This window comes from Miscanthus floridulus, chromosome 8, assembly GCF_019320115.1.
Source record: "Miscanthus floridulus cultivar M001 chromosome 8, ASM1932011v1, whole genome shotgun sequence".
NCBI classification, from domain to species: domain Eukaryota; kingdom Viridiplantae; phylum Streptophyta; class Magnoliopsida; order Poales; family Poaceae; genus Miscanthus; species Miscanthus floridulus.
This window is the reverse complement of record NC_089587.1, coordinates 73,164,975-73,294,076: the sequence shown is the minus strand read 5'-3', so window position 1 is coordinate 73,294,076 and position 129,102 is coordinate 73,164,975. Positions and strand designations below refer to the sequence as shown.

The 129,102-nt window shown below is 45.7% G+C and overlaps 6 protein-coding genes, 3 long non-coding RNA genes and 1 pseudogene across 12 annotated transcripts; 4 read left to right on the top strand and 6 right to left on the bottom strand.

The window, feature by feature from the left end:
• The first annotated feature begins 24,227 nt into the window (after positions 1-24,227).
• On the top strand, positions 24,228-84,093 carry LOC136469383 (probable L-type lectin-domain containing receptor kinase S.5; annotated as a pseudogene).
• LOC136472580 (glycolipid transfer protein 2-like) lies at positions 51,667-53,766 on the bottom strand. The gene is made up of 5 exons (XM_066470278.1): positions 53,531-53,766; positions 52,723-52,778; positions 52,325-52,591; positions 52,029-52,172; positions 51,667-51,933 (listed from the first exon to the last, which is right to left on the bottom strand). The coding sequence occupies exons 1-5, from the start codon at positions 53,721-53,723 to the stop codon at positions 51,898-51,900; spliced, it is 696 nt and encodes a 231-aa protein (XP_066326375.1). The 5' UTR covers positions 53,724-53,766; the 3' UTR covers positions 51,667-51,897.
• On the bottom strand, positions 54,819-55,308 carry LOC136475434 (uncharacterized). The gene is made up of 3 exons (XR_010763174.1): positions 55,254-55,308; positions 55,094-55,172; positions 54,819-54,948 (listed from the first exon to the last, which is right to left on the bottom strand). It is a non-coding gene; the product is annotated as an uncharacterized lncRNA (long non-coding RNA).
• Positions 56,276-59,128, bottom strand: LOC136472579 (uncharacterized). 2 transcript variants are annotated; one of them, XR_010762391.1, is made up of 3 exons: positions 57,610-59,115; positions 57,106-57,507; positions 56,276-56,669 (listed from the first exon to the last, which is right to left on the bottom strand). It is a non-coding gene; the product is annotated as an uncharacterized lncRNA (long non-coding RNA). The 2 variants fall into 2 exon arrangements; XR_010762390.1 differs by having other exon boundaries at positions 57,106-59,128.
• On the top strand, positions 69,806-73,835 carry LOC136472578 (TOM1-like protein 5). The gene is made up of 10 exons (XM_066470277.1): positions 69,806-69,942; positions 70,121-70,338; positions 70,666-70,744; positions 71,229-71,327; positions 71,429-71,542; positions 71,957-72,114; positions 72,526-72,601; positions 72,755-72,840; positions 72,974-73,123; positions 73,198-73,835. The coding sequence occupies exons 2-10, from the start codon at positions 70,238-70,240 to the stop codon at positions 73,541-73,543; spliced, it is 1,209 nt and encodes a 402-aa protein (XP_066326374.1). The 5' UTR covers positions 69,806-69,942; positions 70,121-70,237; the 3' UTR covers positions 73,544-73,835.
• A 3,985-nt stretch (positions 84,094-88,078) lies between the features above and the next one.
• Positions 88,079-88,381, bottom strand: LOC136469382 (uncharacterized). Its single transcript, XM_066467595.1, has one exon. It carries the CDS (start codon positions 88,379-88,381, stop codon positions 88,079-88,081), a length of 303 nt encoding a protein of 100 aa, XP_066323692.1.
• Positions 88,382-96,652: 8,271 nt separating this feature from the next.
• LOC136476678 (phosphatidylinositol-3-phosphatase SAC1-like) lies at positions 96,653-103,464 on the top strand. Its single transcript, XM_066474609.1, has 16 exons — positions 96,653-96,885; positions 96,968-97,172; positions 97,972-98,137; positions 98,241-98,463; positions 98,631-98,707; positions 99,069-99,256; positions 99,915-100,012; positions 100,399-100,532; positions 100,618-100,752; positions 100,952-101,321; positions 101,607-101,728; positions 101,823-101,942; positions 102,017-102,247; positions 102,334-102,525; positions 102,654-102,765; positions 102,865-103,464. Exons 1-16 carry the CDS (start codon positions 96,802-96,804, stop codon positions 103,114-103,116), a joined length of 2,709 nt encoding a protein of 902 aa, XP_066330706.1. The 5' UTR covers positions 96,653-96,801; the 3' UTR covers positions 103,117-103,464.
• Positions 103,465-104,685: 1,221 nt separating this feature from the next.
• Positions 104,686-110,352, bottom strand: LOC136472577 (uncharacterized). 2 transcript variants are annotated; one of them, XM_066470276.1, is made up of 5 exons: positions 110,085-110,350; positions 107,112-107,160; positions 106,591-106,660; positions 106,472-106,499; positions 104,686-106,113 (listed from the first exon to the last, which is right to left on the bottom strand). In XM_066470276.1, the coding sequence occupies exons 3-5, from the start codon at positions 106,654-106,656 to the stop codon at positions 104,999-105,001; spliced, it is 1,209 nt and encodes a 402-aa protein (XP_066326373.1). In that variant the 5' UTR covers positions 106,657-106,660; positions 107,112-107,160; positions 110,085-110,350; the 3' UTR covers positions 104,686-104,998. The 2 variants fall into 2 exon arrangements, with proteins under 2 accessions (XP_066326373.1, XP_066326372.1); XM_066470275.1 differs by lacking the exon at positions 107,112-107,160 and having other exon boundaries at positions 110,085-110,352.
• A 2,798-nt stretch (positions 110,353-113,150) lies between these two features.
• Positions 113,151-120,591, top strand: LOC136472576 (uncharacterized). The gene is made up of 8 exons (XM_066470274.1): positions 113,151-113,454; positions 118,613-118,748; positions 118,898-118,967; positions 119,071-119,164; positions 119,248-119,461; positions 119,584-119,725; positions 119,933-120,103; positions 120,187-120,591. Exons 1-8 carry the CDS (start codon positions 113,214-113,216, stop codon positions 120,379-120,381), a joined length of 1,263 nt encoding a protein of 420 aa, XP_066326371.1. The 5' UTR covers positions 113,151-113,213; the 3' UTR covers positions 120,382-120,591.
• Positions 120,592-120,723: 132 nt separating this feature from the next.
• Positions 120,724-124,477, bottom strand: LOC136472575 (uncharacterized). Of its 2 annotated transcripts, none has more exons than XR_010762388.1 (3): positions 124,317-124,477; positions 122,364-123,825; positions 120,724-121,233 (listed from the first exon to the last, which is right to left on the bottom strand). It is a non-coding gene; the product is annotated as an uncharacterized lncRNA (long non-coding RNA). The 2 variants fall into 2 exon arrangements; XR_010762387.1 differs by having other exon boundaries at positions 122,450-123,825.
• Between the last annotated feature and the right edge of the window lie 4,625 nt (positions 124,478-129,102).

Here is a 129,102-nt window from a genome sequence, read left to right as displayed (position 1 = left end):
CATAGGGATATGAGATGATATATAGCCCAATATGGAACAATTACTATCCAAACAGTTGTAGCTTCTTGCTACAGTGCACAGAAAAGCTAAAATCAGTGAAGCTATAAATAGTGGTTTCGTCATCTCCTATTCATTTAAGAAGACAGATAAAAATAAGCCCTCCTTTGTAGGGCTTCTCTCTCCGGCTTCAGCTCCGGCTCCTCCAAAGGAGTCTAAGCAAACAGTTTTGTAGGAGTCATTTGGAGCCATTTTTAGTGGGAAAATTAGGAGGAGCCGAAGCCATTCTAGAGGAGTCACAATCTAGCTCCTCTGAGAAGTCCTCCCAAATAAGATCGAAATTTTTTGCTACGGTACACGAAGAAACCATAGCCGGATCTGAGGTCCACCAAACAAGTCCCTAATTTCAAAGTGCTGGAGCAATTTGGAATCAAGACAAATGTGTCCATCACAGCCCAATTATATAGTACTACTAGCTAGGTTCTCCATGGTTGTGATGACATGCAACCTGATATATGTAAATAGAGGTATATGCATCGTAGGCCCTTGAACTTGTCTCATGGTGCCACTTAGGTCCACAAACTCTCTAATCATACTTCTGACCCCCAAATGTTGTTTAAGTGTGCCACTTAGGTCCATAACTCATCGGATCAAGGTTTTTGCCGACGTGGCGGGGACAGAGCGCACGTGAGCCGCTGAAAGGTCCTAGTATGGCAAGAGGGGGGTGAATAGCCTATTTAAAAATCTACAAATCAACTAGAGCAATTTGATTAGTATGACAAAAGGCGAAATGCAAACTTGCTCTAGCTCTACAAGGGTTGCAAGCCACCTATCCAACAATTCTAGTTGCAATGATTACTAGGCACACAACTTGCAATGTTACTACTCACTAAGAGCTCTCAAACTTGCTACTCTAAAGAGCTCCACTAGATGAACTTAAAACAACAAAGCAAGCTCTCAATTCTAATTATACTAAAGAGCTTGCCACAACTAGTTTGCAAGAATATAAATGAGTGAGCAGGATGATTATACCGCCGTGTAGAGGAATGAACCAATCACAAAATGAAGATTAAGCCAATCACCGGGAGAATGCAAATGACAAGAGACAATCGATTTTCTCCCGAGGTTCACGTGCTTGCCAACACGCTACGTCCCCGTTGTGTCGACCAACACTTGGTGGTTTGGCGGCTAAGAGGTGTTTCACAAACCTCGTCCACACGATTGAACACCGCAAGAACCTCCCCACAAGTGAGGTAACTCAATGACACGAGCAATTTACTAGAGTTACCTTTTGGCACTCCGCCGGGGAAGGTACAACTCCCCTCACAATCACCGAAGGCGGCCACGAACAATCACCAACTCGTGCCGATCCTCCACCGCTGCACCAAGCCATCTAGGTGGTGGCAACCACCAAGAGTAACAAGTGAAATCCACAGCGCAACACGAATACCAAGTGCCTCTAGATGCAATCACTCAAGCAATGCACTTAGATTCTCTCCCAATCTCACAAAGATGATGGATCAATGATGGAGATGAGTGGGAGTGCTTTAGCTAAGCTCACAAGATTGCTATGTCAATGAAAAATGTGCAAGTTTTTGAGCTAGAGCCGGCCATGGGGCTTAAATAGAAGCCTCCATGAAATAGAGTCGTTGTACCCCTTCACTGGGCACTAATCGGGGTGACCGGACGCTCCGGTACTACTGACCGGACGTAGGGCTCAGCGTTCGATCGCCCAATGGCTGCCATGTGTCATCCTACGTTCAACAGGAGTCGTCTGATCTCAACGGTCGATAGTTGACCAGACACTCCAGCACAGGTGACCGGACGCTGAACCTCCAGCGTCCGGTCGTTTATAGTAAGGTTCCAAAACCAGTTTTCTTCGACCGGACTCGTCCGGTGGCACTTGACCGGACACATCCAGCGTCCGGTCAGTCACCCTGATCACTGTGCAGCTACGTCACTTCTGACTGGACACATCCTTCCAGTGTCCGGTCAGTCAGAGGCCCAATGTCCGGTCACATGACCGACGCCAGGGTATCACTGCCATACCTGACTGGACGCGCTGGTCTCCCTGAGACCAGCGTCTGGTCAGTTGTAAAACAGCAAGACTTACCCTCTATCATCTCTATCTCCTTCACCCTTGCTCAAATGTGCCAACCACCAAGTGTATCACCTTGTGCACATGTGTTAGCATATTTTCACAAATATTTTCAAGGGTGTTAGCACTTCACTAGATCCTAAATGCATATGCAATGAATTAGAGCATCTAGTGGCACTTTGATAACCGCATTTCGATACGAGTTTCACTCTTCTTAATAGTATGGCTATTTATCCTAAATGTAATCACACTCACTAAGTGTCTTGATCACTAAAACAAAATGGCTCCTTCATTTTATACCTTTGCCTTGAGCCTTTTGTTTTTCTCTTTCTTCTTTTCCAAGTTCAAGCCTTTTATCATAACCATGCCATCACCATTGTCATGATCTTCATCATTGCTTCATCACTTGGAATAGTGCTACCTATCTCATGATCACTTTGATAAACTAGGTTAGCACTTGGGGTTTCATCAATTAACCAAAACCAAACTAGAGCTTTCAATCTCCCCCTTTTTGGTAATTGATGACAACCCTTACACAAAGATATGAAATAAGATTCAATTGAATTCATGTTGCTTGCCCAAGCATATTTACCATGTGTAAAGGATATGGACAAGTTTCATGAACTCCATATGGTAGCAATTGCTCCCCCTACATATGTGCTAAGAGTTTGGATTGTAGCTTTGCACATATGCTTAGATTGGAAATATAGGAGATAATTTCTACCAAATGATGCTAAGGTATAAGAGATGGACCTTCGAAGCGTGATACCAATCGGAGTGCACCATTATACCATCCTTAGCACCATTAGTAACTAGACATAAAAAAACTAGAATACCCCATGAGATCAAAATTACAAGTAAGGGTCTAGTTTCCATTTGATGAACATAAGTCTAGTTACTTTAGCTAGATACTACTAGATAGCTAGATACCACTTGTAAATCTATGGGAATGAAATCATTAGATGACCTATGCATACTAGATTTTCATTTCATCATGTAAATTTACAATTAGCATACACCACACAAGCATGGATGTTGAAATTTATAACTTGTGCCATGCAAGCAAACACATGAAATGCACATTCAAATGCACCATACAAGTTCATGAGCTTGCTCCCCCTACTTGTGTGCTCAAGATTTTAATTTATCCCCTTCCTTTGTCATATCTTATCTCTCTACACTATTTCTCCCCCTATCACTTATCTTTGTTTCTCTCCCCCTTTGTCATCAATGACCACAAAGGCTTAAAGTATAGATAGGTTCAAATTATAGATAGGTTGGGGTGAAACCATGTGAAATGAGGATCATTTTTCAATTTGGTTCAATCTAGATTACTTGCAAAAGATATTTAACTCGGTTTGATCCAAGGATAAGCTTCTTCACACCTCCAAATAAGGGTTATCTTGTACCATGTTGAGTTAAACACTTATAGCTCATTTTATAGATCAAACACTAGGTTTACAAGCCCACAAACATGTTATATGCTACCACTAGATCATTTCAAACATATAAGCAATAGTGGTAACATACAAGCATCAAATTCATTTGATTTTCATGAATGATCCTATTCAAATGTGAAATATGTCTAGATGCACTAATCATGTCCTTAGCAAGGATGTATGTCATGCCAATCAATTTATACCTTGTATTGCTCGAAGGAGAGGCATGTCATATAATGGGGTTGCATCAACACATATTGGTGAAGTCAAGTATGTTCAATTCATTCCTTAGCTTGCAAAATCTCTTCTCATCAAGTGGCTTGGTGAATATATCGGCAAGTTGATCTTTGGTGCCCACACTCTCTATGCAAATGTCCCCTTTTTTGTTGGTGATCTCTTATGAAGTGATGACGGACATCTATATGCTTTGTTCTTGAGTGTTGAACCGGGTTGTTTGTGAGTTTGATGGCACTCTCATTGTCACATAGCAATGTCACTTGCTTGATCCTAATTCCAAAATCACTCAAAGTAGCCTTCATCCAAAGTAATTGAGCACAACAACTACCGGCCGAAATGTACTCCGCTTCGGCGGTTGAAAGTGCTACACTATTTTGCTTCTTTGATGACCAAGATACAAGTGATCTTTCCAATAGTTGACATGTGCCCGATGTGCTCTTTCTCTCAACTTTGCATCCCGCATAATCGAAGTCCGAATATCCAATCAACTCAAACCTTACTCCTTTGGGATACCACAACCCAACATTTTGGGTATGCTTCAAGTACCTCAATATCCTTTTAGTTGCCTTCAAATGACTTTCTCTTAGTAAGGCTTGAAATCTAGCACACATGCATACACTAAACATCACATCCGGTCTTGATGCGGTCACATAGAGTAGGCTTCCAATCATAGACCGATACATCTTTTGATCCACCATGTTGCCACTAGCATCACTATCCAAGCTTCCACTTGTCCCCATTGGTGTACTAATAGCTTTACTATCATCAATTCCAAACTTCTTGAGCATGTCCTTGATATACTTGCCTTCACTCACAAATGTGCCATTCTTCATTTGCTTGATTTGAAGACCAAGGAAGTAACTAAGTTCTCCAATCATGGACATCTCAAACTCACTTGCCATCATCTTGCCAAACTCCTCACAAAAATCTTGATTTGTTGACCCAAAAATGATATCATCAACATATATTTGCATTACAAACAAGTCATTTCCAAGCTTCTTGGTGAAGAGAGTGATGTCAACCTTTCCTATCTTGAATCCCTTAGAGAGTAGGAAATCCCTCAATCTCTCATACCATGCTCTTGGTGCATGTTTCAATCCATACAAAGCCTTTCTCAATTTGTAAACATGGTTGGGTTTCTTTTCATCTTCAAAACCGGGAGGTTGCTCAACATACACAAGCTCATTGATGTACCCATTGAGAAATACACTCTTTACATCCATTTGGTACAACTTGATGTTGTGGGCACAAGCATAGGCTAGCAAGATCCTAATTGCTTCCAATCTTGCAACCGGGGCATATGTTTCTCCAAAGTCAAGACCTTCAACTTGAGTGTAACCTTGAGCCACTAATCTTGCTTTGTTCCTTATTACTATCCCATCTTGATCTTGCTTGTTCCGAAAGACCCACTTGGTTCCAATCACATTATGATCCTTAGGCCTCTCAACTAACTCCCATATTTGGTTTCTTGTGAAGTTGTTTAGCTCTTCATGCATAACATTGACCCAATCAACATCCTTCAAAGCTTCATCTATCTTCTTAGGTTTAATGGATGACACAAATGAGAAATGCTCACAAAATGAAGCCAATCTTGATCTTGTTTGTACACCTCTTGAAATGTCACCAATGATAGTGTCCAATGGATGATCTCTTACAACATTGATTGGTTGAAGCACTTGCACTTGATTACTAGCTTTTGATTGATTACTTGGTTGAGATGATGAACTAGCCACTTGTTGATCTTGCCCATTACCATCACTAGTGCTTGCTTGGATTTGATCATGAGAATCACTAGCTTGCACATTTGAGTTAGAGAGCACTTGATTCTTGTCGTCTTCAATATCAATCACCTCTCTAGGCCTTAACTCACCAATGTACATGTTTCTCATTGCCTTGATCAATTGAGTGCCTTTTACATCATCTAGATTCTCATCTTCCTCTTGGGAACTATTTGTTTCATCAAACTCCACATCATGAACCTCCTCAAGAGTACCACTAGCCAAATTCTAAACTCTATAAGCCTTGCTAGTAGTGGAGTAACTATCGGTACGGGACCCACGGGATACCCCGCAAGGAAGGGAGAAGACCTAATCTAATTAGGATTCTTCCCCTGTACTCTTAGTTGCAGTATTATTCTATAATCCTACTAGGAACTCTCATTGTAAACCGACTAGGACTCTGGCCTCCTGACTATATAAAGGAGGGCATGGCTCCTTGGATCAAGAGTTGAGAAAACAATGGTACAACACAACACTTTACAATCAATCCAACGCAAAGGCTAATGCCGACTGGACATAGGGCTATTACTCGATCGAAGATCGAGGGTCCGAACCAGGATAAATCGACTATCTCTTGCGTTTACCATCGAGTTCTGTATATGCTGAAGCCCGAACATACTACCCCGGGGACCCCCATGGCAGGCTATCGGTGGTCAAACATCGACAGCTGGCGCGCCAGGTAGGGGCTTTCAGCGACTTTGCATCTGAGAGCTCGATGGACCTCGACAACATGATCTTCTCAAAGGGATCAACCTTCATCTTCGATTCGTGGATCTGTGAGGTGGGCGACGATGGCAAGCTCCAAGGCCATCTCCTCGAAGATTCAGATCATCATCAGGACTTTTCCATGTCGACGACAACAACAGATCAACTTGCTGGAAGACTCGCACATATCGCGATGTTCGATCCGACCCAGATTTTGTGGTTTCACACATCTGATTCAAACTCAAGTTCCGCTTACGAGATGGAGTCTTACCCGAGTTCTTTCAGAAAACCGAGTTCTTTTTCGACAGGGTTCCGAGGCACGATGTCAACCTATCAAGGATACTACTCGGAGTTCACTCAGAGTACTTCAAAGAAGTTGGGTCCTCTTCCGTTCGGACTCCACAACATGGCAACATCTTATCAGATATGGCCCGAAGGATCCACCTATCCCATGCTTAAAATGCCACTGAAAGGAGCCCATGAAGGTCTCATCTTAACTATAATGTCTCAAGACTGCATCGTCCACTGGTCAGGTTCCGTTCCTAAGGATAGCAGCACTCAACTAGTCGACAACACGACAACAACAGCTCTACCCTACCAAGAAGGAGACTCGATCTATGACCTTGAAGCCTCTACTGAAGTTATTAATAACTCTGGCAGTACGGAAACCAAAGACGATGATGGAACAACTCACGCTAGAGAAGTATTCATGATTCACCGTCCTCGATCACCATTGGTCCCCCCAGAAGCACCCGATGTCAGGTCTTCAGATGAATCTGAATCCAACATATCACCATTTATCCAGGGGCATGATGGTGAGACTGAGAGTCAGGGGCAAGCTAGAGAGAGAAAGAACAAATTGAAACAAGGACGTCAACGCCGTGCTAAGCAGCGAAAGGACACTTGGACCAAATATGAGTCAAACCTAGCCGAGTACAATAGAAGAAAATCAGAGCAAGAGGTTGAAGAAGGACGAGCAGTGAATACACCCTACGATAAGATCCGAGAAGTACTAGAAGAACTCAGGGCGACTTCACATCCCAATGAAAAACAAGAACAGCTTCGGGACTTCCTCCGATCAATAGTCCTAAGGACGCACGACGGAAGGGCCTGTTCAAGACTACCTGACAGATCAACATCTCATGAGCAGGAAGATCAAAATCAAAGAAAGTCTGCTTTCGAGAGACTTGGACCAAGTGGAAGTCACAATAGAGAGAGTAGAAGAAATCATAGTCAAAACGACCGAATCGAACAACCAAGAAAAAATAGAAGCAAAGCACCTACTCGGACAGCCACGCAAAACTACTCTCACCAAGACAACAGTTGGCAAGAAGGGGGCGCTGAATCAGAATACATAGAAGCCAGAACGCACGATAGATTCCCCTGTTTTGCAAACAGACTTGCTTCAATACGACTACCTCACAAGTTCAAGCCGTCCAACCACTCCAAGTATGATGGCAAGACCGAACCAAAGCAATGGCTCAGGATTTACTCGCAATCGATTGAATTGGCCGGAGGAGACGATGACATCAAGACCTTGTTCTTTCCCATGGCCCTAGAAACCATGCCACTTCATTGGTTTGACAAATTGAATCCAGGATCAATCAGAAATTGGGAGGACTTGCAAAGAGCTTTCTGTGAAAATTTTACGGGTATTATTACCCACACAGAGTTAAAAGGACTCAAGTAGAAAGGAGGTGAAAGTCTCAGAAATTACTATCGATGGTTTGGCGAACTACGAGCTTAAGTACATGACATCACGCAACGAGAAGTAATTGAAGCTTTCTCTCACGGAATCAAGGCTAGGTGGCAATTTCAAGACTTCCTGAAAGAAAATCCAAGAAACAATGAAGAATTCAGATGAACAGTGGAAAAGATGATTACTGCAGAGGAAAAGACACGAGAAAGATTCCCAGATAGAAACAACAGAGACAACCCGGATAGGCAAAATCCTCGAAACAACAGACATCAGGAAAGAAAACATGGTCCAGACAACACAGTAGCAATGGCTGACAAATCAAAGAAGTTTTCAAAACCCAGAATATATGACGACATTGAGAACATACGTTGCCCCTTGCACCCCAATGGAAAGCACACCATCGGAAATTGCTACACCTTCAATGAAAGATACACAAGGAAAGATAGTAAGGGGAACAATAAAGAAGACAATCAGAAAAAAGAAGAAGACAAACATGAAGACAAGGGATTCCAAAAATCTAGGGGGACAGTGGTAGTAATCTTTGCTGGGGTTCTAGATTCTAGAAGCAAACATCAAGAAAAACTAGCGTTACGAACCATCATGGCAGCAGAACCTGCTACACCAAGATATCTCAATTGGTCAGAGTGTCCAATCCAATTTTCAAGAGAAGACCAATGGACCGGCATAGGAAACGCAGGCCATTACCCACTGGTTCTAGATCCAACCATTGCTGGAATGACTGTTACGAAAGTACTAATCGACGGAGGAGCCAGACTCAACATCATTTTTTCAGAAACTCTAAGGAAGATGGGACTACAACTCGCTGGGATGATCACACCAACAAACACGCCTTTTTATGGCATAGTACCCAGCAAGGCAGCAATGCCACTTGGACAAATCACTCTACCGGTTACTTTTGGGACTCCCTCGAACTACCATACAGAGTTCGTCAAGTTTGAAGTCGTGGACTTCGATTCATCATATCACGCAATCCTCAGGCGCCCAGCACTAGCAAAATTCATGGCAATACCGCATTATCCGTACCTATTGCTTAAGATGCCAGGGCCTAACGGTGTTCTCTCTCTTCGGAGTGATTTGAAGCGCGCATTTGACTGTGATGTTCAGGCAATACAAATTGCAGCAAAAGCACAGGCCAACGATGGAAGAAAAGAAATAACCACTGTTGTAGCAGAAATGAGCCCAGAAGAGCTAGAGATACCGGCTAAAAAACCCAGCATCCTAGCACCACCAAAAGAAGTCGACGTCAAGCAAATCGACCTAGGCACCGGTGATCCCTCAAAAACGGCAACCATCAGCGCCCACCTATCGGCAAAATAGGAACTCGCGCTCACCAACTTTCTTTGGGACAATAAAGATATCTTCGCTTGGAAGCCGGCCGACATGCAAGGGGTCCCAAGAGAGTTGGCTGAGCACAGAATTGATATCAATGAAGGCTCCAAGCCCGTGAAGCAACGACTATGACGATTCTCACCACACAAGAAGCCAGCAATTAAAAAGGAAATTACAAAACTAATGGTGGCCGGATTCATTAGAGAAATCCTCCATCTAGATTGGCTAGCAAACCCAGTTCTGGTACAGAAAAAGAATATGGACGAGTGGCGCATGTCTGTCGACTACACAGACCTCAACAAACACTGCCCGAAAGATCCGTTCGGACTACCACGCATTGATCAGATAGTTGATTCAACAGTGGGATCGGCCCTATTATCCTTCCTTGATTGCTATTCAGGATATCACTAGATTGCATTAAAGGAACAAGACCAGAGCAAGACATCTTTCATCACTCCATTTGGTGCCTACTGCTACAAAACCATGTCATTTGGACTCAAAAATGCTGGTGCGACTTACCAAAGAGCTATCCAAACATGCCTTGGTGATCAGATCGGTGAAAACGTAGAAGCATACGTGGATGACGTAGTGGTAAAGACAAAGAACCCGGATACACTAATTGAAGACTTAAAGCAAACCTTCAAAAACATGAAAAGATGGAGGTGGAAATTAAATCCAAACAAATGTGTATTCGGAGTTCCTTTAGGACAACTACTCGGATTCCTGGTCAGTCATCGCGGAATCGAAGCAAGCGCCAAGCAAATTCGAGCCATAACAGAGATGGGCCCTCCTCGAAGTGTCAAAGATGTGCAGAAGCTAACAGGCTGCATGGCGGCACTAAATCGTTTCATATCAAGACTGGGCAAAAAAGGGTTACCTTTCTTTAAATTACTAAAGAAGACAGACAAGTTCGAGTGGACAGAAGAAGCCAACGAAGCTTTCAAGAAGCTCAAGGCATATCTCACATCCTCACCCGTTCTCACACCTCCGAAGAAATACGAAGACATGATGTTGTACATTGTGGCAACTTCTACTGTGATCAGCACTGCGATTGTCGTAGAAAGAGAAGAAGAAGGGCATGTATATAAAGTACAATGCCCCGTATACTACATCAGCGAAGTACTGTTAGAATAAAAAATCCGGTACCTGCATGTGCAAAAACTACTCTACGCCCTCCTGATCACTTCATGCAAGCTTCGCCACTATTTTGAAAGCCACAAGATTACCATGGTGATAGATTTCCCACTCGGAGACATCTTACACAATAGAGACGCAACAGGGCACATATCTAAGTGGGCAGTTGAACTTGGTGCTCTCAATATCGATTTCACCCCACGAAAGGCAATTAAATCTCAAGCCCTAGCTGATTTTGTTGCTGAATGGATAGAAATTCAACAGCCTGTATCAAGTACCATCCTTGATCATTAGAAGATGTACTTTGATGGATCACTCAAGCTAGGCGAAGCCAGTGCAGGCGTCCTCCTAATTTCTCTAGACGGAAAGCAACTCAAGTACGTCCTTCAGATTCTATGGCAAGCTACAAATAATGAAGCAGAATACAAAGCCCTCATCCATGGGCTACAAGTGGCAATTACCCTCGGAATCAAGCGTTTACTTGTTTACGGCGATTCAGCAGTGGTAATCAATCAAGTCAACAAAGATTGGGACTGCACCAAAGAAAACATGGGCGCTTACTGTGCTGAAATACAAAAGCTCGAAAAACATTTTCAAGGATTAGAAATTCTACATGTCCTGCGCGATTCTAATATTGCGGCAGACATCCTCACCAAGCTTGGATCAGACAGGGCGAAGGTCCCACCCGATGTATTCATAGAGGAGTTATCAGCTCCCTCTATCAAACAACCCGGTGAGATAACCCCTGAAATCTCAGCTAAAGACACCCAGATTTTGGTAATCACCACTTCATGGACCCAGGTTTTTATTGATTACATCAAAGAGAATAAGTTGCCAGCGGAAAAAGAGGAAGGTACCCGAGTTGTTCGCAGAAGCAAGAATTACGTCTTAGTAGGAGACAAGCTCTACAGAAGAGCCGCATCATCAGGAGTACTCCTAAAATGCGTCTCATTTGAAGAAGGCAAAGAGATCCTAGATGAAATACACTCAGGTTGCTGTGGAAATCACGCCGCTTCAAGAACACTAGTCGGTAAAGCATTCCGCACCGGTTACTACTGGCCAACCGCTTTGAAAGACATAGAAGAACTTGTCAGAAGATGCAAAGGTTGTCAAATGTTTGCAAGACAAGCTCATGTGCCAGCTCACAACCTCATCTGCATCCCACCCGCTTGGCCTTTCTCCTGCTAGGGGCTGGATCAAGTAGGACCCCTCAAGAAAGCGAAAGGCGACTTCGAGTACATCTTCGTAGCAATTGACAAGTGCACCAAGTGGATTGAATTCAAACCACTTGCAAAATACAGCGCAGCCAAAGCAGTCGAGTTCATCCAAGACATTATGCACCGCTTCGGCATGCCTAATCAAATCATCATGGATTTGGGTTCTCCCTTTACAGCCATAGAATTCCAAAGTTGGGCACAGGACTGTGGCTTCAGAATAGATTACGCATCAGTCGCACATCCAGAGGCCAACGGACAAGTCGAAAGGGCAAATGGACTCATACTAGCTGGATTAAAACCAAGATTATATGAAGAACTAGTAGACTATGGATCAAAATGGATTGAAGAATTACCCAAGGTCATATGGGGGCTACGGACTCAAATAAGCAGAGCCACCGGATACTCACCTTTCTTCCTAGTTTCTGGATCAGAAGCCGTACTACCCGCAGACTTGATCTGGACGTCACCAAGGATAGAACAATACGACGAAGGAGAAGCAGAACACACCTGAAGATTAGAACTCGACAGTACAGAAGAAGTCAGAGTAAACGCTACCCTTCAATCAGCAAGATACCTCCAAGGACTAAGACGCCACTACAACAAGAATACCCAGTCTCGATCATTACAAGTCGGAGACCTAGTACTAAGAAGAATACAAAAAACCGACAAACGCCATAAACTACTCAGTCCATGGGAAGGTCCTTTTATCATCACAAAGGTCATCGGACCGGGCACATACAAGTTGATAACCGAAGACGGAAAAGAAGTCAACAATACATGGCACATCAGTCAGCTACGAAGATTCTACGCATGAAAACAACTCAAGGGAAAATATGTATACAAGACATAAGAGATCAATGTTCATGGTCAACAAAGATAGCGCTCATCAACAACATATGTACTGTTGTGACCTATCAATATTCATGATCAATAAAGATGGTTCTTTCTCGACAAAAATATGCCTCATTATGGCTTTCCCCGAGTTGTTATCAATATGAACAAAAAGCAAAATGGCTGAAAAGACACCTGAGCATACCGGCCGAGAGCAAAAGAGCTAAAAACATGCTTGAGCCCACCGATGAGGGTAGCTAACAAGCTAACACCCGAACTAAAAAGCAAAATGGCTGAAAAGACACCTGAGCATACCGGCCGAGAGCAAAAGAGCTGAAAACATGCTTGAGCCCGCCGATGAGGGTAGCTAATAAGCTAACACCCGAACTAAAAAGCAAAATGGCTGAAAAGACGCCTGAGCATACCGGCCAAGAGCAAAAGAGCTGAAAACATGCTTGAGCCTGCCGATGAGGGTAGCTAACAAGCTAACACCCGAACCAAAAGGCAAAATGGCTGAAAAGACGCCTGAGCATACCGGCCGAGAGCAAAATAGCTGAAAAGATGCTTGAGCACGCCGATGAGGGTAGCTAATAAGCTAACACCCGAACCAAAAAGCAAAACAACAGAAACTAAACCTGAACATAAATCAGAGCAACTTCAAGACAAGATCCTCCAGCTCCTTGTCCCAAATAGCAAGAGACTCGGGGGCTACACTCAGAAGATCCCAAGAAGCGCTACACGGTTTCGCTCAAGAAAGCACTCGAACAACTCTTGTTCCTAACTTAAAGAAAACAAGACGAGGCTTCCAGAGCTCTACCATGAAGTGCTCGGGGGCTTGCCGGTCCTAGGATATTTTAGCAACCAGAGATAGGACCAGATGCTGACCACACTACGAGCTAAGCCGAGAAGAAGAAGTTGGAGATATCCTAAGTCTTTTCAGTACTAACAAGAACACAAAGTTTATTGAGACAACGTTCTATACCGGGTTGTTTATAAGTCACAGACAAAAGCCAGACAAGCACTCGACAAGTCAAGGAAGTCTGTCAAGACATCAATCTACATATACCGAGTTGTTTACAAGACACAAACACTCGACAGATCAAGAAAGTTTGCCAGAACAATAATTTACCAAAGCCGAGTTGTTTACGAGACAAAGAAATACAAACAAAGAAGACATCAACGAAAAATAAAGATTATCCATTCAGTTTTCAAGTATAGCGTTTTGTTACAGAAGCTAGAATACAAAGGTCAAGTACATCAGGCATTGTCATCAGGGGAAGAAACATCAATGTTGAGATTATCTATAATCTTCCTGGCTAAGTCATCAACCTTAGGCTCCAACCTCTCAACAACATCTAGGTACTCTTCGCTCTCGGCTTCATCGGCAACCTTGGACAAGGGAAACTCTGGAGAAAGAACCTGGACCTAGGCAAGAACGTTCCTGGTGCAAAGATGGGCACACCGCTTCACGAACTCCTAGAAATGGGTGGGCACTTGGGGAATGAATTGAGCCCAAGAATGGCCATCTGAAGTCCGAAGAAGGTCGGCTACTGAACGAAAAGACTTCCACAAAGCTTTCCAGTTTTCAGTAGCCGTTGCCAACTTGCCAGTCAAGTCCTCGATGGTCTTTTGGGCCTACACAAGATCTCTGTCAGCTCCACGCCTAATCAATTTAGCAAGCGCGAGTTCTTCTTCAGCTTGAGTAATTACCTCCTCAGCCTTATTGTGGCTAGTTCGAGCGAGCGTCTTAATCTCTTCGATACCCTCCGAGAGCTTCTGCTTTTCAACTCGGAGAGCTAGACCAAGCAACAGAAACAAGTCAGCGGAAAGGAAAATCAGAGTACAAAAGAAAAAACAAAAAGTCAGCAAAAAGGGAAGCCAGAATATAAAAGGAAACAAAAAGAACCCGCAATACCTTTGCACTCGTTCTTCGCAGCATCCTTCTACTTCTCTACCTCTACCACCCGGGCACGAAGAGTTTTCTCTTCCTTTTGGTGCATCTGACGCTCGGTCTCCAACTCAGCCCGGAGGAGGTCAAGCTCAGTCTTCAGGGAGCTTACCTCAGAAGACAACTTTTTCTTGTTTTCGGACGAGAAAAAGAAGCCGATATGATCTCAAGAGAAAGACTGAACAAAGAGAGAGAGAGAGAGAGAGAGAGAGAGAGAAGGCATAAGAAGAAAACAAAGATTGAACATCCAAAGAAAGAACTCTAGCAAAACTCACCTGAAGCTTTTCACCAAAGGAAGACGAAAGGGCCCCCTAGGCAGCAGTCAACTCTAACAGACGATGGGTGGCGTCGAACTACAGCAACACATCGTCGTCCAAACATTGACTACTGTTTCCAAGGGGAGCGGAGGGAGAAGCTGGAGCAGGCAAAGAAGACAAAACCAGGGTTGTATCCTGGGAAGCCATGGTCACCTCCGGAGCAACAGGATCAGTAGCGACAGGGGACCCGGCTTCCCCCACAGCTACCTCGTCGACTGAACTTTCCAAGCCCCGAGACTCAGTGCACAAAGGCGGGTCAGAGGACTGAGAAGAAGTCGGCAGAGGGTTAAGGGAAGGCGAGGGTCTGCAAAATCATAAGAGAAATCGATAATAAGAATATGAGTCAGGGAAAAACAGAGAGAGAAACAAAGAAGCATAACAAGGAATCACTTACTCAGCTATCTTCTTCTTCATAAAACCAAAAGAAGACTTTAAAGGTGGGACTATGGCAGCAAAGATGTCGCCGCCACTCTGCGGTAGGAGCGGCGTAGCCGGTACCAGAACCCCAGAAGAACTCAACACCAGAGCCCCAGAGGAACTCGATACCGGAATTTCAGAGGAACTCGGTGTCGGTGCCCTAGAAGAACTTGTACCCGACGACCGCTTACTACAAAGAGATCAAGACCAAAGTCAGAACAAAAAGAAGGTTTCAACTACAAAAAAGCAAGAAAACAACTCACCGACGAGTAACAAGGGCAGCACCATCGTCCTCTTCCGCCTCACTCTCGACCAAGGTTGCCAAAACACCAGCTGAAAAATGACAAAAGTACTCGGTTCAAGATAAAAACAAGAAGACAAAAGGGACAGAGCGTATTAATATGCTCACCTAAGAGCATGCTAGCTACAACTGGAGTACCTGGATGAGTACTTGACTGGTGGGACTTCTTGGCAGAAGACAAACCAGAAAAACTTTAAGCTCGCCCCCTCTTTCCGACACTGCGAGGGCCTCGAGGAACTGAACGAGGAACATACTCTACATATACATCAGGGTCTACGGAAGAAACACCAGGAAGTATTACGGCGGTTTGCGACTTACTAGTTAAAGAAGCCCCAGCAAGACTACCCCCAGCCCCCACAATGGTGGGGAGGTCGTGAAGGGGAACCGGGTCAACAAAGTTATGCCCCAATTCCTACAAAAAGAATAAGACAACAAGACAAGGAAGATTAAGAGAAAATAGATACAGCAAAAAGAAATACAAAAAGTACCTGCACAAAGAGAAAGCAACTTACAGCTGGAGGCGGGTTCTTTGCACAGAACTCGGAGACGGTAAGTGGGACAACACTTGCTCCTTTCAGCATCTTCTAAAGACGCTCGAGTACTTCCTCGTCGGTCAACTCAAGGGCAGGGACCATGCGTGAAGAATCCTCAGCCCAGAGTACTCGAAGCCAAAGTTCTCTCGCTCCTTCAGAGGTTGAACACGATGGCGAAGAAAACTCAAGACGATTCCAAAGTCGGTCAAGCCCTACTGCTTTAGAGTGCTTATTCGCTCAAGGAAAGGCTAGATCGCCTAGAGCTCGTCCGACGTCAGGGAGTTCTTTTATCACCGGTCGTTAACCGAGGGACCAGATCCAGAATGAACGGCGAGAGAAGGAATCAAATTAGCGGCATAGAACCAGTCAGCACGCCAATCCCTCATAGAATCAACCAGGTCATAGTCAAAGAACTTGCTTTTAAGACCCTGGCGAAACTGAATCCCGCAGCCACCAAGAACATTGGTGTCTTCGCGGCGGGGTTGAGGCTTCAGACGAAAGAAGTGACGAAAGAGGGAAAGAGAAGGAGGAATTCCAAGGAAAGCTTCACAAAGATGAACAAAAACAGAAAGATGGAGAACGACATTGGGAGTAAGATGGTTCAAACTAACCCCAAAATAACCAAGAAATTGATGAAAGAAGGCAAAAGTAGGAAGGCAAAGCCCAGCACGGATAAAGGAGACGAAGAGAATAATCTCACTAGGGCCTGGAGCAGGAACCCGATGCTCGCCTAAAGCTCTCCATTCAGCAATGTCCTTACTTTGGATCAGACCATCGCTAACAAGCTCGCGAAGCTAGTCTTCAGTCATTGTCGGAGCCAGCCAAGCCTTCTGGGCAGCCCTCATGGCCACGAACTCTTGGTTCTCGATCATGAAAAGTGATGACTCCTCGTCCATGAAGGTTGCCTAGGACTTGCTCGTGGCTTTCTTCCTACCCATATACTAACGGAGGCAAAAAGCACTAGGGAAAGAGAAGGCTCGGACGGCAGCGCCAAGATGGCGGCGGCAATGGCGACGGCGGAGTTGCGAAGGCTAGGGTTTTTTCAAGGCGAAGGCAGGGTACCAAAGAAAAGGAGGACAAAGGCCTTTAAATAGATTTTACACCGGTAAAAACGCGGCCCACCAGGCCCGTTAAAACACGGTGTGAGAACGCAATGGTCCATTTACTGACACAGCTAAAATGACGGAAGGCACAAATCCACACAACGGTACAGTTCAACGGGCAGATTTCAGACTTATCCATACAGCAAAACGGCAGAGTTACCATATGGCTGCAAAAAGAACTCATCAGCCATGAAGCAACAAAAGGTTACCTCACAAGGAACATAACAACCCGGTTCTAACATAAAGAACTCAGGAATCTCATAGACAACCAGGACATCAGCAGAATAAAGAATGACAACTTAGAAGACAAGATTCTCTCTATTACAAATGACTTCAAAAGATACAAGATTACACATCTTACAAGACCCAACGAACTCGAAACTACGACAGGCAAGTAGCAAAAAGGAACCCAGAAACAACTAGGCTCTGGAACGACTACGTGTTCCAAATCGCTACTCGGTAGAACAAACCGCACTCGGCTATACTGTTTTCTTCAAAGGACGGACGCAGTGCACCCAAGGCGGAAATCAGCAGAACGGCAGGACAACATGGAGCAGAGAAGGCCGGCAGGCATCTGTCTACCCAAGTTCGATGTGATGCTAGATATGGTGTTGATCTGCACCGGACAGTCTCAAGATAAGCGGCGAGGATCAATCTAGAACTGCCAGATGAAGGAACGAAGCCCACATCATAAGACTTCCTCCAACTACCGCCACGTACATCCTGGTACATTGCTGCTGCAGGATTAGCCTACCTCTAATCCCTATCACAAGACTCCCTCCAACTATGGCAAGACATGCAAGAATTGCAAAATACGCCAGGAGGCTGTTCTACTTCACAAACTACCATATTCATGACTACAGAGACTTCAGAACAAGCAACAAAACGCTCAATGAATCAAAACAGCACTCCATGAGGGTATTTATAGACCGAAGGAGCGGTGCACATGGACTAGGAGCACAAACAAAACAAGCATAACAAAGGACACGGTGAAAAGACAGAATTCAATGAAAAAGGACTTAGGCATGAAGGAACAGTACTCAAGGACAAGCATATTCGAAAGGATATACCAACACTGTACAACTCGTGAACAAATAGCATTCACACTCAACCACCACCATACAACTACATCTGACAATAGCAGACTACCAGAGAATATACCAACACCCTGCATCCGAGTTCTTCCTGAACAAAACAACCTGGATATATGCTCGGGGGCTGCAACAGGAGAAGTTCTCAGTCCTTTCAAACAACTTAGATTCAAGACCCTCCAACTTTTTGTTTCAAATAGTAAGAGGCTCGGGGGCTACACTCAGTGAGTGCACTTTTTCCTTCAAAAAGCGCACGTCACCAAGACGACTACATCAAGACAACAGTTTTTCAAACGACATAAGATTCAAGACCCTCCAACTTTTTGTTCCAAATAGCAAGAGGCTCGGGGGCTACACTCAGTGAGTGCACTTTTTCCTTCAAAAAGCGCACATCACTCAGAAGACTTCTTCAAAACAAACGACTTCAAGACCACACGACCAAAAGAACCCGGGTATATGCTCGGGAACCTATCGACGAAGAATCAGAGCGATTTCAAGAAAAGACCCTCAAGCTCCTTGTGCCAAACAGCAAGAGGCTTGGGGGCTACATCCAAATGGAAGTACTTTTTTCTTCAAAAAAGGTACACACCACGCAAAGATCTCATGAAGCGCTACACGGTTTTGCTCAAGAAAGCACTCGGACGCCGCTCGTTCCTGCTCGACGAGACTTGAAGGAACAAGACGAGGCTTCCAGAGCTCAACCATGAAGTGCTCGGGGGCTTGTCGGTATGGGACCCACGGGATACCCCGCAAGGAAGGGAGAAGACCTAATCTAATTAGGATTCTTCCGCTGTACTCTTAGTAGCAGTATTATTCTGTAATCCTACTAGGAACTCTCATTGTAAACCGACTAGGACTCTGGCCTCCTGACTATATAAAGGAGGGCAGGGCTCCTTGGATCAGGAGTTGAGAAAACAATGGTACAACACAACACTTTACAATCAATCCAACGCAAAGGCTAATGCCGACTGGACGTAGGGCTATTACTCGATCGAAGATCGAGGGTCCGAACCAGGATAAATCGACTATCTCTTGCGTTTACCGTCGAGTTCTGCATACGCTGAAGCCCGAACATACTGCCCCAGGGACCCCCGTGGCAGGCTATCGGTGGTCAAACATCGACAGTAACCAAGCAAGAAACCTTCATCACATTTCTTTTCAAATTTGCTCAATCTAGTGCCTTTCTTCAATATGTAGCATTTACAACCAAATACCCGAAAGTATGCTATGTTTGGCTTTCTTCCATTCAATAGCTCATAAGGTGTCTTCTCCATCATGGGGTGACAATAGAGTCAGTTGCTATAGTAGCAAGCCGTGTTGATTGCTTCGGCCCAAAATGAATGACTTACATTGTACTCACTCAACATTGATCTTGCCATATCAATTAAGGTTCTATTCTTTCTTTCAACTAGCCCATTTGATTGAGGAGTATACTTGGCCGAGAATTGATGTCTAATTCCAAATTCATCACATAACTCATCAATTCTAGTATTCTTGAATTCACTACCATTGTCACTTCTAACTTTCTTGATGGCTGTTTCAAACTTATTGTGAATGCCTTTGACAAAAGATTTGAATGTTGCAAACACATCACTCTTGTCAACAAGAAAGAAGACCCATGTATATCTAGTGAAATCATCCACAATCACAAATTCATATTTGTTTCCACCAATGCTAGTGTATATGGTTGGTCCAAACAAGTCCATGTGCATCAACTCAAATGCCTTAGATGTACTCATCATACTCTTCTTAGGATGTGTGTTACCAACTTGTTTTCTGGCTTGACATGCACTACATAGCTTATCTTTCTCAAAAGTGACTTCTTTCAAGCCTCTAACTAAGTCATGTTTGATTAACTTGTTCAATGGTTTCATTCCAACATGACCAAGCCTTCTATACCATAACCAACCCATGCTAGACTTAGTGATCAAACATGTTGTTAATTGAGCTTCTCTAGCATTGAAATCAACTAAGTATAGATTCTCATATCTAAATCCTTTGAATATCAAGTTAGAGCCATCTGCACTTATGATCTCTACATCATCCACACCAAATATGCACTTGAAACCAAGATCACACAATTGAGCTACCGACAAAAGGTTGAAGTTCAAGCTCTCTACTAGTAGTACATTTGAAATGCTTAAGTCATTGGATATTGCAATCTTACCAAGCCCTTTGACCTTGCCTTTTCCATTGTCACCAAATGTGATACTATCAAACCCATTGCTCTTGTTTTCATTGATTGTATTGAACATTCTTGGATCACCGGTCATGTGTTGTGTGCACCCACTATCAAGCACCCAATGCCTTCCTCCGGCTTTATAATTCACCTACAAAAGAAGATCAATTCTTTTTAGGTACCCAAACTTGTTAGTGGGTGACAATACTTGAAACCAAGATCATACTTGTTTGGGTCCTTGTAGGTTAGTCACCAAGGTCTTTGGTACCCAAATGGCCTTCTTCTTTGGCCCCACAATTGGTGTACCAATGAACTTAGTATTCACAGCGTTGGCACCCTTATAAAGCATGTAATAAGAATCAAATTTGATTGAGGATACATTAGGTAGCTTATTCTTGTTAGTCTTGCAATTTTGCTCTATATGCCCAACTTGCTTGCATCTATTGCAAAACCAACCATTGCCCTTCACAAAGCTAGTTTTGGGAGTGACAAAAGCTGCCTTGCCTTTCTTGGGGGTATAGCCCAATCCCTCTTTGTTGAGAGAAAACCATTGGCTACCCAAGCACTTTAGCAAGTGGGCTTCTCCATCATAGGCATTGCCTAAGGTATGAATGAGCTCATTCACCTCATTCTTGAGGGTCTCATTTTCCACTTTTAGTGAGGCATCACAAGTGATGGTGCTACAAGGAGTGTTAGTGGGAGCAACAAAAATAGATCCATCAATAAGATCACATGTTAGTCCCACATCACATGATATGATCACTTGCTCCTTCTTGGCTTCCTCTACTTTGCATTGCTCAATGAGAGAGGAGTGAGCCTTTTCAAGCTTAGAGTGAGCTTTGCCAAGCTTCTCATGGGCCTCCATTAGCCTCTCATGAGTAGCATTTAGCTCATCAAATGATTGCTCAAGAAGTTTTACTTTCTTGCGCATTTCTTTGCACTCCTTTCTCTTTATCTCATTGCAAGCGTGCACTTGCTCACACATGTCCAAGAGCTCCTCCTTGGTGTACTCTTCATCTTCATCATCATCATCATCATTATTATTCCTACAAGAGTCACTTTCACATTCATCATCATCACTCTCATCATATTTTACCTTGGTAGGCTTTGCCATGAGGCATGTCGATGGAGTGTCAAAGATGGAGAGCTTCTTATTGATGGCGATGCTTGCTAGTGCTCTCTTGATAGATTTCTTGTCATCATTACTAGAGCTATCACCATCTGATGAATCATCACTATCCCAAGTGACTACATAGCCTCCACCCTTCTTCTTTTGGAAGGTCATTCTCCTCTCCTTCTTTTCAATTTTATCTTTCTTGGGCTTCTTCTCATCTTCATCATTGTCACTATTGTAGGGATAATTTGCTACAACATGATCGGGGCTCTTGCAATTGTAGCATCTTCTCACATACTGTTTGCTTTTTGTGTGATCTCTTCTCTTTCTTGCACCATAGCCCTTCTTCTTCATGAATTTGCCCATCTTGCGCACAAATAGAGCCATGGCTTCATCATCAATGTCACTAAGATCATCATCATCACTTGATTCTTTCTTGGACTTGCCCTTGTTCTTGGATGATGATGAGCTAGCCTTGAATGCTATACTCTTCTTCTTCTTGTCCTCTTCTTCCTTCTTGTCATCCTTGTCATCCCCCTCCCTTTCCACATGGTATGTCTCTTGGGTCATGACATCACCTAGTACTTGGTTGGGGGTAATCTCCTTCAATCATCCTCTTATGATGAGCAATCTCAACATCTCAAATCTTGGAGGTAAGCACATCAAGAACCGATGAGAGACATCATCATCCTTGATCTTCTCTCCCAATGCCTTCAAATCATTGACAATCACTTGCAAATGATGGAACATCTCCGAAATGCTCTCATCTTCCTTCATCTTGAAGCTTGTCAACTTATCCTTAAGGATATACAACTTGGCACTCTTCACCGCCGGTGTGCCCTCATATGTTTCTTCCAATCTCTTCCACACCTCATTTGCTCTTTCATAATCCTTGATTTGCTCAAACACCTTGGAATCAATGGCATTGTAGATGGTGTTGAGAGCCATTGTATTGCATTGCTTATTGATCTTATCTTGGTTGGTGGGATCATCGGGATCAATGATAGCATAATCATTCTCGGTCACTTCCCATACTTGATCATTGATTGAACCAAGATACATTATCATCTTTCTCTTCCAATAATCATAGCATGTGCCATCAAAGAACGGTGGTTTGCCCCACACATGGTTGAACACAACTTGAGCCATAATTTGACACCGAGGTTGTTAAGCCATCAATCAAACGGTGACCACGGCTCTGATACCACTTGAAAGGTCCTAGTATGGCTAGAGGGGGGTGAATAGCCTATTTAAAAATCTACAAATCAACTAGAGCAATTTAATTAGTATGACAAAAGGCGAAATGCAAACTTACTCTAGCTCTACAAGGGCCTATCCAATAATTCTAGTTACAATGATTACTAGGCACACAACTTGTAATGTTACTACTCACTAAGAGATCTCAAACTTGCTACTCTAAAGAGCTCCACTAGATGAACTTAAAACAACAAAGCAAGCTCTCAATTCTAATTACACTAAAGAGCTTGCCACAACTAGTTTGCAAGAATATAAATAAGTGAGTAGGATGATTATACCGCCGTGTAGAGGAATGAACCAATCACAAGATGAAGATTAAGCCAATCACCGGGAGAATACAAATGACAAGAGACAATCGATTTTCTCCCGAGGTTCACGTGCTTGCCAACACGCTACGTCTTCGTTGTGTCGACCAACACTTGGTGGTTCAGCAGCTAAGAGGTGTTTCACAAACCTCATCCACACGATTGGACACTACAAGAACCTCCCCACAAGAAGCCCCCATGAAATAGAGCAGTTGTACCCCTTCTCTGGGCACTGATCGGGGTGACCGAACGCTCCGGTACTACTAATCGGACGTAGGGCTCAGCGTTCGGTCGCCCGATGGCTGCCACGTGTCATCCTACGTTCAACAGGAGTCGTCTAATCTCAACGATCGACAATTGACCGGACGCTCCAGCATAGGTGACCGGACGCTGAACCTCCAACGTCCGGTCGTTTACAGTAAGGTTCTAAAACCAGTTTTCTTTGACCAGACTCGTCCGGTGGCACTTGACCGGACACATCCAGCGTCCGGTCAGTCACCATGATCACTGTGCAGCTACGTCACTTCTGACCGGATGCATCCTTCCAGCGTCCGGTCAGTCAGAGGCCCAGCGTTCGGTCACATGACCGACGCCAGGGTATCACTGCCATGCCTGACCGGACACGCCGGTCTCGCTGAGACCAGCATCCGGTCAGTTGTAAAACAACAAGACTGACCCTCTATCATCTCTATCTCCTTCACCCTTGCTCAAATGTGCCAACCACCAAGTGTATCACCTTGTGCACATGTGTTAGCATATTTTCACAAATATTTTTAAGGGTGTTAGCACTTCACTAGATCCTAAATGCATATGCAATGAATTAGAGCATCTAGTGGCACTTTGATAACCGCATTTCGATACGAGTTTCACTCCTCTTAATAGTACAGCTATTTATCCTAAATGTGATCACACTCACTAAGTGTCTTGATCACTAAAACAAAATGGCTCCTTCATTTTATACCTTTGACTTGAGCCTTTTGTTTTTCTCTTTCTTCTTTTCCAAGTTCAAGCCTTTTATCATAACCATGCCATCACCATTGTCATGATCTTCGTCATTGCTTCGTCACTTGGAATAGTGCGACCTATCTCATGGTCACTTTGATAAACTAGGTTAGCACTTAGGGTTTCATCAATTAACCAAAACCAAACTAGAGCTTTCAGCCACACGTGAGTGGTCATGGCGCCTGCTGCATGCGGCGGCGGACGTGGACATGGACGTGGTCGCACTGCTCTATCACCTCTACCTGACTGCCTCCTCATCTTCTCGTTGCTCTGCCTCCACGCCGTCGTCTACCGCGTGCAGGAGCCAGGGCATGGGCAGCTACAACCGCTGCCAGTGCTGGAGGTGGAGACCTACAACTACACGTCGTTCTAGGAGGGCAACTCACCGGAGCAAAAGGAGCTGGCGTTCAGCAGGGAGGCCCGCATCTACCAGGGCGTGATCCAAGTCTCCTCGGACACCGGCAATGTCGGTAGCTACCAGGACATCATGGTCAACAAGTCCGGCTCCGTGCTCCTCTAGCACCGCTTCACCATGTGGCGCCACGTCGACAATGGTAGTGGTAGTGCCATGGCCCCGTGCATCCAGGTCGTGTCGTTCAACAGCACCTTCTCCATCAACGTGTTCCACCTACTGGACTCATCGCCATGGCCCGATGAGGGGCTCACCTTCATCGGGCCATCCAGCGATGAGCCGCCCCTCGGCAGCTACGGTGGCTACCTCGGCCTCACCAACGCCACGCTCGAGGCCAACCCAACCCCGGCGAGGAACCGCTTCATGGCCGTCGAGTTTGACACCGCGAAGCAGGACTACGATCCCAACGACAACCACGTCAGCCTCAACGTCGGCTCTATCGTGTCCGTCAAGACGGTGAGCCTGACGGCGTTCCGCATCACCACGAACAGCAGCAACCCCACCAACTACACGGCCTGGGTCGAGTACGACGGCGCGGCGTGGCACGTGTCCGTGTACATGGGCGTCCAAGGCAAGCCGAAGCCGGTGTCCCCGGTGCTGGACTCGCCGCTGGACCTCAGCGAGCACGTCTCGGAGAAGGCGTACATCGGCTTCACCGCGTCCACCGGCACCGACTTTGAGCTCAACTGCATCCTCGACTGGACGCTGTCGATCGAGGTCATCCCGGAGAAGAAGAGCACGATGTGGGTCGTCATCGTCGCCGTTGTCGTGCCGGTGACCGTCGTCGCGGTCGGCGTCACCGCCTTCTTCCTCGCCAGGAAGCTGCGCGCGAACGTGCAGTGATGTCCACTGGACGATGAGATGCGTCTTGTTCTTTTTCCAATCTGATCTGACGAGCACTGTGTCGCTTGCATTTCTGTCAGGTTGGTGCTACAAGAAAGGGCAACTGTTGCTGGTGTATGAGTACATGCCCAACGACAGCCTGGACCAGCACCTGTTCCAGCACGGCGTCCACGAGCAGCGGTGGCCCGTGCTGAGCTGGGCGAGGCGGTATGCCATCGTGGGCGACGTCACGGCAGGGCTTCACTACGTGCACCACGAGTACACTCACATGGTGGTGCACCGCGACGTCAAGGCCAGCAATGTGTTGCTAGACGCGTCCTACCGCGCGCGGCTGGGCGACTTCGGCCTGGCACGAGTGCTCGACGACAATCGCGAGGCCTTCACCGACCTGCACGTCGCCGGCACATGCGGCTTCATCGCGCCCGAGTACTCCGTCGGCCACAAGGCGTCGCGGGAGACGGACGTGTTCGCGTTTGGTGCGCTCGTGCTGGAGGTGGTCACGGGGCAGCTTGCGCTCCGCGCCGGCGATCCTCGGTGCCCGCTGCTGTCGGACTAGGTGTGGCAGATGCACGGCCGCGGCGCGCTGCTCAGCGCCGTGGACCAGAGCCTCGGTGCCGACGAGTTCGACCACGACGAGGCCGGACGCCTACTGCTGCTCGCGCTGGCGTGCAGCAGTCCCAACCCGGGTGACCGGCCCACCATGTCACAGGTGCTGCAGGTCCTAACCAAGGCCGCGCCGCCACCCGAGGTGCCACTGTTCAAGCCCCGGTTCGTGTGGCCGCCCAAACCAGGCTCACGCGCGGCTCACGTGCGCTCTGTCCCCGCCACGTCGGCAAAAACCTTGATCCGATGAGTTATGGACCTAAGTGGCATACTTAAACAACATTAGGGTGCCAGAAGTACGATTAGAGAGTTTGTGGACCTAAGTGACACCACGAGACAAGTTCAAGGGCCTACGATGCATATACCTCATGTAAATATATTAGGTGGTGTTTAGATCCATGGTGTAAAATTTTTGGGTGTCACATCGGATGTTACATGAGGTGTTGTATGGGGTGTTCGGATACTAATAAAAAATAATTTACAAAATCCGTCAGTAAACCGCGAGACAAATTTATTAAGCCTAATTAATCCGTCATTAGCACATGTGTGTACTGTAGCACTTTGTTGTCAAACCATGGACTAATTAGGCTTAAAAGATTCATCTTGTATAGTAATAGCAGTATGTGCAATTAGTTATTTTTTTAGCCTATATTTAATTATCCATGTATGTGTTCAAATATTCGGTGTGATAGGGTGTAAAGTTTTTAAGGAGCAACTAAACATGGGCTTAATCACCGTGCCTCTGCTGCATCGATTGCAGGCTTATACTAGTTTATTGTGCAGCTAGCAGCTATAGGGCTGAAGTTGTCAGCTGTGCGAAGGTGTAGTCAAGTCAACAGCACAAGCAGTACCGTCACTGCTTCAACATATATAACTGACACGTACACCATCCTGTCGATCGATATACACACACACATGCACGATCGAGTATGCAATCCCTAGATTAGTTACTGTTGTTCTACAATCTACACACTTTATTTGATAGTAGACATTGCAAACGCACGTACGTGTGCTTTCTCTAAAAGAAAAAGGCCGGCCCTGAAATGGTACTAGTATATATTCTCATTTGCCTCTTTTAAGGCAAGTTCCTTTTGAACAAAGCGGCTAAGTGCATGGAACCCTAGTTGCCCTAGCTACAGTATGATCTCTTCTTTGTTTGTTTTTTAACCCCCTTTATTTCCACACTTTACTATGTATTTCAGTCTGATATGTATGAATATATAAAGAAGATGGAGATCTGCTGCTGTATAATAAAGCACCATTTATTATGGGCATTGAATTGTTTACATTCAACTCTAGCAATTATATATGTCTCCTTGGAGTATATATGTAAATTTATAATGGGAAAAATAAACGTTGCTACATGTCCATACCTAGCTAGCTAGACACACATACAATGCAATTTAAGAGGTATGTACATAATAAAATCTGTATCCATTGTGTTTCTAATAGCTTGACAGAACTAGATATGCTCTCTCTCTCTCTCTCTCTCTCTCTCTCTCTCTCTCTCTCTCTCTCTCTCTCTCTCATTCATTCATTTTCCTTTCCCATTTGTTGTTGATGTTACAGCAACAACCAGTGCCCCTGCATTGCATATTGCGAGTTGGAATCGAGGAAACACAATCCCAAGTTAGCTTGGGCATCATCACATGGCACCCAGCATGCAGCATTACTATATGTATCCAGCTAGATTGTGCCTGCTAGATAGACTGTAAGCATGTCTATGGGGCAGCATCTAGTGAGTTCAGATTTGTGTGGATATCTCTGCACATGGATACATATAAACTATTAGGACAGGAAGCAGAAAGACAGTTTACTAGGGTGGTGTTTAGTTGGCGAAATTTTTTGGGAAATAGTATTGTATCACTTTCGTTGTTATTTGGCAATTAGTGTCCAATCATAGTCTAATTAGGCTTAAAAGATTCGTCTCGTGAATTTCGTCTAAACTGTGTAATTAGTTTTATTTTTTATTTATATTTAATGCTTCATGCATGCGTCCAAAGATTCAATGTGACGGAGAATCTTGAAAAATTTTGTAAAATTTTGGGAACTAAACACTACCTAGGGCAGAAGATATTGATTTATACTTCTCTGGGAGGCCAAAGTTTCAAGAACAGATATCATCAAGTTGGAACCCCACTAATATGTATCTCTCCCCCACCAGAAATGGAGGTATCCTTGGCTGCCAACTCATCCTACAGAGATGCCACTTGCTGCCTTCTCCTTGTTTAGTACAAGCACAAGGCAGAAGTAGTACTATACAAACCTTCCAAAGGTCAACAGCAGAAGCCAGAAGCTAACTTATTCAATGAATTACCTCTCAAATCTTTGTTTACTATATACTGCTTTCCTGAAATGGAAGTGAGGGTTAGGTACATGTGCATGGAAGGAATAGCGCATGTTATCAACATATATAGAATAGTGGTCTCATAATCATATCAGCAGCTACCTCCATCACGAAGGAACACGATGTGTATTTTATTTTGGAAAAGTCAAATTAAGTTTAGTGTATAAATTTTACCTCTTGTAGCTTCTTATTTTCATATCTCAAAAACGTTCTCACACTATATTCGTTCTGTACTACAAAATGATATATATATTTTTTGTAAGAAAAGAATAGACAGTTTAATCTGAATGGAGAAATAAGAAAGATTAAGATGTTGTAGCAAAATAGCTTGTCGGTTACATAGCATCACGTTTGTAAACTTGTTATTGTTTAGCATATAAGCATATATAAGGCACCAACCTTCTACAGGTCACACTGAGACACCATACTCTATTTTTAGAGGATGTCCTAAATTTGTCACGCCCAACACCTGCCTCTTTAAACCTTTTTTTAAGGCATGGATGGCTAAAGAGGCTTGCCTCTGAAAATCGTTCCATTTCAGAGGTGGGCCTCATAAGCAAACATCTCTATAAATACTATTTTCAAAGACGCATATTTATGAGGCCCGCCTTTGAAAATAGGCCGGAGGCCCGTTATACACACACACTACTACAGAATGGACCTGTTGTCCCGGGCGGTAACAACCTTTAGTCCTGGTTACCGCGCCGGGACAACGATCCCGGGACTAAAGGTGGAACCTTCAGTCCCGGGTCATCGAGCCGGGATTAAAGAGGGACCTTTAGTCCCGGTTGGTAACACCAACCGGGACTAAAGGCCCTCCAGCCGAGCGAACCTGGCGCACCCTTTAGTCCCGGTTGGGGTTACCAACCGGGACTAATGGTTCACCCTTTAGTCCCGGTTGGTAACCCCAACCGGGACTAAAGGTTCCTTTTCTTTTTCTTTTTTTTTGTTTAATTTGTTTTCAGTTCAGTTACACGTATTTGTTTAATATATAATATGTTTTTATGTACGTATTCTACGTTGCTAATATAAATACACGCATGCATATAATTACATCTAATTCTCATCTTGAGCATTATTATATTCGAATAAAGTATGAAACTATATATATTATAGATATATATATATATATGTATATATAACACTTTCATAATCTTGTTCTCGAAAATAACGATATCAATAAACATTTAATTTACATCATTTATTCCTTAAGATCAAAGTAGAACTCGCCGTTGGGATTTAGCACTTTTTCTAGAAGATATCCTGCTATTGACTCTTGAACTGCTTTCAGATGGTCTTTTTGCATGACCCTTCGTTTCAACCATTCAGTCTTGCATTTGAAATAAAAGGAAAAGTATTAATACACATATATGTATATATATTCATTTAAAAATAAATAAAAATTGATATATACGTACTCTGAGGACATCTTCAGGAATTCTTCTTATGTGCGCAGTGATAAATTCACAAACGTAGTATCCACACAAGTTATTACCTGGTTCCTGCCGCAAACACCACTGTACGAGAAGAAGATTATTCTCATCATCTCACACGTAAATTGAAGTACGATATAGTAATTAAACACGTGGGGAAGTGTATATAGTACAACTTACTGGTATTTCAACTACATTAAGTGGTGCCTTGCAATCCTTGCGATGTTGCCGAATAAACTCTTTCCAAACCCTGTGCGACCAATAATGTACGATCGTTAATAAATTATGGCAAAGTCTATTCAATAATAGTTGTGCGCGAGAGATCAAAATTACCCCTGGATAATGTCTATCATATCTTGGTATAGTGCCCGTTCTTTTCTCAACGAGTCAAAGATTAGTAACCGACTTGAGTTTAACTCAATGACAATGAGTATCCAGTGAAAACTGCATTGGTTTATACACACACGTACATGCATATAAGTTGTATTGATATTACATAAAATGTGTAGACTACATTATTATTAACACTTACTCAAAGTTGTACGGGAAAAGTATTGTTGTCTTGTCGTGCTGCTTCACGAAGAACTTCATGATATTCGTCTGTGCTTCAGATACCCAGTAGTCCTTGACAATAATATCGGTTTTGAATACGATATAAGGATCAATGAAGCCAACACTGGTGTCTTGTATTCTTTGGAGCTCTGACATCTGGAATCTATATATAAATATAAGTTACATGTGAGGATAATTATATACACGTACGCATGGAAGTGAGTTTATTAAATAAAAGTAAGAATCACTTACAAACAAAAGGAGCTCATGATTGATTTGTCCAGAGCGTCCAAGTGGAATAGTTGATGCAATTCTTCGAAACTAATATGTAAGATGTCATCGCCACGGAAGTAATGATGGTCTCTAAATCTGACAAAGATCCACTGCTCACCCCTGCCACACGCCTGCATGTACCACTTGTTGAGCAAGTACATTTGCGTACCCAATTCATTCAGAGCCGCAGGGTTGTATAGACTTTTGCCATATTTATAAGTCTTCCAGGTATCAACTTCCAGGTTCTGGATTGGAGCTTTGCCCGTCAATTGATCCAAGGTTAAACCAGTATCTTTAAAAAAAGCATTAAGGGCTTGAACCGACACTTCTCCAGAGTTGTCTGGTCGATAGACTTCTATGTTGGAACCATATTCATTAGCAACAACAAGATTTTGCATTGGTTGCTTCTGTTGTCCGAGCTGTGGGACATCCTTCCCTGATGCTCTTTTCCTTTTCTTATCTGCATCATGTGACTTCACGAGGGAGCGGTCATAGTCTGATAGTGGCGAAGGCTTACGAAGTTCAATCATCTTTTTCTTGTGAGCATCGACCTTCTGCCTCAGCACATCTCGTGGTATGTAAAAGTACGGCTTCTCCTTAAGCTTTGCTTGACTCTTGTTTTTGATATCTATAAAAAAATCTTTTACTTTTTTGTCTTCTTCAGCTGCTATTTGCTCATCAGTCTTTTCAGGAAGTATTTCTTGAGAAATAACTCTTTTTCTTGGGGTCTTCTTTGCCGCCGGGACCTTAGACGTCTTTGTAGTGCGTCGCTGTGGAGGGGGTGGGGGCGGTGTTGGAGATCGGCGTGGAGGCGATGAGGCCAGTGTTGGTGGAGACCGGCGTGGAGACGTTGGAGATCGTTGTGGAGGCGGTGGGGCCGGTGTAGGAGTTGGAGATCGTTGTGGAGGCGATGGGGCTGGTGTAGGAGTTGGAGATCATTGTGGAGGCGATGGGGCCGGTGTAGGAGTTGGCGATCGCCGTGGGGATGAAGTCGTCTCGCCCCCCGCGATGCTGTGATGAGATGGGGAATGAATGATTAGGCTAGGCTGGGGAGAGACCCTGCTATAAAAACAATTTGTGTGTCAATTATTTTTGAAGCCAATAGAAAATTAATGGAAAATAATATTTCATTCACTTTCATTCGTACCTAGGGTGAGGTAGGGGAAGCGGTGGCGCCCCAGGAATGATGATGAAGCGTTTGCGCCATTGAATAAATGTCTTCTCTGTTTCTCCTAGTGTCTTCTCCCCATCACCGCCTTCAATGTCAAGAGGAACATTGCTGTAACCTTTGAGCACTCTATCGACCGAGACGCTAGCATATCCAGGTTGAATAACTGACCCATGGATTCTTGGTGTCTTCGTTCGGTCTATTGGAGATACAACCCCAACAGCCACCATGATTGATGCATTACCATTTGGAATGTGCAGCTCACATTTTGTTAGAGGCTCGGTAATGTCATCAACAGGGAAGCGCAACCCAGCGTCGTCTTGAATAACTAGCAGCTCCGTAGAAGCACAACTGCTTTTCATCTGACCAACGGGGCTAATGGTGACTCCCGGCGTTGATTGCGATTGCATTTGACTCATTGCTAGCTGCACTTGCCTCTTGATCTCCTCCTGCATTCTTGCCTCAAGAGATTTTTCTCGTTCACGTGATTCAAGCAATGCTTGTCGTGACTCATCAACAAATTGCTCCAATGCACGAATTCGTTCTGCCTCCTCATCCTTCTTTCTCTGGCGGCTTCTGTAGGTATCCTTGTCTGCTGGGAATGCGTGTAGCCACGGAACCGCCCCATAGCCTCTTGTTCGACCACCGTGTTCGGGATTCTCTAGGGCATATGTCAATTCATCCTTCTCTCTGTTGGGCTTAAAAACACCACTATCAGCTTCTTCCCTAGCACGAGCTAGTCTCTGTGTTGCTCTCTCAATTTTTTGGCCAAAAATTAGCTTGCCAGTGTCTGGGTCTAGGCTTCCCCCATGAGCGTAGAACCAATTCTTCGCGCGTTGAGGCCAGTTCTTTTCTATTGTTTCAGGTATGATTCCCTTGGCAGTAATCTCTGCTTCTAGGTTCTGCCACTTGGGAATAGCACTCCTATAACCACCTGATCCCATGCGATGATGGTATTGCTTCTGTCGGGCATTCTGCCGATTCCTCATCACACGTTCCTCACTGTCTTGAGATGTCTTGTATTCTACGAAGGCATCCCAATGGGACTCCAACTTGACAAACGCCTTAGCATTGAAATTCGGCGTAGCATTCTTCAAGATAAACTTTTTATACAATGTCTTCTTCCAACTCTGGAACAATGTTGCCATCTTCTTCATTGTCCAATCCCTCACTAGCTCCTTCAAAGCATCATCTGCTTGTAATGTGAAATGCTGAGTGATATCTCTCCAAGCTAGGTTCTTATCACGATCAGATACAAAACTAACATTAGGAGCGGATATCTTCTGCTTCCATTCACGAGCACTAACTGGGATCCTATCCCTTACAATGAACCCACATTGATTGACATATGTCTGAGCATGTGGTCCCAATGGTTTGCCGGTGTCGGTGTCGAATTCTGATATTATGAAACGGCCCTCTAATGGCTTTTTTGGCCCTCGGACTTTCCTACTTTTGTCGGTGGTTGATGTAGATCCAGAGACCGGCTACATGAGTAGAAACACAACGATTAACAACAAATATACGTACGCATGCATCTATAAGAGATGATAGATAATCGAATATACCTCGCCAGTATTTTCTTGCGCGACAATTTGTTGATCTTCAACCACCGGCATATTCAGGATATCCTCATAATCAGCAAAGTACTGACTCGTGTCATCTACATCCACATTGGTGCCGGCGTTGATAATATCCGCCATTATGTCATCACTCAAGTTATCATCCGGAGCAGCCATTTGTATCTTCAAGATAACACATAGATAGAATTATTATGGTACATAACATAAGTACATGTGATAACACATATAGAATTACTAAATCCAATTAAATATAATAACACATAATATTTCATAAGGATAAACAATAATAAGGTATAGGCTTTGGAATCGAATCAAAAACACTTTCGATCCAAAAACATGGAAATAAGTACATGTATATATATACACATAGAATGATACAATATATTTTCTCTCTCTCTCAACACATAGAAATAAGTGCATATGTCTATATCTCTAGATATGCATGTGATAACACATAGAATGTCTCTCTAGATACAATTTTCTCTCTCTCTCAACACATGAAAATAAGTACATGTATATATACATATAGAAATAATTAATTAAGTACCATATGTATACATATAGAATCTCTCTCTAGATATATATATAGAGAGAGAGATAGAATATATAATTACTAAATCCAATTAAATAAATCTAACATGAAATTAGATAAACTAGTAATAGATAATACATTTTAATCTAACATATATCAAAAACTATAATAAAAAACTATCTAAAAAAAACTATCTAAATAAGTACTAATTAAAATTTAATACATTTTAATCTAACATATATCAAATACTATAATAAAAAACTATCTAAAAAAACTATCTAAATAAAGTACTAATTAAATTTTAATACATTTAAATCTAACATATATCAAAAACTACTAATTAAATCTAACATTTTAATCTAATATATATTGGCCGGCCGAGAGCAAGCTAAGCTCTAGCAGGCTGTGGATCGAGGCGGATGGCGCGGGCCGGCAGGGCGTGCTGGCCGGCCACGCGCGGGGCCGAGCTGAGCACCTCGATCGCGCGAGGACGACGTACGGCGGCGGAGACGGCGGGGCTCGACGACGAGGCCGCCGGGCGCGCGGGAAGCGGTCGACGGAGGGGGCTCGGGTGCGGGCAGAGACGGGGCCGGGCGGATGGCGCGGCCGGGCGGGGGTAGAAGACGACGGCGGCGCGGCAGAGACGAGCTCGATGTACGGCCGGGCGGGGCTGGGGCGACGGAGGCGAGATCGAAGATGGCGGTGGCGGCGGCGATGATCGACGTGTAGATCGAAAGGTAGAAGATGAAACCGTTCGATATATATAGGCCGGGACCCTTTAGTCCCGGCTAGTAACACCAACCGGGACTAAAAACCCTTTAGTCCTGGCTTGTATTACCAGCCGGGACTAAAGGCCCAACCCTTTAGTCCCGGCTCGCCTTACAAGCCGGGACTAAAGGGTTTTTAGTCCCGGTTGGTGTTACTAGCCGGGACTAAAAGTATTTTGGGCGGGCACCGAAATTGCCGCTCACCCTTTAGTCCCGGTTCTTGGTCTGGGCCGGGACTGAAGGCACCGAAAATTTTGGCAACCCGCCAGCGTAATTGGAAAGATCTGGGATTTTGATTTTGTTTAATACTAGGTTAATCAATTAATTCCATAGCAACTTCAATACTTTGCAATATTTATTTTAAAAAATTCTATTGATTAACTAATTATTTATTGTAAATAGGAAAATTTTGTAACCTATAGTTTTTAATTTCTTTTATGAATATAGAATATAAATGTTACTAATACTAAGTATTTTGTTAATGCAAAAATATATTTGTAACTTAAAATTAATAAAAATAATATTATTCGATAGGAAATTTATTATCACATTATTGTAACGTCAATGTTTCAATTTTTTCTCGGTTTTTGACCAAAATTGACAGGAAATTTTTGTTAAACCTATAAAAATAAAGAAAATATAGTATTTTTTGTTGTACAACTTTTTCAAATGAAAAAATGGCCTATATAAGGATTGTTGTTTTTTCAATTCGACCAAAATTAACAAACTTGGTATTCAAAACTTTTCAATTCGAAGTCATTTAGAGTCCATAATACTAGGGTCAAAGTGTTGTTTTTTTATTTGACCAAATTTGACTTGGTCAAACTTGCTCAAATGAGACACTAAATGACCTCAGATGAAAAAACTCTGAATACCAAGTTTGATCATCTCAGCAAGATCTACAATTGTTACATAGATCATTTTCCCATTTGAGAAATTTTTATCAAACACTAGTCACAATTTTCCTTATCTCTTATAGACTTTCTAAAACTATGTCACACACTTGTGAAAATTGAACTACATTTTGTTCAAGGTTTCTCAAATGAAAAAATGGTCTATATAAGGATTGTAGATATTGATGATATGAACAAACTTGGTATTCAAAACTTTTCAATTTTAGACAATCTAGGGTTCCGAAAACTAGTTTGTAGGCGTCGAAATTTAAAAATCATAAATTTGAACCGTCCAAACTTTCTCAAATGGAAAGTTGACCAAAACAACAATTGTAGATCTTTTTGAGTTTAACAAACTTGGTATTCAAAACTTTTCAATTCGAAGTCATTTAGAGTCCATAATACTAGGGTCAAAGTGTTGTTTTTTCATTTGACCAAATTTGACTTGGTCAAACTTGCTCAAATGAGACACTAAATGACCTCAGATGAAAAAACTCTGAATACCAAGTTTGATCATCTCAGCAAGATCTACAATTGTTACATAGATCATTTTCCCATTTGAGAAATTTTTATCAAACACTAGTCACAATTTTCCTTATCTCTTATAGACTTTCTAAAACTATGTCACACACTTGTGAAAATTGAACTACATTTTGTTCAAGCTTTCTCAAATGAAAAAATGGTCTATATAAGGATTGTAGATATTGATGATATGAACAAACTTGGTATTCAAAACTTTTCAATTTTAGACAATCTAGGGTTCCGAAAACTAGTTTGTAGGCGTCGAAATTTAAAAATCATAAATTTGAACCATCCAAACTTTCTCAAATGGAAAGTTGACCAAAACAACAATTGTAGATCTTTTTGAGTTTAACAAACTTGGTATTCAAAACTTTTCAATTCGAAGTCATTTAGAGTCCATAATACTAGGGTCAAAGTGTTGTTTTTTCATTTGACCAAATTTGACTTGGTCAAACTTGCTCAAATGAGACACTAAATGACCTCAGATGAAAAAACTCTGAATACCAAGTTTGATCATCTCAGCAAGATCTACAATTGTTACATAGATCATTTTCCCATTTGAGAAATTTTTATCAAACACTAGTCACAATTTTCCTTATCTCTTATAGACTTTCTAAAACTATGTCACACACTTGTGAAAATTGAACTACATTTTGTTCAAGCTTTCTCAAATGAAAAAATGGTCTATATAAGGATTGTAGATATTGATGATATGAACAAACTTGGTATTCAAAACTTTTCAATTTTAGACAATCTAGGGTTCCGAAAACATATTACATAATATCCGTCTCTAAAACATAATATATTAAACATGCATCGTTGTATCATGCGGGCACAACAGTGAATTTCTTCTTGACGTATGACCCTTGGTTATGATCTTGTCGTAACCATGGAGTGTCTTCATCATTTAACATGATGCTTGGATCTTTCTTCACTATGAAGGGTGGAATTCGGACATTTCTTTCGTAATCTTCTGACATGTCTGACTTGTCTTCAATTCCTACTATATTTATTTTCCCAGAAAGAATTATGTGGCGCTTTGGCTCATTGATCATTGAGTTGATGTCTTCGTTTTTTCCTCTCTTTGATTTTGTAGACATGTCTTTCACATAGAACACCTGACTCACATCGGCAGCAAGGACGAATGGTTCCTCTTTGTATCCAATATTGTTGAGGTCCACTGTTGTCATTCCATACTCTTTGTCGACTGTTACCCCTCCTCCGGTCAGCTTCACCCATTGGCACCGGAACAAAGGGACTTTAAAATTAGGTGCGTAGTCTAGTTCCCATATCTCTTCTATGCGGCCATAATATGTTTGTATATTCCCATTTGGATCTGTGCCATCTATGCGAACACCACTATTTTGATTGGTGCTCCTTTTATCTTGGGCACCTGTGTAAAATGTATTCCCATTTATCTCGTACCCTTGGTACGTGAGGATATGCCACGATGGCTGCCTAGCCAACAAATACAGTTGCTCATCAATATTGTCATCGCCTTGACATTCTTTTCGCAACCAACCACTGAAACTTTTCATGTGCTGACGCCTAATCCAAGCTTCAGTCTTCCCTGGAAACTTGGATCGTAAGAACTCCTTATGTATCTCGATGTACGGATGCACCAATGACGAGTTCTGAAGAACTGTGTAGTGTGCTTTATTGAAATAATCGTCTTCCATGCCAATATATGTTTTCTTCCCTAAAGTTCCTTTACCACTGAGTCTCCCCTCATGTCGTGATTCGGGAACGCCAATCGGAGCAATGTCAGGAATAAAGTCAACACAGAACTCAATGACCTCCTCTGTTCCATAGCCCTGGGCGATGCTTCCTTCAGGCTTAGAACGGACTTTCACATATTTCTTCAAGACTCCCATAAACCTCTCGAAGGGGAACATGTTATGTAAGAACACAGGTCCAAGAATACTAATCTCCTTCACCAAATGAACTAGGATGTGTGTCATGATATTAAAGAAGGATGGAGGGAACACCAACTCAAAGCTAACAAGACATTGAACCACATCGTTCTGTAGAGTAGCTAGTTCCACTGGATTGATTGCCTTCTGAGAAATTGCATTGAGAAATGCACATAGCTTCACGGTGGCTAGACGTACATGTGGAGGTAGAATTCCTCTTAAAGCAACTGGAAGCAATTGCGTCATAAGCACGTGGCAGTCGTGGGACTTTAAGTTTAGGAATTTTTTATCTGGCACATTTATTATACCCTTTATATTGGAGGAGAATCCCGATGGGACCTTGATGCTGCTTAGACATTCGAACATGCTGTCCCTCTCTTCTTTGCTAAGCGTATAGCTAGCGGGACTTAAGTAATGACGTCCATCACCTGTCTTCTCTAGATGAAGGTTGTCTCGTTCTTTCATGCACTGCAAGTCCTAGCGTGCTTCAAGTGAATCCTTTGGCTTCCCGTACACACCCATGAATCCTAACAGGTTCACACAAAGATTCTTTGTCAGGTGCATCACGTCGATTGCGTTGCGGACCTCTAGGACTTGCCAATAGGGTAGCTCCCAAAAGATGGACTTCTTCTTCCACATGGGTGCATGTCCATTAGCATCTTTGGGAACAGATTCACTGCCTTGTCCCTTTCCAAATACTACTTTCACATCCTTGACCATTGCGAGTACATCTTCCCCGGTTCGGTTATGAGGCTTCTTCCGGTGGTCTGGCTTACCTTTAAAATGCTTCCCTTTCTTTCTTACTTGGTGGTTCAAAGGAAGGAATCGACGATGGCCAAGGTACACGACCTTTCGACATCTTTTCAAATATATACTGTCAAGGTCATCAAAACAATGTGTGCATGCATTATATCCTTTGTTTGTCTGACCTGAAAGATTACTTAAAGCAGGCCAATCATTGATGGTTATGAACAACATTGCTCGTAGGTCAAAGTGTTCTTGTTTGTACTCATCCCAGACACGTACACCTGGTTTGTTCCATAAAACTAGAAGTTCTTCAACTAATGGCTTCAGATATACATCAATATCGTTACCAGGTTGCCTCGGACCTTGGATGAGGATCGGCATCATAATGAACTTTCGCTTCATGCATAACCATGGAGGAAGGTTGTAGATACATAGAGTAACTGGCCAAGTGCTATGACTAGTGCTCTGCTGTCCAAAAGGATTCATACCATCTGTACTTAAGGCGAACCTTAAGTTTCTAACCTCATTTGCAAACTCTGAAAATTCTCTATCTATCGCTCTCCACTGGGACCCATCAGCTGGGTGTCTCAGCATATTGTCTACCTTACGGTCTTCTTTATACCACCGCAACAACTTTGCGTGGTCTTTATTTCTGAACAAACGTTTTAAGCGTGGTATTATAGGAGCATACCACATAACCTTGGCAGGGATTTTCTTTCTAGGACGTTGTTCACCCTCGACGTCACCAGGATCATCGCGCCTGATCTTATACCGCGATGCTTTACATACCGGGCATTCATCCAAATTCTTGTATTCATTGCCATGGTAGAGGATACAGTCATTAGGACATGCATGTATCTTCTAGATTTTTAATCCCAAAGGGCAGACAACCTTTTTTGCTTCGTACGTAGTGGTGGGCAATTCATTTGGCTTCGGAAGCATCTTCTTTATGAGGTTTAATAAATTCCCAAATGCCTTATCGGATACACCATTCTTTGCCTTCCACTGTAGCAATTCCAGTGTTGTACCCAGCTTTTTTTGCCCCTCTTCGGCCATCGGGTATAGCAACTTCCTATGATCCTCAAGCATGCGCTCCAACTTAACTTTCTCTTTTTCACTTTCCCATTCTTGTTGTGCATCACGAATGGCATCGCCAAGAGCATCACCGAGATCATCTTCTACCGCTACCTCTTCTTCATCTCCCCCCATTGTAGTATCATTAAAGGCACCATACTGAGCAATAATGTCATCAATGTCTAAATCTTCTCCTTCACCTTCTTCCATCATGACTCCGCTTTCTCCATGCTTAGTCCAACATATATAGTTTGACATGAAACCTGACTTAAGCAAATGTGAATGAAGACTCATTGAGCTTGAATATTCCTTTAAATTCTTACATAGGGCACATGGACAGCATATGAAACCATCCCGCTTATTTGCCTCGGCCACACCTAAGAAATAGTGCAAGCCCTCTATAAAGTCTTGGGAGCGACGATCGGCATTGTACATCCAATGGCGTGACATAATCTGTATTACACGACAAATTATGAAAACCTTGAACATAATTAAGTATTTTATTACACAACATAAATGACACACACACGGTTGATTAATTAACTAAGCCTGGCTACAACGTAAGCAATCCCAACTATCATTAAACAAACTAAAACTACAATGCACTTCAGTAACATAATTATTTTGTGATCGTACGCAACTAAAACAGACAAATCATTCTTCTGTTGAATATCAATAAGCTTCTCCTGCTGGCTCACTGCCTCATCAGCAGCATCCGCTACCTCAAGCGCACCCAAATTCTGCACGTATGTAGCATAATCTTCCTCCCAGTACCAACCATCGCATCCATTGCCCTCCCACTGAAATTAAAGCCAAAAAATATTTAGTCAAAAATATTCAAGAAAAGCAGGTCAATTAGCCATAATTATAAAATGCGTAAGAAACTCACATCGCGATCCGGGCACTTGTAGAAAACACGACCCTTGTTGGGTCCCTGTCTCTTGACTCGGTACTCCATCACAATCTTCTGCTTACACTTGCCGCAGATAATGAGAGGGAGTTCTGGCCTCAGTCGTTTCGCAACCGAACGAGAGGCCGAGGATCCAGTAACAGTTGTCATCTACTTTCTATACTTATTTTTGCAAACTAGTGTAAATTTCATATTTTCAAATATCCATCAAATTATAGCTCAAAAACATGTTTCAATAAATAACCATCCGTACTAGTTGACCTTGCTTACGTGATCATCTCGACGAGCATTTCTCCACCGGACGGCACCGTACTTGGCCAAGGAAGAGCTCTGATTCTACGAGAAAGGGAACACGGTCTTCCACGACCGTTGCCGCTCTCCCTCGTAGAATCAAAGCTCCTCCTTGACGTCCGTTACCGCTCGGCAGAGAACATGCTCGCCGACATGAACACGGTCCGCAAGTTCAACTAGTACGGATTTTCTACAATTTTCTAACAATTTTCTAAGTTTTTCATTTCATGGAAAAATTAATTCTAAGATCACGTAAGCCACCGGGGACGAGAATGGCGCGTGCTCCAGCGAGGACGAGCGAGGCGTGATTTTGATGAACTAATTTAACTTTTGTTTATCCAAACATATATGCAAATCATCATGTGATTTTGAGCTAAAAATGACATATAAAATCATAATAAAGTCCAACATATAAAGTTACACATGCATCTACATCGCAAAATGAGATAAGCTACTGATAAAACATAAGAGGATTAAGTTTGTTACCTCCAAAATCGAAGAGCAACACCAATGGAGGGGGAGAGTGCAAGAACAACAGCAAGCTGAAGAACAGAGGCAGTGAGTTTGAATAATGGAATGGCTCGGGCTCGGGGAGGAAGAATTGAGCAGAATTATAGGCCGGGATAATTAGTCCCGGTTAGGGGTCCAAACCGGGACTAAATATTAATCTTTATTCCCGGGGCATAACCCAAACCGGGACTAAAAGCTTTAGTCCCGGCTGGTATTACCAACCGGGACTAAAGGTAAACCTTTAGTCCCGGTTGGTAATACCAGCCGGGACTAAAGATCCCTGCCCCGCGGACGACCGTTGGGAAGGGACCTTTAGTCCCGGTTGGTATTACCAACCGGGACTAAAGGGTCCTTTAGTCCCGGGGGCAAAAAATGCCGAGGCTAATGCTAAATTGGGACATCGTTCTAAAGTCTGTTCTCTAGTAGTGACAATACTACAGAAAATAACTTTTTTATAGATGTCTGCTACTTTTTTCAAGGGCGTTCACTTAGCAAGCCATTTCTAACTAGTCCCAAAAGCACGGTAGCTTACAAACCATCTCTAAAAATACAATACATTTTCAGGACGGTTCTTGTTAAGTAAACCACCCTTAAAAATATATTCATTTTCAAAGGTGGTTGACTTAAAGAAAATAATGAGAATATGATTTCTAGAGGTGTGTTAACTTAGTCAACCACCTCTACAAATCGATTTTTTAGTCAACCGCCCTTAAAATAGCTACAAAACAAATAAACCTGTATTTTTTTCAAATGGAGTTGGATGAAGATAAAATTTATATGAAAATTGTAGAGAGCAACGAGATCTAAAACTTTATAGTTGAAGACCTTTTCATTTGAGATAGGCGAAGAGCCTAGGTATATATATTAGGTTCTTAGATTTTGAAATTCAAAATTTTCAAATGTCTCAAATAGCCTCACATGGAGACATCCTATATCAAAGTTGTTGTGCTCAATAAGATCTAAAACTTTGTGGTTAATTTTTTCCATTTAAAAGAATTTAGAAGCCAAACTATTCAATACAAGACGCATACATGTTAATAAAAAAGGATATACATTATCAAGGTTGTTGTGGTAGGAGAGGGTGCACACAAAGGCAAGAGGTCGTTGGAATCCCCCGCTGATGCACTCGTTTGGAATATTTAAAAATCAAGGCTTAGGATAGCTATGACAATGCAGTAGCCCTCAAACACATGGAATTTTTTTCTTACAATTATGATTTTAACGATTCTAAAATATATTTTTAGAGGTGATTGACTAAGTCGACATGGCTAGAAATCAATTTTAGGAGTGGCCAAAAGAAAAATAGTGTAATGGGAAAAAAAGTGCTTTGAATGATTGCTATTTGACTCGAACCTGTTCTGAAAAAAACCAAGGTGTTTCGAATTGTTTGTTGACATGGACAAAGTAAGGGAAATTAAAACCTCTGGTGCACATGCATGCAGTTTATTTTACACAGGCAGGCACTGCATTAGCAATGCAAGTTACTGGAAGAAGTTACCACCTACTATACCTATCTCAGCAAGAGCTAGCAGCAAGACAGGGAATGTTAGTTGTTGCATGATAAAGCTGGACCATACCGAAGCTGCAAGGAAAGCTCCAAAATTTCTCATCACATAGGCAACTCCACTGGGCGCCGGCCATGCCTGCCTGCAAATAAAAGCATCATATGCCGGCCTGCATCTGCCTGACAGTTCTACATGCTATACGTTCGCCTTGGCAGCTAGGACAGGCACCAAACAACAAGGATAAAAATCGCATCTTGGATTCATATGCAATCTTGCTTTCGGCCTAGCTTCTCTGTCTGCATGCATCCATCTAATCGTGCTTGTTACATTGCAGATCGATATGATCCATCCAAAACTCGCCTTGTAAATATTTATATATCATCACGGGAGGGACAGATCAATTGATCATACATATATATCGCTGCATCAGGAGATACAAATAATGTGCACAACACACATGATGATATGCAATGGGGGCCTAGCTAGAAAGCAAAGTATGCAAGGATCATTGTGTATGTGTTGAATATAATGAATAACTAGTCGATCTGCAGAAAGATGTGATCAGGTAAGGCCATATCACGCATGGAGAGAGACAGAGACTTGCCAAGAAGATAGCATGTTCTCTAGGAGCGCACACACATTTGGTCCATGCCTAGGCTCCTGCCTACATACCCGAAAGGCGCCTCTCGGGTTTTCAAATCAAGTAAAAAAAGGAAAAGGAATCGTGTACTCGATTGCTCCCCTTTGCTTGTTCCTAGTAGTGAGTGATAAGCATAATATATCTTTAAAGTAGCTTTATTGCTGAAAGATTAACTTTGCTCAAGCTGTTCTAGAGTATATGTAGTGTCAAGATCTATGGCAAGCTTCTTTTACCTTTTTGTGCTTAGGAAAAAATCTTTCACTAGTGCCTAGTGGTTCCAAAATCGGTGGTGAGTGTAATCGTACCAGGGTATTACTATCGAATGGCCGGCGTCGGTTCTAATGTTAGTAGTGTCTTTGTGACATGCAACTGTGGAAACTACTTCCGCTTGGTAGTGTCTGGGTTGGGACTGCACTAATTAACACAAACTATCTCATGTATCCAAATTGTCTAGCTAGCTCAAGACACTAATTAACATCAACTCAGAAACTATTGTGGTGTGTGATAACTGCTGTCCAACGACAGCATGTACTAACTTATTAGCAACTCATGCATCATGGCATTGATCACATACACCCCTAAAGTTTAGTCTCTATCACATCGTATGTTTGGACACATGCATGGAGTATTAAATATACACTAAAAAATAACTAATTGCACAGATTGCGACTACTTTGCGAGAGGAATTTTTTAAGCCTAATTGGTCCATGATTTGACAATGTGGTGCTAAAGTAAACATGCGCTAATGATGGATTAATTAGGCTTAATAAATTCGTCTCACGGATTCCTGAGGACTTCTGTAATTTGTTTTATTATTACTATCTGAACACTCTCCTGTGACACCCTCATGTGATATCCGAGGTGACATCCTAAACTTTAGGCCCTGGATTTAAACACCACCATCTCATTCATGTGTTATTAGCAACTCATTCAACTGTTGTACGTGGACGATGATATATATAGTACTACTGAGTTATTTATAAAGGAATCGATGGAGCGATGATCCGGTGCCGGTAGGGTATTCATGGGGATCGTTGGTGCTCAGATGGTGGCCATGGATCATGGATCGAGATGGGTTGAAATAAATGAATATGGTAACTGCGAAAGCAGGTTCTTCTTGTTGTTGCTATGCTAGCGCTGCTGCAGGCGGAGCTGAGCATTGGTGGTCCAAGTGAGCTGATGCCTGATGAGGCTGGGGCTGAGCCCTGAGCTCGATCGATCCAGCATGCATGCACATGCAGTGCAGTGCAGAGTGTGCTTTTAGCAGGCGGGGAGGAGGGGCTTTGCTCTGCTGCTTCTGCTGATGCAGCTGTACGAGTCCCAAGGCAAGTGTACTTGCTGTTGCTAACAAGTTGGTCTTTAGGCGCCTTCTCAGTCCCAGAAGCATGCATTGCATGCATGCATATATGCAGCACTGCACCAGTATGCAGTCCTGCCTGCACTACGAGTGATGAGTGTGTGAGAATGCAGAGAGAGATACTAGTAGATGTGTAAAGACTGATGATGGATCTGATTAAAGAAGAGAGAGAATACAGCCCTTGTTTAGTTCGTGAAAAGTTGGAAATTTGGCTACTGTAGCACTTTCGTTTTTATTTGACAATTAATGTTCAATCATGGACTAATTAGGCTCAAAACGTTTGTCTCGCAATTTCCAACCAAACTGTGCAATTAGTTTTTTTTCGTCTATATTTAATGCTCTATGCACGTATCGTAAGATCCGATGTGATAGGTACTGTAGCACTTTTTGGAAAAACTTTTCACGAAGCTAATGCAGTGCAATGCAAGCAGTTGGAAAAAGGTGTGGCATTTCCAAGCCGAGAGTAGGATAGCGATGTGTGGGGATGAAGCAGGGCAGGACTGCAGCAGGAATCAAGACAGGATTGCATCTGCAGGCAAGCCGGTGGTGGAATTGAATTGAAGGCTGGACTCTGCAGGAAGAAAGGGGTCCAGCAGTCCAGCCGGCACTGAATCGAATGCCTGACCGGCGCCGGGCCTTGTTTAGATTGAGAAAAATTTCAACCCAATGAATAGTAGCACTTTCGTCTTATTTGGTAAATATTATCCAATCGTGGACCAACTAAGTTCAAAAGATTCATCTCGTGATTTCCAACTAAACTGTGCAATTAGTTTTTTTTTTTACCTACATTTAATGCTCCATGCAAGTGGCTAAAAATTGATGTGATGGAGAGAGAGTGAAAAAACTTGGAATTTTGGGGTAATCTAAACAAGGCCCTAGGCCTTGTTTAGATCACCTCCAAATTCCAAATTTTTTCACTCTCTCTCCATCACATCAATTTTTAGCCGCTTGCATGGAGCATTAAATGTAGGTAAAAAAAATAACTAATTGCACAGTTTAGTTGGAAATCACGAGATGAATCTTTTGAGCTTAGTTGGTCCACAATTGGACAATATTTACCAAATAAGACGAAAGTGCTACTATTTATCAGGTTGCAATTTTTTGCGATCTAAACGTGGCCCTAGCTTCTCGCTTCAGATTTTTGCATCGGAGTGCGAGCAAAGCGCATGCATGCATTCTTGCAGAGGGCTTTCTTTCGGTCCTACAGTAGGTCTGGTTTAGTTGCCGAATTTTTTTTAATGGTACCATAGTACTTTCGTTGTTATTTGATAATTAGTGTCTAATTATAGTCTAATTAGGCTTAAAAGATTCGTCTCGTGAATTTCGTCTAAACTGTGTAATTAGTTTTATTTTTTATTTATATTTAATGCTTCATGCATGCGTCCAAAGATTTGATGTGACGGGGAATCTTGAAAAATTTTGCAAAATTTTGGGAACTAAACAACACCCTAGCTTCTTGAGAGCACGAGCTTTCGTCCGGTTCGTTCGGACTCGTTTGACTGATAAGCCATGACTAAAAATACGGTTGGCTGATTTGGTATGAGAGTAAAATACTGTTAGTTGACTAAAAAAACAAGTGTAGACGAACAGTGCCATTGCCACTGCAACTGCATCTCTCCCTCCTCTCCCTCGTGCATACGCACGGAGTGGCCCATGGCTGGATACATACCTCTGTCATTACGCTTTTCAGGCACATGCATGCTAAGCAGCAGCAGATCCATCTCATCTCATAAAGAAAGCATAGTTAACACTCCTGCTGTCCCCTGCTCGCGTAAGTACAAGGTTGCATTGTATCGGTAATTAATATCAGTGATCGATGATGCATCATCAGCTGGACCATGCTGCTCCTCATTCATAGTATGCATCAAAAGAAGGAAGAGGAAGAATCTCTGAATCTGAACAGGAGTTAATTATTAAGGGCTTGTTTGGTTACCCGCCACCGATTGCCACGGCTAAAGTTAGGCACGCCACGGTAGCTTAGGCCGGTGTTTGTTCGTAACGGAAGCAAGACTCGCCGCACTCCAGCCACAATACTCGCCACCGTTTTCTACGTCGATTGTGCGGCGTGCTTTTCCTCCGCCACAAACTCCGCCACAGCGTCATCCCTTCTCTTGCTATGTGGCCACCCTGCCATCACCGCTCGCCCCTTCACCACGAGCCCGTCCGCGGCGGCCACCGGCTGCACGGGGCCCAGCACACCACGGCACCGCGCCCAGCCACACTTGGCGGATCGGAGTTGAAGATGACTGCGGGGCACAGCTGCTGCCTGGTCCTGGCGCGGCCGCTGCTCGTCGGTGTCCCTTCCAACGCCGACCACATCCCAAGTGGTGGGGTAGAACTGGACTCCTGCCTGAGCTGTGTGAGCTCTGGTGACCGACGATGGCGGACGATGGAAGGGCATGGAGAGCGTTTGGAAGAGGAGAGAGAGAATAGGAGGTGCCGTGTGCCACGACGTGTGGTGGAGGGGTGGGTGAACGGATAAGGTTGAGGAGAGAATATCCTCCGTGAACATGAAGGTTAACTGGCCGTTTTTTCTTTAAAAATAAATCTAGGAATACAGTAGAAAATACTAGTATAATGTAGTTTTGATTATCTATTATTATTTTGTTTTGATTAGTATAATATAGTTTCCTAATTATCTATATTAGTCTTAATTTTCATGTTTATTTTTGGTTCATTAGAAACACCATACAAATTTGTTATCTAAACCATATATAGCAATTTTGTCAAATTTCTGTGGCAACCATCCAAACAATAGACACACAATTTTGCCACAGTTTAGTAACGAACCAAACGCTTCCATTTTGCCACAGAATGTGGCGAGCCACAGTGTGGCAAATACTTAACCTTAGGCGTGGCAAAATGTGGCGGCAACCAAACAGGCCCTAACTGCACGATCATCAGTCTTTGTTTAATTAGTTTGCCCAGGATGGGAACAGGAATCATATTATACTGCAAATAATGTTTAGTAGTTAACCTGCAGATCGATGGAGAAAGATGTGGATAGACAGCTAGTGATCATGCCGGCCGCACCACTGCAAATAATGTATGCAAGTTGATCTCTGGATCCTGAGCTAGCTTTTTCTGGGTGGCATGGCATATTTGTCCATGAAACCGGTAGATATCAAAAGGAAGATGAAAGGGCCTGCTCATATATGCAGCATGTATTCTTCACTTCAGTGCAGCGCAGGTGCTTGCAGAGGAGGCCATCATGTCGTCCATGCATGTCAAAAAGAGAGGACGGCTGCTCGATGATGCGCCCAGGCCAAGTACAGTACTAGCACTACCAGTACTAGCCAGCCAGGACTGCAGGAGAATGAGTAATAATACTTGAATACAAACTGAACCCAGAACTGTATTCCTATTCCCTCCGTTCCAAATTATACGTGGTTATGGCCTTTCAGGGTATATAACTTTTACAACTGTAACCTGGCTTAGATCCGTTTATTTTTTCCATCCGAAACCGTGTTTTTCTCTCACAAATTCATCCAGCATTCCTCCAAACTATCCAGATTCCTCCAGAATTCAGACAAGCGAACAGACCCATAGTATATATCTATCTAGGTCCACAACAAAAGTGATGTACCTAGACAAGTCAAATAGATTTACAATTTGCTACGAAGGGAGTAGAATATATACAAGCCAGCCTTGCCTTGCTAGATGCTGGTCCATGGACGGATATTTGTCTTCCCAGTGATATATATGAGGAAACCAGAAGGCCGGCCGGCTACCTGCTCATCAACTTGGCTTCCTGCTAACTAACGAGCAACTGATGGATGAGAGAGAGAGAGAGTCCCTGCCTCTGCCTAGCTAACAACTACAGTACCTGCTGCTTTGGGCCCAAGATAGGATCCAACAAACTTTGAATCTGCAGGCCTACCTAGCTAGGTAGGAGTAGTAGCTTCATAGCTAGTCCTACACTGTGCACACATAGGCATATGATTACCATCATGCCTTCTTTCTGCATGCAGGGCAATGCATGGACTTGGGTCTGTGTCGATGAGCTTCTAGGAACTTGGGGTCGCTATGTCTGTTGTCACAGTCGTCATACAAGGTAGGGTAGACCGGCCACTCACTCTCAGCAGTCGTCTTCAGCAATCAGCACAGTGTGCAAGCAGAACAAATAGCAGCAACATGCATGTCACTGCATCTTCACCTGTCTCATTGTCACTGTATTATTATGTGGATTGGACCCATGCAAAACAAGATTGAAGTAGAGATATGTGCATCTTCACTTCTTCTTTTTTCACACCATTTCCATGCACCCATGAAAAACACATCTAGATGATAGTCTGCAATTCTGCATTAGGAATTCAACCTGTGTATCTGTTGCCAGTGAAAAGGTACAAGTGTTTAGGAATAGTAGGATCTAACATATAGGTTCCTCTGCTCTCTTTTAAAAAAAATGTTAAGGAAATGGAAAGAGGATCAAACAAAAAGAGAAACTCAGCCCCGGCCCGGTCTCAATTTCATCTCTGTGCCAGCCCCTAAGGCCCACTACTACGGTGGAGCCCAAGACGGTTGATGTAAACCAACCTATGAAGTTGACCCTGCAGAACGGTGGCAGACACAGTCAAATTCATTATTGCAATTTGTAACTCAAACAGAATTTTACCAAATTAATGTTCAAAATTTGAATTGAAGAAATAATGCAGGACGTATAGGGTGACGTCTCAACACAAGTTGCGTTACATTTTACCGTCTCTGCGTGCTTTGCATGTCGTACATCAAACAACGACCAAAGTTGCAAGATATATATATATATCTAGATAAGAGTAGTACGTGCAAATATATAAAATATATTTTGCACTCCAGTTATTTATATATTATAATGAGGAAAAACATACGTCTTGCAGCTTTGTGCTGACCAGCGAGCAAGACACATTAACAACGCTAAGAAACAAACGAAGGTAGTAATTGTTTTTGTTTTCTATTTTTTGAGGAGAACTGTTTTTGTTTTCTATTGGTTATTATATTATGGCTATTGTTTGGTAAAAGTGCAAGTGGGTGGATGATCTCATCGTCGTGATCCACAGATTAGGTGCAACTCGTGCTTTCTTCAGTTTGTATCTTTCATCCAGAAAGAGCAAAGGAACAAAAAGAGCACCATAAAAATTATTGGCGGTTGTTGGTACCGGCTGCAAGCATGAATCGAGATGACCCGTTTCAGACGTTTCTATTATTTGTTATTTTATTAAGGGGTTACAGTATAATAAAAACAACCATATTTTTATTTTTTGCAGTGTTTCTAGTCATGACGATGTATTTCTTGGTAGGTTAAATTAATAGTGGGGAACATAACAGAGCTCCGTAGGTGGCGTTGTCTCGTGGGTATAGCGAGTTAATCTCCAGTGGCCTTAGGGCCTGTTTATTTCCCCTCCAAAACGCCAAATTTTTCAAGATTCCCCGTCACATCAAATCTTTGGACGCATGCATGAAGCATTAAATATAAATAAAAAAATAAAACTAATTACACAGTTTAGACGAAATCCACGAGACGAATCTTTTAAGCCTAATTAGACTATGATTGGACACTAATTGCCAAATAACAACGAAAACGCACCAAACTGGCCCTTAGAAGAATAAGGTTTGGGGAGGTAGACAGGCTAGGTGGTGGAATGGCAGTTAGGGCCCTGATGGTGGTGGAGGTGGCCAGGCCAGCAGGTCGGGGTGGGAGCGTAACGGCGCGAGCTCACCGGCGCGTTGCCCTGGGGTTAGGGGGGGGAGAGAGAGATACGAGGATGAGGATGACGCCGGTGAGCTTCCGTGAGGCCAGCGGAGGGCGGGGTCGTTGGGCGGCGGGGGAGGAGGTGGGGTGGGGGAGAAGGGAGTGACTCGAGGTAGACGAAGGCGCGCAGCCGGGGTCACACGCTCCCGGAGCGCGCGACGGGTCAAGGCTTAACTTCGTCCTACTTTTAAGCACTCTAATTTTTGTATAGAAAAACAATGCTATATATAATTCTTTGGTAAGAAAATCCAACAACTTAAGCAACGAGGGCGGTAAGCTGCAGACCAAAAGTGTCTACGTTTTGGAATAAATAGTGATTATTAAGCATAAATATTATAATCGTTTAAAGGTTAGCACTATTGACCCCTCATAGATCTCAACTCAAGCTCTACCTCTGTTCTTGAGCATTGCAGTGCAAGCTTAAACGGCCGTTTATATTATCATAGTAAACTAGTAATTAAGAGTGTTGTTTACAATCTAAAAAATCATTATTTTATATATAATAGAAAAGGAGAGTTTTTAATAAAATGTAATAAGTACGAGAGAAGTTTCAACTTAATTTGGGGAAAATTATAGACTAATAAGATCAGAATCTGAAAGTCAGAATCTAGATTCATGACGTTCTTAAATTTGAGCTATCACAATTAACAAGGAAAAATTGTAAAAGTTGATTTGTTTGGATCAGCTAGGCTTTAAAAGCCACAGTATACAAGCTTTAACTTAACTAAACAGGGCTTGAGTCTGGTGTGCAGTTTTGTTGTTTACATGAGATCCCTGTATGTTTTAGTAGTTCTAATTAGTAGCTAGGCCTCGTATATGTTTTGTCATACTCGTGATTTATTCTGAAAAGGAAAAACTTCCTCTGGATTTCAGATGTGTTTGTTCTCTGGAATCAGCGAAAACAGAAGGGCGGGGAAGAAGTATCAAACATACCATTCCTCTGTATTTCAAGAAGATCCACATCTGAGTATCTAGCTAGGAAGAAGTAGGTGATTTTGAAGAAAACATGCACCATGAGCTTAAGAGGACTCTGAGCCTGGGTCATGAGGGGTATACATGCACTAAAACTGTAGAAGTCTAAAACTACAGGGACAGGGACACACTCAACACTCTTTTTTTTTCCACATTCAATTTTTCACTAGAAATCTACAAGAAAAATTAAACCTTTCACTTTTACAAGCACGAGGCAAGGTCAGGTGATGCAGCTATGTACAGTCATCAGGTGATCGGCAAAATCCTTGTGTCCTAAGAGGATTTCATCTTGTCCAAGTTGTGCTTAGCCTGCAAATCATAGACTGCATGAGCAAGAAATTCTTATCTTTCATTGCAACTTTAATTAATCTCAGCAAACAGACGTGAAGTTCGAAAGCCCTAACCGAAATTGCATCGATCTCCTCTAACAGGGGCTGGACAGCATAGGACAGCATCTTGGCATCTTCTGCAAGATCCTCAAAGTCTTGACAGTTACCCATCAGCAGTGCTATGAAGAATTCTCTTTCTGGGATGAGCTTCAGTGCTACCTGACAACTATGCTCAACAGATTAGGTCAGTGAACAAAATCAAACCTATTAATCCATCGCACAATCAGCTCAGCAAGCATGATCACGAATGTAAACAACAAACAAGTGTGTCTGCAAACAAAAAAATTCAGAAATAAATGTTCAGGTGATACCTTGTAAGCAGCTGATGAGATCCAGCCATGCCATGGCTTCAGAGTATTTCCATAGGCTTCTTCGACAATCTCTTCCAGGCTCGACTCAGGAGTTTTCAGCAGCCTCTCCAGTAAATATTTTGAGAAATTTATTGACCTAGACAGCCAGATGATAGCTCTGGTGCAGCTTTTGGTCTTCTTTGCTGTCCCTTGCTCCATTTCCTCGGTAACTATCGCCGTCAAGCTCGCATATTTGGAAGAGTCTCTTTCATGCAGATCTTGTAATCTCTACGGGAGGGAGATCGAGAGCCAATTTTAGGTTAGTGATTCGGACAGATGCAAATGAATCGATGACAACTGCAGAGCACCCTGGGAATAAGTCTGTACATGAAGTGGCATGCTCAGTGCAGAAGGGTTACCTGAACATTTTCCTGAATGTCCTGCCTCAGGACTAGCAAAGTCGGCCCAATCTCGTCTTCATCGAACAGAAGGTAGAGTTTGTCAGTTTAATCTGATTTTTCAGAGAGAGATATAGTGGAGAGAGTAGCACATGAAAAAAAACAGCTGAATGGCATATGTTACTTTGGCATCCCCAAAACAAGTTAATAACTAGCACTTTGATGTCTGAAAAAGAAAGCATTTGGGAAGGCATATGGCACTACATCATACTGTGCCAACCTAAAAAAAAAATCTGTCAGAGAAGGAGATTTTAAAATCCCATCCCTCCCCCCCCCCCCCCCCCCCCCCCCCCCCCACCCCCCACCCCCCACAGCACATTTTGCATGGGTAATTCCATGTCCAATTTGGTGGCATCATGACAGAAAAAGGTCAAATGCCTCTGGGCCACTTATTTAGTTATCCATTCCCTCCAAGAATCCAACAGGGCATAAAGGGTGTATGCAAATTCTCACATCCCATATATGACAACACAATGAGGAATGCTAAACCTGACCCACAACACATGCACACAGAACCTGCATACAGAAACAACCAATTTTCCTTTCTTTTGTTCAATGCAAAGTAAGACTCAGAACAATAACATCACATCGTTGTCCTGAACACAGGAACCTATCTGAACAAAGTAATACATAACATACTGTATATGAAGAAAATAAAGACACATTAGACCTGCTGAAACTGCCTGACAACCGATCGAAATAATCCCAACTGAAATGGAAATCTTTCAGTACAGAACTTGCATATGACAGAGCATAGTCAGTTACGAACCAAGGACATGGATGAGCTGCTTGGAGACAGAGAGGAGGTCCATGGTGGATGACTTGGGCTGCTCCTGCACTTTCACCTGCTGCACCTGCACCTGCTCCTCCTCCCCATCTCCTGGACTGCACATACGGAGCTCCTCCATGGCCAGTCTCAGCTCAGACTTGCCCTTCTCCATCTCCTTCTGTTTCCTCTCCATCTATCCTCCTACCACTACCTTCCTTATCACCTGAACCACCCTGTGCCTCGGTTAATCCACTACTTATACACACAGATGCAAGCTCATTTGCTGACATTTCTTGGGACAAATGATGGGGTCAACTTCTAGTTTCTGTCCTTTTCTTCTTTCTTTCTTTTTTGAGGAAAAAACAAGTGGTGTCTTGGTGTTGTTCATCGCATCCCTCTCTATGTCAAGTCAGAACAGCCAATGGGGAATAATTGAGAGTAAAAAATGGGTGGTGGATCCTGTCCCTACTCGGCTGGGAGATGATTTTAATTGCTCGATGCAGTTGGCCGGGATGGACTTGTTTATTAACATTCACGCATTGCCGTGTACTTGTTATACTAATATAATCTCTTTTTATATGCATGATTGTAGGTGAAAACTTTTGGCAACCTACGCCCAAACTCCAGCCAGTGGAAATATAGATTCTTTTTTTGAACCAAGAAAAATATAGATTCTTGAAGGTAAAGTAGTACATTTATTCTTGGACTTCTCTACATGTCAGTTAAGTAGGTTTTGTTTATTGCAATGACAGTGGGCTTCAACAAATCTCATGATAAGTCCCATTGGTGTGAATGTGACCACAAGAAAAGAAAAGAAAATGCAGTGGCAGAGTTTCTGAGACAGAATGAACCATACTTAGTCCCTCTTGAACTCTTCTTTCCTGCAATTTAATACAGCTCCATCGGATAATGCCTTATTCTTGTTTGCTGATGCAGTGATGCACAGGCACAAACATTTTGTTTTGTCAATAGGCAACTGGGAACCAATAAATAACTGAAGCTGAGCTTTGATCAGTTCTTCCAGAGCCTTGAGATGTTGCCCTTGTCTTTTCTAACATCCTTTCCTGCCCAGCTAACCCACGGCCAGATCCATGCGTTCATCACAGAAACGGATTATTCCTGACAGCTAAGCTAGGCTAGCTAACAGGATACAGTATTCAGTGGGCTAGGCTACTGCAGCTAAGCTAAGCTAGCTAACAGGATACAGTAGTTAATTTAATTACATCCATCCTTGTGAATCTCTCAGTCAAATAGCTCAACAACATCGGCATGAGAGTATGTGACCATGGCAGCATGACTTGTGAAAGATTAAAACCTTAGCGCCCTACCAAATGTTAATTCAGGGGAGTGTGCCAAAAAAACAATCCGCAGGTAAAGCAGGTGAACCCACAGAAAATCTGCTCCCAGGGCAATTTGACCTGACCACACATTGGCCAAAGCAAAGTCAAGCAATACTAGGACTGTAATTAAATTGGAGAAAACTACGATCGCCATCTGTCATGGAGATTGGAGAGTATATATAATATCAGCAATGAAAGAATGTAGGCATGCAACGAGACATACAGTAGTATAGGCTAGCTGGGTGCCTCCTGCACGGCACCTTCTTTGTGATTTTGAACCAATGGCAATCGACCTCACAGACCTAGAATAGTATGTGTGCATCACATCACATGACTTCATCAAGTTTACATGTGGCCTATGAGATGAGAGCATGGTTGCTTACTTGCTTTGCATCCTCACGAGAGCGATTGACTTGGATGTACTGCCTGATCTGTCTCAAAAGATATAATGCAATTCTCACTTCAAATTTGACCAAATTTATAAGAAAATACTAACATTTATAATATCGATCAAGTGTCATTAGACTAATTATAGAATATATTTTTATACTAAATATATTTGGAGACAAATATGTTGATACTATTTTCTATATACTTGGCCATTTTTTAAGAAAAAAGATGGCTTGTTTCAAACTTAGAATTACATGCGGGGGGAGCACCCATGTATATATAATATTCGATAATATAACTATGAACATGTGTTATACTGCTACAAAAACAATATTTCGAGTGTGATGTTCAGAACATCAATATTATATGAGTTTTCAAGAAGATGGACAATTAAAATATAAATCAAGTTTTAATGTGAAATTGAAACCATTTAGTTCCTTACAACTATCTATTCTACCACTTCCGGTTTATGATATGCTTAAGATCACTCCTTTAGGAATTAAAATTCTCCTAGAATTTTCAACATAAAGCTTAAGATAGTCTTGCACTCCTTTAGGAATTAAAATTCCCCTAAAATTACCATCGTAAGCCAATAGCTAGATCACAAAGTCATTTTGTATCCTTTAGCCATCCTCATGCAAAGTCAAATATGAAATTAGAAAGTGTCCCATATACAATTTGTAGCTTTATAATTTGGAATGGAGTACCTTTTTTTCTAAAAAGTATGTTGTACTCAGCTTTGTTTTATTTTTATAACACTGATCAAATCAATTAGTTTTGTTTTGTAGAATAGAATTACCAAATAAAAATAGCCACAGTGATTTAGCTGATTTAATCAACCCTAATTTAGAACTGAGCAATATACGCATAAAGTTGTCAGAACAAAGGAACAAGTACTTCTGTGAACTTGTTAAGATTAGCAAATGTTATAGGTGGACCCCGTGTGGCATTACTGTATAGAAAGTTACAAAGTAATCACATGAATTGTGTAAGAGTTTCATAGGAATCAATCCAATTTACAAAGAACAAATTCCAAGAAGCTGGCACTGAATTGGCTCAGTTTGTCGATACAAAATTATTTCATCAATGCTGAATGGACTTGCAACACCACCTCAACCATGGGTGAGATATTTAACTGTGGAGGAACCAATAAACTGGCACTGATTGTTGAATGGCTAAATCTAGGCTCCTAGTTGAGAATTGAGATTCCTTCTGTACACTGGCATCAGGACGCCAAGAATATGTTACATATCAGGGTGAGGGGTATACAAATGGGGAGTTACTGATTTTGGTCCTTAAGTGATTCAGTATGGGAATCCAATATATACAGTCCCATCATTTGACACTTGTTAGCATGCCAATTTAGTATGATAAGGAGACTTGCTCCGCCATGTAGGAATAGGCAGAATCTGCAATCACAGAACATGAGAATTTTTTTTAAAAAAAATCTTCAGTATCTTCGATAACGGTCATGTTCAATAAGTTAAAGTTGAAATACAAAGCAAATGCAAGCAAATCTCTGTACATGCTAGATAAATATGAACTATGACAAACAGGTGCATCGCTGCACGAACCACGCATATAAGACGACATCTAACACAAATATCAAAGCAGAAATCAGATTATTTTTAATTCGCACGGTAAAAAACAATAGAATGATCAAAGGACACAAAGCGAAGGAGAAAATATTCAGAACAATGTTGCATTAACACTACACGTTCCTAGCAGCTAGAAAGGTATGACACTGAGTCTGCATGTGCTTTATAATAGTTTGATCCTACGTAGGTGTGTAAATGAATATACATTGTAAAATAGATGTAGAGTAAATTTAGGATTAGGGCACACCTTTGTTGACTTGAATTGCATTGGCTCAGAATATCAGTTTTGAGCTGAAGAATCAATTGAGAATAGTAGTATTCAGGTGGCACCTTGGGCTTTGGTCTTCAGGATGTCAGCCATATGTTCCAAAGGATTAGGAGCTACAGATTTCTCAAAGGAAATTCCATTTTGTATGAACAGGTGTTGCAAGAATGGCGGGCCTGGTGCAAGCGGTAGAATCTTACCACCTGTGACCGGAAGGTCCCGGGTTCGAGTCGCGGGCTCTCTGCACTGGGTACGCCCTTTATGAACAGGTGTTGCAAAAGCTCAACTAACGTTGGACCATGAGATGGATCACTTCCTAATGAAGTCCTTGCAGTGCTCCAAAAGGTGATATGATATTGGCGGAAGTTCCTTGTTGTTCCCAATCTTGAACACCATTCATATCATGAGTATAAAGGTACGCTGCCCTCCAGCATGTTCTCAGAAAGAAAGAAAGAAAGAAAACGAATTCTCTATCTTTTTACTCACTGGTAATCTGTCGGTTAAACATGAGAGCAACGGATCATGGCAGTGCGTTAACAAACCTATCCTGCACCAGGAAACAAAAGAAAATGGTACATGCAGAAAGCCAACCCACATGCATTGCATTGCTTGATTATCTAAACAAACTCAAAGTATTGAATCTACAAGTGCAATCAGTAACAACCTCTTGCTTCTTAAGCGACAAGTAGAACTGCTGCCATATAAAAAAATATATATATTCAAATCGATCAATCATTTGGTCATGAATTATCATCTCTATATCTGATCAACTATCTGAAGGCAATGGAGAAACTTGTGGTACTCTAGAGTCTGACTGAGTAACTTGTCTGCACTCTACTACAGCACAAACTCGATTTGTGATGGAACACTTGATGTGCTGACATTCTCAACCAAAGCAAACAGACAATTAACTATAAGTAGCTGCTACACATCTATGCCATGGCAATACCACTACTCAAGAAGGTATAGCTATGTAGAACAATAGACAGAAGGAACACGCCTATACTGCAAGATCTACATGTCACACTGCTGAATTTGTATGTGTTATCCTATACAGGTGAGCCACAGTTTCAGTTTTCAAACATTAGTTTGAACCAAATAAAAAAACGGGAATGTGTTGCAACAGTCTAGAACTGAACTCAGTAGCTCAGCCTATTTTGTCCTGCACGTTTGTTACAAGCAGTGAGCGTCACAAGATTAATAAAAAAGGAAAGATGTTGGTATTGGCTTGTAATTCGGTTAATTTCAGTTTATCACCAAACTGAAACGTGTAGTTGGATAACTACAATTGTCAAACAAAATTTAAAAGTAAAGAAACAAATGAACAGGCTGCATTGCACTGATTGAGGTCGAGACACTGAAACGCTGACGCTAGTGTTGGGGGCGCAGCAGGCATCTCATCCTTGAACATGACAGGAGGTCGAGGAATCCATGAAAGCAGTCGAAGGTGACCTGGCGACGTGGCGGACATCCGTGGGGCAGCTCATCTCCATCTCCCTAGCGCCGCCGTGGCATCCTCCTCCTTCCCCGCCTGCCACCCGGCTCCGGCGGCCTCGTGCTCCCCCCGGCATGCCCCCACATAGCACCACGGCCGCGAGCAGCAGCTCTAGCACCACCGATGCTCCTCCCACCACCCCCTCAGAAAGAGACTCACCCGCGTCGTCATGGATCTCGGAGGGGGGTCACCCGTGCCTCGAGGAGCGAGGACGCCCGCGCCATCATCGGATCTGGCCGTTTCCTGTGGAGGCAGCGCACTTCCTCGCTGGTAGCAGGATGCGTTGCCACTGCCACGGGAGGAGGCCATGTGGATGGAGTTGTGGGAGAAGGGGAAACTTTACGCATGGCCGTGGGGCCTTCCCGCGGAGGCGCAGCCGGGTCGGGATGGGGCGCCGGTGGGCCCGATACGGAGGGAATCGTGGGAGCGCCCGACGGTAATTGTCGCAGGTGAGTTTCGTTTGTAGAGAAGAGATAGCATTGTTGTGATAATAAGATCGAAGGAAACTTAGAGATAATATACACTAAATTTTCAATGTTGTCAGTAAACATCGAGCAATCAGTGATGTTCCATGTTCGGTAATCTTACAAAATGACGTGTGGGGCAATAGTATTAGGACCGGTGTCCTGGCTGCATTTTTAAACAGTGGAGGTGGAGGGGCTAGCTGTATGATGAATCCACATTATTCTTTTGAGGAGTCTGAATGAACAAACAATCTGAATCTGAATGAAGAACAAGAAGCAGCGAGCAGAGAGAGTCTGGTGACGAATGGAGGGTAGGATTAGATATGATGATGATGACGGTGTTCATGCAATGATTGAACTGGATCGTTTGTTGAGAAACCCTCTTCCCAGCCTTTGCTAGATTCTCCGCTGATCTTATTTGTGTTCTTGTTCTCCAGCAGCAGTGACGTTGTTGATTAGATTAGCCCTTTCTTGTGTCATTGTACTAGGAAACAAAGAAGAAAAGCAAAGGAAATTAGGAAAATATATAAAGACAAATGGAAAGTTGTAATGCAGTGGTAAGAAGTGGATAAACTAGCTGAACTAGTACAGAAGTTGGAGCCTGTAGAGTTGTAAAGAACAACAAGTGTGGTTTCGCAAGAAAAGAAAAGAAAAGAAATAAGTATAGAAGAAAAAAAAGGAAGTGTGGATGGATATGCATGAACCATCATCTATGTATACTCCCTCCATTTTTTTACATGCTATGTTAGCTTTGTACTAAGGCAAATATTTTTATATTTGACCATCAATTTTAACAAAAAATGTATAGGTTAACAACATATGTTTTTAGATTCGCTATGATAAATATTTTCATAATATATATTCCCTCTGCTCCAAATTATACGGCGTCTTAACTTTTCTAGATGCATAGCGCATAGAAAAGCTTATATATCTAGAAAAAAAAGTCAAGACGTCTTATAATTTGGAATGGAGGAAGTAATTCACATGGTGTGAAAACTACATGTATTTTTTTTAAAAAAATGATGGCCAGTTTATTTAGGAACTAGTATATACAGACCTTATTAAGTGTTCACTATAATTTTTAAATTGAAAATGACAAAAACCACTTTTAAAACCATTTTTAACCAGAGGGAAGAGGTAACTTAAATGATTTTATGTAGGTTTTTTTTAAAAAAAAAACAGATTGTCTCATTTTTCAATTCGACGAGAAAACTTAAACTATACCACAGTTTAGACTTTTTTTAGCGCGTGTTTAGTTCGCGAAAAGTTAGAAATTTAGCTACTGTAGCACTTTCGTTTTTATTTGGCAATTAGTGTTCAATTATGGACTAATTAGGCTCAAAACGTCCGTCTCGCAATTTCCAACCAAACTGTGCAATTAGTTTTTATTTTCGTCTGCATTTAATGCTCCATGCACATACCGCAAGATTTAATATAATGGGTACTGTAGCATTTTTTGAAAAAACTTTTCATGAACTAAACAAGGGCTTAGGAGCACCACAGTTTAGACTTTAGAGAGGCAGAAATGACTTAGGTGCGGCCTGCGGCTGTGAGCCACATGGCCTTGAGGCAGCCCAAGCAGCCTGGCACTTTCTGGGGCCCATGGTAACTGTGGCCTCTTGCGGTCTTGCCAGCGTTGGTGTTGGGCCCAAAGCCGCATTGTTGGAGGCCCAGAAAATGAATGGGGCAATCAACATTATGGTTCTGAGCTCGTTCTTTACATCTAAACAACTTTTTAGCAGCAGATAGATATAGAGATATATAAACCGCAATGAATTCTTTTTTGACCACCGCATCACCGGTTTATTAGATGATGATACAGTAACATTCTAACAGCTCGGACAGAGAAATGTTGCTGCACCATTTTGACCTCCTTAATCAATCAGCATCACCGAAGGGCGGGCCTGGTGCAAGCGGTAGAGTTTTACCGCCTGTGACCGGAAGGTCCTGGATTCGTCGCGGTCTCCTCGTATTGCACAGGCGAGGGTAAGACTTGCCACTGATATCCTTCCCTAGACCCGCACAGAGCGAGAACTTTCTACGCTAGGTACGCCCTTTTAATGAACCATCATCACTGTCACATTAACTACCAGCAATTCGTTGGTCGCAATGCATGGCCAGTCCCCAGTCATTGTGTGTACGTACGTTGTTGGCAATGCAGGTACTCCGTAGTTGTTGCGGCAGGTGATTTTACTGACAGCACTGCATACAGTACTATCGACATGCACTGCATACAGTACTATCTGTCGATAGTACTAGGCACCAAATCACAGAGAAGCGGTAATAATGAAACTGATTTATACGGACGATAGACGATAGGTGTTGTCTTACCATGGGCTGGTAGCTGGATCTGGATCTGGATCTGGATGGATCAGTAGTGCTCTGCTACTGGCCTACTACTGCTGCTAGTAGCTCAGACCGCTGACTGTCTGGGCTACTTGTACTCAACGGAGTACTTAGAGCTAACACCTGACAAATCCAGATGTGGCTATGTATTAAGTGACAATTGTGATATTAACACGGCTTCCAAACACAGCTTGGGCTAAAACATTTGGTTACAAAATGCAGAGAAAGTATAATTGATTTATGAAACTACACCATCAAATTTACCCAAGAGCTGCCAAGTCTATCATCCCTGCATATTAGGTTACCCTCTGTCAAGTCCGGTTATAACAGTGATGCTGGATTTAGACCCCACGATGATCCACGGACGGACTTGGAGTAGTGAGATAACTTAATATTTGTGACTGGATGATGAAGTAACACTAGCTAAATTAGCAAACATAGGTAGGGACCTTCGTCATTGCCCAGGATCGACTAGGTTAATTGATTCTCCATGGTCAGGCCGGCTAACGCACAACTAGAACAGAAACACGCTGTAGGTGTAGTATACCTATTTACCTTGACAGTGGAGGGTTGGTTAAGAAAGATGAACATGGACGAACATTGCAGTGGTATGGAGTATATATATTGGAATCAGAGGCTCAAACGACATGAACAGAATGGGTCGATGGAGAAGGAAAACACAGCCACCAAGAGCAGAGTGGAGATGAGCAGTGTCCACGACGGCCGTTGAGATGAAGTGACAATCTGACTGACCCCTCTCTTTCTTTTCGGTACTGGATCCATGCATTTTACATAGATGTTGCAGCATCAAGCAACATAAACTACTTTAATTTGACAAGTGTCAAACTAGTACTAATTAGCATGAGTTGACTAATGGCGGACTGACTCGACTCAACTAGGCAGTACGCGGTCGTACATGTGCTTGTGCTTCCTTTACCACTATGAGGTGTTGGGTTCTTTAGTCGCTTCTTAAATTTATGTCATATCGAATATTTAAAAATTAATAAGGAGTATTAAATATAGATTAATTACAAAACCAATTACATAGATGGAGGTTAATTTTCGAGACGAATTTTTTAAGCCTAATTAATCTGTCATTAGCATATGTTTACTGTAGCACCACGTTGTCAAAATCATGTACTAATTAGGCTTAAAAGATTCGTCTCCCAAATTAGTCGCAAGTTATGCAATTAGTTTTATAATTAATCTATATTTAATACTCCATGTATCTATGGAAACCAAAGAGGGTCTTAATCCGGTAGCTTAGATAGTGCTTCCGGTGCACACACACCGACATCAACGTACTGGTACGGTTACGTCGTTGCATTGGTGGTTGGTGGCTGGTGCCCATAAACACAAAGTGCCAACGGCCTGTTCGTTGGTGGGTTCTAGGGCCGATAAGTTTGACTGGTGTTAGTTTGTTGCGAGAGAAAAACACTATTGATTGTCTGATAAGTCTTGGTTGAAATTAACAAACGAACAGGCTATAAATTGCCAATATAACACAGCTACTGTACTACCAATTTAGTACTCCCTCCAAAAAAAAAATACAATTTTCACTTTCCGAAGAGTCAAATTTGAACTTCGACTAAATTTTATATAAAAAGCACTAACATTTGTAATATAAAATAAATACCATTAGATTTGTTATATAATATATTTTCACAATAAATTTATTTGTAGACTTAAAACTAATACTATTTATCATAAATTTGGTCAAACTTAAACTAGTTTGACTAGCACGGATCCCATAATTGTATTTTTTTATGGATGAAGAGAGTAATATATGTCATATCAATTTATTAATATATAAAAGTAGTAGTAAGGACTTGCTCGGGCTCCTCTCGGCTCTGGCTCAATGGCTGAGGAGCCAGAGCCAGAGAAGCAAAAAATAGTGGTTCTTTCCTGTTTGATGAATAGTATCACAAAACAGTGCACAAGTTGGAGGAGCAAAGTCCTAGCTAGGACTTCCAGACAGCCCCTAAACTTACAACGTGCTCCCTCCGTATCCTAATTAGAGGGCGTTCGGGAGCGTGATGCGTTTGTGGCAAAGGATGACGTTCTGAGTACCGAGGCCTAATTTGGACGCGTTTACCCCTCACGTGCATGCATGCAAACAGCACAGACGTCGGGCCGCCCACAGCATGCATGCATGCATGCGTTTACCCCTCAGCCCGGCCGCTCGGCTTCGCTCGCCTCTCGATGTCATTACTGCGCTTAATCGTTGGACTCCTCGATTGAAGACGTCGGGCCACCCACAGCACGCTCGCCAACAGGGCAGCACGCTCGCCCTCGCCGTCCACAGCGCAGACTTCATCTCCCTCAGCTGCTCGTCGTAGAGTCTGTTGGTTAGGGTCTAGCGCCCCCTTTCCTCGCCATGGATACCGGCGGCGCGCGGGGGCCGGACTCGGTGCTGGTCGCCGCGGACGGCGTCGGGACGGAGTTGGAGGTGCTAGCCGCGGAGGACATCGGGCCAGAGTCGGAGGAGTTCGCCATGGAGGACGTCGACGACCCACTGCTGTCTGTGGACTCTGACCCACTGCTGTCAGTGGACTCTAACCCGCTGCTGTCCATCGCGCTGGATTCGCTCGACCCGCTGCTGCTCGCCGCGGACGGCGTGGTCCCAGTTTCTGCGGACGTCGTCACGCTGGATTCGCAGGAGGTCTTCACGGATGGCGTGGCACTGGACTCGCAGGAGCCGGACGAGGTCGTGCTGCTCGCCACAGATGGCGTGGTGCCGGATTCGCAGGAGGTCGCCGCGGACGGCGTGGCGCTGGACTCGCAAGAGGTCGTGCTGCTCGCCACGGACGACGTGGCGCTGGACTCGCAGGAGGTCGTGTTGCTCACCGCGGACAGTGTGGTGCCGGAGTCCTTGCCACCGAGCGCTTTCGTTTGCGGTCGCTGCCATCTCGTCCATGAGGACCGCGAAGCGTGGAACCGTGCGCACTCGCGGTTCTACCCATGCCCTCGTTGTGGTCTCGTCCACGCGGACTACTCCATCGATGCCATGCTCGGCCACATCAACGTGGACTGCGAGCTTTTCATGGAGCACTACAAGGGCTTGCTGCCGACAAAGGAGTACGCCAAAGCATCGGTAAGATTACAAATTTAGTTCATGAAACAATCAGCAATGGTTTAGTTCATGCAACATTACAAGATGTCTCTACTACAAAAGCTAACAAGCATCATTATAATTTTTTCATGCAGCAAGAGTAGCTTCGGCTTCATGTAGCAATGATGGATCACAAGGCAAACAAGATGGCAGCCGATCTTCTCTTTCTAGTGTTTCTTTTTTCATGTGAGGTATCTCAAACTTGTTGCAACCTTTCACTTTCATTGCTTCCAAGAAGACACCTTGTAGTGTTAGAAACATCCGGTTTGCAAGGTGTGGCGAGTACTCCATGAATGACTACAAAACAATTGTGCAACAAAAGAACGAATGAGAAAACAATTGTGCAACAAAACATGTGTGAACAATTTGAATTGCTTCCATGAATTGCAAATTACCTCTTTGACGGCGGGAACTAGAGCCTCTATAGTTTTTGCATCCTTTTTATATTGAATTGCTTGTATTGCTCGAAAGAAACCCAAGTCAAGAATGTTGAAATCCGGAGAGTTTGGTGGTTGACAGATTAGGCGAATATCAAATCCTCCTAGCTTAGCGGCCGCACAAAATTCCGGATCATCCAATTTCAAATGAGAGGGTGCATTGTCTTGTTGGATAAAGATTGGTCTACCCACATCTTCTCTTGGCCATTTGGATCTAATGGCCGGCAACACTTGGTTGATCATAAAGTCCCTAATCACATCTCTAGTGATCAATGTAATGGGCTTCATAACCATGTCGCCACGAACACGGCCGGTCCTCTCATTACTTCTCATAGCCGGTTCAAAATGAACAAGTGGGAAACATCCAATCCTACCATCAAAAGTACAAACCCCATCCCTAAACCTTGGTCGAGCGCAAGCACACAAGAACATGAGCCTAGGAATGTAGTTCTTGTTCTTACAAGTCCGATGTGGTACATCTTCTTCGGGTAGCAAATAATATCTTTCATTTTTTTGATGTAGGTAAAACCATTTCTCATCAATAAAAACAAAGTCATACAACTCCTTAAACTTTGGATCATCAAGCAACTCCCTGTTAACCATGTCAACACACCACTGTAACCTAGCCCTCTTGTTAGCTTCAGTGAGAAAGGGTTTGATGCTACTAGAGTGGCGCCTAAGGTAGCCTTTTTTCAAATACCTTTGAATCTGCCATCTGCTCAAATTTAGTGCCTTGCACACATCCTCTATAGTCATTCTTTGCTTTAGAGGAATGTTTCTCAATGCATCTAAGTCAACAGGGATTTGCTTGCGGCCTACTCTACCCTTCTTTAGACTTGAAACATCAACCGGAATGGAGTTTGCAAGTTGAGTTTTACCTCTTTTCCATAACCTTTGAACTGCCCGAATTTTAAGCCCAAATTGCTCAGCAACAATGGTAGTGTCCTTCTTGGCTAGTTTACCATTGTTGCTTGTAGCCAACAAAGATTGATAAACTTGTTTGCGGAGGTGTTCTGTCGTCTCTTTATTTCGGTGGGGCTGTTGAACATGATCTGTTAAAAAAATAATGCTTTTCAAAGTTAAACAATGGCATTTTCTAGTATTTATAGAGAGAAAAAAAACAAGGCCATTCATAGTGATCTTTTATTACGGCAAGTTATATTCAAAGTTAAACATCACGGCAAGTTCTATTCTTAGCTAGCAACAGCAAGTTCTTTTATTAGCAAGCACATTTACTAGGCAAGATAATATTCGTAGTAGTACACGGCAGCATGTTCTGTTTAAACAAGCACAATCATGCAACTATGCTTGGCCACGGCAAGTTGTAAACAAGCACTTCATGATATTTACAGCACGTTTATTGTTTGGCCACGGCATGTTCTAGCATGTTCTATTTACAGCAGAAAAACAAGCACAATCAATTATGCTTGGCCACGGCAAGTTGTAAACAAGCACTTCATGATATTAATAGGCATATTCTATTAGCAAGATTGTGCTAACAAGTATTTGTAGTACGTACCAGCATGATTCTGTAAATAATCAAAATCAACAGCTCCATATTCATCTACTGGCAAGTTCAAATCAAACCATGTCCAAAAAAATGAACAATCGTCTGAGAAAAAATTGCTCTGATCCAATTCAACGGAGCGGCGTCGGAGGCATGTTGAGATCATTACCATTGTTATTCTGATCCTCCATCAGAGGCATGTTGAGATCGAACGCAGCGGCGTCGTGCTCGTCGAGGTCGAACGCAGCGGCGTCGTGCTCGTCGAGGTCGAACGCAGCGGCGGCGGCGTCATCTTCAGCGCCAGGCTCGTTCAGATCAAAACCAGTCCACAAATCAGCCATGCTAAGCTCAGTACTCAAACGAAGTGGCATGAAGAACACATGTGGCGTGAGGAACTGAAGGACAGCGGCGCTTTATTAAACTGTCTGCAAGTATCCCAAACGTCGCATGCACGAGCGCCAGGCCAAAAAATGAAAAATTGAATGGCAAAAACGCGGCCAAACTCGCTGACACCGCGCGAAAACTGGAAGCAAACACGCGCCCAGGCGCGAGCGCGCACGACGGACTCGCTCCGCACAGTAGCATGCAAAAATCGCCATGCAAACTAGCGATATCAAAAAATACATGCGCCCCCCAGGAATCGAACCTAGGACCTTGGGGCACTTACCGCACTGCGCTAGCCACTCCAACTCTGATTCGTTCTTGTATACAATGAACCCGCAGGCGTATTTAATAGGGGCATACAGGGAAAAATACCCTCTACTTAATGACTCCTTGGTAATCACACTCATGTCCTAAACGTCATCTAATTAGGATACGGAGGGAGTACATAATTAAATCTAACTACCACCAACCAAGGAGGATCTATCATCGTACCTAGACTTCATTATTGTTGTTTTTGGCCCCATTCGACTTGCTGAAACTTAGCTGAATTGGCTGAAAAACACTGTTCTGACTGAATTGTTGTGAGAGAAAAACATTGTTCCAGCTGAAAAAAACAAGCTGAATAGTGTGGATTATAAGATAAGCCGAACGGAGCCTTCATATATAACAACGCCGGAAACCACGGATGAATTAGATTACAGATAGATAGATAGATAGATAGATAGATTGCTTGTCTATCTTCTAGCAGCTCCATCCATGGGATGAGTTGATCTTTGCTCCCCTAGTGGCGTTGAAACCTCAACTCTGTCCGCCACCTTGTGCTTGTGCTATTTAGCTACACCCACATGACAATGATGCTTAACTCCCACCGGCGGCTTCTTCTTCATCAGTGTGTGTCCATGTCATACACTTTTGTCCTCGGTTATCATAAAAAGCAGTCATGCATATAGACATTAGACACACCATAAGTATGGACATACCTTGTCAACTAATCTATCAAAACCGATTTACCACCAACCAACCTAGTTAATTACTCCTACTATCGAGCTTCCAATTTCCAAACGGTTGTCGTCCGCATTAATTCAGAGACGACGACAACTTTTGCTACTTAAGAATTACTTGTGACAGTATAAAGAAAAAAAAGTTTACTTAAAAAGAAGGTCTAATGAGCTCTTGTTTCCTCCTTCGACACTGTTACATTCATCCTTGATCTGATGATGAAGAACCTCCTGAGTGTGGTTGGTTGCTCTAATTTGCTGCTGCCGGACTGTTGTGACACCAAGCAATTTCCTTGCTGTCCACGAGCAAATGACACGCGAGACCCACACACTGCCACGAGGGCCCAAGCGCGCTCGGGCCCCGCCATCCAGCGTCCCAACCCACCCACCCGCGTGTCCGCGCACGCGCCCCCGCCTGCTCGCCCGCGTCCAGGCTAGCACTAGCGCTGCAAGCAGCGAGGCGCGGCGCCGGCCGGGCCGGGGCCCACCCACGTGCCGCCCCCGCGCGGGCCACTCGCCGCTGAGCCCCGAGGGCCCTCCCACACCGGCGCCGGGTCCACGGCGCGTCCGGCGGCCCCACGTGCCGGGCACACGGCGCGTTGGGCGGCGTGGACCTGGCGGGGCCCACCCGGTGAGCGGAACGCACACGCCGTCCCAAGCTGTCGCACGCGGCCTCCCTGCCCCCGCTCTTGCTTTTTGTTGCCCCACGGTTTTGCGCGCAGGACCCTGTGGTTTTGTGGTATTTGTTTCTACTTCGTTAGTGGACCGGTTCCAGATGGTCGTCGGTCAACTTTTCCAACCCTTTGCATGCAGACAGCCAGACACGCAGGCGCCGGTGAACACACGGTTAATGGACCAAGCTCAGAAATCCAGATTCGATTCTTTGACAGTGACTTTATTTTCCTTTTGATTTGATTTGAATGGACGATGGATGAAACTAAAAGTGGTTTCACCACGCAATGGAAAAGAGAGGATCTTACGTGTTATTAATCTTTATAGTTTGATATCGTCCTTAACAAGAGATTTGACATCTTCGCAGTGCATTTGCTAAGTACTAGTACATAGTATCTCTAGAGCTGGTTTGTAAATAGTTTAAACTCCTGTATGACAAAAATAATTCTAAATTGTATTAGTAATGCCTGTATGCGGTGGGTGACCGATCAATTTATTGATATCCATGTAAGACGATATAATCAGGTCCCATAAGTGTATATGGTATGCAGGGTTGAACCGTTGAACACTAGTCGATGCTGTCAGGATTATAGGACTTACCCAAATGACTGTTTATATTTGGTACAACCCTGATTACTATTAAGAAATTAGGATATCAAAAAACTATAGTTTTAGAATTCGTAGGTATGTCAAACCATTGTTTAGAAAAAAAAGAGATATAAAGTGGACTTTTTCAGATTTCAAAATCCTACCGTTTGAGTAAAACTATCATTTTAAAACTATATGTACAAAGTTTGTTGCATCAAACAATTTCATGGTGCTCTTAAAACAATGTATTTTTTAAACCATGATTTTTTTTATAAAGCTCAAAAATACTTTTGCATCTAAATATGATTTTTCTACTCACAAGACATCGTGTAATCTTGTAGAACTTATAGGGGTTAACAATATTGCAGTTTTGGGTTCTAGTAAAACGTTGTTTCTTCAACTTTTTCTTAACTAAAGCATTGTGAGGATGACACAACACGTAAGAACCAAAAAAAATGATGCTTTTATATAGACAAAAAAAAGTGAAAAACATGCTCTACTGAGGAAGTTGGACGGAGCAAGAATTGCGTGGAAAATTTCAGTCAGGTGGTTAACCGGATGACGTGGCGGCAGAGACACAGAAGTCAATTGGTACCGACAAGCTCACACCAGAAAGTTTCAGGGTGTAATCTGTAAAAGGACAAGACATGTCTTTTCCTTAATTCCTAGCTTCCAGACTTCTCCCACCCGCCTCGGCCGCGTCCTCCGACTGAGATCACTGCGCGTGCCGCCGGCGCCATGGCCGCGCCACCGCCGTCGCCAGCCAAAATCCACTAGCAGCGCGTCGCGTCGCGGGTGCACCTGCGGCCGATCTAGGTTCGTGCGCGCTACCGCTTCCCTCGCTTTCTGCTCCCGCCGATGTGATCTTGTAGCTCCAGATTGCATCTCCCTCTCCTCGTTCTTTCGGCTCGGGCAAAATGCTTCTTTCCTTGCTCGCAGGCTGCGGTTTATGCTCAAAAGCGCGATCTTTACGCTCGGAATGGCCTCGTTGCAGGAGGCAGGGATTTCTTCTCTCCCGTTTCCTCGCCCGGCGCTGTGGAATACGGGCCTGGATTTGCTCGTGAGTGAGAGGAGGAGGGGTAATAGGGTGAAGGAGGCGCACGGGGAGAAGATGGCTGCGGAAATGGTGAAGGCGGCGACGAGCGACAAGCTCAAGGAGATGGATTGGGCAAAGAACATCGAAATCTGCGAGCTCGTGGCGCAGGATCCTGGGTATGCTTGCCATTCCCCCCTTTCTGTTCCCTTTCTCCCCCTGTTTTTCCCCTTTTCGGAACCATTGGTTACCGAGTAGCATTGCAACTTTGCTGGTTGAAGGCTGTGACGATGAATTAGATATTGTACTCTCTTATTATTGCCATTTCTTTTTGAGTGTACGGTGAATTGATCTGGAAGCGCTACCAGTTTTTCGTTGCCAGTTGGCTATGATTTTTTTTTTAATTTTTGCATATAAGTGGTGGTTCATGGGTTGCCATTTGGAAAGGGTGTTTTTTGTTTACTTGAATGATGTGTTAATTTTCTGTTCCCTTTTACTGTCACCAGGAAAGCGAAGGATGTGATCAAGTCCATAAAAAAGTCTATAGGGAGCAGGAGCAAGAGCACTCAACTCTTTGCTGTTATGGTGAGTTATTTTCACAGCAGAAGCCCTCTTGGATCCCGATTCCCCGATCAACTGGTGTGCTATAAGTATCTAGATGACTATGCTAGACACAGGGATACATTCCTTTTATATTTGATCATGAATCATAGACATGTAAGAAGGGAGGGCGACTTGTACTTTTGCTCACCCAGTCACCCACAATGGAAAACTCCATGAAAGCAAAAAGAGCTACTCTTGCTAATGGTACTGTTCATTTGATGTAAAAGCAGGCATGGTAGTACTTCAGATGTTTTCTTGTCTGCTGAGTTAATTCTGCCGCTGCGCTTCATATTTACGTCTTGAATTTTCTGAACTGTGAATGTAGGTTTTGGTCCTGATGTCACTGTACCTAAATGGCCTATCATTTTTCATTTTAAAAATTTTAATTAGATCATTACAGAATGTGCAGATGTGTTTCTATGATTAACCTTTGGTCTTGATTCAGATTCACTGCTATTTGTTTCAGCTATTGGAGATGCTTTTGAATAATTGCGGAGAGCCTATCCATAGGCAGGTCATCGATAATGGGCTTCTTCCAATACTTGTGAAGATAGTGAAGAAAAAGGTAACTTCTTTTTCACTGAATTTAGGATGACAATTGTGAAACCTGTTCTCATTTGAAACTTTACCAATTGATGTTGACATAATACGCTATCTTGGTTGCAGACGGATTTACCAGTTCGAGAAAAAATATTTCTTCTGTTAGATGCTACACAAACATCCCTTGGTGGAGCTAAAGCAAAGTTTCCTCAGTACTATGAGGCATACTATGAGTTGGTGGTAGGTATCATATTTACAGTTTACTTCTTTTGCTTGGTTTCCTTTGTTTCTTCCCATGTATTTGTGTTGAGAATTTTGGTAGCACTATGTTTAACTGTTGGTGTGTTTATTCCTTTTAACTAGAAGTTTTTTTTCTTGCTCAAGTGAAACGCATGTGCAAATTGTTTGTCGATTTATTGATAAATATGTGAAGAGTCATAAAAGTGTCATACATACTTCTGTGGTGCTGTTGTTTGCTTGGTGGTTGCAATATTTATTCCTTAACCACTTCTATGACTCCAATATGTGCAGAACATTTCTTCTCTTCAACATATTCTTTTGTTGTTAGCTTACAATAGGAAGTAGCTGTTTTTTGGTTGTTGCAGTGTTTATTATGATATATAGCTGAAGCTATCATTTATCTTGCCTCCATAGTCTGCTGGTGTGCAATTTTCAAATCGCCCAAATGTTGTTGTCACACGAGCAGAAGTGCCAGTCCCCGAGACGAGAACAGAACGAAATAATGAAAGTTTGTCGACCCAATTGAATGAAGCTCAACAGGAAGTGCACACTCAGCCTGCTCCTGATGCAAGGTACTTTCTTGGCACTGATATGTTAATCTCGAGCTGTATGGTAGGAGTCACTATGACGATGTACATCATATAGTGTGGAGTTGCAGCATGTGGTTGAATAACCATTGGTACGCAGTTTGTTGTAGATTTTGATTTTCTTTTGGAATTGGTGTGTCACTTGTTAATGTCATGTGTTGTTTTCTTTTTTCTATTCCATGGTAGTTATATACATCTCTTCTGGGGGGGATTTATGGCACGATAAGTTCTGTGCAGCACAGGTGTCCTCAGGATGCCGTGCTTAGCATCTGTGATACCTTTCATTATTGATATAGTACTTAGGACAGTATAACTGGATCTGGATGCGACAAAATTTGCCTCATCTTTATGGATTGTTATTCCTATGTTCTAACAGCGCATTGTGATGTTTTTCAGTATAGTCCAGAAAGCCTCTAGTGTCATGGAAGTATTGAGGGATGTGCTTAATTCTATGGATCCTAGGCACCCTGAGGTATGTGTTAAATTAATATCCACATCATCAATATATCTGCATCCTTCTCTAGTTTGATTGCTTGTTGGATTTTTGCACCTCTTTATCCTCTTGCTGTGCAGCTAAAGTGCTTTTACTCTGTATAACTTATGCCCTAGCGCTGTGTTCTTGTAGGGAGCAACGGATGAATTTGTGTTGGATCTTGTCGAGCAATGTACGTTTCAGAAGCAACGAATAATCCACCTTGTTATGACATCAAGGTAAGGATCCGGTTTTATTACTGTTGCTTTGGCATGGTGTTGGAATATCTGTGCACATCTATCACCTGTTTGTTACTTGTCGCTGTCTGCTACAGCTGCACTGATGTTTTGTGTTGCCGCTATTATTTGCTAGGGATGAAATGGTGGTATCACAAGCTATAGAGCTAAATGAAGAGCTACATAAGGTCCTTGTCCGGCATGATGCGTTGCTTTTCGTTCACCCGACAACAACAGTAGCTTCTAACATAAAGGAGGAAGAGGATGCTGAAAGTCTCAATCGGAGGTAGGATCATGCACCATTTTCCTTCTGAATGATGGAAGGCAGCCTCTTACAGAATTCTCTCCCTACTAAAACAGACTGCGGAAGGGGAAAGCTCTGTCGCAGGACTACACAGATGACTCGGTGCCGTCATTCCGACCCATGCCCGAGGACAAGCTGCGGCGGCCGCTGACCATCCAGTCACGTCACCCCGACAAGAGACTGGGTGCGCTGAACATCCGTTCGCCGGACTGTGAGGAGGCAAGGCCTGATCCCGCTCCGCTGATCCCACCACCACCCGCAAAGCATGCTGAGAGGGAGAGGTTCTTCCGGGAGAAGAGCATCGACGGCGTGGCCAGCCTGCCGGGCCACCTGAGGGGCCTGTCACAGCACAGCCGGGATGGCAGCAGCTCATGTAGTGGCAGCACTGATTACGGCGACTGAGGGGGCATCAGCAGCAGTGGCAGTACATATAGGGTTCCCTTCTTGGGGTTGTTGGTCTCCCACTTGGCCAGGCAGGCGATACATTGGTGTTGCGCCGGAGTTTGGCTCGGCCCTCGGCATCTCTTTCTTCTTCATGCTGACCTGTGTACACTTGGTTTGGTAGCATTTTGTTCTTCCTTTCCATCTTTTCCCTTTGGCTGATGACATTATTGGGAGACCGTTGTGTTGGTGTGGCGTTGTGGGTTCTTTTCTTTCAGATCTATAGATGATTGTGATCTACTGCGTGGGAGTATGCTTGGGTCTGAAGCATTTCTGTGACTTTACCCTTTTGGCTTTCTGCTCGTGTGTGGTGTAGCACTTGGAGGTCTGCCGGAGGCGGGCATGCTGTTGCTATTCAGCAGTCAGATTGCTGCTGCCGGCCATAGGGCACCAAAGTGGCCGGTCATTGTCTTTGGGAAAAATACTGTGCAACGCATGCGAGAAACCCACCTTGAGGTGCCTGTAGATCGAAAATTTTGAAAAACTAACGTTTTTGACCAAAACTGTGTAAATTTGTTTTTTTTTTTTTTTTGGAAAATATGGCAAGAGCTATCTTTCTAAGAGGGTAGAGAGTTTAAAGATAGCAGAGATTGGCTAACTAAGGTCCTGTTTGAAACGGAGGTTTACAAAACAAATGAATACGAAGAAACATAGGAATCCAAAACAAATGAATAGGAAGAAACATAGGAATGAGGATGTAAAACAAGTCGAAATACTGTTCCGGCTGATTTGTTGTAAAAAAAAACACTGCTCCGGCTGAAAAAACAAGTTGAAAAGTACGGATTATAAGAGAAGCGAACAGGGCCAGAGTAGGAAGAAACACAAACTATAGAATTTCAAAACATAGGAACGAGAAGGTTGATGAAAAACTATAGGATTTCAAAATATAGGAATGGACACAGTTTGAGGCGTTTGGATTACAGGAAACAAGCTGCGTTGTCAGCTTTTTATTTATTTCCAGATCAATCCAAACGCTCCTACTCAATTCCTTTCCTATGAATGTGCTCCTTCAAAATTCCCGTGAAAAATTCATCAATCCAAACAGGCCCTAAACAGCCACCGGGGCGCCACATTCAAGAAGACGAAAGAAAAGCCACATTCAAGAAGGCAATAAGCAAAAGGAAAGCCACATTCAAGAAGACAACAAAAGAAAAGAAAGATATTACTGCCACGTTCATGAAGACAACAAACAAAAGAGAAGATATATTACTTCATTTGCGTTTAGTCACATAAGCGCTTTTCATGATGTGGCAACATTTTTAAGATGAGAGTGAAGAAATGAGTTTTATGGGGATGAAACTTTCTTAACACAGTTACCAACTCTCTATTAGTCATGAAATTAAATGTGTATGAACCATAGAATGAAACTTTCCATTGATAGTGGATGTTTGATTCATATTTCATTTCATTCTATATGACATGTCAATCCTGAGAACAACGCCACGAAACTTTTCACTTGGCCTTAGCTTGCTGCTTGGAAGTGGTTCACTAGTTCCTCCCTTTTCATATTGTAGAAAAAATTGTGCAAATTTAACCAGTGATTGATTTTTTAACTGCAATTGACTGATTTTTTTAGCAAAGCAATTGATTTTTTTTTGAAAAAAAAGCGGAGCAGAACAATGGATTGATTTCCATTGCGAGGGCAGACTGTCACAAAATGGAGTGAAAAAGTGGCCCAGTTCGGCCCACTCAAGTGGGATCCATTCTGGCCAGATCTCCTGCGCACAGTCACGTACAACATCGGGAGATTTAACTTTTTAGCATTATAAGGATCGGCACCTCCTGAGATCTCACTGCAACGGCTGGCAATACGACTTTGGCACGCAACAGAGAGAAGAGATACAGAATTGCCACTTTTGCACTCGTGGCACGACAGCGCGTCAGTCCAGGTGGGATCCGAGGCAGCATGGGGGTGGCAAATGACCACGGCTGCCCCTGCCCTCTGCTGCTAACCTAGCCGGGCCGCACTCAGTCGCCTCACCCGGCCCATTCGCTCGTTCTTCGTCTCCCCTCTCTCACCGTAGCCCTCCTCCGCCGCCGCCATCCGCCGCCGCCGCCACCTTCCTCTCCCTCCTTCCTCTCCTAGCTTTCTCGATGGAGCATTACTCAGAGTCATCTGGAGGTGGACGGGCGAGGAGCAGGCTTCACGGTGGCCCGAGCACCCGCATTGCCTCGATCGGTCTCGATCCCATTGGTGAGCTCAGCAGTTTCCCATTGATCCCTTGCCCGGATTGCCATCTTGCTCGAGTGGTGGAAGGGCGGACCAAGAAGGACAGTGAGAATCATGGCCGTCTGTACTTCAAGTGTGCAAGGAATGGGGTGAGTTGTCTCCTGGATTTTCCTAGATTAGCATAGTTAGGGTTGTAATTTGTGTTCTTTTTTTAGTTCCCCAAGTTGTGTGGGTATTATCGATTTGAAAAGCAACACTTCCAGCAGTTGAAGGATCTCGGCATCGTCATTGTTCAGCCATCGAACTGGGCAAAGGTGGTGGAAGAAGAAGCTTCAGTGGGGAGTCCAGATGGTGACAAGCAGAGGAAGGAATTGGAGCACAAGCTGGAGAAACTGATGTTGAAAATGAACATGTTCATTGCTTGTGTTGTATGCGTTGTCTTTGGGTGTGTAGTGATGTATGCTGTAATGAAGTAATGGATGAATGAAACTGAAAAATGTTGTCCCCAAAATTTTATTGTCTGGATGGATGGATGAAGCTGATGGATGACTAAAACTGAAATGATGAATTGACACATAATTCACAGAGGTATGATAAAAACAGATCACATGAACATCATTTCATAGAGCAGTGGCACATAATTTAATATAAACCATAACAGGTTCAGATAGTTGGGATGTCTACATATCCATTGACATTTGGCCACTTACATCATAGTAGCTTAAGGCCACACATTACATAGTCATTTGGCCAGTTCCAACACAAAAGCTTACGGCCACACATCACATTGTCTTGTGGCCACATAAAGCACATAATGTTCAGGCCATGCATCACTACATAAAAGATCACTGTCGGTGTTTTGGACCGGGGGGTCCTCAACCAACCAGTAAATATGAACTGCATGCCCCTAATCCCGGATGGTGATGTAAAGAGACACAAGGTTTATACTGGTTCGGGCAATCGATGCCCTACGTCTAGTCTGAGAGATCGATCTTGTATTCCTTGCACCGAGGTGCTTGTAGTAGGGGGTTACAAGCTGGGTGAGAGAGGGAGCTGATCCCAAGTCTTGGAGCGGTGTCGTGTGGGCTGCTTGAGACGTTGCTCTCAGACGGCCGGGATGTGTGCGTGTGTATGTTACAAGGTGTTCTTCTCCATGTTCTCCCTGCGTCGGAGTGTGTGTGCGTCTCCCCCTTCAGGCCCAGAAATGGCCCTGGCTGCCCCCTTTTATAGCCGCAAAGAGGGAGCCAGGAGTACATGAGAGAGCTACATGTGGAGCCTTAGTGAGGAAGGAAGATCTAGTACTGTGGCCTATTCCTATAGCAGCATAGTGTTAGGAATGGCCATTGGTACTTGATCACTGGTGCGTCGTGCCGGCCATGCTCGAGGCTGTTGAAGTTGTAGGGGTCCTCGTTGACGTCTAGTCAGCATGGCCTCCGCTGTAGGTGACATGTCGTGCCTTATGAATTTTTGACTTGGTGGTGCACCAAGGCCTGGCAGGTGTTTGTGGCTGGACGTGCCGAGGCCCGCTGTGCAGAGGCCTTTAGGAGTGACGATGCAGGGGTCTCGGCGGTCATCATCGTGGTTGATTTAGGTAGAACAACGTGGGACGTGCGTCTACAGGGTATGGTACCTGTATTGTCAGCAAGGGACGGTAAAAAGAGATTTGACTGTTGTCCCGTCGCTCCTGTAGTAGTGCACTGCCGATCATGGCTTCGTAGTGTGTGCAGCTGGGCGCATTAATTGGATGCGACAACTTGCCAGAGTGACGTTTGAGGCAGAGACGATGAGGTTGTGGGACGAGCCCGGTCTTGGGCGAGGCGGAGCACGGATGGCTTGTCCGAGGCCCCTCAGGAGGGTCTCAGGTGAGACAGAGCGAGATCAGTGAGTCCGAGGCCCTGCCGAGGGGTCTCGGGCGAGATGGAGCGGTTGGTGCGCTGATTCCAAGGTTATAGGGACCCAGCCCTGACTCCCCATGTCGCGTTATCCTTGGTGCAGGAGTTTAGGCAGCATAGTGGTCGGTAACCCCTGCTCCGTCCCGTCGTAGGTGGTAGGGTGTTGACACGACCGACGTGCAGCCAGTCACTTCGTTGTACTGTGCCGTCGTGCGGTTATCGAAGTAGTTGAGCGCTTTGATTGAATGTGATGTTCAGCTAGAGCAGTTTGGTCAAAGCGACGGTCGCAGAGCTAGTGCCGAGCCGGCCTCGGGTGAATCGGAGATTCGTTGCTTCCTCCGAGGCCTCGGCGAAGGGGCCTCAGCGTGGGAGCCTCGGGCGAATTGGAGATTCGGCACCTCTTCTGAGGCCTCGGCGAGGGGGGCCTCGGGCGAATCGGAGATTTGGTACCTCTTCTGAGGCCTTGTTTGTTCTACTGGTTCTTGCTTTTTAGGGTCTAAGCAGTTTTTCGGTCTTTGCCTGGGGCACCCCTTTTTCTGGTATCCGACAGTAGCCCCCGAGCCTCGGGTGGGAGTGTGAGGCACTCTCCCTGAGGTTTTTTTGAGATTTTGTTTCTCAGTGGCTTTTGTCAGGTTTGTTTTGTACTCGTGATTCCGGTGGGTGCGCGCGAGCGCACCCATCGGGTGTAGCCCCCGAGGCCCTGGAGGGGTGAGTTCATTCCACTAGGGGCTTTTTTCTTCATCGAGCAAGGTGCTCTGTCGTGCTTGCCAGACCCATGAGGGTGAGTTCAAGTCGTTAGTTTTTTGTTTGGGGCGAAGGAGTCCCCAAGCCTGCCGAGCCCTCGCGTGTGAGCCTAGGTCGCTGGGTCTCGGCAAGGTTGCAGGAAGAGCCCCTGAGCCTCCGCACGGAGCGAGAGGGCGGTCAGGAGTTCCCCTAGCTTTTTGTACGACCCTCGTGCATCCTTTTCGTTTGGAAGGAGGGGTTGTTTGCCATGCCCTCGTGTGCGAGCCTAGGTCACTGGGTCTCGGCAAAGTTGCAAGAAGAGCCCCCGAGCCTCTGCGCGGAGCGAGAGGGCGATCAGGAGTTCCCCTAGCTTTTTATACGACCCTCGCGCTTCTTTTTCACTCGGAAGGAGGGGTGGAATATGCCAGGCTACCCTTGGTGGGTGTGAGCGGCGACACTTCCGGTGAGCTGTTATCGGGTAAGTCTGAGTGGAGGCCCATGCCCCATTCGATAGGGGTCGGCTAGTGATCCAGAGACGCACTCCAAAAATAGTACCAGAGGGCTTCTCTAGCGGGTGCCAGGGCCGTTCGATTGGCCCTAGGGGCTCGGTGCCTCCCTATGATGGGATCCCCTTTAGAGAACTCCTACTGATCTTGGACACGACATAGGGCATCCCAGGTAATCGCTTGCCTGGGCCTCGGCAATGTACGGGCTCACCCATAGTCGTCCCTAACTCTGTCGTCCTGGGGCGGCTGTCGAGACCCTCAGGGGCCCAGCCTTCGAACCTCTGGACCATAATGGGCTTGGTGCCATTTTTCGTCGCGTTTTTCCGACCCTTGGGGTGTGAGCTTGGGTAACTCGTTTCTGTTTTTGGGTGCAGGACGAGCCCCCGAGCCTCCGCACAGAGCGAGAGGGCGGTCAGGAGTTCCCCTGGCTTCCTATGCGACCCTCGCGCGTCCTTTTCGTTCAGAAGGAGGGGTTGTTTGCCGAGCCCTCGCGTGCGAGCCTAGGTCGCTAGGTCTCAGCAAGGTTGCAGGAAGAGCTCCTGAGCCTCCGCACGGAGCGAGAGGGCGGTCAGGAGTTCCCCTAGCTTTTTGTATGACCCTCGCGCATCCTTTTCGTTTGGAAGGAGGGGTTGTTTGCCGAGCCCTCACGTGCGAGCCTAGTTCGCTGGGTCTCGGCAAGTTTCAGGAAGAGCCCCCGAGCCTCCGCACGGAGCGAGAGGGCGGTCAGGAGTTCCCCTGGCTTTTTGTATGACCCTCGTGCATCATTTTCGTTCAGAAGGAGGGGTTGTTTGCTGAGCCCTCGTGTGCGAGCCTAGGTCGCTGGGTCTTGGTAAAGTTGCAGGAAGAGCCCCCAAGCCTCTACGCGGAGCGAGAGGGCGATCAGGAGTTCCCTTCGCTTTTTATATGACCCTCACGCTTCCTTTTCGCTCGGAAGGAGGGGTGGAATATACCAGGCTACCCTTGGTGGGTGCGAGCGGCAACACTTCCGGTGAGCTATTATCGGGTAAGTCCGAGTGGAGGCCCATGCCCCATTTGATAGGGGTCGGCTAGTGATCCAGAGACGCACTCCAAAAATGGTACCAGAGGGCTTCTCTAGCGGGTGCCAGAGCCGTTCGATTGGCCCTAGGGGCTTGGTGCCTCCCTACGATGGGATCCCCTTTAGAGAACTCTTGCTGGTCTCGAACACGACATAGGGCATCCCAGGCAATCGCTTGCCTGGGCCTCGGCCATGTACGGGCTCGCCCATAGTTGTCCCTGACTCTGTCGTCCTGAGGCGGCTGTCGAGACCCTCGGGGGCCCAGCCTTCGAACCTCTGGACCATAATGGGCTCGGTGCCCAGTTCCTTAGTCTGGAGGGAATCGCGTGGGGGATATTCCCTCTCCATCGGCTGACAATGGCAGGCGCGCCCTTCACGGTGGTTTCTCAGGGGGCGAAAAAGGCGCCTGCCGTTGCTGCGGATAGACACTGTTGCGCCGTCTGCGGGCGGGACGTTACTTCATGCAGTTAGCAAAAAGCGAATGTGTGGGCAGTTTTACCGAATCTGCATTGATTGCGCTAGATCTAGAAAATAACAACACCGATTTCGTCGCTCACCCGTTTCCGATTTCACCGTTCGCCGTTCGCCCTCTCCCCTATAAATACGCGACGAGCCGTGGCTCCGCCTCTCCTTACCTTTTTCACCCGCAATCGCTTTCTCCGCCTTCGAGCTCTTGCTAAGAGTAGAGGAGAGCGCCGAGAAGAAGTGGGGAGAGGGGAAAAGAGAGAAAGAGGGAGCGAGTGGTCGAGGGTTCATCTTACCGTTGCAGTTGTGCTCTCCACTGTGCCGATGGCGGGCGTCAGAATCCTCTAGGTGGATCCTTGGGGTCGCTCCGACGCGTCGGTGGAGATGCTGTAGGCGCTCGTCAACGTTGGTCTTTTTCGCCCGATCACCAACCCCGATAGGCCGGAGTGGATTGCTCTAGGGAGCGAGTCGGAGCCGAGGCCGTGTGACGGCTACGTGGTGAGCTTCGTCGTTTTCCACGAGCGAGGCCTCGGCTCGCCGGTGGACCAGTTCATGCGGGCACTTCCGCACTACTACGGTGTGGAGCTTCACAACTTCAGCCCCAATTCCATCGCACAGGCGACCATCTTCGTCGCCGTCTGCGAGGGGTATATGGGGATCGCTCCCCACTGGGAGCTGTGGCTCCACTTGTTTTGGGCGGTTTTCACCTCCAAGCCGGCGGGCGTGAAGGGCGCTCGAAAGGCGTCAAGGGCCGGCGGCTGCACTCTCCAAGTGCGCCAAGATCGGCAGTCCCTTTATATCCCGGCTCAGCTCGCATCGTCCAACCGTGGCTGGCATAACGGATGGTTCTACCTCCGTAATGATGGTGGCGAGTTTCCGCCCTATACTGGGCGGGTCGTGGAGAGTCAGCCAGAGAAATGGGGTTACGGCGTCGTCAAGGTCGACCAGCCTAAGCTAGAACTGCTCCTAAGGGCCCTGGGGAAGCTGCGTGACTGCGGGCTTACGGCGGCTGTGGTCGTGGCGGCTTTTCATCGCCGGAGGGTGCTGCCGCTGATGGCTCGACGACGGCACCTGTTTGAGATGACCCCGAGGGATCCGATCGAAGGTATCAAGATGTCCGCCTTCACCATCTCGGACGACGAGACCCTGCGTCGGGTGAGAGAGGCGGTGGATGGGAAGGTGAAGCTTAATGATTTGATGCCTTTCTCGATGCGCCCGTCGCGAGGGTACATCCCACTGGTAAGTTGGCCATTGCCAAGGCCTTCATGGCCTTCTTGCTCCTTTCCTTTCTTGTCCGTCGCCTTATTCCGTCGTTCCTGCAGGGGATGAGAGACGTGTGAGCCTCCTCGCCGCCTGTTCCTGAGGACGCGGTTCGACGGGCGGTGAACCGGGCGCGTGCCGAGGCGCAAAAGAAGCGGAAGGATGCCGAGGAGGCAAAGCGCACGAGGAAGATCCTCGAGCGTGAAAAGCTGGACGAGCGTCGCCGGCGTCAAAAGCTTGAGGGTCTCCCGGTGGAGTCCTCGCTGACGCCGTCGTCGTCGGAATCCTCGGGCGATGACGACGAGAGCGAGGTGGGGAAGGGTACCCTGGACTACCTCCCCGACGTTAGGGAGGTGGCACCCGGGGTGTCTCTAGGAGACGTTCGTCTTGTCGTCGAGGACGATACGCCCAAGGCGTGGGCATTGGGGAAGCGGGCTGTCAGCCCGGTGAGCTCGGTGGCGGAGGTAGAGCGAGCGACAGCGAGGGCTCCTCAACCGTCTCCGCGGGTGATTGAGGGGGTGCCAGGGTCCGGCGGTGACCAGCCGGTACCGGTGGATGCAGAGGCCGTGCCACCGCCGCCATCGCCGCCGTTGAAGAGGAGGGAGGTCGTACACAAGCGGTTGTGTCCCCGTTCGCGGTAAGTGTATTTTGGCGGAGTTCGCAGCATTCCCTGCTTGCCCCTTGGTTGTACGCTGATCTTGGGAGTGTCGTTGCGTGCAGCCTGAAGCGTCGGGTGGAGGAACCTGCCTTGGCGCCCCATAAGGCACTCAAGGTGAACATCAGCTCCACCGCCCATCAGGCTGAGGGGGCGTAGGCTGGCACGCAGGGTGGCGCAGCATCAGGCAAAGCCATCCTAGAGGAACCGGCTACCCAACATCAGGGCGCCGAGGCAGCCACGGAACGAGTGGGGGAGGAGGAGCCCACGCCCTGCGGTGTCGTGGGTCCTGGGGAGAACGAGGCCGAGGCAGCCGCCCCTACCGAGGCCATCGAGGGCAAGGCCAAAGCTCCCCAGACCTCCAAGGCCATGGCGCTAGATGCGGGGGTCGTCGAGGTGGAGATGGCAGAGGCTAGGGTGCCCGGTTCCGTCGAGGCCGAGGCGGTGGATCGGGCGGAGACGAGGCAAATTTTGGCACTGCCCCTAGTTCAGTCGATCTCATCTGATGATTCCTCCCATGGGAAGGAGGCAGCGGACGTCGAGGCGGCTGGTACCACGGAGCAGCCAGTTCCGGCTCCCGCAGAGGGGAGTTCGGTCCTTGTCCGGGTCCGACCTGAGCCCCGCGGGTGGAACTTCCCGCGTGTTTTCTGGCGGGACCGGGCCGACCCTGAGGGGGAGCCCGTGTTCGCCCTTGAAGATGTTGCGGAGGGGGGGCGATGGGACACCCTCAAGCAGTACCGCCAACTAGCGGTGCGGTCGCTGCAGACAGCGATGTCTATTATGGAGGGGGACTTGCCTGGTGTTACCCAGGTAAGTACTTTCCTCTCTCGTGCCGCGTTGTTTTCTCTCTGAGCCCCGTCGCAGCATTTGACGTGCGTTTTTGCCTTTTCAGGAGCTCGAGACCCGGTCCCTTGGGAAATCGGTGTTCCTATGAAGGGAGAGGGACATCTAGGACCAGCTCCGGCGGCTGAAGGGCCTGCTTGCCGATGCCCAGGGGCTCTTGTCAGCGCGAAGTGCGGAAGTGGAGGACCTCCGCCTTCGCTGTGCTGACCTTCAGGTCGAGGTGGCCATGGCTAAGGAGTAGTCTACCCCCTTGGTGGTGAAGATCAAGGAGCTAGAGGAGGAGAGGGACTCCTTTAGGTCCTAGGCCCAAGAAGCGACGGCCTCTGCCAAGGCCACCGTCGGGCAGCTGGGCGCCGAGCAGAGCGAACACCGGCTGACGAAAGTCGCTTTGGCAGAGGCTACCAAGGCGGTCGAGGCCTCTCGAGTCGAGGCTTTAGACTGGAAGAAGAAAGCTGAGGGTAAGTTCTACCGAGCCGCGCCCCTTGTTCCCTTTGCTCTGGTTTGCGTTTGACTCCTGACTCTTTGTTGTGTCATAGATTTGGAGATAGAGTTCTCTCGGGCGACCGAGGCCTCCGTCGCAATGCAAGTGGTGCTGGACGCTGAGGTCTGGGAGCACGAGGCGCTGCGCAGTGCCACCCGTGCCGCCTGTGAGGCTCTGGAGGCTGAGGGGGTCAAATCAGCCGGCTCCCTTGGGAGCCACCTGACTACGTTGAGTGGCCGCGTCGACAAGCGACTCCGGGAGGCGTTGCACACGGGTGTCAAGCGCGCCCTAGCCGTTGTCTCTTCGCACTACGCCGTCAACCTCAAGGCTGTCAGCGATGGCTATATATTGCTAGAAGATGACGAGGAGGCCGATGCAGAGGTCGTGAAGCTGATGGAGGCGGCTAAGGAGCCTGGCACGGCGCTCGCCCATTTATTTGAAGAAGAGGTGGTCCCTCCCACGCCAGGCGCCGGTCCTTGAGGTTTGACCTGGTCCAAAAGTGGTCATGTAACCGGATTGGGTTAGTCATCATATCATGACGTTTTGTGGTCGTCGAGGCCTTTGAAGTACTTGCGTGTGTGCATTTTTTAACCGTTTTCTGTTCTATTTCCGAGCCTGTACCCTCTGTCTCGTTCGTGGACACACACAAAGAACTTCTTCGGAGCATAAGCCGTTCCTTGGCGAAGGGTGGCGAGGGAGTTGCCATAGCCCAGAGGCGTAGGCCGTTCTCGCAGCTCGACCGGCCCTTTGGCCCTGAGACAAGCTTTTGGTCCTTAGGTTTTTTGCGATGGTCCTGTCGGGGCACGAGAGAGTTTGACGTAGAAATTTTTGAAAGATGGTTAAAAGACGGTGCCTAGGACTTAGGGGGGGGGGTTCCCCCTTATAGCCCCCGAGGGAGGCTCGGCTTTGCAGAGGCAGAGCCGAGTCTCCCTTATAGCGTTAGAGTGACGTCGAGCCCCTATCGATAGACAGCTTTTTGCAAAGAACTTCCTCGGAGCTTAAGCTATCCCTTGGGTGAAAAGGTGGTGAGGGAGCTGCCATGGCCCGGGGGCGCAGGCCGTTCTCACGGCTCGGCTGGCCTTTTTCCTTTGGGGCAAGCTTTCGGTCCTTAGGTTCCATACAATCGACTTGTCTATAAGGGGGTTCCTCGAAAGACTATAACAACTAAAGAACGCTTCTTTATTGTATTTCGAGAAACAATGTGAACAACATTTGGAAATTTAAGGGTAGAAACGATGTAGCTGTTCTATGTTCCAAGCGTTGGTGAAGATTTCGCCCTTCTCATTGGCTAGCTTGTAGGTTCTGGGCTTCAGTACTTGGGCGATGATGTACGGTCCTTCCCATGGCGGGGTCAGCTTGTGGCGGCCCTTACTGCTCTGCCTTAGCCTTAGCACCAGGTCGCCCACCTTCAGGTCTTGGCCCCGAATGCACCGAGCTTGGTAGTGCTGTAGGGCTTGCTGGTATTTAGCCGAGTGTAGTAGTGCGACGTCTCGGGCTTCCTCCAGTTGGTCGAGGGCGTCCTCACGGGTAGTGCGACTGCTTTGCTCGCTGTAGGCCTATAGCCTCAGGGAACCATACTCCAAGTCGGTGGAGAGGATAGCCTCGGCACCATAGACTAGGAAGAATGGTGTGAATCCCGTGGCTCGGCTTGGTGTATTCCTTAGGCTCCAAATGACCGATGGGAGTTCGGCAAAGCATTTCTTGCTGAATTTCTTCAACTGGTTGTATATTCTAGGTTTGAGACCTTGTAGGATCATGCCGTTTGCACGTTCTACTTAGCCGTTTGTCCTAGGATGTCCTACGGCCGACTAGGCCACACAGATGTGGTGGTCATCGTAGAACGTCAGGAATTTGTGGCTGGTGAATTGCGTCCCATTGTCGGTGATGATGATATTTGGGATTCCGAACCTGTGGATGATATCCGTAAAGAACAGCACTGCTTGCTCGGATTTGATTTGGGTAATTGGACGAGCCTCGATCCATTTGGAGAATTTATCGATGGCTACCAGCAGGTGGGTATAGCCCCTGGGTGCCTTCTGCAGAGGCCCAACCATGTCCAGCCCCCATACGGCGAATGGCCACGTGATGGGGATGGTTTGGAGGGCTTGGGCCGGGAGGTGCGTCTGTCGAGCATAGTACTGGCATCCCTCGTAGGAGCGTACTAGCTTCGTGGCATCGGCCACCGCTGTTGGCCAGTAGAAACCTTGGTGGAAGGCGTTTCCCATAAGCGCCCGAGGCGCCGCGTGGTGCCCACAGGCTCCCGCATGCAAGTCCCAAAGTAGGGATTGGCCAGCCTCGGTGGTGATGCATCGTTGGAGAATGCCAGATGAGCTACGCCTATACAACTCGCTGTTGTAGAGGATGTAGGACTTGGCTCATCGCGCAAGCCGTTGGGCCTCGGTCCTGTCAGCAGGAAGCTCTCCTTGAACGAGGCGATGAAGGAATGGGACTCGCCAGTCCGAGCCTTGGTCACCCTTAGGAGGTTCCGCATCGATTGCCATGGCCTCGGGCTCGGCAGTAGAGGTCTCAGCAACAGAGGGGGCCCCGAGCCCTGCGGTGGGCTCGGCCAGGGGGCCTACCTCTACCGTTGAGACGTAGTTGACGGATGACTTGTGCAGGTCTCTAGCGAAGACGTTTGGGGGACCGGAGTCCATGCCGACGCCATCTTTGCCAGCTCGTCCGTGGCCTCGTTGAACTTTCATGCAACGTGGTTGGGTTTGAGGCCATCGAACTTGTCCTCTAGGTTGCGTACCATCGTGCAGTATGCCTCCATCTTGAGGTCATGGCAGTTTGACTCCTTCACCACTTGGTTGATGACGAGCTGCGAATCTCCTCGAACGTCAAGACGTCGTGCTCCAAGTTCAATGGCAATCTGCAGGCCATTGACGAGGGCCTCGTATTCGGCCACATTGTTGGAAGCGGCGAAGTAGAGTCAGATTACGTAGCGCATATGTACTCCGAGGGGTGAGATGAAGAGTAGACCCACACCTGCCTCGGTCTTCATCAGAGACCCGTCGATGTACATGGTCCAGTATTCTGCCTGGGCTTGAGTGGGTGGTAGCAGGGTATCGGTCCATTCTGCCACAAAATCGGCCAAGACCTGAGACTTAATGGCTTTTCGAGGTGCGAAAGATAGGGCTTCCCCCATGAGTTCTATGGCCCATTTGGCAATCCTACCCGAGGCCTCCCGGTTATGGACTATCTCTCCCAAGGGAAAAGATGTCACCACGGTAACCGGGTGGGACTCGAAGTAGTGACGCAGCTTGCGTCGAGCCAAGATTATGGCGTAGATTAGCTTCTAGATGTGGGGGTAGCGCCTCTTGGTCTCGGAGAGCACCTCGCTGATGAAGTAAACAGGCCGTTGGATGGGTAGAGCGTGCCCTTCTTCCTGCCTCTCGACCACCACGGCCACGCTGACCACTTGGGTCGTTGCGGCGGCGTAGAGTAAGAGTGCCTCGCCTTTAGTTAGTGGCACTAGGACGGGAGGATTGGTGAGCAGTGCCTTGAGTTTTGTGAGGGATTCTTCGGCCTCGGGGGTCTAGGAAAAGCGTTCGGATTTTCTCAAGAGGCGGTATAGAGGCAGACCTTTTTCGCCAAGGCGTGAGATGAAGCGACTCAGGGCCGCAAGGCATCCCATAACCCTCTACACTCCCTTGATGTCCCGGATCGGTCCCATGCTGGTCATGGCCAAGACCTTCTCTGGGTTAGCCTCGATGCCACGTTCCGAGACTATGAACCCCAAGAGCATGCCTCGGGGGACCCCAAAGACGCACTTCTCGGGGTTGAGCTTGATGCCATTTTCCCTGAGGCATTCGAAGGCTATCTCTAGGTCCTTGATGAGGTCGCCGGCCTGCCTAGACTTGACTACGATGTCGTCCACGTAGGCCTCGACGGTTCATCCGATGTGCTCACCAAAGGCCTGGGTCATGCACCGCTGGTACGTGGCCCCTACGTTTCTGAGGCCGAATGGCATAGTCGTATAGTAGTATAGGCCAAATGGGGTGATGAAAGAAGTCGCGAGCTGGTCGGACTCCTTCATCTTGATCTGATGGTAACTGGAATACGCATCAAGGAAAGACAGGGTTTCGCATCCCGTGGTGGAGTCGATGATTTGGTCGATTCGAGGCAATGGAAACAGAACTTTTGGGCATGCCTTGTTTAGACCGGTGTAGTCTACACACATCCTCCACTTTCCATTTTTCTTTTTAACTAATACAGGATTAGCTAACCACTCTGGGTGGGACACTTCCTTGATGAATCTGGCCGCCAAAAGTTTCTGTACCTCCTCGCCGATGGCCCTGTGCTTTTCCTCGTTGAATCAGCGCAGGCGCTGTTTCACCGGTCTGGAGCCGGCCCGAATGTTCAAGGCGTGCTCGACGACCTCCCTCAGTATGCCCGGCATGTCCGAGGGGCTCCACGCGAAAATATCAATGTTTACGCGGAGAAAGTCGACGAGCACGGCCTCCTATTTGTTGTCGAGGGTGGCGCTGATCCTTAGTGCTCGGTCGCTGGAGCAGGTGGGGTCGACCAGGACGAGCTTGACGGCTTCTGCTGGCTCGAATGTCCCGGCTCGACGCTTAGAGTGGGGTGCTTCACTGCCGAGCTGGTCGAGGTTGACGATGAGGGCCTCGCCCTCAATGACAGCCTCGGCGTACTCGACACATTCAACATCGCAGTCGTATGCATGCTCATACGTGGACCCAACGGTGATGACGCCGTTTGGGCCTGGCATCTTGAGCTTGAGGTAGGTGTAGTTGGGGATCGCCATGAACTTGGCATAGCACGGGCGCCCCAAAATGTCATGGTATGTTCCTTTGAACCCAACCACCTCAAAGGTGAGAACCTCCTTGCGGTAGTTGGATGGGGTGCCGAAGCAGACGGTCAAGTCGATGCGTCCGAGGGGTCATGTGCGCTTCCCTAGCACGATGCCGTGGAAGGGCGTGGTGTTGCCTTGGAGCCATGACTGGTCGAGCTCTAGGAGTTCTAAGGTGTTGGCATAGAGGATGTTGAGGCCGCTGCCTCCATCCATCAGCACCTTGGTAAGCCGGGTGTTGCTGATGATTGGGTCGACGACAAGTGGGTACCACCCGGGGTTCGGGACATAATCGGGGTGGTCCTTTCGGTCGAAGGTGATTGCTTCCCGAGACCAGTGGAGGTACTAGGGGGTGGCTACCTCAACCAAGAAGACCTCTCGGCGTTCCTTCTTTCGCTGACGCGCCGTGAGGCACGCTGAAGGTCCGCCGAAGATCATGAAGGCATTTTGAACCTTGGGGAACCCATCGTCCTTGTCGTCTTCCCTGTCGCCTGTGCCCCTTTTCCTAGCATCGTTGTTGGGGAGTTTGAGCTTGGCATAGTAACATCGGAGCATGGTGCACTCCTCGAGGGTGTGCTTCACCGGGCCCTGATGGTAAGGGCAGGGCTTCTTGAGCATGTCGTCAAAGAGCCCTGGGCCTCGGGGGTTCTTGCAGTCCGCGGCCGCGACAAGACCGGCCTCGAGGGCCTCCCACCTTCCCTGACGACCTTTTTTCTTTTTCTGGGTGGGGCGAGATGTCGAGGCCTCGGGGGTCTCGTCGCTCTGCTTCCCTTTGGCATTGTTGTTGGGGAAGATGGCCCCAACGGCCTCTTCGCCAGAGGCGAAACTGGTGGCGATGTCGAGGAGTGCCGATGCCGTGGTTGGCACGCTCCGGCCCAACTCCCGGACTAGGTCTTGGCAGGTGGTGCCAGAGAGGAATGCCTGGACAATCTCCGAGTCGCCGATGCTATGTAGCTCGGTGCATTGTTTGGAGAATCGCCGGATAAAGTCTTGGAGAGACTCATCTGGCTTCTGGCGACAACTTTTTAGGTCCCAGGAATTCCCGGGGCGTGTGTACGTGCCCTGGAAATTCCTGACGAAGACCTTTACCAAGTCTCGCCAGTTGTGGATCTGCATGGGGGGAAGGTGTTCGAGCCAGGCTCGCGCTGAGTTTGACAGGAACAAGGGAAGGTTGTGAATGATGAGCAGGTCATCGTCCGTGCCACCTAGCTGACACGCCAGGCGGTAGTCGGCCAGCCACAGTTCTGGGTTGGTCTCGCCACTGTACCTCGAGAGGTTGGCCGGTTGTCGAAACCGGGCTAGGAAGCGGGCACTGCGGATGGCCTTGCTGAAGACCCGAGGGCCAGGTGGCCCGGGAGAAGGACTGCGGTCCTCCCCACTGTCGTAGCGGCCACCCCGGTGCACCTGGTAGTCTCGAGTGGCCCCATCGTGGTCGTGGCGACGTTGCCTTTTGACCTCATTGTGATCATCTTGCGCCTCGCGGTGGAAGTCGAGGCGGTCGTGAATCGAGGGACCCCTAAGACGGTCGTGAACCGAGGGAGCCCTGAGACGGTCGTGCACCGAGGGCCATTTTGGGGTGTCCCCGTGCCATCGAGATGCGGAGCTTTCGGCTTGCTGTACCGCGGCGGTCTCAAGAAGCTCCTGGAGCTCGCCGCGGACCCGTCGTCCCTCTGTTGTAGAGGGCTCGGGCATCGCTCTTACTAGCATTGCCGCTGCCGCGACGTTCTGGCTAGCGCGGTGGAAGACTAGGGGCTGCTCACTCTCTTCGTCGTTAATGATGCGGTGGTGGACGTCATGAGCCCTCCGTCGGGCCACTCGGCCATCACCGCGACCCTGCTGCTCTTGCTCGAGGGTGGCTCGGAGCTACTGCAGGAGGAGTTGGTCTTGCTCGACCTTGGCCTGAAGCTCATGGAGCTGCTCCAGGTCTAGGCGTCGAAGTTCATCGGGGGTGGGGACGCCCGCTGGCGGGGACCCTCTGCGTGGCGGCATGGCATCGGCTGCCGCCCCACCTTCGTTGCCCGTGCTTGGCATTCCGAGCTTGATTTGGAAACACTCACGAGTCGGGTCGTGAGCGTCCTCATCATCGGAGTCGGAGTAGCCGAAGCAGTAGTCGCTTGCGATCATGAAGCGGCGCATCGCCTCGGGGCCGCGAAGCCCGGTGAAGTCTACTCTGACCCACGCTTCGTCCTCCTCCGAGGAGTCAGTGTGGGCGTGGATCGGAGTTGTGGCAATGGGGTCAAAGGCATGACATTGATGAATGGAAACAAGAGCGGTGGCGTAGGAGGTGGCGGAATTGGTCAGCCTGAAAGGGTACGGGGACGGTGCCGTCGCCGGGCCCTGCTCCGCTAGAGCTGGCTCCTCGGGAGGAGACAGGATAGAGCCTGATGATGGGGTGATGCCGTGCGCCACCGGTGTCTCCCCCCCGTCGAGGCTTAGTCCGGATAGGTCCCCGTGCAGGGACTCTGCACCAACAGCCGGGCGTGGGACATCGGCAGAGTGCGGAGCGTTGCCCTGAACTCGCATGGCGTCGGGGTGGCCCTGCTCACGTCGTGCCCGATGAGCTTGACCGGAGCGGCGGCCCGGGCGCCGTTCGCGCGTGGGCTGCCGGTGCGTGACGTCGTCGTCGGTCGACGGTGCTCTTGGTGAGAGGAGTACCAGGTTGTACTCATGCCCTAGAGACATGAACTCTAGGCTCTCGAACCAGACGATCATCCCAAGACACAGCGGTCGCACGGGATCTGCCATCTGGAATCTACTAGGATGACGAAGCTGACACGCAGCGTCCCCTACCTAGCGCGCCAACTGTCAGTGTTTTGGACCGGGGGGTCCTCAACCAACCAGTAAATATGAACTACGTGCCCCTAATCCCGAATGGTGATGCAAAGAGACATAAGGTTTATACTGGTTCGGGCAATCGATGCCCTATGTCCAATCTGAGAGATCGATCTTGTATTCCTTGCACCGAGGTGCTTGTAGTAGGGGGTTACAAGCTGGGTGAGAGAGGGAGCTGATCCCAAGTCTCGGAGCGGTGTCGTGTGGGCTGCTTGAGATGTTGCTCTCAGGCGGCCGGGATGTGTGCATGTGTATGTTACAAGGTGTTCTTCTCCGTGTTCTCCCTGCGTCGGAGTGTGTGTGCGTCTCCCCCTTCGGGCCCAGAAACGGCCCTAGCTGCCCCCTTTTATAGCCGCAAGGAGGGAGCCAGGAGTACATGAGAGAGCTACATGTGGAGCCTTAGCGAGGAAGGAAGATCTAGTACTGTGGCCTATTCCTGTAGCAGCGCAGTGTCAGGAATAGCCATTGGAACTTGATCACTGGTGCGTCGTGCCGGCCATGCTTGAGGCTGTTGAAGTTGTAGGGGTCCTCGTTGACGTCTAGTCAGCATGGCCTCCGCTGTAGGTGACATGCCATGCCTTATGAATTTTTGACTTGGTGGCGCGTCGAGGCCTGGCAGGTGTTTGTGGCTGGACGTGCCGAGGCCCGCTGTGCAGAGGCCTTTAGGAGCGACGATGCGGGGGTCTCGGCGGTCATCATCGTGGTTGATTTAGGTAGAACAGCGTGGGACGTGTGTCTGCAGGGTATGGTACCTGTATTGTCAGCAAGGGATGGTAAAAAGAGATTTGACCGTTGTCCCGTCGCTCCTGTAGTAGTGCACTGCCGATCATGGCTTCGTAGTGTGTGCAGCTGGGCGCATTAATTGGATGCGACAACTTGCCAGAGTGACGTTTGAGGCGGAGACGACGAGGTTGTGGGATGAGCCCGGTCTCGGGCGAGGCGGAGCACAGACGGCTTGTCCGAGGCCCCTCTGGAGGGTCTCGGGCGAGACGGAGCGAGATCAGTGAGTCCGAGGCCCTGCCGAGGGGTCTCGGGCGAGATGGAGCGGTTGGTGTGCTGATTCCAAGGTTACAGGGACCCAGCCCTGACTCCCCATGTCGCGTTATCCTTGGTGCAGGAGTTTAGGCAACACAGTGGTCGGTAACCCCTGCTCCGTCCTGTTGCAGGTGGCAGGGTGTTGACACGACCGACGTGCAGCCAGTCACTTCACTGTACTGTGCCGTCGTGCGGTTGTCGAAGTAGTTGAGCGCTTTGATTGAATGTGATGTTCAGCCAGAGCAGTTTGGTCAAAGCGACGGTCGCGGAGCTGGTGCCAAGCCGGCCTCGGGTGAATCGGAGATTCGTTGCTTCCTCCGAGGCCTCGGCGAAGGGGCCTCGGCGAGGGAGCCTCGGGCGAATCAGAGATTCAGCACCTCTTCTGAGGCCTCGGCGAGGGGGGCCTCGGACAAATCGGAGATTTGGTACCTCTTCTGAGGCCTTGTTTGTTCTACTGGTTCTTGCTTTTTAGGGTCTAAGCAGTTTTTCGGTCTTTGCCTGGGGCACCCCTTTTTCTGGTATCCGACAATCACACAAAAGGTTCACTACAAGTTTCACTTTTTCTTCCCCTTCTTTGCTGGAGTCTTCTTTCCTGTACTCTTCTTGACCTTGGATGCCAGCTGCTTCCTCCTTGGTGTCATCTTCCTTGGAGCACCATCAGCAGGCATGTCTTGAATCTAGATTACAACTTGCAAATCAAGGTAGGTGTTCCTGTGTTCAAACATCCAGGAGTTTAGGGTTGCATTCTTTAGCAAGCATAGAATTGTAAAGGTTGTATCATACCTTGGAGGTGTTCTTGGGCTTGATGGTGGAGTTCTCTCCAGTGGTGGCGCATCTAGGATATGCCTCTCTGCTTGTTCTGCTGCTTCTACTGCAACAGTAGCCTTATCTGCTGCTTCTGCAGCCTCTCTTGCTACCTTTGCAGCTGCCTCTCTAGCCACTGCTGCTCTTGTCCTCGGTGTTCCTTGGTCTATTGGTGGCTAGTCCTTCTTGGCCTTCTTTCTTCCTGGTCTAGGTGCTATCTTCTTGGTCCTCTTCCTATAAATAAACACCATAGTTAGGTTAGTTGTTGCTTATTTGTTGAAATAAGATAACAGTTTAGTATTTACCTTTTCTTTGTCCCTACCAGTGCACACCTCCAACTACTAGTTCTATGGTCATACTCACCACAGCTAGTACATTTTACCTGCCTAGTTCTTTTTCCAGTTCTTTCAGTTGGAGATAGGTACCTGCTCTTCTTCAATCTGCCTGGTAGTTTTTTCTTCTTGGACAGTGGTGGCAACAACTTGAAACCCTTGTCAACCTTAGGCCATTGGTTCCTGCCAGTGATGTTTAGGATAATACCATGGTAGGCAGCCTAAAACTTCTTAACAGAATAGTATCTGTCCACATATAGGTCCATTTGGGGATGCCTCATAGTGGTGATGACAGCCAGTGCATGTGGGCATGTCTTTCCAGTTACTTGCCATTCTCTACAGGTGCAAATATGCTTTGTAAGATACACAACATGCCTCCTCACTTCTTCATCTTTGTATATCTTTGTGACTTCTGCTTCTTCTGGATGCCCCTTGGTCACTTTGAGGTGGCCTAGACCCTTGGAAGCTGCATTGAGCTGGTGTATGACAGCAGGTAAAGTTCCTCCAGTCAAGACAGTTGAGATCTTCCTTCTCTTAGCAAATAGGACCATTGTTTTCTCTCTGATAGTATCAGCCCAACAATGCACAGGCAGATCCTTGTGCTCTTTGATCCATACATTCTAGAACTCAGCTAAATTATTGTTGATGTAGTCACATTTGATGTCACTACTGAATTTTCTCCTGGCCCAGAGTAGGTTATGGTGCTCTTTCAACCAAGTAAGCACATCAGGGCTAGCTGCCACAACCTTGTCAAAGAAATACTTGAATTTGTGAGGAGTATAGGCCCTAGCTGCAGGTCACATGTTTTTGTCATAGATATCTCCACTATAATATTTCTTCATATTCTCCATCAAATGTCTAAAGCACTCTCTCTTCTCACAATGAGGCCACACTTGAGCCACTGCTGCCTCAAGACCCTTGCAAGCATCAGTGCATACTGCTAACTTGTCCATAAGTCCAATTGCTTTGCTAAACTGCTCCATGAACCGGATTCAGTTTTCATTGGTTTCTGAGTCAAACAATCCAAATGCTAAAGGATACATCTAGTTATGGCCATCTAATGCTTGGGCTCAGGGCAAGTGGTCATTCCACATCCCATTAAGGGTTGTGGAGTCTATACTAATGTATGGTCTACATCTATTTCTAAAACCATATATGGCTGCCTTGAAACAACAAAAAATCTACTAAAATGAATCTTCCCATCAACTTCTTCAGTAGCTATCTCAACTATGGTACCAGGTGACCTCATCTCTACCTCTGCCTTAAATCTATACAACCAATCAAAGGAGTCATCCCACTTACCAAAAAGCTTGTTGGCTACTCTCTGTCTGCCATACACTACAGTTGGTAGGGGATCTTAATCTTGTATTTGGTCTGCAGCTCCTTCTACACTTCCTTTGGACCCATACTTGACTTCTTCTTGAGTAGTGGAATAGCCCTCTCTGCCACCCAAGCTTGTGAGGTCATCCTACCAACCACTCTGCTTCTAGATGCACAATTATGTTGCCCTTCATTTATTTGCACCTATACATGCACAAAACAGCCAAACATAAGTAACCAGACAAACATAATACCCAAACAATTTAAACGAAACAAAATAAATCTATAAAAAAATACCCTGACACTTCCACCGTGTTGGGTTCTAGCTCTAATAATCCAAGGACATCCAAGAGAAGCACAGTTTCCCCTAAACCTTGATGTATCAGAGTGTGCAGTGTGAAACTCAAATTCCTTGACAATTGCATGTTGTCTCACAGCTAATCTAAAATCATCCATAGAAGGGTAAGAAACCCCTACAAACATATCTGGATTATTCATGTCCCAATCAAACATTGGCTCACCCACAAGATCATCAACTGGTACAACTGCATCTGCCTTATCACTCTACATCTCGGCTATCATGGTAGGGATAGACACAGCTTTCCTAGCTGCTTCCTCTGCTCTTTCATCTGCTGACTTGAAACACATTGCCTCATACACTTTGTCCTCATCAGCAACTTCCTTGGCCTCTCCATCCTCATTAGGCTCTGCCAATATAGTCAACTCAGCCCAATCAACCTCTTCTACTTCTTCCACTTGCACAGATGAAAGTGGAGAGCTGCAAGTGTCACCACTACCTTCAACATTATCAGGAACAACACTGCCTTCTATATTATCAGGAGCACCACTGCCTTGTGCATTACTAGGAGCAGCACTGCCTTGTGCAGAAGTGACACTAGATGCACACCTAATACTAGAGCTAGCATTGACAGTTTGAGCATGTTTGCTGACTACATCCACTACAAGCACAGCTACCCTGTCATTTTATCTATCCTTTATTAGCTGCTCAAAATGTTCATCCCTCCTAACTTTCCATTCAGATTCACTGTCACTGTCAACCACCCAAACAACCAATGTCTGTGAAGGTCCCTAGATTATCTTACTGGTCATTTCATCATAAAATTTAGACAGAGAAAACTACACAGTCTTATCCAGCCATAGTTCATGCTCCTGCGGTGACATTTCTACTTGCCCGTACTCACCATCAGCAACATACTTAGAAACCTTAACAACTAATCTAAAAGCGTTGCCAGGATCAATCCTGACACAATAACGAACAGAAACAAAAATCAAACTGTTAGATGGTATCCTACTACACAGCATCTTCCCAATCCGGAATCAAAGCGAGGATGAAGTGCACTGAAGTTTAACTTACCAAATAGGGCAACCACTGCAATCCATTGCGTCTCCAATCTCCACCGCAATAGAAGCCACTACATCAATGGCCTACGAAGCAAGGAAGACGGACAATTTCACCATCACGGGTAGAAACCATAACCTAACCTACAATCCCATCAAAACCAGTGCAATAAAACGAGCGGGGTGGCAACAATGGCGGTCCACACGTACCTTCAATCCATCGAGAAAGCTGGGAGAGGAAGGAGGGAGAGGAAGGCGGCGGCAGGAGAGGGCTACAACAAGAGCGGGGAGACAAAGAACGAGCAAATAGGCCGGGCGAGGCGACTGAGTGCGGTCCGGCTAGGTTAGCTGCAAAGGGCAGAGGCAACTGCGGTCATTTACCACCCTCATGTTGCATCGGATCCCACCTAGACTAATACGCTGTTATACCACAAGTACAAAAGTAGCAATTATGTATCTCTTCTCTCGTGGCAAAGTCGTATTGCCGCCGTTACTCGTGAGGTGTCGATCCTTATAACGCTGAAAAGTTAAATCTCCCTGCAACATCGGGCACGTGCGCCTTCTCCGCCTTTCCTCTCGTCTCCTTCCTTGGGGGCTCGGTTCGATCCATCTCGCGTGGCGCGCGCGCGGGACGGGAGGCCCCCAGCCACAGCCAACGAGAGAGGGAGGCGGGGCGGGGAGGTATCTCGCGAGATGGCGGCGGGGGCGGCGGCGGAGGTGGACGACCCGTCGCTGGCGGCGACCCTGGAGAAGTTCCGCCTCTACGAGACGCGCGCGGTGAGCACCTAAACCACCTGCCTCCTCGTTCCCCATCCGATTGGAATCGCTCATCCGCGCGGGGTTGCTCGCTGGGCCGCAGAGATTCTACGTGATCGGGAGCTCGCGGGAGAAGCGCTGGTTCCGGGTGCTCAAGATCGACCGCTCCGAGCCCTCCGAGCTCAACGTCAGCGAGGACCCCGTCTGGTACTCGCTGCAGGAGGTCAAGAGCCTCCTCCAGCGGATCGACGAGGGCAACCGGGCCACCGGTGGACTCACCTTCGTCACCAAGGCCTACGGCATCGCAGGTCGGTCCCTAGTCCTTCTTCCCTTTTCTCAGCGATCAGTTAGTTGCATCCATTCTTCATTCACCTACCTCTGTTGCTCCGTATCGGAGAATTGGATTCTTAACACTAGTTAGATCGCAGCTTCTCTTGTAGATTACACTAGATACTACTCTTTGGATAACATATACAGATGTTCATTAGAGCTGTCCTGTTGGGATTTCGGGAAAATGGTTCATTTCATCAGGGAATAAATTACTAGAGAATGGCAGGGTTCGTTTTGACTGCACAACTGCTTTAGAACGAAGATAGCTCGGGTACCCTGTGTTAGTAATGCCCCTTGCATCTCTTGCCAACACTTGATTGTTGCTTAGTGCTTTACTGATATGGGTTTTGCGTTCAGATGCTAGGATTCATTATGAACAGGATAGTGTAGGGAGGGGCGTGCATTTGATAACTCAACAGCGATAAGAGAATAATATGCTCAATTGAAGAGGACATAAGGCTCAATAATGAGTAAATGGCTTAAGCTTACACGAATGAAAAAGGAAATCAAGAAGTATGGCATGACTAGAAAGCAAACAAAGCTTACCTTGTCCCAGCAAAGTGTCGGGATCTTCTAGAGCTGAGAACAACATTTATCTCTCTGCCAAAAATTGAGAGCTTGACCTGAGAGAGAGAGAGAGAGAGAGAGATGGTGTTTATGTACCTTATGTTTCTTTCCCAAGTTGGTCACTATCGACTACTCTCTTCAACTGTCGGCTCCTATCTTTTTGCGGTTGTTTCTCAAGATTCTTGTTTTTGTTTTCGGCTTGCTATGTAGGTTGCATCAAGTTCCTGGAGTCATATTACCTGATTTTAGTCACCAAGCGCCGCCAAATCGGTTGCATTTGCGGGCATGCTATATATTGTATAGATGAGAGCCAGATGATCACCATCCCACACTCGTCAGTGCAAACAGATGTCGCGACCTCGAAGAATGAGCTGAGGTATAAGAAGGAGCCTTTTTTTCTGCGCTGTTTCACACTTTTGAGTTTGCACATATTTCTGTACATTTGCTGAATTAAGAAACTTATACCTCTGTAACAATAGGTACAAGAAGCTTTTGGCTAGTGTTGATCTCACCAAGGATTTCTTCTATAGCTACACATATCCCATCATGCAAAGCCTGCAGCAGAATGTTACTTCTGCAGGGTTGAAGGAAATGCCTTATGAAAATTTGTTTGTCTGGAACACTTTCCTGACAGAGCCAATACGTTCAAGGTGTCGCAATACTCTCTGGACAGTAGCTCTTGTCCACGGGCACTTCAAGCAAGTTAGTTATAAACTGCTACTTTTTTCCTCTGTACCTTTTCTGTTCATGAGATTTGGAAAAGGCCTTGGTTGATTATCTCCTTTTTTTTTGGGGGTGGGGGGGGGGGGGGGGGGGGGGGGGGAGGGTCTTGCATAATGCCTAATTAAGTGTTCCTATTTATTTTCCAGGTCAAGCTGTCAATTTTTGGCAGAGAGATAAATGTTGTTCTCAGCTCTAGAAGATCCCGACACTTTGCTGGGACAAGGTAAGCTTTGTATGCTTTCTAGTCATGCCATACTTCTTGATTTCCTTTTTCATTCGTGTAAGCTTAAGCCATTTACTCATTATTGAGCCTTATGTCCTCTTCAATTGAGCATATTATTCTCTTATCGCTGTTGAGTTATCAAATGCACGCCTTGTTCCAAAAAATTAGAACACACATATATATAAGATCTTTATTGGGTGAATATTCTTATGCCAAACTTTTCAAATCACCATTAATTTTCTGTCATTTTTCATTTACTTACCGTTTGGCACCATTTCTCTATGCCCTGCAAGACTGCAAGTTATGTGTTATCTTATTTTTGTTCAATTGAAAATTTAATACTGCTACACGGTTTCTCTAGGTATTTGAAAAGAGGTGTGAATGACCATGGAAAAGTTGCTAATGATGTTGAAACAGAGCAGATAGTCTTTGAAGAAGAGGCTGGTTCCTGGAAGGGAAGAATGAGTGCTGTAGTACAGATGCGAGGATCAATCCCTCTCTTTTGGTCACAAGAGGCTTCTCGACTTAGTCCTAAGCCTGATATTTTTGGTTAGTAGATTTTGTGAATCATTGATTATAATCTCAGACCAACTGGTAATAGTTTGATTGCAGGATTATTCGTATAAAATCTTAAGATTTTATCCTTATGGTAGAATAACACACCCGCATTCATATAGAATCTTAACATTTTATTTCCTTATGGTAGAATAACAGACTTGTATGTCTGAGAATAGTCTTGAGGTTTGGCTATTAGATGCTTGATGCACTATTCAACTTCAGATCTTTTTTTTTGAAAGGAATTTACTCGGCTTTTAAGAAAGCCAATTAAGGTTTGATACAAACTGGGTATACCAGTTTTCAATATGACCACACACAGAGACCAGCTAAACCTTGCCACGCCCCACTAAAGATCACAAAGACCTCCAAAAAAGACACCCAACATGAACACACAGGTCAACTACAAACTTAGATAACTGAGATATCCGAGCAAGGTCAACTTCAAATCTAACTATTCTTTTAGGCCTTGAAATGAATAAAATTTGTTATGAGTAGCACCTGTTTTCATTTTCCTTGTGAGGATCTAGGCCTGAGTATATACATCTCAGGTATTAGCAAATATGCACAAAACCCACACATGACAAAGAGAACATATACATCCAACAAAAAAAAATTATCACTTCTTTCTCACCTTAAAATTTCGCTGCAGTACAGAGATATGATCCCACATATGAAGCAACAAAATTACATTTTGATGATCTCGCCCGGCGATATGGACATCCTATCATAATACTTAATTTGATAAAGGTACATACTCGCAACTTGATTTTGCGATCCCCAAATATCTTCATTTGCTTATTAGTTGGGTATTTGAGGCTTTAACCCTAACTAGTGCATTGCATAGGAATTGATTATATGTCCAGAAATACAATATTCCTTTTTGTGTCTCATATATTTATTGATTCTTCATGCCTCTCCAGTAGAAATTTCACTATATTACAGTTCTATGCATTGGGGAGTCAAAACTGAACTGAACAATCTGTATCTCTTTTATATTCTGCATGGACATGTTAGTTAGTAGTGTAGCTGTGTTACTAGTTGCTACTCTTCGTTGACTTGTTTGTACTGATAACCAACATGTTAAATTTTGTCTTCCATGTGTTACTCATCAAGATTTTCAATTCTCTATGTAGACTGTTGAAAAAAGGCCACGTGAAATGATGCTCAGGCGTGAATATTGTAGAGCTGTTGAATATCTTAATCAAAATGTCCCAGAGGAGAAGAAGTTGAGATTCATCCACTGGGATTTTCATAAATTTGCTAAAAGGTTTTCAAGTGCTTCTTGGCTACCTTCAAACTTATGCAAGCTAGTGCTTGTTCACATGCTGATGTTTCACACTTCACTTTTTCAGCAAATCTGCAAATGTACTAGGTGTTTTAGGAAAAGTTGCAGGTGAAGCACTGGACCTTACTGGGTTTTACTACAGCGGAAAGCCAAAAGTCCAGAAAAAAAGGTCAATTCAGCTTAGTCGAACTAGCACTGCAAGGTAAATATGCAATCTGTTAGAAAGAATGTATAGCTTACAACAAATAGGACCATTGTATCCTGCAGATTTTTTATCCGAGAATTGAGATATCAAATATAAGAAGTCAGCAGTTTCATATGGCTAATCATCTGTCAATACCACCCTAGCAACTAGGGATACTACCAATACTAACTGTTGGCAATGTTTTCTTTCTGCGCAGGGATGGCTCCCTTGATATAAGGGCTAGTTCTGGAGATCTTTCAAGGCTCTCTAGTAATGCTGAAGCACTTAGTTCTACAGGCTTTCAGGATATGAGAAATGAGGCTAACAAACAAGAGTTTCTTGGTGATACTCCCTGTTACCAAACTGGAGTTCTTCGTACAAATTGCATTGATTGCCTGGATCGCACAAATGTTGCACAGTATGCTTATGGCCTTGCTGCTTTGGGGAGGCAACTTCATGCAATGGGACTGACAGATGTTTCAAAAATCCACCCTGATAGCAGCATTGCTTCTGCTTTGATGGAAATGTACCAGAGCATGGGTGATGCACTTGCCCATCAGTATGGAGGATCTGCGGCACATAACACGGTCAGTAAATATTCTTTAGCACATATTAATGAAGAATAATTGCCAGTCATTTGTAATGCCCATAGCCCAACTTGCTTGGGACTGAAAGGCTATGTTGTTGTTGTTGTTGTTGTTGTTGTTGTATTTGTATTGCCCATAGGATTCAGATTCCAGAAGTCCTTGTTCTTTTCTTTTTTGGGGGTTTAGAACTTTAGATAAAGGTGATGAGCAGAGCTATCTGCTATTGCCTCTTTGGCCCTTCCCTGGTTTCAGACATTCAGTACTGTCCAATGAACACAATTTCAGGTTTTCCCTGAGAGGCAAGGGAAGTGGAAGGCTACTACTCAGTCTCGGGAGTTCCTGAAATCAATTAAACGGTATTACAGTAATGCCTACACTGATGGTGAGAAGCAGGATGCTATAAATCTGTAAGTCTATCGTGTTGCTTTATCATCATAGATGTATTAAACATATAAGGTAGTGAACCAGCTCTTGAGTTGTTTACTGCCATGGTACTATCAGATTTCTTGGGTATTTTCAACCACAAGAAGGAAAACCAGCTCTTTGGGAGCTGGATACCGATTACTATCTTCATGTGACAACAGCTGGGGATGATCTTATGTCTGATAGCTACCACTTGAGGCAAGTTTAGTGGTTATTTAGTTCACTGTTATGATACAATGATTTCAGTCCCTTGACAAGATGATAACTCACAGTTCTGCACCTGGAAATAATGTGTTTGTGGGATTTGGAGTTGCATTGAGCCCTGGAACCACATTGAGCCCTGTTCCAGCATGTAAAGAGGATTTCTCAAGGATGAAACTTACTTCATTTGACAAACTTATAGAAAGAACATGTAGTTCAATAAGGAATGTAAGACTTCATTGTGATGCTGATCTAAAGCTAAGTGGAGGTGTTGGAACTTCTGGAATGGCGCCAGATGCAGCGTATGCAGTTTCCCCCCTTGTAACATATGGTTCTTGCTTGAATTTATTTTTTTGTGATGTCCTTACAGCATGCATTCATGATTCAGTGAGATACAGCTTAAAAGCCCAAACTGGTTGTTTGGTCAAAGAAAACATACAGAGACAATGCCAACTGCAAGAGTTGCCCTGGCTGAAAACGTGAACGAGGGGAACAAAGATGAGTCAAATGTCTCACTTTGTGGGGAACTGAATTGGCTATCCTCCTCAGTTGAATCATGTGAGGAGGACATTTTCAGAAGGTGACTCCATAAAATTGCTGTAGCTCTTTACAAATGACTCCTTTGTGAGAGCGTGTGATTGATACCCATCATTTTCACATTCCATTGTAGATAATTTTGGAAATTTTTGTTGCCTTTGCAATATGCAGGTATCTTGCATTCACAACAGCGGATGTAGAGAATGGCTGGTACGGTGGAACACTTATATATGACCGAGATGAAAACAGCGGGGCTTACAAGCACTATTCTGAACTCTGCCAGGTGAGTGTCTCAATGGTTTGGAAAAAAACAAACAATCAATCTCATCAGCTTGCTTCTGAAAGTACGAGTTTGCATATATTTATGTTTGTGATACTGTAGGGAGCTGTCATGGATCCTTTTGAGCATGACCCTGAGAAAGAGCGGCATTATGCGGAGGCCCTTAGTGTGGATCTCGATGTTTCGAATGATGCACGGGTAGAGGCCGAAATGCAAGCCGCGCTGGATGACTACCAGATCATAGGGTCAGACCTGAGCATTATCCCTTCATGCGGAGCACTCGCAGAGGATCCGAGCCAGCTGACGAGGTGGATCATTGGAGATGAGAAGCTGCTTGTGGGTGCTGCACAGTAGACCGGTGGGGTTTCTGTGGAGGGTTGTACAGCAACAGATTGCCATTCACCGATTCAGCGTTTGTGTTTTAGAGCTATTTCCCTGAAACAATTACCCACTGTATTTAGCCATTTTTTAATTCCTGGTAGCACATTCGAATAATCATGAGGATTGAAAGATGGTAATGTGTTTGCATGCGGTGCAAATTATTTTGTTAGCGCACGTGCATGCCCATATATCGATTAAGGATGGAGTGTATGAAAAAAGTGAAATACTCCATCCACTCCAAATTATAAATTGTAGCAGGGTGGCCTTGCTGCAGGGATTGACATTGGCAATTATAAATAGTAAGAAAAAAGTGAATACCCTGTCCATTCTAAATTATAAGATATTTTAGCTTTTCTAAATATATTGCTTTTATTTATTATGTGTTTAGATATAGTGTATATCTAAGTAGCAAAAATAACGTATCTAGAAAAGCCAAAATGTCATATAATTTAGAAAAGTCAAAACTGTCAGGTGGCACAATTGGAATATATGCCAAGGTAGTTCACTGGTTTATATATAAAAATGAAACCAACCGGCAATCTATGAAAGCACGCAGCAGCATCAATTCATTTGGGAGTTGCATGCTACAATATCCATCACAGTATTAATTCATTTGGTGGATGAGTGCTCAGTAAAATCATACCTCTTGTGCCTCTCGCTCACTTCTATCGCGTGAGCCTTCAGTAGTTCAACCTCGTTGGTGATCTCATGGATCGCCATCAGCTTCTTGAACTTGAGGAACAATCCCTTGAAGTTCAATCTCGGATTGCTCGAGGATCGATTACAAAGATGCCAGGGAAAAATGCCCTAGCCGATTCTTTAAATCGTTTTCTACAGACTCTCCACGGTAAAACCTGGAAATGCATCCCGGAAAGGAGCCTGTTGGGGAGGCGCACCTAGGATGGTTTTAAGATTGGTAGGCCACCTAGAACGATCACAAACATCGTTAAGATGCCTTTTTTTTACGAAAATCATAAAGATGCTTACGGAACAACAGATACAAGGGTAGGAAGAACTCAGCAGGTTGGGGAAAAAAAGATTAGAAAAATAGATGTATTGTATAAAAGATCATTGGATGCCCTCAATGCCAACGGGTTCCCATAAGTCAAAAAATAATTTGTGAACGCAATGCCGAATCTGTCACTCCCACGGATGACTATCCTTTCATTGGTGCCTCCAACAATGCGTAGTTTGAGAAAATGCAAACTTGGTAAAGCTCCAAGGATCTTAACATCCGGCAGACTTATACAAAGGATTGACAGTTCTAGCACCGCGAGATATCCAAGTCAATTTGGCACACATCGTTTGAGGTGGAGCCTTTGGTGGCTAGAAGAACCAGTAGGGTGATATGAATCCAGAAGCAGAGGATAAGATCCATCAGAATTTCGCATGCCTCACAAGGGAACATGGTAGTTTTCGGGCCAAATGGTAAGTTCAAAATCCCAAAAGAAAAGGCCAAAAATGAAAGCCAGACTTTTTCTAGTGCCAAGCAAGTAATTTTGTCATATATGTATGTGGGGCGTATGCAAAATTATGTAAAATGTCCACAACCGGACCCGCAAATAGGCAATGACAATATTATTGCTTATTGTCCAAAGTTCCAAATGGTCGGCTGACCGGTTTCCACGCTACAAGGCACAAGAGAACATACACAAGAACAACTAGAGATTCGCATTACAAATTTACAAATGAGAAAGGCACAGGACATCACTAGAGTCAGTTGACGGCGCGAGCCTGTCAAATTGCAACCCTCCTAAAGTTTCGAGGTTTCTCAGTCTAAAAGGCAATAATCAGAGAACTATCTGGGCAAGGTTTCTCCAAGCATCCCAAATTATGCACTGTCGCCACACCTTTCCTACAGACCCAGCATCTCCCTGCTTGCTCCTGCCTCCCTCTCTGCTGCGGTAGCCACTGATCCAGATAGTGCTGGTGATTTCATGGACAGCGGCGCCACTATCTGCGTGGGCGCTATTGCAGCTTGCCCCGCCACTGTCACACCCTTGGCTATTATGTCACGGTTAGTAACAGGGGTAGCTATGAGAAGAACGCCCATGTGTTGCGTGCTGTTACCAGCAATAGCTGCTGTTGTGACATTCTCTTGGGAGGTCTCAGACGGCTTTGCTGCCTTTTTGGGCTTCTTGGCCCGGCGTCGTTTTTCTGAAGGGGCAGGCAAAGCTTCAGGGATAGCATTGTCACCACCCAACAAACTCTTCCTGTGGACAGAGCAGAAATCCGTTCCCCATTTTGCGCTTGTACCACATCCTTGGAACTTGCACCGACTGCCCCCACCATGCTTAATGCAGAAATCTGTGCGTCCTTGAGCACTCTTTGTACATCCTTCAAATTTGCACCGCCTTCCCCCACCATGTCTTATGCAGTAATCGGTGTTCCCTTGTGCGCCCTTTGCACACCCTTCAAATTTACATCTCATACCACCACCATGCCTCACACAGCGGTCACTACGGCCTTGACCACATGCTGCATTTGGGCATTGGGGGATCACACACCGTTTCCCACCTCCATGCCCAATGCACAAAGGTGTGCCTCCATGTGCACCTCTCGTACAGCCCCGTACCATGCAGCCCTTGCTAACACCGCTATGCAACTTACAGTAGATTGAGTTCTCATGTGCTTGCTTGCTGCAGTTTTCGTTCTTGCAAAGCAAGCCTGCCCCAGAGAAGACATATTGTGCAGTCTGACCCGAAGTGTACCCAGAACTATCCTTTAGTTTACCTCGATCATCCCCTTCATGCTTGACATGTAACTCTTGCTCAGTGCATGGCACTGCAATGGAAATAGATCCCTTAAACTGGCTGTCATTAACAGGGGGCACCGATAAACCTGAGCTCTGCATTCCGCTGTGGAGGTGACTGAACTGTTGGCATGACAACTCCCCGCTGTGAGTTTTGCAGTACACTACCCTTCCATCGACAACCTCATTGCACCCAGGTTGCTGGCACTGGTTCCTGTCTGTTTTACAGGAAATCAATACATTAGAAATGTATAAAACACAATACAATTGATATAAACACAAAACAAATTAGCAAACAAAGAAAAGCTGATAGCAAAACACCACAAACTAAAACTCTAAAAGTAATTGGTCACACCAACATATCATATATTAGCTCCAGAATTCATGATAAAAGATATATATCAACCAACACTAGCACATGAAATGTGTAAGAAAAATAGCTTCATGACTAGTTTGTTGATTGCACCAACTCAGTGGAACATAAAGTAACAGAATGTCTTCTTGAAATTCCAAAATAAAGGTGTGTCCTTGCAAAATCACAAGCTACGGAGACATTGAGGCATGGAGCAGACATACCACCAAAAGAACCTTCTGCCATATGCATCTGAATTCAAAGAAAAGAACACAGAAAAAATTAGGATGTTGTGATTGATCATATACCTAAACATGGTTCCTTAAAGGACAGACTAAGATACCTTTATACGAGACATATGGTCATGCCCCATTACTGTTGTGTGTTTTTCTACAGAAGTTCCAAGCATAAATCTGTCAGATAATGAAACAGAGATACAATATCAGCAACAGCAGATATATGACTGATTATGGAAAATACCAGGATCCAAATAAGGTTCATACACCTGAATGTAGTGTAAATGGATATGTTAAAACAAACAAGAGGACAGTTTGATGATCAAGTAATTTGTGAAATAGCACAATTTGAGTGCTTGAGAATTGGGTTAAATTGGCCATGTTTAATCACTACGATTGGTTGCTATAAGTACAAACATATGGAGAAGGAAAACTGTATTATTTGCAGACCACAAATTTCAGTTTTATTGTTGTACATATGAAAACTTTATCACATATCACCACTACCTAACCTCTTTGTTCTTGGCTACCGGTCTGTAACATGGAAAAACCATGTGAATGAGGTATCTGGTTATATTGCGAGCAATTAGAGGTTCATTACTACACTCCAATCGGTTCTGATCATTACCAAAAGTTGGTGTCTGTATTGTTAGCTCCAAACCATTCTTCAACATATACTACATGAGAAATTAACAGTAGTTTCAGGTTTTCAGCAGCAAATAGGTACAATAGAATAAACAAACCATATTGTAATAAACTATTTGGTTATTGAATATAGAAAAATAAGTTCACACTTTTAAAAACTTCTTCCATAAACTTAGTTAATACAACAAGTGAAACAGGACATAAAAATCGAAGAAAGAAAACAGGTAAAATACAAAGGCAAGAGGTCATAAGCAACAATATCCCACGGTTTCCCTTTACTATCAATATTTAGAATAACTGTAGCGATCACCCAATTTTTTTTTTGGAGCGAAAAAATACAGCAGGGGAGGCCCCCACTGTGAGATTTTATTAAAAGGCAAAAGCCAGAAACTGAACAGAGGAGAAAGAACAACAAAAACAAAAAAACCACCCAAGAGGCTGAGGGAGCCACTGGTCAGCTAAGAACTAAGAAAAGGAGTCTATACAAAGGAGGAAAACATAGCGCTTGTCTTCAGACATTCTAAGAGCTTGAAGTCTAGCCTCATCCAAAAAGGAGCATTTCCAGGAGGAGAAAGAGGGTCGTCCACTGTCAAATATAAAGTTATTTCGCTGCTTCCATATGTGCCAGGCAGCAATGATGAAGATCTCCACAAAGAAGGGATTTTGATATTGCTGTTTCGACTGCATCATCATTTGGAAGAAATCACTTTGAAAGTTCCAGTGCATATTCAACTGTTGCCAGCAGGCCTGACTGAATGGACAGCTGAAGAAGAGGTGGAAAGCAGTTTCCTCAACATTCTGATTGCAGAGAATGAAGATCACCCAAATATTATGAGTATGTTACGGCGTGTACGATGAGGAGATCCCAGGGGAGAGTGGAGTAGGATGGATTGGGAATTGGAACGCAGGGGGTAGCGAGGAAGTGGTGCGGCGGGAGGTTCGCCGGCGGCAGCGGCAGAAACACTCGCAGCCACCGTCGAAGGGGAAACCCGCCCACCTTGGGAGGTTTATTCCTTCTTCGATAATTCCTGATTACATTACTAAGTGTCCTTTATAGATTAGGATCACTTCCTAACAAACACAAATCAATCTCCTAAAAATCCTCCCCTTCCTCTACTTTCTAAACCGCCCAGCCCCCCTCCTAGCCACGGCTGGGCCTGGGCCGGCGCCTATATTGGCCCCCTACGAAGGCGTACAGAACAGAAGCGTGTCAATGAAGAACAGAAAGTATTGAATAATGCAAAAAATGCTCCTCAAATGTGGAAAAGTAAACTAAGTGAAATTTATTAGCTAACAACGATAAACCTGACAGCATCTACAGTGCACACTCAGTAAGTGTCATTGGTTACTTTAGCCAAATTATAAAATTCAGCCTGATAAAATAGTAGGACAGAATAGAGGAAAACGTAAAAAAGCTAATGCATATGTATGACCTAATGGTGTAATGGCTCAAAGATATAAACTAATGGAGAAGTTCCAATGTGTAGCTCCTAATCAAACAATGAACCTTCTCACAGATTTGATCAAAGGACAAAGGGTCAGGCAACCAGCAAAACCACAAGCAATATGTTACGAGCAGTGACTAGGTGCTCCCCCTTGCCCTTGGACAAAAGGAACATACATGGCAGAAAAAAATCAATGCACAACGTCGAAGCCAAAATACAGCCACTCGAATCACTGAAGTAAAAAGGCACTTATATTTATATGGCAACTACTATTAAGGAAAGGAACTGCAAAGTATCTGACTAATATTTTTTTATATGTCAAAGCATGGCTAGTCGTGCGTGGTGCTTAATCAAGAAAAGAGTGTCAGGTTCTTCATGATTTTCTGGCTGAACTGTCTGTAGAATATGCAATGCAATAAACAGGTAATTCTGCATTATAAGCTCATATATGTAGTTCAGAGTGAGATGTCAAGGTTCCATCCGTTTTCCAATAACTTGTATTAACATTTTGAAAACTAATGATCAACCTCGAACACATTCATTCATTACTTAATATATATGTTACAGAAGTGGTGGTGGTGGTGGGGGGGGGGGGGGGGGGGGGGGGGGGGACCCAGATTTCTTGACAGTGACAGTGGCAGATGATGTCCGGCAAAGAAACATCGGCCATAATTGAATTTGGAGAGGTGGTGATATCTTATTAAAGAAAGTATCTTAGGAATTCATAATCCGTTCATATTTGTATGTGCTTACGATTGCAAGACTAATTAATGCGTGTATGGTGGTGCTTTAGTGCCAACCAAGAATAATAAATGTATGGCACAACAGTTCGAGCATGTCAGGTTCAGTGCCAACAGGCACACCTACTCCTCTTGCCATGAACAAAGAACCGAGTAGCTTTTAAGTGTGCAAATTACAGAGGGCAGTAAGGAGGAAAAAAAAAGCATAAGCATCACGACAGTGAAACTAACAGTGACCATTTCCCCACTTAAATCAAATGTGGTAACAATAACGCACATACATACACATACACAAACCTTGGTACGCACAGGCCGTAGCAAACAATTCGGCGAGCAACGGTCAAGGCACGCACTGCATTGGCTAGATGCAAAATAAAAATAGCACAGCCGGTCAGTCACTTTACTGCCTCCTTGCCGAGATCATTACCGAGGCTGTATGGCTAGAACAACAAGGCTCTGAAAACATACGGCGAGCACTAGCTACGCGGAGCACCCACCCACCCAGGAGCGACGATCGGCGCGGCAAATCGCGCGATCAGGGTCTGACTGATCCGCCGAATCAAGGGCGCGCAGCGGACACAGTAAATACACTCGGTAATTTTTGCACACACACAGAAGCAAAGTGATCAGTAGGCATATATACATACACGGAGTATACAGACAGGTTTCTGGTTAGATCAGATCCAGCTAGGGTTTAGGTGGCCGGTTACGCTGACGCACGGCAGGGAGTGAAGGAGGGGAGACGGCGTGGGGTGGGGCTGGCACACGTACCTGTACCGGGTGGGGCGGTCGTCGCCGGCGAAGACCACGGCGGCGGCGGTCGCCACGAGGGAGAGGGCCGCCGATGGGACGGAGGAGGAAATGCAGCAAGGGAAGGGAATGCGGGAGCAATTTGGCACTAGTATAGTATAGTATAGGAGGAGGAGTATTTTTTTAGTAGAAAGAGGAGAGGGGAGGGGAGGGGAGAGTCGGCTTTGAGAAGTGCAAGTTGCAGCAGGCATAAACATAAACAATTTGTCTGGCGTCTCTCCTCGTCGCCATCGCAATTCGCAGACGCAAAAGGGAAAGGAAGAAGACACCCCTGATTTGCCTGATTTGCTTTGCATCCCGTTCAGTTCACTGGATCTGGATGGGCCTTTTTCTTTTCTTTTCTTTTCTTTTCCTTTCATTGATGAGGTTGACGAACCAGTCTCGTCTGTAACTCGGATTGGGCCGGAATGTTGCAGTGCTCGATAATTTTGGCGGCCCATGTAGTACACCACCTAGTTCCGCACGAAAAAAAAGGTCATTTTCGCCTTGCATGCCTGAGTCCTGGCTATCAATAGCATGATTTTAAGAAAAATATGAATCTAGTTACAAAGTCTAATTGACCTCCCTGAACTATACCAGTCCGATTTCTCTCTCTTGTGGCTGACGTGACGCCGCGTAGGGCGGCTGATGTGCCCCCACATTAGCCAAAATTGCTTTGAAAACAGAAGTTAGACGGTTTTTGCATGTTGGATGGTTTCGGTGGCGGTTTCAGGCTACGTGATGCCACGCTAGTCACACGTGGTAAATCTAATTGTTCGATAGTTTATGGAACAATTGAACTACTTTATAGGAAAGGAAACCTTCCTAAATTTCGGTGTCTTCTTGAAGAGAGGAATCAAACTGCACAAGGTAGAGAGTGTCCAAGGGCTCGTTTGGTTCTCTCGCTCGGAACCATTTAACCTTATCCAGCAAGGGTGTCGAATGAGGCTAGGCATTTGGTTCTTTGCCCTGGTTACCTTGCTTGTGAGAGAGAGCGAAATCAGCTCGCCAGTCTAGGCGAGGTTCTGGGTTTCGTGTAAGCAGGCAAGGCGAGGTACAACAAAATAACCAAACGTCCCCCCAACTGTCCACAGCTTCTGCACTAGGAACAAGTATACCTTAGTAGATCGAAGCAAGATACATATATTATTCTGTATCTTACTCTCCGTCCCCAAAATAGTGCAATTCTCGCTCGCTTTTTGAGTAGTCGAACAATTTTAAATTTGACCAAATTAATATTATTCTATCAATTATGTAATATTTTTTTATATTAAAATCTATTTAGAGGTATAAATGTTGAAGCTTAAGAGAAAAAAAAAGTTGACTTGGTTCGTACGTATTATTGTATTTTTTAGGGAGTATTGTATTTTGCAGCGCACCTGCTGTTGGAGGTGGCTTCTGATGTAGCCGTGCCGCCAGTCTTCAGTGTCAGCATTTAGAGTGGTTGGTAATTGTTTGCATTAGCACCGGAACCGAGTCCAAGGCATGTGAAGATAATCTGTTTGTTTAATATGGATTCATGTGAAGCGCAATTGGATTGGATGGACGGCTGTGGTAATCCTTATCCATGCCAAAAGGCTGCTATGGGAGTTACAGTGGAATCACCAGCATAATACTAGTACTAGTAATAATCAAACTACTTTACTTGTATATAGTATTATATTATAATATATTGTATACTACTATAGGCTCGTAGCAGCCCTTGGGTGGTTGGGTCACAGCAGCCTACCTCATCACCAAGTTCGTCCTATTGTCTCTCCGAATAAATTAGACGACACCTGTGACTAGGGATGAAAACGGTACGGATATTTTCCGGTCGTATTCGAAACCGAATCCGTTTAGAGGGGTTGAGATCTGTCCGTATCCGAGTCCGGATATCCAACATCCGATACCGTATCCGTATCCGAATACTCAAATCGCATATTTATGATGTCGATATCCAATCGTATCCTATCCGACATAGTTGACACTATCCGTATTCGAATCCGAATCCGGACAGAAATATGAAAACAAATGTAATATCGGTGATATCCGTCCGTATCCGATCCGTTTTCATCCCTACCTGTGACCAATTGCCACCGCTTTCTTTCCTACCAGCCCATCCCAAATTTAATAAGGTAAGAAACAACTCTTGTTTTGTGGTCAAAGGGTGGAACAAAAGGATAGACAAGAACTACTCCCTCGTTTTTTTTTCTAAAAAAAAATACATATCTCGATGTTTAAGAAGTTAAAATTTAAGTATAATTCAATTTATAAAAAATATCACTATTTGAGTCTCTAAATATGTTTATTATAAAAATATATATTACGTACATCACAAATATTAGTAGTTTATATATATATATATATATATATATATATATATATATATATATATATATAGTCAAATTTACAAAGAAAATGGCTGTTAAAAAAGTGAGATGCGTAGTATTTTTTTTCCTAGAACGGAGAGCAACTACATCACACCGCAAATACAAGACCATTTCTTTTCCTTCCAAGTAAATCGGGTCACATCACAAGTTTGTGACCTACTATGTTATTACTCCCTCCGTACCCGAAAGAATGTAATTCTAGGTTTCAAATCTTATCTCAAAAAAATGTAAATATAGACTTGAAATCAACTTTTCCAATAGGATCCACCTATTAAAAATACCACTACGTATCTAAAAACTATCATATTCTATTTATTCATGAGAAGAATATTCAGGAATGTAAGCATTGTTTTTTAGTTTCTAGAATGATAGAGTAAGGGTAAATGCGTAATTTGACACAAACACTAATTTTATCTCGAAAAGTGAGATTTATATGGCGGAGGGGAGTATGTTATTATGTCAATCAAATCCATTGGGCATGTTCGGCTGGTATTAAAGCCGGCTGATAAGCTGGTCTTGACTGATTTGTTGTGAGAGAAAAATACTATAGATTATAACTAATAAGCCGGCTGATAATTTTAATTGAACATGCACAGATGCCAACTAAAAAAAACTCTGATTGTTCAACTTAAGTGTGCCAGGCAGTAGCTGAGTCACTCACTCCAAGGAAGCTACTCTTGCTTGGTTGACTGCTCCATCCATTCCAGCCTGCTGCAGTTGAGTTCAGTTGGTCCAGGACATGGCTATGTCCGCTTCCTCCTCCTCGCGCGCCCTCCTCCGCCGGATCGGAGGCGCGCTCCTCCGCCGCTCCTTCTCCGATGCCGCCGCCGGCCCCGACTCCGCCGCCGCGGGGTACCACGTCGCGGGCGGGCCCAGCTACATGCGCGGCGCCGTCTTCTGGGAGCCCGGCCGCCCGCTGACACTCGAGGAGTTCCGCATGCCGCGCCCCAAGGCCGGCGAGCTCCTCATCAAGACCAAAGGTCCCGCCTTTCCTCCCTCCCTTCCATCCCTCCCCCAACTGCTTCTTGCATCACATTGTCGCTACGCTACGCTTCGGCTTGCAATCCAGATGAGCCAACTCGGCTGCCTCTGTCCCTAATTCTGAATTGCGACTCGTCCCATGCCGCGTCCATCGGTTGCTAGTGATAGAGGCTGCTTTGGATAACCAAATGCAAAATCTGCTTGATTTGGTGATTGCGCGCCGCCGATGCTTCACTAGAGTCCCAACCATGAGAGTGCGGGGCTGCAGATTGGTGTCTCGGGGGATTCGTTTCGATGAACCGATCTGATTCCTAGCTGTAAGAGATGAGAATTGGGAGAGAATCACCGCACCATTCCATTACTCAGAGTTGGGGTTAAATACAACACTGATCCACTACCAGCCGATCCTATAAACAAGGCATGCCGATCCTATAAACAAGGCATGGTGGGATCGTGAGCTAGTCTACAGCCGTTACATGAGGGGAAGAAGACTCAGTCCTAACTGTATCGCTAACACCCCCCCTCAGTCGAAGCACCAGATGACTGAATGCAAAGACTGACTCTGAAATCTTGGAACAGCGATGTAGGAAGCCCCTTAGTCATGATATCTGCAATTTGACGCGCAGTCGGGATGTGCAAGACTCTAAACTGACCCAAGGCAACCTTTTCTCTGACAAAATGTATGTCGATTTCAACGTGCTTGGTCCTGCGATGATGAACAGGATTCTCCGATAGATACACAGCCGATATGTTGTCACAGTAAATTACTGTCGCCTTGTTGATGTGCACATGTAGTTCGTGAAGCAGATTTCGAATCCAACAGCACTCCGCTGCGGCATTGGCGACTCCCCGGTACTCGGCTTCAGCGCTGGAGCGCGATACAGTCTGCTGCCTCTTGGAGGACCATGACACCAGTGAATCTCCGAGGTAGACACAGTATCCTGACGTTGATCGCCGTGTGTCTGGGCACCCAGCCCAATCAGCGTCAGAGTAAGCCTTCAGATCAGTAGTGGACGACACCGAGATCCTGAGACCGTGATCGATAGTGCCGCGCAGGTAGCGAAGGATGCGCTTCACCAGGTTCCAATGTGCAGCCCGTGGCTTGTGCATGTACAAGCAGGCCTGGTTGACAGCATACGCGATATCTGGCCGCGAGAGTGTCAGGTATTGCAAAGCCCCGGTGATGCTGCGGTAGAACGTGGCGTCCATCTCCGGGTCGCCGTCGTGGACAGACAGCTTCTGCTTGTCATCAACTGGAGTGGTGGCAGGTTTGCAATTGCTCATGCCGGCCCGCTCGAGTATGTCCTCCGTATACTGAGACTGCGTGAGGAAGAAGCCACGTGAATCACGGCGAACCTGTACCCCGAGGAAGAATTTCAGAGCCCCGAGGTCCTTGATGGCGAATTCCTTGCAGAGCGCGGCGACAATCTGCTGCAGTAGTGTCGCGGAGGAGCCCGTCAGGATGATATCGTCGACGTAGACGAGGAGATACGCTAGCGCTGCACCGTCCTTGAAGACAAACAGGGAGGAGTCGGAGGAGGTCGCCGTGAACCCGAGAGAGCGCAGGTGGGCGTTCAGACGCTGAAACCAAGCGCGCGGAGCCTGCTTGAGGCCGTAGAGCGACTTCACGAGCTGGCAGACATGGTTTGGTTGAGCTGGGTCAACGAAACCAGCTGGTTGATGGCAGTACACGCGCTCCGCCAGATTTCCGTGGAGGAATGCGTTCTTGACGTCGACTTGGTGAACTGGCCAGCTTCGGGATGCAGCGAGATGGAGTACGGTGCGGATCGACGTCGGCTTGACGACCGGGGAGAATGTTTGATGAAAATCCACCCCGGGTCGCTGTGAGAAGCCGCGCACGACCCACCGCGCCTTGCGCCGTTCGAGGGAGCCGTCAGGGTTCAGCTTGTTCTTGAACAACCACTTGCCAGCGATGACGTTGGCATGTGGTGGGCGCGGAACGAGTGTCCATGTCTGGTTCGCCTGGAGCGTGTCGAACTCAGTTTGCATGGCCGCATGCCACTCGGAGTCACGTAGCGCCGCACGGACAGAAGGCGGTGGAGCTGTCGGTGGAGCAGGCGCGGCGACGTTGGCGTACCGCGGATTCGGCATATGGATGCCGTCCCGCGCTCGGGTGACCATGGGATGTCGCGGTGGCGGTGGTGCTGTTGTCGACGATGGATCCGGCGGCGCTGGAGTGGAGGACACAGTCGGGCTGTCATCATTTGGCGCAGAAGGTGCTGACAGCGGCGGCTGTGGTGCTGGAGACGCACCCGGGGCCGACTGTACCGGCGCAGCAGTTGGTGTGGACGATGGTGCTGCAGAGTCGCCCGAGTTTGGTGGCGCCGGTGGAGGACCCGAGGCTGCCGATGGTTGAGGCGCCACGGGTATGATCCGCCGAGTGCGCGCGCGCGGAGGCGTGGGCACCGGGAGAAACTCGTCAAGACTCGGCGCAATTTGCGCCCGCCGTTCAGTACCTGGAGAAGTCAGTTGTGCAAATGGAAAGCATGTTTCGTCGAAGAACACATGACGTGAGATGATCATACGTTTGGTTTCAGGATTGTAGCACTTATAACCGCGCTGATCAAGCGGATAGCCGAGGAACACGCACCGGGCAGAACGTGGGGCTAGTTTGTGTGGCGCTGTGGCTTCGGTGTTTGGGTAGCAAAGGCACCCGAACACGCGAAGGTGTGCATAATCAGGATTGACTCCAAACAGGAGTGAGTAAGGCGTGGAGTTTTGTCGTGGGCGACATGGTCGACGATTCAGAAGATAGGTGGAGGCGGCTAAAGCATCAGGCCAGAACGTGGGCGGAATGAAGGCCTGAAACAGCAGTGTGCGCAGGGCATCATTGAGTGTTCTGAGAACGCGTTCAGCACGCCCGTTTTGCTGCGAGGTGTAGGGACATGTCAAGCGCAAGACAATGCCATGCTTGGCAAAGAAAGCACGCGAAGCTGAATTGTCGAACTCCCTCCCATTATCTGTTTGAAAACACTGAATAGCGCACTGAAATTGGGTGCCAACGAAAGCATGGAACGAGATCAGCGTGGGAAGCACATCAGACTTATGGCGTAAGGGGAAAGTCCAAACATAGTGCGAGAAATCATCCAGGATAACAAGATAAAACTTGTAGCCCGAGTTGCTCATTATTGGAGATGTCCATACATCACAATGCAAAAGCTGAAATGGAAAAGATGAAATGTGTGTGGACTCTGAAAATGGAAGCCGTACATGTTTACCAAGGCGACAAGCATGGCACGTGTGACGGCTAGACGGAGAGCAACTGAAGCCTACAAGCCGGGACAGATGCCGAAGGGCGTCGCGGCCAGGATGACCAAGGCGAGAGTGCCAGAGGGGCTCATCAGTCTTGGTCAGGAGCGCCTGCGTAGATGAACCGGAGGTAGCACCAGGAGCATGGCGCAGAGGGTAGAGTTCGCCAGAGGAGTCACATCGGAGGAGTGCCATCCGGGTACGAAGATCCTTAATAGAGAAGCCCCAAGGGTCAAATTCAACAGATACATTGTTATCCCGAGTTAGAGAACGTACTGAAATGAGATTCTTCACTAATTGGGGAGCAATAAGAATATTGTTCAGTTTAAGTGGAGAGGAAGAAGTGGTGGGAATGAGGGTTTGACCAGTAGACGAGGAAGACATGAGATCACCGTTGCCAACAATGATCTGACGAGGAACAGGAGAAGCAGAATGGGTATGGAGCATACCAGGATGGGATGCCATGTGGGAGGAGGCACCTGTGTCCATGAACCAGTCGCTGCCGCCGCCATTCTGATTGTTCAGAGACATGCCATGGAGGGCGGTGTAGAGGCTGGGCGGAATGGCACCGGCACTGTGCTGTGGAGGCGGTGCGGCCAGTGCAGCCATGGCCGGCGGAGGGTGAACGCCGGGACGTGGAGCGAGGACGCCAGGGCGCCAGGAGTTGAGAGGCCAGGCCTGGACAACACCTTGCCAGGGGCTTGAGGCCCACTGTGGTGGCGTCGCGGATGGGCCGCCCGACGAGGGATTGCGTGGACGGTTGTCAGCCGCCTTGCGCTTCTTGCGTCGGTCGCCGCGATCACCACTACCGCGTTCGCCGCCAGCAGAGGCATTGCTGGGCGCGGGTGGTGATGGCGCAGACGGAGACTTGGTGATGTCGTGGGCGGCGAGGAGGGCAGTCTGCGCTTCCATCTTCAAGGAGTGTTTGATGCGATGCTCCTCCTGCAGCAGATAAGATTTGGTGTAGAGGAACGTCGGCGGCGGGGACATGTTGGAGAGCACGGCGATCGCCTGACTGAATTTGTTGTTCAGGCCGCGAAGCGTGTTGATGACGAGCGCCGGATCGGAGACAGCAGCGCCGCAGTCGTAGAGGGTGTCGGCGAGGCGCTTGAGGTGGCCGCAGTACTCGCCGATAGTCATGTCGCCTTGGAACAGACTATGGAACTCCTGCTGGGCAAAGACAGCGCGTTGCAGGCTGTTGTCGAGGAACTGTCCCGTGATCGCCTTCCACGCAGAGTAGGCGGTGGCGCCGGGCCTGTTGACGTCGTTCCAAATTTCTTTGGAGACGGTGGAATAGAGCCAAGACACGATGGAGGAGTCGATCTGAAGCCACTCCGCATCATCCAACATCGCGGCGGCGTCGACCGTGCCGTCGATGTGGTTGAGAAGACCAAATTTCTTGATGGTGAGTTCAAAGAACGAGCGCCACTGCCGGAAGTTCCCGTCCTCGGCGGAAAGAGTGACGGGAACGTGGTTGCGGATATTGAGAAGCACAAGAGTGGAGGAGGGAGGAGGAGCAGGCTCGGAGCCATCAGCGAAGGGGTTGGACGAGACGGAACCGTGGGGACTCGCCATGGCCGTGAGCAGCGGAAGGTGGAGAATTGATCGGAACGATCAGTCTGATACCATGTAAGAGATGAGAATTGGGAGAGAATCACCGCACCATTCCATTACTCAGAGTTGGGGTTAAATACAACACTGATCCACTACCAGCCGATCCTATAAACAAGGCATGCCGATCCTATAAACAAGGCATGGTGGGATCGTGAGCTAGTCTACAGCCGTTACATGAGGGGAAGAAGACTCAGTCCTAACTGTATCGCTAACACTAGCAAGACTAGCATCTTCGTCTGACATTGACATGGTGGTGTTCACAACTTGGTGCAGCCTGCGGGGTCTGCCACTCCGATCTCCATGTCCTCAAAGGCGAGCTCCCTTTCTCCAGCCCCTGTGTCGTGGGCCATGAGATCACCGGAGAGGTTGTCGACCATGGCACGCACACTCCTGCTGAGATCATCAACAGGTATAGTATATCCATGACAGAGCCACTACTGCCCGAAATGACAGATTTGTTGGTACCATACACCACCAGGGGCTTGTAATTCAGTTCGTCAGGCATCAGGCGCTGTCTTCGTTTCAGAATTCATGGTTCCCTTTCTGAAAACGTTTTAGGTTCCCAGTCGGGAGTCATGTTGTTGGCGCGTTCATAATGCCATGTGGGAACTGCTTCTACTGTGTTAAGGTACAGCCTCTTCGTTGAATTATGGCATCCCTTTCTTTTCTCTCCTGTCTCTGTGCTTTTTCTTGCTTATGCAGTTATGCTCACGTGCATTGATTTGATACAGGGCCAAGAAGATCTGTGCGAGTCTTTCTTTGCATATAATCGTGCAAAGGGGACGCTCTATGATGGTGAAACACGGCTGTTTCTAAGGGGCAATGGTAACCTGAGGAAACATATTCTCATCATACATCAGTAGCACTGCAGTATTATTGTACTAGGCTCTGAAATTTTCCATCTGCAGGGAAACCGGTGTACATGTACAGTATGGGAGGGCTTGCAGAGTATTGCGTCGTGCCAGCCAATGCGCTAGCAGTTCTCCCCGACTCGTTGCCATACACAGAATCAGCGATTTTAGGATGTGCAGTGTTTACCGCGTATGGTGCCCTGAGGCATGCTGCTGAAATGCGGGCGGGTGATTCGGTAGCTGTGATTGGAGTTGGAGGGGTTGGATCAAGGTCAGCTGATGCCTGATAAATTTGAGAACCTTTCTCCATTTTTTTGGGACTATGAATGCACAGACATGACCATTCTTCCTCCCTCTTACTTGTATCTTAAAAGTAGATCTTTTGTTTTGCAGCTGTTTACAGATAGCAAAAGCCTTTGGAGCTTCCGAAGTCATTGCAGTGGATGTTCTTGATGAGAAACTCCAGAACGCTAGCACACTTGGCGCAACCCACACTGTAAATGCAGCAAAAGAGGATGCTGTTGAAAGGATAAAGGTATGTGTCGATTGTCAAAGTTTGTGATCTATCAATGAAGTTCAGAAACTAGTTCTATATATCTACTTCATTATAAGTCCTGCCATTGCTTATCTTGTGTTTTTTCAGTTTTTCTTTTTCTTCAAGGGGGCTATGTTAAAATGTGCATATTGAACTTTTCAGCTATATATTGATCCTACTCAGATGTGAATGCCTTGCTGTTCACAGGAAATTACTGATGGTAGGGGTGTGGATGTGGCTATAGAGGCACTTGGTAAGGCATTAACATTTTCCCAGTGCGCCAAAAGCGTACGTGATGGAGGCAAAGCTGTTATGATCGGGCTTGCTGCAGTAAACGTAATGGGGGAGGTCGATATAACCCGTCTTGTCCGACGACAGGTTCGCAATCGGCTGGCTTCCACCTTTGTATTGCATTGCATGCATGGTTCCTTGTTCATCTTCTCATGTTTACTTGGAACCAGGTGAAAATCATTGGTTCATACGGCGCAAGGGCCAGGCAAGATCTTCCTCGGATAGTGAAGCTCGCGGAGAGTGGCGCCTTCAATCTCCAGAACACCATATCAAGGAAATGCAAGTTTGAGGAGGTGAATGGCGCCTACGAGGATCTCAATCAGGGCAAGATCGTCGGGCGAGCTGTCGTTGAGATCATGGAGTGATGACTGACGAGGTGATCAATCCTGTGGTTCCAAGCCTGGGTCACACAATAATAAACTGCGCGTGCTCTTTGACAGCATTGTCAAAATCTGTTAATGAGAAGATGACCGAGCTGTATATGGAGATGCGCACTGTGTGCGTGTGACAAAGTGTGTTACTGGAATTAACATTTGCCCTTGTTATTTCTGTTTAGAATGAAAATTTACTGTTGCAAGGAATCTGATCTGTTTCCTGAATACCAACCAGTTCCTGAGCCTACACCGATAAACAACTGTAGTTATGAACTGTTAGGCCACCTTACCAATTATCCTTCAGAAAACAACGCAACAAAATGATTCCACAAACTAACCGTCAACTCTGGAAGCCATAAAATGAAAACCATCAGGGCAAGGAATGCCAACCGAGTTTACACTACATAGTCAAAAGCATCAGCTACAAAACTTTACCAAGGCCTGTGTATCTTGCTCACAGATCACAGATCATCGGATTGAAAACACCGGCCAAATTTTTCCTAAAACGTGTAACATAAATGGACTTGAACTAGAGCCACTACGATAGTATGTGGGCACTCGACTGGATCCTTGGCCAACAAAAGCATGTGATTGCCTCAATCTTCTATCCTCTTATAGAAAAGAAGGAAAGCCTCCTGCTTGAGGACTTAGTCTAGAGAGACTTCTGTGACGGTATCATTGTCTGCACAGAACCATGAGGAAGACGGGCTGCTGCTCGGCTCCTGCTCACTTGCAATCCTGCTTCCTCTCACATAAGCGACGCAGCGCCCCTCCACTATGGAGCTCCCAATGTGCTCAATGACACCAACTAGACGATATCTGGTATTGTCTTTGTCCTCAGACCTGAAGATTTGAGAAATAATAATTAAAAAGAAAAACCAAGCTAATCCTATGAAATGCTATATAGCTATAAACATTGCTATTGACATATATCCAGTGACTAAACAACAAGTAATCAAATTTCAACATATAAGGCTCCTCAACTACTTGAAAGTGCCACCAGAAAATGCTAAGTTGTTCATATAGTACATCTATCACGGAGTACTAACACTGGGTATATCAAGTGACTAATTAGAAAATGCTGGGCATTATAGCCAACAATCCAAAAGTCTAATAATAAACGGTTGCCAGGTTAGGCATTTGAATGTGCATTCTCAAGAAACAAAAAAGGAATGTCCACCTGTAGCCAGTGATACAGTGCTGCAAGGAGTTTGTGATGCACTGTGTTGTAAATATGATAGGAGATTTTTTCCCAACAAAAAAAGCTCAAATCACAAAGCCCTGAAGCAGTTTCCAACTAATTAAAAACCAGATCACAACAGCTAGATAGCATGGCTCTGAATTCTGATCCAAACACAGCTATGAAACATTCAAATTCAGCTTTTATTAGAGCCAACAGTTAAATTCAGTTGATTCTCGAACTCCAAATACAATTAGTTTCACATAGACACCTGATCCCATTTTTCATCTATCTACGCACAAAAATGGAAAAAGGTTCCGTAGCTGTTCCAATTTGCTGAAAGAAGGTTTGCGCTCAAAAAAAATATTGCTGAAAGGAGGAGTCACATACAAATACAACTTTTTTTTGATATGTTGCATATGGCATCTACTTTTTTGGGACTGACAGGCTTTGTTGTTGTTGTTGTTGTTGCTGCATATGACATCTGTATGTGATCCATCACCATGAAATTACACCCCCAGCCAGCAAGTCATGTGATTGTCAAATGCTAGAGGCCAATTTCCCATGTCCATAGCGCTGTCTGAGTCTCGAAAAATTGTAACTAAACTTCTCTAAGAGATCTTTGTTTTGTGCCATTTTAAGTCCTTTCAAACTTTTTCAATCTGCTGAACTTTTAATGCAGATCCTACTAAGATCACACTTGGGTCACCAGCAGTGACCAAAACACGAAGAAACAAAAGGAAGAATAAAAGAAAACCAAATGGCACAAGATAAAGTGAGAAATTGCCAGGACCTCAAATAAATTTACTTCTAGTGCTACTCCAGGATAAGCAATGGCCACTTGTAACTCTTTTAATTTAGAGACATTAGAGTAGTTACTTGAACAAATCCTTGGTGAACACAGTCTTGGACAGCTCCATCATCTATCTGATGGCTGCATCCCTCCTCCCACAAGGCCACCCTGGACGCTCTGGACAGCATACGTCGGGCGTTCATCTGGACTAGTAGCGACTGCACCAGAGGAGCAGTGCCTTGTAGCCTGCATTCAGGTCTGCCTTCCCAAGGAAACTGGTGGTTTTAGAGTATGTGACATCGGTTTGCATAACCAGTGCCTATTGCTCAAACGCATCCACTGACTGCATCACTACAGGCCACAGCCTGCTTGGGTATGCTAAGCTCACCAAGGAGTCAAACATTGCAACCCTGCAGGGGCCTACTACTAAGGTGCACACTGGGATGCCTTGAGATCCTCACCACTGTCACTGGGTAATGGCTTACAGGTGTCTGGGATGGCACCTGGCTTGACACCAATCCCCTCTCAGTGCTCTACCCTGCCATCCACTTTCATGCGGTGTGGCTAGACACATCTGTCAGAGACATTCTGAGCACTGGCCTGCATGAATGTATTGCTGCCCATCTGTCCAGAGTGGCTGCTACCTGCTAGCGAACTTGAGCAGCCGGCGGCCCACCAGCACAGAGTCACCCTAACTGAAGAACCAGATCAGCAGCATTGGGCGCCCTGATGCCTGGCTTTCTGCACCCGTTGTCCCTTTGCAGACACAATGGGTATCATCAAGTCAGGGCCTGTCTACAAGGCCATCTCAGGGCATGGAGAGGGAGCTGAGTTCTTTGCAATTGTTTGGAGGAATTGTGTGCCATTGCACGTTCAGTTCTTCAGGTGGTTGCTGTTGCAGTCATGGATCAAATGCAAGGTCAACCTCAGGCAGAAATGCATTGTGGATGATGACACTTGTGCGGTGTGTGGCACAACCAGTGACACTGCTAATAATCTGATCTTCACTTGTCCCTTCTCCCAAGGCCTTTGGTCTGCCGTAGGATTAGCTGCTCACAATGCTCAAGCAAACAAACACTCTTTGGCACGTCTCCTGGCAAGCTTGCAGCCTGCAGCGTGCTACAATGCATTCATCCTCCTCTTCTGCTGGAAGTTGTGGAAGCATCGCAATGAAGTGGTGGTCAACACAATGGCGCCTTCACGACGGTGTCTCCTTGTGGCATGCAAAGCTACAGCCATGGCGCAGCTCTGACGCTGTTGCATATGAGTTCATAAAGCAAGTACCGTAAACACTTGGTGTACTGTTCTGTTCCCGCTATATGGCTTAATTCTGAACTTATGCTGCAACTAAAACTGTAACTGAGTGAGAATCCTCATGATTTCATAAGCATTTTCACTATAACATCATCATATATATTCTGGTAGCAAGGGCTCAGCATTTTGATAACGAATCTAGAGTAACCTGTAAAACAACAAAATGTGTGTGAGGTCGATATTAACACCACCATGTTCGTTAATTTTCACAGTCCATATGAACAGATAATCAATTAGTGAGAAAACAATGGAATAACTAAACCCAATAGACACTGAACAAAACTAAAAGTTGAATCACCATAACGCACAGTTCACCCTATACCAGCAGGTGTATCATCCGAATGGCAGGAGAAATTAAAAGGAATGTGCCCCATAAATTCACTACTCTCCATCATCACAAGAGCACGCATGCACTGAATATGATTAGACTCAAGAGAAACGACATCATCTGCTTGTCACTTCACTGAATGGCAAAATTGCAGTTCCTCAATTACACACAATTTGATCCGGAAGCGAAATGCAAACTTTGCGATTGGGAATACACGGGACCAGCTCAAAGCTCATCTCTCCCCTCCTGCCGTCCCCTTTCCGGCAGTAACTGAAGCACAAAGCGAGTCGAAAGGGAAGGGGAAGGCACACCTTGGCTTGTCGAGGCATGGTCCTAGTAGCCTGGAAGAGGCGGCCGGAGAGGCGGAGGGGAGGTGGCGGGCACGCCAGGGGAGAAGTGCGGTGGAGACGCGGAGAGGAGGAAGGGCCGCGGCGGCGGCGGCCCCGGCAGGGGTCGTCGTATTGCGGGTGACGACAAGGTGGGGTTCGTCCTGATTTACCTTTTTTTTTTCAACTAACATTTGCTTTCTCTTTTTTTCCTGTTTGAGAAAAGGAAAAAAAAATGGAAGGCACAGGAAGCGACTTTTTTCAACTAAAAACTTTTATGAGGAAAACCCTTTTTCAATTAAATAACAATAATGCTCCTATCTCCATCTTCTAAAAAAAATCCCCACTCCGTATTGGCTCATCTCGTAACCCCCGAGGCCGCAACGCAAGATTTCGCCTCCGAATTCAAGCACGAGCACTGCTGCCCCCAGCACCGAGGCCGAGCTGCCCGAGAGGCACCCTGCCCGTCGTTGCCTCGCGCCCCCGCCTACGCCTGGCGCTCGTCACCGAGCCGGGCTACATGTGTGGCCACCCTACCCGCCGCTGCCCCGCGCCCCCACCTAGGCTTGGCGCTCGTCACCGAGCCAAGCTATGTGCGTGGCCACGTGGCCGTTCATCCGCCGCCCCCTTCCACCACTACGCGCCCGTCTCCCGCCGTGCCATGCCCTCCCTCCACCGTGTCATGCCCTTTCCCCCACCGTGGAGACCCAAGCTTGCTAGCTACCACAGTTCCCCACCAGGTTGGCCATGCTGCCGGCGGCGCCATGTGTTTGTTTCAGGTGTGTTTCAGAAGTTATTTTCAAGTGTTTCATTTGTATGTTGCGTATGCTGCAATGACTATTGTAACACCCTCGGTGTTACACTGCACAGTTTTTTCTAAAACACTGCATGAGCATTATACTTGTGTGTACATGTATGTAATATAGGGTATAAAGCAATATATGAAACTTGAAATGTTCATTTGAAACACGAAACGCATGTTACATTTCATGTCGCGTTGTATTACTTAGGGCTCTAAATGAATTTTTATTGAACAAAAATGCTATGGGACGCATATACGAAACTTTCGTAAAGTTTGTAGCATGATCTTCGTAGGCAACAATGAAATACGTGCGGTCGAGAACGGGGTTCGCTAGCTAGTGTATCGAATGGCTTGGAAATCAAACTCGACGCGAATCCGATCGTGTTTTGGTTGAAATTCCTAAGTCGTGAAATGGGTCGACGAAGCCATGTTCGACAATTTTTGTAGAATGATCGGGTTAGGTAGTGGTATGGTTTTGGGATTTCTTTTAGTAGCTTGATATACCAGCTAGAGCGTAAAATAGATGGTGTAGCTACTGGATCATCGAGTTGGCTTTTTGAGCAACTTTAAAATGCGTGCAAAGCACGTTCCCGGTCGGTTTCGGTGTCTGGGCGCGGTCACCGTGACCCGGCCGGTGTCGTCGCTCGCCCAGGCGTGCCCACGCGCACCGCGCGCGCCGGCCGCACTGCCGCTGTTGCGCCTGGTGTAAGGAAAATAGACCCTAGGCCCATTTACTTTGGATTTTGGTGTTTGATGACCAATACAACCAAATTGGACTAATGAATTTGCAAGTGTTTGTTTTGTAGTTCAATATGGTGCAAGACGCGACTTGGACAAAGGCGACGTGATGATCCGAGGATCAACACCACAAGCAAGATCTTAGGAACACAAGAGAAGACCCAAGATATCAAGTAAAGTCCAAGCATGAAGATAGGAACCAAGCCGCACGCAAGATCGCGAAGAAATGAGCTCACAGAGGTGATCGGACGCTGGAAGAAAGTGACCGGACGCTCCGATCAGTGGCTCGGCAACAGCAGGCGTCAGCAGCTGCGACCGAACACTGAACAAATGAATCGACCGGACGCACCGATGGCACTGTTCATCAGTCCGACAACACACTCAGCAAGTGACCAGACGCTGGTGGCAAACCGACCGGACGCAGGACAACAGCGTCCGATCGAGTACGGAGAGGTTCTAGAGCGGCGAAATTGCGATCGGATGCGTTCGGTGGCAAGTGACCGGACGTTGGCAGCGTCCGACCAGTTGTTCGCGGCTCCAACGGTCGGGATGACCGGACGCGTCCGATCAGGACGACTCCAGCGTCCAGTCAGTAGCAGAAAAGCGGGATTTCATCCCCAATGGCTACTTTCTCAGTGGGGCTTATAAATACAACCCCCAACCGACCATTTGGTATAAGTGGAGCTGAGGAAACATACCAAGAGTGTTGATACACCATTTTAGTGATCTCTATTTACATAGTGCTTAGTGTTTTATTAGGTGATTAGCGTAGGTGCTTTGCGAAGTGCTTAGGTTGATTAGACCACCGCTTATGCGCTTGCTCTAGGTTTAGGCCTAGTGTTTAGTGAGGTTTGCATACCTCTTACCACTCGCTGCTTGCGCGCACCATTGTTGTATATCAGAGGGGCTTATAGTCTTGCGAGATCACACCAACCACGTTTGTGGTGTGGCCGCCACCGTGTACCGGAGGGAACAAGACCAGCGGCGTTTTGGCCGGAAGTTTGATAGTGAAGATGGCGGGGAGCATCCAGGAGAGGCTTGCTGGAAGGCACGTTAGAGACCCACTTGCGCGTGGGGAAGGCCTGAGGCTATCCACGGAGTTACTCGACCGAGAGCTTGGCCCTTGCGAGGGATTCCTTGCGAGGGGCTCCAACGAGGACTAGGGGAAGCTTGCGCACTTCTCGATACCTCGGTAAAAATACCAGAGTCGTCGACGAGAGTTTGCATATCTCTACCTTGCTCTTTAGCTTCTGCATTTACATTAATTATATTACTCTTTTTGTGGTAGAGATAGCAACACTCTAGCAAAACTGTAGTTGCACATTTAGATAGTTTATCTTTTGCATAGGTTTTGCTAGAGTTAGTAAAAGAGGCCATAGTTTAGAGTTAGATTTTTAAGTTGCCTAATTCACCCCCCCTCGTAGGCGTCACGGTCCTCCTTTCAATTGGTATCAGAGTCGGTAGGCTTAATTTGGACCTTTGGCTTAACCGCCGTTGAGCCGACGCTATTTAGAGTGGTTGGGATGGATACCTCTAGGCCTCCACACTTTGACGGCACTAACTTCTCCTATTATAAAGCTAAAATGGCTTGCTACCTTGAGGCGGTTGATTTGGGTGTTTGGAGAGTCACTTGTGACAGGATGAAACCCATTAAGAATCCTAAAAAACCCACAAAGAGTGATGAAAAAGAAATGCATTTCAATGCTAGAGCTAAAAATTGCTTGTTTGAATCTTTTAGCATGGACGTGTTTAACCAAGTGTTCACTTTAAATACGGCACATGAAATTTGGTTAAAACTTCAAGAGCTCCATGACAGCACGTCTAATGTCCGTGAGCAAAAATATTGTCTAGCTAAACAAAATTATGATTCCTTTACAATGAATGATGATGAGCTTGTTCATGATATGTATTCTCGCTTGAATCTAATTATCAATGAGCTCCATTCAATGGGATTAACAAAGCTAGATGATGCGGACATCGTGAGGAAGATCATCTCCGTGCTACCACAAAAGAAATATGCAAGCATCATCACTATCCTTCACAATATGGAGGACTTGAGTACCATGACCTCGGCCATAGTCATTGGCAAGATAGTAACATTTGAAATGTCACGCAAGATGGGTCAAGAAGAAGCCTCTTCATCAAGCAAAGGCAAAGCTCTTGCATGTGGCAAGAAAAAGAAGATGAAGGGCAAGCAAGTTGAGACAAGCTCAAGCTCAAGCTCCTCAAGTGAAGATGAAAAAGAAGATGAGAATGATGATAATGATGATGATGAAGAAGATTCAAGTGATGATCAATCTTCCTCCTCCACCTCTGACCTTGATGAAGAATCAATCAAATTAATCAACAAGGTGGAGAAGATGATCCAAAGGCTCAATGTCAAGGGTGTGCCCATCCAAATTCAAGATATCATCTTCACCAATCAAAGAAATGAGCAAAGAAAAAGAGGATGCTATGGATGCGGCGAGTTGGGACACTTTATGGAAGTTTGTCCAAACAAGCCCACACCCAAGACAAAGAAGAAGACATGCAAGAACCAAGCCCTCACATCAATAAGGTCATAGGATGATTCTTCAAGTGAAGAAGAACACAATCACAAAAGGCAAGGGCATAAGCACTCATCATCAAGCTCTTCACGTGTGTGCCTTATGGCACGAGGTAACGAAAGCTCATCCTCTAGGGAGAGTGATAGTGATGATGAAATACCTTCTTATGAAGAAATTATGCAATAAAATCTTAATTATGCTAAAGTTTACACTAGTCAACAAAAGAAGCTCGAAAAAATAAAATAAAAGCTAGATAGTTCACAAGAAGCATATAAAACTTTGTTTGAACAATATGAGAATTTTGTTAATCTTAATGTTGAACTATCTACTAAAATTGAGCAACTTAAGGCTAGTGCAACAACAAATGCATGCACAATTGATAATGAGCAACTTGTTAAGAAAAATAAAAAATTAAAAGAAAAATTAGCTAGCTCACAAGATGCTTATAAAAGTTTGCTTGCTAAAATGGAATCCATGTGCAAACATTGTGATGAGCTAACTAATAAAGTTGCTAATTTTGAAGCCGTTAGTACAACTCCCACTAAGGCATCTAAAAGAAAAAGTTCTAACATGTCTAAAAAGGACGCCTCTACTTCTTGTAACGATTTATGTTTAGACTCATCCTTGTGCAACCAAGTTTGTGTTGAGAAAGTTATTGTAGATACATGCACATAAGAGGTTGCAA

Coding starts and splice junctions, on each gene's coding strand:
- LOC136472578 (XM_066470277.1), top strand. CDS start 70,238: ATGGCTGCGGAAATGGTGAAGGCGGCGACGAGCGACAAGCTCAAGGAG. Junction 70,745..71,228: donor CTCAACTCTTTGCTGTTATG/GTGAGTTATTTT, acceptor TATTTGTTTCAG/CTATTGGAGATGCTTTTGAA. Junction 71,543..71,956: donor AGGCATACTATGAGTTGGTG/GTAGGTATCATA, acceptor TTGCCTCCATAG/TCTGCTGGTGTGCAATTTTC.
- LOC136476678 (XM_066474609.1), top strand. CDS start 96,802: ATGGCGGCGGGGGCGGCGGCGGAGGTGGACGACCCGTCGCTGGCGGCG. Junction 100,533..100,617: donor TTTCATAAATTTGCTAAAAG/GTTTTCAAGTGC, acceptor TCACTTTTTCAG/CAAATCTGCAAATGTACTAG. Junction 101,729..101,822: donor AAGCAGGATGCTATAAATCT/GTAAGTCTATCG, acceptor TGGTACTATCAG/ATTTCTTGGGTATTTTCAAC.
- LOC136472576 (XM_066470274.1), top strand. CDS start 113,214: ATGGCTATGTCCGCTTCCTCCTCCTCGCGCGCCCTCCTCCGCCGGATC. Junction 113,455..118,612: donor GCTCCTCATCAAGACCAAAG/GTCCCGCCTTTC, acceptor AACTTGGTGCAG/CCTGCGGGGTCTGCCACTCC. Junction 119,165..119,247: donor GCTGTTTCTAAGGGGCAATG/GTAACCTGAGGA, acceptor TTCCATCTGCAG/GGAAACCGGTGTACATGTAC.
- LOC136472580 (XM_066470278.1), bottom strand. CDS start 53,723: ATGGAGAGGAAACAGAAGGAGATGGAGAAGGGCAAGTCTGAGCTGAGA. Junction 52,779..53,530: donor GCAGCTCATCCATGTCCTTG/GTTCGTAACTGA, acceptor TGTTCGATGAAG/ACGAGATTGGGCCGACTTTG. Junction 51,934..52,028: donor AGGAGATCGATGCAATTTCG/GTTAGGGCTTTC, acceptor TATGATTTGCAG/GCTAAGCACAACTTGGACAA.
- LOC136469382 (XM_066467595.1), bottom strand. CDS start 88,381: ATGGCGATCCCCAACTACACCTACCTCAAGCTCAAGATGCCAGGCCCA.
- LOC136472577 (XM_066470275.1), bottom strand. CDS start 110,320: ATGTTTATGCCTGCTGCAACTTGCACTTCTCAAAGCCGACTCTCCCCT. Junction 106,500..106,590: donor ACCATATGTCTCGTATAAAG/GTATCTTAGTCT, acceptor CTTTGAATTCAG/ATGCATATGGCAGAAGGTTC. Junction 106,114..106,471: donor GGCAGAAGGTTCTTTTGGTG/GTATGTCTGCTC, acceptor CCTGTAAAACAG/ACAGGAACCAGTGCCAGCAA.